The sequence below is a fragment of the Archocentrus centrarchus genome, chromosome 22 (genome assembly GCF_007364275.1).
Source record: "Archocentrus centrarchus isolate MPI-CPG fArcCen1 chromosome 22, fArcCen1, whole genome shotgun sequence".
In the NCBI taxonomy this organism is placed as follows: domain Eukaryota; kingdom Metazoa; phylum Chordata; class Actinopteri; order Cichliformes; family Cichlidae; genus Archocentrus; species Archocentrus centrarchus.
Window position 1 is genome coordinate 13,833,978 of NC_044367.1, and position 144,179 is coordinate 13,978,156.

At 39.4% G+C, this 144,179-nt stretch overlaps 7 protein-coding genes and 2 non-coding genes across 11 annotated transcripts; 7 read left to right on the plus strand and 2 right to left on the minus strand.

The window, feature by feature from the left end:
* Window positions 1-205: 205 nt before the first annotated feature.
* Window positions 206-15,724, plus strand: LOC115772448 (nuclear receptor coactivator 7). Of its 3 annotated transcripts, none has more exons than XM_030718710.1 (16): window positions 206-348; window positions 1,663-1,885; window positions 3,430-3,626; window positions 3,879-3,949; window positions 6,773-6,916; window positions 7,381-7,554; window positions 9,098-9,229; window positions 9,339-9,523; window positions 9,608-9,978; window positions 10,064-10,214; window positions 11,877-12,060; window positions 12,758-12,877; window positions 13,058-13,237; window positions 13,692-13,787; window positions 14,506-14,579; window positions 14,739-15,724. In XM_030718710.1, the coding sequence occupies exons 2-16, from the start codon at window positions 1,785-1,787 to the stop codon at window positions 14,872-14,874; spliced, it is 2,316 nt and encodes a 771-aa protein (XP_030574570.1). In that variant the 5' UTR covers window positions 206-348; window positions 1,663-1,784; the 3' UTR covers window positions 14,875-15,724. The 3 variants fall into 3 exon arrangements, with proteins under 3 accessions (XP_030574570.1, XP_030574572.1, XP_030574571.1); XM_030718712.1 differs by having other exon boundaries at window positions 13,085-13,237; XM_030718711.1 differs by having other exon boundaries at window positions 7,384-7,554.
* Window positions 15,725-15,779: 55 nt separating this feature from the next.
* On the minus strand, window positions 15,780-23,663 carry selenon (selenoprotein N). Its single transcript, XM_030718713.1, has 12 exons — window positions 23,246-23,663; window positions 22,407-22,524; window positions 21,057-21,187; window positions 20,519-20,731; window positions 20,296-20,420; window positions 19,007-19,144; window positions 18,840-18,921; window positions 18,298-18,486; window positions 18,098-18,203; window positions 17,630-17,742; window positions 17,390-17,491; window positions 15,780-16,965 (listed from the first exon to the last, which is right to left on the minus strand). Exons 1-12 carry the CDS (start codon window positions 23,432-23,434, stop codon window positions 16,798-16,800), a joined length of 1,674 nt encoding a protein of 557 aa, XP_030574573.1. The 5' UTR covers window positions 23,435-23,663; the 3' UTR covers window positions 15,780-16,797.
* A 2,990-nt stretch (window positions 23,664-26,653) lies between these two features.
* On the minus strand, window positions 26,654-29,190 carry znf593 (zinc finger protein 593). Its single transcript, XM_030718311.1, has 4 exons — window positions 29,094-29,190; window positions 28,660-28,874; window positions 27,475-27,537; window positions 26,654-27,381 (listed from the first exon to the last, which is right to left on the minus strand). Exons 2-4 carry the CDS (start codon window positions 28,857-28,859, stop codon window positions 27,255-27,257), a joined length of 390 nt encoding a protein of 129 aa, XP_030574171.1. The 5' UTR covers window positions 28,860-28,874; window positions 29,094-29,190; the 3' UTR covers window positions 26,654-27,254.
* Window positions 29,191-29,847: 657 nt separating this feature from the next.
* On the plus strand, window positions 29,848-44,649 carry rlf (RLF zinc finger). Its single transcript, XM_030718310.1, has 8 exons — window positions 29,848-30,074; window positions 31,916-32,070; window positions 36,083-36,164; window positions 37,195-37,330; window positions 37,463-37,665; window positions 38,892-39,028; window positions 39,143-39,284; window positions 39,514-44,649. The coding sequence occupies exons 1-8, from the start codon at window positions 29,895-29,897 to the stop codon at window positions 44,137-44,139; spliced, it is 5,661 nt and encodes a 1,886-aa protein (XP_030574170.1). The 5' UTR covers window positions 29,848-29,894; the 3' UTR covers window positions 44,140-44,649.
* Window positions 44,650-46,753: 2,104 nt separating this feature from the next.
* zmpste24 (zinc metallopeptidase, STE24 homolog) lies at window positions 46,754-51,111 on the plus strand. Its single transcript, XM_030718783.1, has 9 exons — window positions 46,754-47,104; window positions 48,272-48,418; window positions 48,712-48,915; window positions 49,250-49,402; window positions 49,556-49,697; window positions 49,816-49,991; window positions 50,319-50,423; window positions 50,545-50,688; window positions 50,780-51,111. The coding sequence occupies exons 1-9, from the start codon at window positions 46,997-46,999 to the stop codon at window positions 51,002-51,004; spliced, it is 1,404 nt and encodes a 467-aa protein (XP_030574643.1). The 5' UTR covers window positions 46,754-46,996; the 3' UTR covers window positions 51,005-51,111.
* A 2,647-nt stretch (window positions 51,112-53,758) lies between these two features.
* On the plus strand, window positions 53,759-55,128 carry atp5if1b (ATP synthase inhibitory factor subunit 1b). Its single transcript, XM_030718791.1, has 3 exons — window positions 53,759-53,917; window positions 54,502-54,614; window positions 54,713-55,128. Exons 1-3 carry the CDS (start codon window positions 53,849-53,851, stop codon window positions 54,852-54,854), a joined length of 324 nt encoding a protein of 107 aa, XP_030574651.1. The 5' UTR covers window positions 53,759-53,848; the 3' UTR covers window positions 54,855-55,128.
* Window positions 55,129-55,572: 444 nt separating this feature from the next.
* Window positions 55,573-58,986, plus strand: rpl13a (ribosomal protein L13a). Its single transcript, XM_030719105.1, has 8 exons — window positions 55,573-55,579; window positions 55,848-55,945; window positions 56,618-56,690; window positions 57,572-57,637; window positions 57,859-57,960; window positions 58,151-58,236; window positions 58,433-58,492; window positions 58,732-58,986. Exons 1-8 carry the CDS (start codon window positions 55,573-55,575, stop codon window positions 58,939-58,941), a joined length of 702 nt encoding a protein of 233 aa, XP_030574965.1. The 3' UTR covers window positions 58,942-58,986.
* LOC115773153 (small nucleolar RNA Z195/SNORD33/SNORD32 family) lies at window positions 57,422-57,504 on the plus strand. The gene has a single exon (XR_004019083.1). It is a non-coding gene; the product is annotated as a small nucleolar RNA Z195/SNORD33/SNORD32 family (small nucleolar RNA).
* Window positions 57,710-57,785, plus strand: LOC115773154 (small nucleolar RNA Z195/SNORD33/SNORD32 family). The gene has a single exon (XR_004019084.1). It is a non-coding gene; the product is annotated as a small nucleolar RNA Z195/SNORD33/SNORD32 family (small nucleolar RNA).
* Window positions 58,987-144,179: the final 85,193 nt, after the last annotated feature.

Genomic DNA, 144,179 nt, shown 5'->3' on the forward strand with positions numbered 1-144,179 from the left:
ATATATATATATATATATATATATATATATATATATATATATATATTTGGTTAATGTTTTAACCAAATTCTCAGTGAGCTCTGGGTCCTCTGTAAAAACTAATCTACTGTCTACTGGGATGAGCAAAAGATGCGGTGAGAAGACAGGATGCATCACTGCCACATACTTCCGCCTTCGTCGTTTGCTGTCGACAGTGGAGGAACAATCTTGACAGATAGCTGTGAATCGGCGCGACGCCGGGGAACAGGGCGGAACTTGTTACTGTTGTCTGCAGTGATATCATAACACTGCAATATGAAGACGCGTTCATATGACAGCCACCCATCTCCATCCCTGGGCTAGACACAGGTCAGTGAAGACAACACTAAGTTAATCTGCTGTTCCTAAAAATCCTCCACCTCTCTCACATCTGCCGCTAATGTACATGTATATTTTCTGCCAAAGCTGTTGTCTCGATCATTCTGTGATGTCGTCTTGAATGCTCACTTCCTCCACGGTGATAATTACACCTTAAACATTTACAGGAAGCATATAATTGTCATTTATTTTACGATAGGACCGTGTGATGTCCCTAAAGCATGTAGGGCAAAGCTAGGCTAGCTAACGCTGCTGTTCCTGCTAATTCAGAAATAAATAACTAATCGCTCAGGGATGTGAGCTTTGGGATGCCAAATGCAGGAATTAGGCTGTGGCCACAAGAGTGCACGAGCATAGTTTTAAGTAATGTCTAAGTAGAACTACCTCCCCTGCTTAAAGCCAAGATACACACTACCTGAGCCGTCTGAAGAAACATAATATACATAATATTACATAATATTATCCTGTTTAACAGGTTACAGAAATGCAAAACAAAAAGTGCAAAATATAGCTGATTTGTCCCACCTGGTCAGCAACCTTTGGTCACTATAGTTCATACTGACTGTAATTACACAGGTTGATGGACATTTTTATTGAATTGGAAATCTTTCTCAATTTTTCTGTTTATTGCGGCTCTTTATTATCTCATAATGGGCAATTGGGAGGGGTTAGAGGGTTAGCAAGTCAGTGAGTGTGTAACCTTAATTTATATACCTCTCAAAATGACTGTTATGCTTGAGTAAAGAGATGGGGCGAAAGAAAACACTGATACAGTTCAGTGTTGCAATATTATGTTTTTCTGTAGCATATTGAGTCTCATAGTCACAATCATGGTTTTTGATTAAGAGTTTACATGCAGAGATTTGTGGCAGAGTGGATCTTTTTGTGGTGTGCTGCTGGATGTTACATGGACTAGGGCAGGTGCAGATCCCACTGTTCTGACTGCACAAAAGATTTAATGCTTATGGTGTTATTTTTACTGTGACAATTGTCCTATGACAGTACTATAGTAGTTGTATGTGATGGCTGTGGACAAGGTATCATATTTAAGTTTATGCTCTACTTGTTCAATACTTGTTTGATTTTAAAGTTTGAATTGCTATTTTCTTCTCAGGTCTTATCATTTCAGTGAGGCTGCAATCTATTTAACAGGGTGCCAAACATTTCTGTGTGCTGGAAAAATCCTGTAAATTTTCTTTCTAGGGTCAGTTGTAAAGCGTAGGCTTCTTCCATCTTCCTCTCATGGTAAGGTGGAGGCTTGTAAAATCACTCCACATTTTATGAGTTTATTGCTGTCTTGTGTAGGTGCCGTAACTGGGGCACGAGGTAGGCATGGGGAATAAAAGGAAGAGGAAGGATGCCAGCTGAGCCCCTCATCCCTCTGCATCTGCTACTGCTGTCAGCAACAGACTAAAGAAAACCAGAAAATGGCTCAGTCTGTGAGGAGGCCTGCAACTTTAGGAGCCATGGACCACGAGCCCCAGAGAGACAAGGCGAGGACTAGCTACTTCGGCAATGTGAAGACCAGGTCAGGCCTCTAAACCCTTGGATTACTGGAAAGAAAGCATAAATGTGACGTGTTTGGCTATTAGCTTAAGCAGGCTACAGTTTAGACTTTGTGTGATCCCTAACTACTGAACAGAATTGCAAAATGCACATTTCCAACAACTCCATGCTCAGTCACATCATGTGGGTGAGCTCTGCAGCAGCTTGCCAGGAACTCTTTCAGTCGCTTCTCTAGCCATTGCACAGACAACTCCTACTCCCCTATAAATAACTGAGATCCGGCTGTGAACGCTGCTGTAGTCTGTTATTCACACTTCAAATACTCAAAAAAACCCAAAATCTTTGAATCCCTGCTGTTAAAGGGAAAATCCACTGTAAAATACAAATTACATTTGACTGTTAGTGTACATTCTTGGCCTTGGGGTATAGTGCGTGCATACAGTTGTGGTCAGAAGTTTACACACACACACACATCATGGAAATGAATGTCATGGTCAGTTTGGGCTTTTAATAATTTATTTGAACTGTTCTTTTTCCAGGATGGAATGATTGTACAGCATACATTTTTAATGACTTTTTAACAACAAGATTTGGGTGCACAAGTTTGAATTTATTTTGGATTGTCTCACACAGTGTCAAAAGTATACATACAGGCTCAAATATATTCATGCACTCACTTAAATTGAATTGAACTGAATGAACTTTATTTTTCCACATGGAAAATATATTTTAATGAGTGGTGCTGAAGGTTTTGCAGTGTATTTTAACTTGACAAGGCAAAGGCCTATTAACTTCTCTTTAATGAGCATGATTGATTACAACTGGCAGTTTCTCTTTGCACCATAAAAATGATCTGTTTGACAGCACTCATTGGATTGACCAACACTCAGAACAATAGGACAGTCCAAGGAACTCAGTGAAGATCTAAGAAGGAGAATTGTAGATTTTCACAAGTTGGGAAGGTCTCTTGGAGCCATTTCTCAATAACTGCAGATTCCAAGATCATCGGTTCAAACAATTGTACGTAAGTACAGATTATTCTGATGTGTCCCCACTTTGCCAAGGCCGGTAAGAAGGCACAGCTGTCACATTCAGACAAGAAGAAATTGGTTAGGATGTTCAGGAACAACTATTAAACCATGAACTGGAAACTACTGGAACATCAGCATCACTGTCCACAGTGAAGCCAGTTTTACATCACCATGGACTGAGAGGGTGCCGACCAAAAACGAAGCCCCTGCATCCAGTACTTGTTTTTCAAAGTCACTAAAGATGTTTGCTGTACAATCTTTCCAAGCAACACGTTGAGCTTTTGAAATGTGTGAATTTGCTGCTTTTGCAGTTTATATACAGAATAATAAATACTATAAAATATAACTAACATTGCTGTGTGTCAGTGAGTAATTTTACCTGCTTCCAACACATCTGCTTAAATAAAAGGTAATTTAATGCACTACAGGGAGGTATTCTTGATTCAGCTTTGCTGTGTTAGTATAGAGCCTTCTTAGACATTGCCAAGCTGTAATATAAAGGCATTAAATCTGTTTTTGCTTCTCTGTCCCTCAGACTGGGATCTAAGCTACCTGCTGGCGTCTCTCAGCCTCCACAGTTTGCAAAGCGGCCCTGGGAGACACAGCCACCGGGCCGAGTGTTGCAGGAGGCTGCAGCCAGCAGCCAACTCCAGAATCAGTCTATTGTGTGTCGGCCCCTCAACCACATCCCACACATCAGAAACCCTAAGCTGCGGCAATACTACCTGCCAGGTACTCTTGTGGATATATTTAGGCAGGCTGTTTGCTTTATGTAGAAGCAAAGGAACTGCAGCTTGAATTTGCATTTTGCAATTCACATTCAGAGCCTGTTGGCAGTTTCATGCTTTTGCTTAAACCAGTGTTCAAGCAGACTTGGAGTAACTCTGATAGGAAGCTGGTTCCTCATACTTTTGCTGCTGCTCAGGGTTCTGTCATATCAGAAAGGCATGACAGAAATGTGTTTTGTTTTTTTTTTCCACACAGGGACTTCATGGGATCTGAACAATACTGTAGTGACAGTGGGCGGACCATCAGATGACGGCCCAAGCAGCAAGGTGAGTCACATTTTTTTTTTTTTTTAAACTTTATTGACTTTATTTTACGTCTTGTGGGCAGTGAGGAACACAGCTGTGGGAACATGCAAGAGAAAAGCTGGAAAGTCACACACAGATTTATGGATTTATTGGCAGATTTATATAATGTTATTTCATTGAGCATGTTAGAGGAAGCACTCTGAGGCTAGTAATTGGTTTCATAATTTATGGTCTTGAAAGAGTTTGATAAGGCATGTCCAAGGTTCAGGGATGATGTGGGAATCAGAGCTCACTTGGCTGTTCTCAGACGCCATGGGGAAACAGAGTGTGTTTCAGAGCCTCTGTAACAAATACAGGAGGAATGCATTCTCAGATGTTTATGTTAAGGTATTTGTCATCTTGGTTTTTAATTTTTTTTTTATTACTAAGCAGGTAGTCACGAGGTTAAAATAAAAAGAGGATTTATTTTTTGTCTGCCCTTCCTCTTCACCCACTTTTTGGTTACATGCTTTACTTGTTTTTGTAGAAATCGAATGTGCTATATATGTATTTTAAATTGTGTTACACTTTGTCTAATATAATGCAGAGTTTTGGGTAATTTAAACCATACTGTAGTGCTTTTGAATAGTATTCTATTTAATGTCTAGAGGGTTGACTAAAAGACTAAAAGATGTTGTGTGGTGATAATTAAGATCTAACATCTTACTAGTTGCCTGCTAGTTCTAAGAGCTGACCAGTCCTCTGAACACATGCCAGCAAAAATATGTAGTGGAGTATCATGCTGAAGCTCATCAAGCATTTGAGTCATGGGTTTTAGGCAGATAGACCCAGACAGGGGCCTGTGTTTGAGTATAAGAGGATTACTAATGCTAAGCATAAATATGCTATCCATTTTATTTGTAAAAACCGCCATCAGTGCTGATCTGCTGGCAGGGAAGTTACTAAGTAAAAATGTCACAGGTTTGTGGAAAGAGGGGAGAGTTTGTAGTAATTCTGTCATTTATAGACAGGATTTCTGGAACAAATAATATGGTAGCATTATAGCAGAAGCATTATAGCACCTTATTTACTTGTGTTCAGAGTGATCTGTATAAGGTGGATAATGATAATATAATCAAGTTATACCTGAGCTACCAGATAATAAAGCACATGGGTTAGATCATTTTTTTGCTGAGCATCTTAAATATGCCATTATTATGCTCGCTTCTTTGCTTTCCATTTGTTTTACTGGCTGTATGATCCATGGTCTGTTCTGTTAGTGCTGGTCATAAAGGATAAAGCTGGTAAAGCAGGCAATCTTGATAATTTATAGGCCTATAGCCTTAGCTGGATAGAATGGAGTTAGACAAGAAGGAAGTTCTTTTAAATCTTTATGTTGATGATTTGTCAAAGAAGCTGAAAGCCTGTAAAACTGAGTGTATGGTTGGTAATATTCTATTGAACCATATTATGCATGTGAATGATTTTGTGATCTTTAGTCCTTGTAATTCTGGTCTCCAGCTGCTCCTTATGTTCTGCTTATGGCATGGAATATGGTATCATATACAATGCCTGGAAGAGCACCGGTATGATTTGTAGAACCAAGGAGAACAAATATCTAAGATTTCCAGAATCTAAATAGTCAGATAATAATGTTACTGTCTGTAATAAAGTCAGAGATCAGATGATCATGATACTTGTAGGCAATGTTGGAGAATGTATGCACTCTGTACAGATAGAGTGAAGATCTCTTTATTTAGAGCATATGCAGCACCTCTGTGTACAAACTATAGAAAAGCAAGCTTTTGGAAGCTTCAGGTAGCTTATAATGATGCATAAGGTTATTACTGAAGAGACCAAGATGGCTCAGTGCAAGTGAGATGTTTGTAACTGCTGGAGTCAGTACATTTAAAGCTTTATTAAGTCTCATATATAGGTTTATTTGCAGGCTCAACACTTCTGAGAATGAGATCATTGTGGGTCTAATGGATATAAAGTTTTGCACCAAACATTATCAGTCTTCATTGTGGAGAAGTTGCCTCTTGGTAGGAAGGTGATTTGGTTTGTTTGGTTGTATTTTTTTTTATTATCTTGTTTCTTGTTCTTTTATGTGATTTGTTTAGTCTCTATGGACCATGTGTCTGGAATAAAGATTTACTGATGTACAGCAAAATCTTCCACTGTTTCCTGCAGCACACTGAATATGCACTGCACTTAGAGCATGAACGTGTACACCTAGTTATCTGTCAAACTAAGGTTTTGCTGCAGCTCTTTGACTATGCGTCATTTAGCCATAGCAAGTGTGCTGTGGAAATATTGTGCTTGAATTTGACACCCCATACAAATACATACATGCACATGTCCTAAGACACAACTACAGGCCCACACCCACACAAAAGCGCAGTGATTTTCCATGGTTACATAATATGTCAGGCGCTACTAATAAAATTTAGGTCGATGGATCCATCTGTCAGCGGATGACAGTTGTAATGCTTGACTCCCACAGTTTGAGCTTGATTATCTTACTTGCAAACAATTATAGATTTTTTTTTTTTTTTTGTCCGGAGGTTTATTGGAAATCCAATCTGATTCACTGATGTGTGAACTCATTTAAACTTGAAGCACACACAGTGCTCCATAACAAATGATGTGCCGTGTCCATTTAAGGAGGCTGTATTTATATGAAGCCAACTCTCGGATAAGGTGCCTAATGTCTTTTGCTACACAGAAGAAAAGAAAAGCTGCATGTACACTCCAAAACAATCAGTTATGTCCTTCATTACTGAAGCATAACTCCTCTGAGTTAATGTGTAATCAGATTTGAGCTTTGACTGACGGAGACTTTCTTTTGTTTTTCCCACATAGGGTCTCCCTGGGGATAGTGTGTTCAGTGTCTCGTCTAAGTTTAACAGTAATGCACCCTCAGCAGAGGAGAGTGACTCGGGCCACCGGCCCTCCTTTACATCAACTAAACCATCCTCCTCGTCTGCTACCCTCATCGCCAGAGAGGTAAGAGGTAACTGTAATCACATGATAGCTGTTGATATTTGACTCACATATTTGGCAAACTTGTTATGCTTGTAGGCAGATCGAAATGACACACCTTCTGCAGCTGATTTGAAATGCAAAACACCTCCTTCCTGTCTGCCTTATGAAAGCAAGTGTTTATCTCACCTTAACCCATGTATGCATCACTACCCAACCAGAACATAGCTTCATGAGAAAGATCAGGCTCAGCGTCATAATTTCTTTAAATGTTGTCATTTTAATGCCTTAAATTGGTATATTGTGGCTGTAAAAAGGTGTCTAATCTCACATCTAGAGCCCTCATATGGAGCTAAGATGTCACTACAAATATAGAAGTAGGGAAATGCGGGGCTGTAGAAAGAGGAACTGTTTTGTCCTGTTCCCGGGTTACATGATACGTCCATGTGCGTGTCAGAGCTATTCTAACAATGGCATTTACTCTGAAGCAGCTGGTCGTCCCAAGGGGAAAAAACACTTCTACCAGTGACGGATCGTCTCATCCTGAGCTGGACTCAGATCCTAAAGAGAGCCCAGAGGAGCAGGCAGATCAAGACTGTTTGAATCCACTCGCTGCTCAGCCTCAGTCCCCCTCACCAGAGGCAGAATACGACAAACTGCTGGTAAGCAGAAAAATAACTTAGTATGTTCTGCAATTCAGAGAGTGCTACTTTTGCAGTTTTTCAAATGTCACTGAAGTGAAAGTAAGTTGTAGAAAAAAAAATTGTATGCTACTATACAGATAAAGTATTATTGTTCTACTTTGATACATGTAAGTACTAGTTATTTTTCAACGATTTTATAGCATTGTTCAGAAAATCATATGCCTGGGTCTAGACCTTTGAATCTGCTTCAATTTTTGTCTTTTATCAGGATCAAAAAACATTGCAAACCAGTGGGCTCCTTAAGGTTTCAGCTTGTAATTTAAACACTGATTCATCACTGTGCAAATAATATCTGATTAGCCCATAATTTATTTGAGATTGTTTATGAGCCACAGTTTAATGAGAAAAACAGCAGTCATTGTCAAGTGTTGATTTCTCCCTACAATATACAGTTTTTACCTGACAGTTTAAAAGAAAGTTCCATGAAAGACTGTTGTTAGGAACTGGTGCCATATAAAGAAAGTCAAATTAAAATTTGAGGGAAAAAAACTCCCAATAAATGCAGTAAAATCTGAGTCTGAAACATTTGTGGATCATGCCTCCAACATTTTGTGTGGCTTTAAATCAATTTTTATTCATAGATCATGTATCATGCATTTAAGAGAGATTTCTCCTCATAAACAGCCAATAGGTGCAGCAGAACATGTTGTATTATATAAAAATTAGGCCAAGCTAGCTGTGGAGGGAATCCAATAAATTATTAAAATATAATTGTCTGTTTTAAACAATAACAGCTTCTTTGGTTATAATTACTATTTAATTCTTGTCTTTTACCCCTTTTAAATCAACCATCTTACAATCATGCCCAGGGGTTTTTGCATTTATAAGCACTCAAAGTTGATCACGGTTTGTGGGCTTCTGTCTGACCACCCGCTTTTTAAAGATTAACCATACTAAAAACATCCTCAAAGGCCAACTTCTTCCAACAGTATAGGAGTAATTTCATGACAATTTTCCAGCATGCCGGCGCATCATGTAACAAGGCAAAAGTGATAACTAAGAGGCTCTGAGATCATTTAGATCCCCAGATCTTAACCCAATCAAGACTCTATGGTCAGTCCTTAAAAAAAGCAGATGGGATGAATTTATAATAAAGAAACTAAAGAAGATGATATGATTGTAATAAATGTTAAAAAAAAAAGATTTTATCATGCTTTTTTCAGCTTCTAAACAGCTATTAGCTGTGGTGAGAACAACATGATGCCAGAAGGTTGTAAAATGAATCAAATGACCAGAACACGTTACTGTGGAAACGAGCAACAAAACATCACAGCTCTGAGAGCAGGCTGAAAAAGTGATATGGGCAAAGAACACGCATCAGTATCTGACACTTTTACCTGATAAATTATATGTCGAGAACCACTTTTACAGACAACGCTCTTGACGTCATCTTCAGTTTATAACCAGTTTACAACTAAGAAATAGTGCAAACATTTCCAGTGGCTAAAGCAAGAAAACTCTATTAAACACTATATTTAATTGGTACCTCTGACACTGACAGGATGTGGAGGCAGTACCGATGCCTGACGGGCAGCTCTGTTTACTGGCTCTGCCACCAGAGTGCTGTGAGGGGGAGGGACCAGAGCCCATGCCATACCTCAAATTAATCTGCCGTTACATCACTGACCGCAAGGTGAGGCTGAAGAACACTGATCTAATCCTTTTTTTGTTTGGTTTTTTTTTGTTTGTTTTGTTTTTGGCAAATTGCAAGTTAACGTCAACATATTTTCTTTCTTTGTCAGGGTGTGGTTTCAGGCATCCTGCTGGTGACTTCTAATAAAATCTTCTTTGATCCGTGTAAGACACATCCTCTGGTGAAGGAGCATGGCTGCGAGGAGTACCTTCTGTCATACTCTGTAGACAATCTGGCATCTGTCTCCTTCTTCTCTGATATCTCACATGTTCACTTCAGCACCTCTCAGCAGAGGTCAGCAGGGATTCATAGCTAAACACTTAATAGTCTCGGCTTACATGAAATGCCGATATAACCACTTTTTTATTGCCTTTTCAGGAGAAAAGGGATTAAAATTTTCCAAAAGTTGAAACCCATCAAAACCCGCCTCCTGAACCAAAAGGGGGAGTCATGCCCACCTCTGGTGTCTGCTGCTGCATCGGATTTATCCAGTCTGGCTTTGAACCTGACCAAGGAGGTTTCTGAAGATGAAGAGGCAGAGAGCAGAGACATGGCGGAGGCTGAGCGGGAGCTGGCTAGCAGCCCTGTGGAGGTGCTAGCAGAAGCATCAGTAGGCAGCCTGGGAGTGGCTGTCCTGAGCAGTGCTGCCACCTTCTGCTGTGGAAGTCAAGAGGTGGCAAGTAAAGCAAACATGGACCTGCTGCACGCTGGAAAAAGGGAGAAGACTTCTGTGAAGAATCAGACTGCAGGTTTGAATTCGAATTATGTCTGTCTGATTGACGTCTTAGGATTCCTTTGGTATAACTCAGTCTTTGCTCTTTATTTATTTCACAGCGCCTCAGAGGTCATCAGCTGGGGGCCTGATGTTTGTGAGGCTGCGGGTTCAGCCATCTGCAGGAAAGAAAAAGGGTGTCGGAGGTCTTCAGCTGGGGTCAACCAAAACTTTATCCAGAAGGGATGCCTGGCTTGCCCTGTCACAAGATAGGTAACTAAAAGATTTCACAGAGAAGGGGCAGGGATTTAAAGGGATATTCCAACAATTTGGTACTCAGAAGCGACAGTGAGTACACATGATTATGGGTCAAACCGAAATATTCACTGCACCTCATGCAATGCAAATCAGAAGTTTTTTTTTTTTTTTAAATAGTGTCTCCCACCCCTTAATAACCAACTGCAGTTTATAATGAAGGCTCATTGTTAAGTCTCAAGCCCATGCCTAAATGCTCTTTAATCTGCTTTAGCCAGAGGAGCACCTTCAGTCAGAGACTAAATCTTATTAAATGTTCCATCCTGTCCTCATCTTTCTGCTTGATCAAATTCTTCAGCTTCCACAGCCTAGTCAGTCGATTTCCAACCCAGATAGATATTGTTTTTCCTAATAGTTAATATAACACTGATTTCAGCTTTTATTAACATGAGTTTAAAATCTCCTGAGTCTGTCACAATCCACCTACAGTGCTGTGAAAAATTACCCCCCCCCCCCACACACACACACACACTTACATGTTTCAGATAATCAAGCAAATTTTAATATGAGACAAAGATAGCCCCGATAGGGCGCCTGGGTGGCTTAGTGGTGGAGCCGGCAATCACGCGCATGAAAATTAGCTTTTGTGCTAACTCCGGCATATTTACATTGATGCTTATTGCAGACATGTTGATTAATGTGCATTGTCCTAATTTAAATAAATGAAATAAAAAATATATATATATATGCCGCGCTGCGGTGTGGTGCGGGCAGCGCAGGCTCGAGTCCCAGCCTGTTGCCAGCTTGCCCGCGTGTCCTCCCCCGTTTCCTGTCTCTCTCTACTGTGGATAAAAGCTGCTGTGGCCAGAAAAGGAAAAAAAAAAAAGATAGCCCCAGTAAATACAAGGTTACTTTGGTTAAATGTTTACTTTGTACACTTACTTATCTGTTGCCACTCAGTGAACATTAGACACAGAAAAAGTACAGAGATTCAGTCTGTCAGCAGTTAGTTATTCGTGAACAATAAGCTTGACGTCCAGTAATAAAACCATGTTGGTCAATTCCTGAATATGTAAAAATAGTGATATTTTATTCAGCTATAGATTTTTACTCCATAATATATAATAAGTTTTACTTTGTTTCACAGCAACAATTACCCTTCTAATCTATATGCATGAAGTAACCTAAGAGTAAAGTACAGAGGAGTTGCTAATAGCTCTGCATCAGCAACAGTGATGTAGTAATATAACAAAGTAACAATACTAAAGTCAATCCTATTGCAGGAGTTTTTCTTTTTGAATATTTTTGTGGTGTGGCATTACTGCTTTCAAGTAAATGATTGTGAATGTTTCCCACACTACTATTAAAATGTAACATCTTATGCAGTCAAGATAGTGACTCTTTAACTGAGCAATCCCCTCCGAAGTACTGACTAGGTTCTGAGAAACTCAAACCTCAGAGGAACCAGTATGATGCTGAAAATCTGCCGCAGTACAAGAAGTGAGAGCACATAAATAAACAAAGGCTGGCACCCGGCACTGCTCGCTGAACCGACGATCCCAACCTCTCTGCCTGCAGCTGAGCAAAAACCACACCCTGGTGCCACACTCACTGTGTTGATGCAGCTGTTGTATTGTCATTGCAACATTAGTGAGTGACTGCGTTCTTTTCCTGCTGTAGCTCTGATGAGCTGTATGCCTACTTAAAAGACTGCCGCCCAGACCTGTGCATCCTTGAGGGAGTGAAGGAGGATGGGGAGGCAGACCATGATGAAGAGGAATTTGTGCTCATTGAGGACAAGGAGGAGGAGGAAGATGAGGATGAAGACGAGTTGCTTCAGAGACACTCAGGAGATGACTGGGAAGTGAGTGGATTATCATCATTTTGGTCACACAGGAGTGTAGACATTGAGAGATGATGTCATTTGAACTTTTTTTTTGCTGATAATTGAGAATAACTGGTTTGTTAGGTTGTGACAACATGTTTCTAGATGAGTCAGTACAGACTGAAACATTTGTTTACATCCCCAAATAAGGGCTAGAGAATGAGGGGAGTAACACTAGCGGGAAAAGAAAAGGCTGAACAGAGTAAATTATGAAAAATCAACTTTTATTAAGAAGGACTCAAAGAGATGGCTATGCCACTGTTTCAGCCAAACAAAAGGACAACCACAAACTAAAATATCCTGAAAAGAAAAGGAGATGTTAAACAAGTCAAGGGAACCCACTTCTGCTGCCAGCAACTACAAGTAGCTCAAAGATGGGCTCAGTTATCACTCAGGCAGACCTCACCACTCAAAGTTGGCCTACTCACTGAGAGAGCAGCTCTTCACCAGCTTTTATGCTGCTGGCGGGTTGATTGCTGAATGGAGCCAGCTGCATACTGGCTCCTCAGGAGAAATGGGTGGCAGCTGAGCTCAGGAAAGAGCTGCGACACACCCGCACAACACACAAGCCTGCTAGGGCTGTAACACCAGATAAAGGAAAAAAAATGTCATTATGCTTCTTAATATTCTAGGGGGGAAAGAGTGTTTTTTCAAACATAAAAGTGTCTTTTTGCAGATGGTGTTGATGGAGGAGAGTAGAGACAAGCCAACCCTCCCTGTCACTGACAGAGACCCTGAAGGACTCAGTGATATTGTTGAGAGCAGCAAGATTTTGGAGGCCTCACATGTCAGAGAGGTTAGTGACACTCTGCAAATGTTTCATGTATGGTTTTAATAATCTGTGTACTGATTATGAAGCTGCTGGTTTGTAGTGTTTTACCAAGAACAGCTAATCTTATTTAAAAATGTATAAGATTATAAATGTACACGCAAACAGTATCTTCTGTATTTTTAAATTTATGTTCATTCAATTTAGATTACTTTCCTCCTGTTACGTTTCCAGCTGTGTAAAGAGCTTCCTCCCAGGATGGTTGGCCACACGTGGCAGTTGGCTTACAGCATGTCCCATCATGGTGCCAGCCTCAAGTCGCTTTACAGAAAACTGAGCGACACAGACTCTCCTGTTGTTATTGTCATCAAGGATGCGCTCGATGAGGTAAAAACATGCCGTCAGCTCTAGAGCCGGACAAATACAGGATTTTTACAATAGGTACCAATATGTGAAACATAAACAAAATTCTCTAACTTTTGTTGTGTGTACTTTATGTAATTTGAGTCCTTACTATGATAATATGACCATACAGTTTAAAAATAAACTTTTTATTGTCACAAATCTGAAACATCAACACTTACAACATGGTTGAATGGTGTTTCTCCCATCTCTTTACTTTAATTTATCAGCTGTTATAAATGCAGACACTGATAAATTGGTAAATGGGTAATAATATTGGCGGGGCTGATTATATCGACCGATTTTAGCTGCTTGCTGATATTGGTCGGGCTCTCGTCAGCTCTAAAATCAACTATTGTCTCAAACCTTTACATACATCATTACTGTCTTTTAGTTTTAATTATGGTCTTTTGGCTGATTCTTGTAACTGTGTCATCAGATATTTGGGGCCTTCCTCTCTGACCCTCTGAGGCCTAGTGAAACATTCTATGGTACAGGAGAAACATTTCTCTTCATGTTGCATCCTCGCTTCAAGGTAAGCAAATAGATGGCCATCCACTGTAGCTGTAGTTTAGTCAGTGTATGAAATGTATTCTAAACTAGCTAAAATTCAAAACAACGGGATTTATGGTTTGACTTAAAGTATGGATATGGAAATTTTCTACATTTTCATTATTGTGAGGCTTCCTGGGGAAATAAGCACTTTCTGAATTCAATTTTATTTATATAGCGCCAAATCACAACAGTCACCTCAAGGCATGTTATATTGTAAGGTAAATACCCTACAGTAATTACAGAGAAAACCCAACAATCAAAAACTATACGCAAACACTTGGTGACAGTGCGAAGGAGAAACTTCCTTTTAACAGGAAGAAACCTCCGGCAGAACCAGGCTTAGGGAGAGGCAGCCATCTGCTGTGACCAATTGGGGCTGAGGGGAGGGAGACAGGGCAAAAGGCATGCTGTGGAAGAGAGTCAGAGATTACTAATAACTAATGATTAAATGCAGAGTGAGGTATAATCAGAGTAAAACGAGGTGAGTGAAAAGAAATGCTGGGAACCCCCCAGCAGCCTAGGCCTATTGCAGAATAATTAAGGGATGGCTCAGGGTCACCTGATCCAGCCCTAACTATAAGCTTTATAAAAAAGGAAAGTTTTAAGCCTTAATTGATGGTGCTAAAATGGAGAAACAACCTGTGTTCATATAAATTTGAGAATGGGTGATGATGTAGTTTTGTCATGATTGTCTGCAGTGTTTCAAGTGGACTGGAGAGAATTCCTTTTTTATTAAAGGAGACTTGGATTGCTTTGCTATTGGTGGAGGCAGGTAATTAGTCTTTTTTTTTTTTTTTTTATTATTTAACTTCCTCTCTTCCATAGTTTATGCCTGTATAGTATACAAAAAATGATGGATGATCCTTTCAAATCAAGCCAAGAAAGCTCTGTTTCCTTTCCCTAACCACTGTCTCCTTGTTTTTCTCCTCAGTGGTCACTTTGGTCTGTGGGTGGATGGGAATCTGTACCTGGGCCGCAGCAGTCCCTGCTACACTTTTAATAACTGCTGCCTTTCAGAAACCGATGATTTCCGAGTCATGGAGCTAGAGGTGTGGAAATTCAGCTGAGGACATCGGCTGCATATCCACTGGATTCATGTTGTCACTTCTGATCAGCTTTAATCAAGCCAGAATTTATCACTGAGCGAAAAACATACCGCAGCTTCTTCATTTCATGGTAACATCTATTAAAAACAAAACAATCAACCTTAAACTTCTGGAGTAATCCATGTGATTAAGTGCTGTGGACTTTAGCAAAGTGAACTATGGGGGGGAGGGGGGAATCTGATCCTTAACAGTCTGCTGTCAGAGTGGGCTCTGAGGGTGGACTGCTTAATGGCTGACTCATTCCTGTGGGTTTGGCAAGCAAACTAAAGTTCTGCTACAGTGAACTGTTGCGCTGAACTGTTATGAAACTGGATTCTTTGAATCCTAATTTTTGAATGGAGTAGGTTATCAATCTCTAAGACTGCACTTTGCTGTTAATGTGAATCAGCAACATAATATTTCATTATTTATTGTGTAAATGTCTCATAATTAACGCATGTCTCCATTTTAATGCTTTCTGAACTGCATGTGTACGGCCAACAGTCTCTCAAATATTTCCTTCCAGTAATCATCACTTTAATGGTTTTTCATCCATCTGTGACACGGACAGCCAAAATGAATGGCGACCACTCGGAGCGCCACTTTTAGAAAGGCTTCTCAATAGATCATCTGTACTTCTAATGGACCTCAACAGCCTCATTCATCACTATTCACCACTGTGGTTTCTGAACGTGGCAAATTCAATACTTCATGTTCATGTAATTATGTCATTCAGCCGTATCTGTTAATCCTTACTCTGATAAACCAATCTACTTTAGCTACATTCTACAGTACTGTAGATTAGTTAATAAAAAAATCAGCACAATGTGAATTTAAACTTGTGATTGTTACAGATGACGACGTGTGCTGCCAAGTAGAACACAGTTCTTTTTATTTTAAAAATGTCTTTATTATACAAGTGAAAAAAAAAATTGCACTGGTAGGTCACAGAAGAACAGTTTTTCCCTGTAAAAGCTCCAAGCAGGAAGACTTCACATGGGTGTAATGCTGTGTGTGTGAGATCATTGGGCTCTTCTGTTCTTAAAATTAGGACTTGAAGACACAAACCTCTTTATATGATGGGAGGAGAGGAGAGATTTTTTTCCTTGCTAATGACACAAAGCAAATCATTTGCCTATTTAGAATCTCTCCAAGAATCCAACAATTTTTCAATTCTGACATATACCAAATACTACATAGTGAAAAAAAAAAAATTTCTTTGGTGTGGTCACATCTTCCTGTGAACAGATTTTCACATTTGGTTTAAAAGTAACTGTGGACAACATCTGATTCATTTTATGTTCTGCAGTCCAGTATTTAGTTCCTCCTGCTGCTTTTGTTCCCTGAGTCAGAGAAGGGTGTTTCCCCCCCAGAAGCCTCAACAAGAACATCAGGCGTTGGCCAGCTCGGGGAGAGCTTTCAGGCAAAGCCTTCACTAACTGCTGAAACACAGCTGGAGGAAAACAGCACCAGCCCCATCTCTGGGCACACTCAGCAGCAGAGAAGCTCGTTCAGTCAAATACTGCACATGTAACACCACTACAGAAAAGAATGAATATTATACTGGGTTGTAAATGCACTAAGCTGACTCGGTAGGCCTCCATCTGTATTTCATAGCAGTGTTATTCAGCAGCTACAAGCATAAAGAGCAGGTTTAAATCCATTACGTATTGTATTTGTTACTGCTCAGTGTGAAAGGCCTTTGGATTTATACTAGTCACAATACAAATACTATAAAAAATTTTTAAATCAAGAGAATCGTCCAAATAAATAGTAGCAAAGAAGATAGAAGGCAGCTGCCAACACAGAGAAACGCCACATAATCGTTGGTGGGTTTTCCTTATCTTGGATCATTTACCCAGAGGAACGATTCATTTCCTCCAGTTTAACTCACACACACACACATTACTGTGCCAGGTACTCCTCAGCTTTCTCCAAGCCCTCTTTCAGGAAGCTGATGTAAGTGGATGTGGAGGGATCTTCAAAGCCGCCAGAGAAGCTGAAAGTTGCTCCTTCCTCCTCTGGCTTCATGGCCGTTTGATCTAAGAAGAAGTTGGCATTGATGTGGTGAACCTGAAACCACATAAGAGAGACAAAATAAAGCTTTTAGAGACTTCTTTCTTCCTCATGTTTTTACTCAGTCAAGCCAGGGTTAAAATGGGATTTTAAATATGAGATTTTCATAACATTTTCTGCAGTAGCTCCTAATGTATACACAAGCTGTAATTAACTTTCTTTGTAGAGCCTGCCATCTCTGTGCCAGTTTTATAATGGTGGGCTATTCAGTAGGCACTTATAGGGATATGATGCATTCACTTAAGCTAATGTTACTGTATTTCATTTTTATTTCATTTCTACCAGCCTCAGCTGACTGGGTGGTATCAGAGTTCCATTAATTCACTGCTAATCCAATGTGAATGCTGCAGGTAGCCAACATTTATCTTAATAATCTGAATGTGTTCTTTTGCATATCATTTAATTATATGACAGTATTTACAATGGTTCCATTGGGCAGAGCCACCATCATCTCCACAGGAAAACTGTACTTTTCAAGGTGTAAGCGGGCCTTTTCACTCAACGCAGGGTTTTGCTCATCAGCCTGAAAAAAGGAAACAGGAGGTTTATTATGTGGATAGATAGTTGTACTTAAAGTAGTTTGAGGATAATCAAACTTTTCAGTAACCACAACTGGTAAATCCACCAGTTTCCTGGGGTTTTCACTGCTATAGCTGCTCACCTGCAGGTTCTCCAGCTCTTTGACCAGAGACCAGCTGCTTATGAAGCTCTGGTTGAGCAAGGCGAGGACGGGCGAACTTTCCAGGACTGTCTCCCGGAGAGTTCGCCCCGAACCTACAAAAATGTGGGTAGGAAACAAAGATGCAAGGTCATAAAAAATATGCCACCTACAATACTAGCAAGTAAACATGTATTATGTAAACATGAAATTAATAATAGGCCTAGAACCTTAATTAACATGATTAGCAAGACCTGTATTTTACCTGCTATTTCATATAAAATGGATGTAGTAAAAACAGGTCTAAGAGCACTTTACAGCAGCATTTAACTTGTTTTGTTTAAATGGTCTATGGTCTGTGCTCCATTACAAACACAGTGGTTTGAATTTAATGACCTGTGATGCACTTCTGAAGTATCATATTCAGGAGCATTCAGTTCTGTGGAATCAGCTACCTGGTAATGATCTCACCTCAGCAGGACTGGTCATCTAAAGCTCCCCACAGCAGAATGGAATGCACCAGTTTTTTTTCTGCTTCAGCTCGCTCGAAAGCCTCAGAAAAAGGCAGGTATGACACCTGCGAAGGAACAAAACATTTGTAAAACCCCCATGGTTACACTGACACTGTCCTGAATAACACAGGCACCATTTATTTATACATAGACAATTACCTTCTTAAAGGGGTAGAAGGTAACCTCCAGGCGGCGAGCAGCTTCCTCCCGATTGATCTCTGAGGTCCAGTGGATTTCCTCAAAGACAAATTGGATGGGCTCGCTGCTGCCGTCACGACTGTCAATGATGTTACCCTGCTCATCCACGATGATGGAGGGAGTAGATGGTCCTGTGGACCGGAGCTCTAACTGCAAACACAACTTATCATTAGAAATATTACATACTTTACCTCAGGCAGTCTTCTGTGTCTTTTCTGAGGAGCATCTTGTTGGATATTTTGTGCCATTCTACATGTGTCTGAATGCTAAATAAATGAATAGATTCATGAATATTTAGTTCATGTGTTTTAAATTGAAGTCAAATTAGGCAGTTACCATGACATTACTGTAGCTTAATGATTAATTAGATATCAAATAAGTGTTCTAAACTTCCTTAGTGATCTAAACTTTAATCAGGCTAAAAACACACACATTATCAAAGGTGCTCCATCATCTGGCTACACAGTGATGGGAACGGTTAGTGTTGGGATTTACAGCCATACCTGTGGCAGGTAGCCGATATCCACCTCCATGTTGCTGCTCTCACTGGCGCCGTAGAGCCACTCCATGTCTACATTCAGAGATCTGTAACATGGGACAAGTAGCACTCAAACTGCACAACACTATACTGAGAGGGGAATATATGAACGTGTGTGTGAGAAGGATTTACTTGTTACTGGGGACATAGAGGTGGAAGTGGCGGACATGAGAAGCATCTTTAGAGAGGACAATGTTGCCAGTGAACTGGCCTGGTGTGAACCAGAAGGGAAAATCTGGAATATCATTGAGCTGAAATTCTGCATGAATCCTGCAGGGGTGAACAGAAGGAAAAGAAATTGGCAGAACATAAGTCTCTGTGGAAGAGCTCTACAAGAACTAACCAGGGAGTCATGTGTATGCTTGGCTGTTTGATTCCTGACCTTCAGAAGGCTGTCAGAGGCTTTATTTTACTACAGCAGGATCACCACCGCGCAAAGACGTCAAACTCAAGAGGCGCCGGCCAAATCCATCCCTTTGTAAATTTTATTTCTATCCACATTATCACTTTAGGTTCTCAATGCATTTTGGTCAGCTCAGTTCTAGCAGTGGTCACCATAGCAACATGCACCTTGTGCACACAGCAAGTTAAACAGAGGGGTGCACTTCCACTGCACCTGCAAGCCATCCAGCTCAGAGTAGCACAGAAAAGGAAAGTTGATGCTTGAGGCAGACAATTTTGTGAGAGGTGGGAGACTGATTACTTCTTTACCGAGTGCAAGTTATGGCCTTTACGTCCATCTGCCACGAGACAAAGGCTGCTGTCAAAGAACTGCCTATAACTGCAGAGACTACATGATCATCTTTAACTTGTAATTTTTTTTTCTTCCCCTTTTTATTAAAATTTCCTACACGACCACTGAGTTCTTCAGGACTGTGAAACAGGCTGTGTGAGAGCTGTAGAAATACGTGCAATCAAAAGTAAATCTTCACGATTTTGTTTTTAAATCTAAATGTATTTTGTTCTATAAAAAGCTGCCAGGAGTTGTCATATCCAAGCTTTTGAAATAGGATGTTGTAAGTTAGATGTACAGCAGTCTACATTTTTATTTAAAGCACGTCAATATGCTTGTGTTTCTCATTCTTCGAAGCCTGTTTAGAAATTTCTTCAATGAAGCTTTTGTGGGTCTTTCATTAAAAAGTAATGAATGGGAGTAAACTTTTAAGGCAGAAAACATAGAACACTATCTTTTTTCCTTACTAACAAAGAGTGGAATTCATTAATGCAGAATACCTGTAAAACCTCTGACAGAAGAATAAAGTCAGCACTGGGCTGGATCAGTCTCTCAACCCACTGACTGCCTGCCAGGTCTGAATAATAACATTAAAATCCACTGTATGCATTAGACATCAATCATCACGAATGCAGTTTAATAGTTCAAAGATTACAAAGCACCACTATCCTGCTTACTCGCTCCTCACCTGAAGACGATGTCATAATAAAAGTCGTTGCTGGCTCGGATGCAGGCGACTGTGCCTTGAGGAGCAAAGCGGGATTTGATGAAGGGCCGAGGGTGGAACATGCTCAACAAGGAGTGGATGAGAACCTGCAGCAAGAGCCGAACAACCATCAACCAGCATACAGTGCAAGAATCACAAGTTATAATCTAATCATAGGTGAAACGGGGATGGATTTTTAAGCTACCTCTTTGCCCCTTGGTGTGGGAGGGTGGTAACGGTTATTGGGCAGGTATCCAGTGAAAATGTTGAGCTCGCTGGGGATCACCCACCATGTGTCACCCACTTCTATCTTGTTCTTTGGGGGCAGGAACACCCTGAACTGGCTGGCAGAGAAGGACAAAGAAGGCACTGCTGGGCTCTTCCAAGACCGCAGTCCGCTCAGAGAGCTGTGAGAAACCTGAAAGAGACAGAGGAAGACAATTTAGAAAAGCACAAGCATTACAAATTCTCAGGAGTTTCATTCTTGATTCAATTCAAGGCTCCTTACACATTTTGAACAAGCTGCATTCACAAAGAGCTGAGTAAGGCAGCCAGAAAGTGCATTGTCACATTTATCAACAATAACTGCATCGACACAATATAATGTAGGCCTTTGTGGGATTTTCTTGTGTGTGCTGTGACTGATAAAAGCAGTCCGCTGCAGAGGCTGCACAGCAGTGATGAGAAACAGAACAGTAAACCAGCTGTATAAAGGAAGCACACAGATTTTGGTATTGTCTTACTCCAAGAAAACCATCCTTGCTTTTCGTCATGGAGTCGAGCAGGAGAGGCTGCATTTTAGCTTCCAAGGTCAAAGTCTCCCCGTTGGGGTCATGGATCACTTCCTCTTCAAAATCCACTGGGGTTGTAATCCCTGTAAGGAAGCCAGAGTCAGTGTGAGATTATACAGCTGTCCACAGAAGTTCACATATATTCATCATGGGCATGAACGTCAGTCATTTTGGGCTTTTCGTGATTTCTTTGTACTGTCCTTATTCCAGGGTGGAACCATCATACAGCACACATCTTTAATAACTTTAAAAACAAGAAGTGGGTGCATGACTCAAATATATACATACACTCACTTAAATCTTTTAAGAAGTGATGCTGAAGATTCTGCAGTGCCTTTTAACTTGACAAGGCCAAGGCCTGTTCTCATTAGTGATCATGATTGACTACAACTGGTATTTTCTCTTTGCAGTATAAAAAGGATTTGTTTGACAGCACTCAATGAACTGACCAATACTCAGAACAATGTGAAAGTCCAAGGAACTCAGTGAGTTTCTAAGGAGAACTGCAAATTTACACAAGCTGGGAAGGTCTCTTTGGAGCAAAGGTGAGACTTTCAAATCTGAGAACACTCTATCAGCTGTCAGCATCATGCTCTGGGGCTGTTTTGCTGCCAGTTGTACTGATACATTGCACAAAGTGGATTGCCAAATTCTTCAGCTTCACCTCAAATCAACAGCTAGATGGTTGAAACATCCAAATGTGTGTTCTAACAGGACGATGATTCCAAGCACACATCAAAGCTGCTTCTGGCATGGATAAAGCAGGCTAACGTAAAGCTTCTGAAATGGCCTTTCCAAAGCCCTACCCTCAACCTTATTGAAAATTTGTGGACTATGATTAAAAGCTGGGTCTGTGCCAGAAAACCAACAAATTTAAATGAACTCTACTAATTCTGCCAAGAGGTATGGGCAAATATCCTGCCAGAATTATGCCAGAGGCTTGCTGATGGCTACCAAAAGCATCTGATCGAGGTGCAAGCTGCTAAAGGACATGTAGCCAAATATTAGTGGGGGTGTATGTGTATATTTGTGGATTAGAGAAAATCAAAAATAAATTCAAACATGTGCACCTAATTCTTGTTTGGGTTTTTTTGTTTGTTTTTTTTATAGTCATTAAAGATGTATGTCATGCAATCATTCCACCCTGGAAAAAGAACACTTCATATAAACCATTAAAAGCTTAAAATTACCATGACATTCACCCATTCCCGTGATGGGTGTATAACTGTAAATGACAAGAGAGGCTGAGGAAAAAATGAATGTACAAAAGTGACAAGCAGAAAGAAAGGTAAGATGATGCACCTGTGAGTTTCTCTGCAATGGGTTTAAACTCCTCCGGACTGAGATAGAGATCATGGTCGGTGTCTAAGGAGGAGAACAGAAAAAACCCCTCGGCACCCAGTGTCCGAACACTCTCTTCCTATTGGAGGGACACATGCGTTAGACTGATCTTCCCTGTCATTTCACATGCTTCAGAGATTTTCAATGCAGCAAAAATAAATAAATAATAAATAAAAAGTAGGACAGTAAGACCCCCATCAAATGAAACTCAAATATTTTAAAATATGAATTATTACAAAAACACTGCCTCATTTGTTGATGCATTTAAAGTAATGTGTTTCTTTGTCCCTGATATCTCAACATCCTGCCTGGATAAAGATCATCCCTAAGGAGGCAGATTCCTAGCATGCGTTTCACTCAAACCACCCTTTCTGAAGCAGATGCGTGCCTACCAGCGACCTTACAATGGAGGGAAAGGGGGACGGAGGTGGGGGGGAGGAGGTGCAAGAACAACTTGGAGACCCTCTGTAGCCAGGCAAGTGTGCATTTAGACAAGGGGGTGAGTTTTAGGAGCTGGGACAAAGACCCACCCTCGCAATAAAACACCGTGAGGTGGAAAAACTGCAGATGTGGGGCTTTATGGTGACTGCGTGTATGCCTAATAGATAATCGAGACACATCTGTTACAGAAAAACTACTTAAAGATAATAGCAGAATGTCCCTAAAATGATATTACTGTAATCGTAGGTCACCAAAAGCACCAGAAGGTCAGTGCAAAGTTTATGTTAATACAGCTAGAGCCATTAAGTCAAGATCCCTGCTAAACTGTGAGATAACATAATTACAAATGTGGGTCTCACATGACGTTTGAGGAGCTGGGCATCTTGGTAGTACTTTATCCCAAAAGCGAATAGAGGAACAGCACAGACGACCAGCAGAGTCCACATCCTCTTGTAGATCCAGGATCTGGAGCCCGGGATCTGCTGCCCATTCTGCGGCGAAATCTTTTTCTCTTGCTCCAGGTTTCTTTTATCTACGTCTGCGGCCATCCTCGACCTCCACCACAGCTATTTAGACGAGGGCATGATCGTCCTTCAGTGTCAACTTTCTGAATAAAAGTGTGAAGAGTCCAGCGACACTTTGGCTATCCCGTAGGAGGGGTTCAAGCTTCTTCTCCGGCCGTTACCCCGCTGGCAACAGCTGTGAAATGTTAGCTAGGAGCACAGATTTCTTATTTCCCACATCCAATCTGGAGCCATATGGATGTAGTTTAGATGTGTCAAGCTAACGAGTAATCGGCACAGTAAACCGGATGTATCATGTTTAGGCTTTCAAAATAAAAACATGAGTTCTAGGTAACCCTAAAATAACGTTTTCAAACGTTACTATTATTAGCAATTTGTTGTGCCAAACTGTTTGTTGTTTGGTGATCAAACAATCAATCAAACGAGGCTGAGCTCCACGCCCTAGCTGGCCATTTTAAGATTTATTTTTAAAGTAATAACCGGAAGTACATGTTCACAATCTTTCTACTCTGTACACTGGGACAGGAGCTACATTTAAAGACGCAGGGTTGCATTGTTCGTCCAAGGAACAACGCAACTATTTGCTAATGAGTTTAATTATAGGTTCCTCTGCCAAAAAGGTCTGTCTGGTATTTTTTTGCTTTATTTATTTTTATTTTATCTAACTTAATCTAGCAGCAGAGGTTAACGTTTGTTTCAGTGCAACTTCTCTTTAATATTTTGGTTTGTCAGAAACTTAAATAAGCAATACAAATATACTCCATTACAAGTAAAACCATCAAACTTTACTCACTTACTTTGCTTTTAAAATGCTAGGAATGAAAAATCTTCATATTATTTTCAAACAAAAATCAATTCTTGTCAGACTTGATAAATTAGGTTAGCCCACGCTTATGAGTGGTGCGTTTAATACCATTTTAATTTATCTGCTGCATTGTAACATATACATTACAGGGTTATGGGCCTTGCTCAAGGGCCAAGTGGCAGCTCAACAGAGCTGGGGGTTTGAACCCAAAAATATAGATTTCAGGGGGAAATGTAGGAGACACTTCCTCAACAAAATTAACTATATTATCAAAAGTATCCGCTTGTCTGCCTTCACCACCCGCGGGTGGCCTTCACACACATATGAACTTGAATGACATTCCATTCTTAATCCATCTTTAATATGATGTAGGCCCGCCCTTTACTGCTATAACAGCTACAACTCTTCTGGGAAGGCTTTCTACAAGTTTTAGAAGAGAGAATTTATGGGAATTTTTGACCATTCTTCCAGAAGCACATTTATGAGGTCAGACACTGATGCTGGATGAGGAGGCCTGGCTCAGTCTCCAGTCTAATTCATCCCAAGGGTGTTCCATCAGATTGAGGGCAGGACTCTCTGCCATCCAGTCAAGTTCTACCACACCAAACTCACTCTCCACTGACTGCACTCATTTTACACGGCCTACCACTTCGTGGCTGAGTTGCTGTCTTTCCTTTATCCCTTCCATTTGTTATAATACCACTAACAGTTGTCTGTGGAATATTTAGTAGTGCGGAAATTTTACTACTGGACTTGTTGCACAGGTGGCATCCTATTGCGGTACCACACTGGAATTCACTGAGCTCCTGAGAGTGACCCATTCTTTCACAAAAGCAGAAGCAGTCTGCATGCCTAGGTGCTTGGTTTATACACCTGTGGCGACAGAAGTGATTGGAACACCTGAATTCAATGATTTGGATGGGTGAGTGAATAATTTTGGCAATATAGTATAGGTGACATATGAGCTATTGAAGTCCATGGATTCATAAATGTAAATAACTTGTTGCACAGGTGGTATCCTATTGGATTTATAAATGTAAATATATTTATCACTGATGTGCCATAGGGGCATTTAATGGGTTACCTCCCCAAACAAAAGACACTAAAGTAGGCTGATCTCACTTTAAATATTCAGCATGTTAAACTCTGACTCTCATATCTGGAGCCCAAAGAAGGACTGAATAGTTAATTGTGTCGATGCATGTGTTAATTAATATAGAATGTCCAAGATCCTTAGAGCAGTATATTCCAGTACATGGTGATTATTTATCTGGAGTTTGAATTTTTGTATTTTCCTTTACAAAAACAGACATTTCTACCTGTTGTTTTAAAAGGTACAAATTGGGCTCCTTCAGTCTGTGTATCAAAGTGTCCCAGAGAAAAATATCTAACTCCAAACTTAATGCATGCATTGGTGTGTGACAGATAGAAGTGCTTGAGCCCATGTATAAATGTGTGTAAATATGTAAATGTGGACTTTCATATACATTCAGGTCCACACATATTTGGACACTAAAAGATTTTTAGTAGTTTTGCATCTGTCTACTACCACAGTGGATTTTAATTCAAACAACCAAATGATTAAAATGCAGCCTTTCAGCTTTCATTTGCGGGATTAAACTAAAGCATTCCCTTAACTGTTTAAGAATTACAGACATTTTTGTACAACGTCCCCATTTTCAGAAGCTCAAAGATAATTTCAAAACTGATTGACTGTTATTCAATTTAAAAAAAAACAAAATGATGATAAAACATATGGGCCCAGTTTCCCGTACAGGGATTATGTCTAATCCTGGACTAAATACTTTTTCCTATTGTGGTCTTCATTGACTTTTTCCTTTTAGTCTAGGACCATGCTTAATCCATGACTTGCATTTATTAGCGGTTCACTGAAAATCTCAATCTGAGACCCAAAGAAATTATCAGTGCAAGTGAGGCAGGGCATGAAAAACCAGAACAAACCTATCAGAGTGAGAGCAAAGCTATAGCATTGGCCAAGAAAAATGCACTGACCAGCTCAGCAACACCAACAGACCACAGATTACAACTACAGTGGATGATCACAGTTATTACCTTGGTTAAGAAAATCCCAGTCAAGTTAAGAACACTCTTGGGGAGGAAGGCAATTATTACAATCAAAAGATACCTTCATGAATACAGAGGGTTTACAACAAAGTGAAAACCACTGGTCATGCTCAAGAAAAGGAAGGCCAGATTAGTCAATGACTGCAAAGAATTTTCATCCAAGTATTAAAAATAATCCTTATATTTAAAATTATATTAGTTTGTCCAATTAATTTTGAGCCACTGAAAATGGAGGACCCCAAACCTTCAACTAAAACACAATCACTCCAACTGCGTCAGTCCTGATCTTTGTGACCTGTAAAATTATGCAAGTTCATGTGATGCATGTGATGAAATGGTCTTTGTGTCCTAAGTGTTGTCTCAGAGTTGTTTAATTTTAAGAACATTTAGAGGTCTAAAGAGGTAAAAGTCAGCCAGGATGCAGACATCTGAATCACCATCCACATGTCCCATTTCCTCCATTTAAAGTATATGGTACATAGTTACAATTTCTATAGATAATCAAACTTGGTTAATTGTCCATTTTTTCAAATGAAAAAATAAAAGAGTGAAATCAGAAAAAAAAAATTATTTTGTGTGCATAAATAAATTTTTCCTAGTTCCTTATCTGGTGAGTCCAGGTAGAGAAATACAGCTCTAACTGCTCTACTTTACTCCACATGTGTAATTTGACTTAGTCCTCTTCACAAATTTCGTTATTGTGGCATAAAATTCTGCCGTCCCATGTATTTACACAGGTACACGATCCATCTGAGTGTAAGGAGAAGCCTTCTGAAATTGGTGATTGAACTTTAAAAACCACATTTATCACAGCTGGCTGAAGAACAAACATCTGTCACAAAAAGCATTCAGCAATGCTTCTACAGTTTGTGACAACAGTAACAGCAAGCATTAACCACACTGCTAATGCCTCTTTTATGTGTAAATCAGTCTGTGAATTAATGGGAGCAGTTTTCATTCCATGTTCTCTTCTATTGGTTGGGTCTTCACTTCAATCATTTTCGGAGGGATGTATGAGCCCATGCCTGCTGCTCTCTCTGCCTCTTCCTGGGTATAAGGCTCCTCTCTGAGCTGCTTCAGCCTGGATGGAGAAAAAGGTGTAAGCTATGAAACATACATGAAGAGGGTCAAGAACTATATGTCAAAATATGTGACTGCAGAGTCAATAGCTGACCGTTTTTTGTGCACTTTAGTTTTGAAGTGCTCTTTCAAGGATCTCATATCCACAAAATATCTCCTGCAAAACAAGAAGAGGAACCACATTAAAAAGATATAGATACTTTTTAGATGTAACATGAATAGCCCACAGCATGAGAGAAGGGGCTATATAGGAAGAGGCTATTTCAGTATTAGGAACCCAGGAGGATCTGGAACTCCTGGATTAGGAATGAAAATGGTTCATTTTAATCATCCATCTATCCAGCCATTTTCTGCTGCTCACCTGGGGCCTACTGCTGGGACAGCAGTCTAAGCAGAGACACCCAGACCCTCCTCTCTACAGCCACCTCCTCTAACACTTCCATAGGGGGACACCAAGCTGTTCCCAAGCCAGCGGAGAGATGTATTCTCTCCAGCATGTCCTGGGTCTGCCACAGCAAATACTCCTTAGTAGGACATGCCCAGAACACCTCACCTAGGAGCTCCCACTACTCCTCTGCATCCTGTTGATGTGGAAGAGTAGTGGCTCTACTCTAAGCCCCTCCTGAATGACTGAGCACCTCACCCTATCTCTAAGGTGGAGCCCAGCCAGTGCTTATATCAACAGTCTCATTCTTTTGGTCACTACCTACACCTCATGGCCATAGGTGAGAGTAAGAACCTGGATTGACCTGTAAATCGACAGCTTCCCTTTCACGCTGAGATTTCTCTTCACTTCAGAGCAGAGCAGCATCTGCGTCACTGCCGACGCCGCACCAATCTGCTCGCTGATCTCTCCCCTCATTTGGCAACAAGACCCTGAGATACTTTAACTCCTCCCCAGCCCAGATTGGGCACTCCACCCTTTTCCAGCTGAGAACCGTGGCCTCAGACTTGGACATGTTTTTCATTCCTGTCCATTTTAATAATCAATTATTTAATTTTTTTCAGAATGATTACAGAATATTCATCCATTCCAGCCTTGGAAGAGTTGCTTCTTTTCCTAGCCCAATATATGTTAAACAGGACTTTAGATCAAACATTTAATGATTTACTAAAAAAAAAAGAAAAGTGAACAGTTGAAGTTTGGCAAACAGCAAATATATGCAGAAAAGTCAGTCTTGTCTAATCGTTGCCTATCCCACTATTCTAGGATATTTGCACAAAACCTGTTGGACTGCAAATATATTTATACTGTTAAGGTAAACAGAGAAATACCTACGCGCAGTGTAAGCAGTAGTGTTGTGCACATCCGGTTACATCGTAGTCCACCTCCTGATGCAGCAGTTTAGCAGCTGTTTCAGGCTTCATGTCCGAGTGGATCTGATCCAGGTCTTTGGTCCTGCGCTTTGTCTTCCAGGTCTTTGCAATGTTCTTCTTCTTGCCATTGTTGTGGTTCCGCGTTTGTTTGGACTTCCCCATGATAACCTGGTGGGACTGTATGAAACAAGAGCTTTTAGTCTCCAAGAATCAGCGCAGGCACTTCACTGAGCTGTGTGAAGCTTAAAACTGAATCGTTTCACTGTCTGGTTAATGATCACTGGAATCTATTGACAAAGACGGATCAAAATATGCTTTTAACGTCTAATCAATCAGTATTGTAGCTGATCTACATCTAATAAACCCTCGCAGATGTTATTTTCATACTTTGCTTACCTTCCACACGTGTGACCGAGAGAAGTGAAATCTATTTCCGGGTCAAGTTTAGATACAGCTACTCACCTCCAGAGGCCGCCAAACACCAGGCATGAAACTGTGGGAGAAAAATAAAAAATACACTGTCAACAAATTTTCATACCAACGCACACGAAATTATGTTTCAGCATTATTCACTTCAGAATAGTCTTTTATCTTCTTCTACTATCAAATTATTACTCATAGCTCTTTCTTAGCACTTATTAGGCATGCACATTTTGCGAAAAAATTTCCATCCAGTCTCAAAGTTGAATCGTATTTGCTTAAGTAGATATTTACTTTTTCAGTGTAGCTGTTTTATGTGGTTTTCTTTGGCCTTACGCTGTCAGGTGTGTTGTGTTCGCTGTGACGCTACCTTCCTATGCTCTATGTAACTTTCCATATCAGTGTCACCCCGAGGAAACCTGTAATAGTGGTTGTTTAAAGTTAGCACATACATTTGAGACTGAAAAAATAGAACAGGAAAAGATGGATAAAAAGGAAAGGAAAAGCACACTGGGTTTTAATTATGCGATTTGGAGAGCAAAGCTTAAATTAGATTTAAAAGATAAAGTGTCTTGATTTAGCGAGTAAAAAAAAGAGAACAGCAACAATGACCTGCAAATGATATTACACGCACATTTTATTTTTCTGCTCTTACCACTCCCCCTACTTTGTTTTCGGGGCATCCTGCTGTCAGTTCATCTGATGCGTTTAAATATTCCGATAGCCGTGAAGGCGTCGCCAGACTGCACTGCATACGCGCCGCGGTGGAGAGTGAAGATGGCGGAGAATAATGTCGAACCAGAGCACGAATGGAGCGACTGGGCCCTGGACACGGCCGAGGATACCCTAGTTGCAATGGAAACCCTGCTGGCCACACTGAGAGCTTTCGAAGACGTCCTCAGGCAACAAGAAATCTCCGTAGTGTCCTCCACGGAGTACTGCGATAACTTCTGTCAGGTAATGTGTACATACAGTATCGAAGCTACCATTAGCCTATCGTTAGCTCACCCAGGACTGTTTTTTTTTTTTTTTCGCAATCCGTAAGCAGAATTAACCAGGCCTGCTAGCTGAGTGGTCAAGTTTAGTTTAGGATTCCACCCAGTTGCACTGCGTTTATTTTTGCACATATTTGCATGTGCTTTCCCCTCCTTTTTTATTATTATTATTTTCACGGCAAAACAACTTACGGCCATTGGGCTTACATTAGCAGCTGAGTAATTTATGTTGCCTATTTAGCTGGTTCAACTCGCCTCTCTTTTAAGGATATACATCGTTTAGATGAGTTTTTTCTTTTTTTGAAGGGGAAGTGATTTTACTGCCTAAACGGAAAATGTTGCACAGATGTTTATGTGCATTTATTGACAGTTTGCACATCATGTATTATTGCATGCGTGTGGGGCGGGGCAGCATCGGGATATGTTTATCATAATATTTAGTAGTTGGGGCCGTTCAACTACTACGATATTGGATTTTGGCCAGTTCAAGAAGATAAGCTTTCCCTGTGCCCTTCAAATGTGGTGACAATTTCTAAACCTGCGCATCTGCAATAGAGATTTATTTTTAAAAAATGTGTCATAGATTAGAATCTAGCTCGCTCATGTTAGGGAAACTGCCGTGTTTCTGCTTTCTAAAGTACCTGATTTAAAAACAAAACAAAACAAAACAATCCATCATTTTCTCTGCTTAAGCCACTCTACAAGCTTTTTAGCCACAAAAGAGCTTCCAGTAAAATCTGGCCAGCAGCCTAAGGGAAGAGCAGGGGTAGTTTATTAGCTAGATCACCATGACAGTTGCTTTGTAATTAGAATGCTGTTGAATATTTCTCAATGTTTTCAATGGCTCTAACTTCCCCTTATAGTCAGTGAAAAGTTTGTGTTTCCATACGTTTTGATAACATTGCAAAATATCACTTGATTTAGTGCTAAAACCCAATTTCTGCACAGTGCAGCTTCACAGTTTTCCAGGTTTAAGGAAAATAGATGTGTGTGATTCTTAGTTCCTGTCAGAAATCTCCCAGATGTAATTAGTACACTGATGTAGGTCTTCGGGGTCTAGACTTTATTCCTGACTTCCTTTGAGAGGGTACTGTATATTTAGACAGAGGGGAATTAATTTAGTGCCTCTGTGGACACAAGAACCACCTAGTGAAGTTCCTTCTGTCTGGCAAATGAGACTCCTGGGATGCTGATAGTGCTATGATGATTTAATGTGTATACCCACCAGCTACATAGAGGTGACAGATGGGTGTAGATGTTGACTTCTCTATACCTGGAGACAGCTGACAGTTGAGTGTTTGCTTGAAACAAAACCTTCCTCTCCATTAACGGTAAAAGTTGAATTATATAAAATACCCATTTCCTGCAAGTAATATTCATTTAATTAATTGTATTGAGTTTTGATGTTTAAATTGTGTGAAATAAACAGTTGGAAATAGGTTCACACTCATTAAAAGTATGTATTTGGGTTGAATCATCCAAAAAAAAAAAAAATCAAGTTTAATGATCATGTACTGTATGTGGCCTTCTTGGAATGAAGTGATTATTTAGGGTTGTTCCGTCAAGTCCCCTCAGACCCAATCAGGAGCACAGCAGACACACCAGACCGTGTCAGCTGGGATCAATCAGGTATAGACAGGCATCTCCCCCAGGTGTAAAAATCTTTGATCATCCAGACAAATGGCTCCTCTTTGGGGCAGTTTTTAAGTCTACTTGCAAAGCTGCTTCATCTGTTTATTATAGTTTAAAAAAAAAAAAAATGTTTTTTTGCACAGTTTGTGACACCTGTGTGTGTCTTTGCAGGCACTGATGCACTATGCTGGAAGCAGGAATTCCATGGAGCATGGCCTGCCCCTTCTGGAGGTCTACTGCCTGTCCATAAACTGCTTTGCTTCAGCCCGATCCCACCTCACTGCAGAGTCTGACAGAGTGGCCCTTGTTTTGAAACGACTGGCGTTGTGAGTACTGAAAAATATTTCAGTGAATTATGAGATATAAGCAGGACATTATCTCAAAAATCATGTGAATTTAACTTGTATACACAAGGGCTATGCATATTTTTTTCACTATTGGCATTGCAAAGTGTGCATAGGAAATGATGATATTGCAGCATGTGTGATGTAAAATAGTTCAATCAGTATGCTTTGAAGCTAAAGGAATGCCAATACGGTTCCCATTTTAAGGGTGCAACTTAATATGTTTTATTTTTTTTAAACTTTACAAAAATCAAAGTTTGTTGCTGGTGTGTGTCATGCAGGCTCTAAATGTGTACTGCAAAATAAGAAAGGAAGTGAAGAAAATGGCAAACATAAAAGCAATACTAAAGACTAGAGAAGTGACTGAGTTCACTGGTCTGATATAACGCCCCTCCCACAGGATAAGATTTGGTTATTTTACATGCGATCTCTGGGTGTGGGCCACCTGAGACCTGCTCACACTGCGTGCTCACGACCTTTTCTGCTGGGGGTCCCTTGTGCCCATTCCCCCACGTTGAGAGTAATGGGGCAGGTGGGCCTATCGTCTCTCTTGTGAACTAGTTTCCCCTTCTGACTCTTCAACTCAAGATCTCTTCTGAGAGTTTGTGTATCTTCAGCCCTCTTCCTCCCTGGTTAGACAGGAAGCTGAGGAAGGGCTCCGTTTTTCAGTTCTGCTGTGAGCCTCCATCTTTTAAGAGATGCAGACTGCTTTACCTGCAACACCACAGAGTGAGCCGCTTTAGACGAGACACAGCCTTACTCCTTGAAGAAAGGAGCAATAATGGCAGTTTCTCGGGTGGCAAGCAAACCAGTTGGTTGGAAACCAAGTTTGTATCAATAAAGTTCCAGAAAGGCTATGTTTTGCATAAAAGCTAATTTTCTGTGTAGCTGCACTCCTTTATGAAATCATCCCAATCATTCTAAAATGATTATTTCCAATTATTATGGAATTGTTTCCAAATGTATTATGGTTATTCGAGTCATCTGTTTAAAAAAGTCTCTATTTTTTTTTTCTTCGAAGCAATAAGCTCAGCTACTTCAATTATTTATGAAGTCTTTAATAGCCTACTCTCACAACCATACAATTTAAAGTTTGTCTAATGTAGGCCAAATTCTGGCATTTTCTCTAAACTCAAGCCATTACACCTCTAGAGCAGGCTTGTGCTGACTGAAAAGGAGATCAAGCGTTGACAATTAAAGACACCAACACTGATTGTTTCTTTCCTAAGTGGTAATAACTGTTAACCAGTGGGAGTAAGTCTAGTCTCTCTCCTTTCTGCCAATCCTTATAAGTGCACTTAGCAATCTGAGTAAAGGCAGTATCCACATTCTCCATATGCCTGCTGCTACTGCAAGGCACTCGTCATCCTGGTGCTTTTCTCTGCTCTGCTTTCTTAACATCCCTTTTTCTGCTGGGTTCAGTTTTATCTTTTAAGTTCTGCTTTTTATTTATTTCTTACTTTGGCTTAATATATTCAAAGCAGAACATTTAATTTGCACGGAATTAGAAAAACACATGTGCAGAGAGGGGGAGAAATCTTTCAGGAGAGGCAGCCTTTTGCTGCAGAGAGATTTAGTATTGTTACACTCACTTCATTGGTCTAATAACATGAAACAAAAATAGGTTACAGTTATACATTCGGTATATTAATGAGTGTGTTTGACTAAAGCTATTATATGCACACAGGAGGCCAGGTAGAACTAGAAGAAGGTATAGTAGGTGACCTGCCTGCCATGAGAAACCTTCAGCTTTCTCAACACAGTCAGTTTATAACACATATTATAGAAAACCTTGTGATTCACAATAGCAATCAACCTAGTTAGTGCACTTTCTGCCTGCCCAGAGCATAAAATGAAATGTATAAATACAAAATGGACAACATTCATGAATAATAGTGAGTAAATTGCAAACACACACACACAATAGTGGTTTTGTAAATTGATGGAAATGGCTCAGCTATGGTTAGACTTTGAGGTATGCAGTGACACATAATGTAAAACCCAAATGTTAGCAGTGGTAACTGTAACTAGAAGAGCACTCAGTAGAGTGCACACCTCGCCCACCGCAAATTTTCTATGTGCCGATACTACGCTGCAATAGATGCCACCCAGTGTTGCCATACTCAATCATAAATAATTTCCAGCATTCTGGATCATTAGATCCAGAATTGTTCTTCGATCATGAGCAGAGTTTGTTATATCACAGAACATATGGTCATGAAGCACCCTAATTCATTTTTAGAGGATTCTCACTTATCCTCATAAGGTTAGGTGCAAGTATGTGAATGTTATCCCTACCTTACAATGATAAAGAATTTTTTTTTTTTAATTCCTGGATCCAGATCATGATCTGGATAAGTGATCTATATAAAGAAATCAAAGCTCACATGGACTGGGATTGAGTGGCTGTTACTTAGGTGTGATTCATGATGTCCTTTGATGGGCATTAAAGGGCTAATGCTGCAAATAAGTTTTAAGTTTCTGTTAATTACTTCAGTCTGCAAAAGTTCAAATATATGATGTAATCAAAGGTGTGGGAATTATTTATTTTTTTTTTTTTGTCATCAGATTTACATGTGCATTTAAAATCCACTGTTATCCTGAACAAACTGTATCCATACGGGTCATGTAAACCTCATGTTCCAGTTCTTCATCATTTTGCATTTCCTGATTAAGACATGTCGCATGTGCCGATTTGTTTTTAGAATTAAAAGCACTATTTGAAGACGTGTACTGTGTTTGGAATATACATTTTGTTTGGCTGCTTTTGCTGCAGTTCACAACACTTGCCTGTTTACAGGCAGCTCTGTTTGTTGTACGCAAACCAACTACACAGCAGTTTGCAAGGGTGGGTTAGTGATGCATGCGCCCAAGAAAAGCCCACATTTTTGGTGAGAAGGCTGAACACATATATTGACTGCCCATCTACCTGCCGAGAGTGTTGTTAGATGGAGTGGAGCAGACTCTTGCTGTTGCCGGTCCATCAGCCAGCCATGGAGAAGAGCAAAGTTATACGATAGCTGAAGTGAAACCAAGTGATTGAAAACAATGAAAAACCTGTCCTATTCCTGGTGACTTACACTGTAGCTCCTTACCTATTCTGGCCCACTTGTCAACCAATCAGCATTCGACTGACGTGTAGAGCGTCCACGTCCAGTTGGGATTTTGGAAGATTGCATGGGAGCATGTTTGCAGTGGGTGAAGACCCCTTTCTTCACGCCGTCTGAACGGAAACACGTGCGCAAACTGATACAATCACGGGACCATAAGCTACTTTAGACGGCAACAAATTGTGTGCAAATATTGTACATTAGCCTACAGGAAGGCGATTGAAGAATAAAAGAGGGAAGCTGTGGTTTTATAGTCAAGCAAACTGATCACTGCCGAAAACGTTTTGCTGCAAAGATGCAAAATAGTGCAAGCAGCTCTGGTGATTTCATATTTTGGTATTTTATGTGTGTTGCACAGTGGTTATCACTGTGACCTCACAGCAAGAAGGTTTTGTATTTGAACCAGCTGATCAGCTGCAGTGTTTCAGTGTGGAGTTCACGTGTTCTCCCTATGCCTGCGTGGGTTGCCTCTGGGTGCTCCAGCTTCCACCCACATTTGTAATTGTTTGTAGATGTGAGTGTAAATGGTTGCCTGTATCTTTCTGTCAGCTGTGTCATCTGTTCGAGGTGTACCCCACCTCTTGTCTAATGTCAGCGGGAATAGGCTTCAGCTCCAGTGTGACCCTTGTTGGACAAGAAAGTTAATGGATGTTAATTGAAGCACACACAGTTCCACGTATACAGGAATATTAGTGAATATTAATATTGGATTAGTAGACACAGGAACAGTCTTCCCCTTCTGACTGCCTTATTGGGGGGGGGGTAGCTAGGGTGGCTCATGGCTTGGGTCAGACTCTGCACACTCTTCAAACTGTCCTTGAGAGCTTCTGTTTTGCATTGTTTTATCATCGTTTCGTGAAACTTGTCTTTATTTTTTATTGCAGGAGCTGTTTCGAACTGTTGCTGTCAGTGCCTGAGAATGAAATCCCATATGAAGCCTGGGTTCAGTTCCACCACTCTGTTCAGGTACATGACACTGAAAGCATTGTTCTGATGGGTGACTTCACAGAGAAAATAGAATTTGTGTGTATGAAGGGAAATAAATGTGGAAAGTTGATTCTTTTTGCAGGTTCTTTTAAAACCCTTTGAAAACTAAAGCCCAAGACGAGGTGTGTCGAATTGTTGTGGACAGCGTTGTTTTGTTTACCCCGTAGTGAGTCTAAACCATGTGTCTTTATAACCTCTAACTCTTAAATGGTTGTCAGATCTGTGCCTTAATATGAGATGAATGTCTGCAATATCAGGCTGAAAATGATTATTTTCACAAACGATTAAAGATGTAAGAATAGAAAACTACTGTTTAAATTTTTCCTACATTTCACAGTTCTGTTTCCAGAGAAAGAAGTTAAGTGTTTCAGTCTCGTGGGGTGGGTCGCATGGCTGGGGACTTGATTTCTTGGGGCGACTGTGCACTGAAGAGTTGGCAGCATATTCTGCCAAATTCGTTCAATATGTCCAAGCTGAGTAAAACTGTGATATACTGCAAAGAATCACGGAAATATAAAACCAATCTGAAGTCTTGTATAGGTTTTTAAGTACTGTCATTTTCTTTGCTATTAGACTGTGGGCAGCTAAGTCACTATATTGAGTTTTATTCAAGAATGACATTATTTGACATGACATTTCAAAAAAGGGGGGGGGGGGGGGGGGGGGGGAGTCATTTCTACAGCCAGAGTTGTCAGAAAAGTTCTAAACCAGGCTGTGCTGAGCTGTCACGTTCTCCCTTTTAGATACGAACAGTGACAAACGTTTCGCTTTGTGTAGAGTAGATAATTTATATCGCTTGTGCTGAAACACAAACTGACAGCCTTTTGAGTTTTCATTTGTCATTTTATCACACAATCAGTAGAGGGAAAGCAGTACTGCTGGCTCCTTTAAGGAAATATACCTCTTAATTCATTACAATTCTTTTGTGTTCCTGAAAATGAATATTTATAAAGATGCTGAACAAATAGTTTTATTGTATTTAGGTGTAACATTTTTGTGGTGTTTGCAGATTGCCCATGATACCTTGCTACAGTATGGAAGCACAGACCTTCAAGCATTACTCCAAATCACAGGAGAGGGAGGGGCGTGGAGCAACCCTGTCCTTACGTCTCTCCTCACCGGGCAGCTCACCAACCCAGACGAAGGTTAAGATCTAGTTAACTAGATAGTTTGTCTAGATTCTTTTTATTTGAAAATTACAGTAACATAGTGCTGCCTTAGCTATATAATTTTTGTTTGTTTGTTTTTGACTCAGATTTTATGTATTCTGTCTTTAGTTAATGCATACATCAGCTTGGAGGGTGAGGGCTTCATGGAGATGCGGGTGAAACATCTGGAGAAGATGGGAGAGCTTGCCAAAGCCGTAGTGTTGGCCAAAGCTTGCACTGAATGCAGCACCTTTTCCAATCAGGCCACATTTCGTCAGACATACGTCTCCCTGCTTTGTCACCTGTTGCCCAATGAAGAAGCCATAATGGAGGTATTAGAGCATACCCTTGGGATTGGTATATTGTGGCTTAACTCTCAGTAAATTGATGGTTTTGTTTCTACATTTATGTATAGTATCAAAAATACAAAGTAATAAGTTTTGAGTGTGGCACTGAGAGAGTGTCAGATTATCATGACTGTGATAGCCTTGCAGAGCTTTCAGAGGACGAAGTGTTCAGTAACACATACACAAAGACAATATGTAACTAATATTAGCTGATAAAGGAAAAAATGGGACAGATTTGCAAGTCAAATCTTTTTGTAATAAGTGCAAAAAAATTACCTATTCATAAGGGCTTTCTGCGAAGCTTCCAGAAATAGAGCCCCAAACTCACATGCAAATTGAGATTTCAGTTTTCTGGCATTCACTTAGATGACTCAGAAAATCCTTAAGCTTGTGCCAGATAGAAAATGTGGGTACTTTGTGGCCTATTTTCAATTTGGGATTATACTATACTTTATATTAAGCTGTATAACTATTTTACCCTGCTTCTTTAAATGGTACATAAATCTAATGCTCATTCACACAGAAATATCTTTGCATAATTGTTTGGATAAGCAAAAGAAAATGGATGATGGATTCCTGTACTGCACACCATTTGAGGAATTTGAGAGAGAAAATATATTACAGCAAAGGAAAAGGTTGCATGGTTTTGTAAGGAAGAAGGGTTTTTGTTATGCTTTCTTATAGATTAATATAAGATATTGTCCAGCTCTTACATAACCTTATTTTTCGGCCTTGCCTGCCTCCGTAGTTCCAGTTGTGTCTATTGCCTCACCTTTTCTCTCTGGGTTGTTGGTTAAAAACCTCCAAGCGCATGCTCACCCCATTTTAGTGTAAGACAGTTTACTGACCTGGGATTATGAAGCTCTCTGAGAAACATTTGTAAACTTTAAAATGTTGTTTTACTGTAGCTAAGACAGTGCTGCTTACCTAATTCCTCATAGGTCTGTATCTTAGGGAAGAGTAAATTGTGTTTTATGTGTATAAATAATTCTGGGAGAATATGTTCTGTTGGTAGTAAATGACTGATACAAAACTCTAAACATGCAAAACAACACAAATTGATCCATAAATCTTTGATTTAAAATATTTGTTTTTTGGCATTTATAGCTTTTTGTTGGTTTCCTATATTTATGTCTGGCGATTGACTTGGAGATTATGTTGCCTTTTTTATTGTTTGCTGAGTAATCAACGTTATATTTATTTCCTGACAGATATCCAGACTGGACTGCAAGGATGTACTTGAGATCACATGCAATTTGGAGACAGAGGGCGAGGAGAATACAGCCTTCATCCTGTGCACAACTTTCTTGACACAGCAGCTACAGCAGCAGAGTCTTTACTCCTCATGGTGAGTGGTCTCTTTTTAAAAGAAAGCGATACTTTGATAGTATATTTGTGTGTGTGTGGTCAGAGTCAAATATATGTAAATTTTCTTCTTTTTTAAATTTTTTTTTATTGAAAGGGAGTTGATTTTATTGTGGAGTAAGCTTCAGAGGAGGCTTGACCCCTCACCGGTGTCTCTTCTGGAACGATGCCTTCAGCTAGGTGCCATTGCCAAAACAGTTGACCATTTGCTTTACTTGGTCCGTGTGATTCAAACAGAGGTAAGTGTGAACAGCCATACTATACTATCCACTTTTCATACTAAAATACAGCAGTTTTTTTTTTTTTCTATTTTTTTTTGGGGGGGGGGGGTTAGTAACATAAATAAAACTGTTGGAAATCTGACTATTGGGATTTTATAGACACTTAAATGGGCAGTGCAGCTGGGTCTATTTTTTTTTTTTCACTTTTCTAGCACTATGTAATATGCTAATCTCACTCTCTTTTTAGGCAGAGGAACCAGGGATACCTGCCTCAGTAGAGCTTTGCGTGAAAGCCCTTCAACTTCCAAAGCAGGATGACTCCGACTCAAAGATCTCTGTCTGTAAGACAGTGTCCTGCCTTCTTCCAGATGACCTTGAGGTTTTGCGTGCCTGCCAACTCACAGAGTTCCTGCTTGGCCCTGCTCAGGAAGCCTTCAGCTGTCTTGAGGAGCTCTACTTGCGCCCAGACCAAAAATATGACCAAGACAGCGAGGTTATTCCGAACTCACTACGCTGTGAGTTACTACTAGCACTGAAAGCATACTGGCCTTTTGACCCTGAATTCTGGGATTGGAAAACTCTAAAAAATCATTGCATCTCCCTTCTGGGATTGAGGCCCGAGTCAGAAGCGGAAGAGGAGGAGGCAGTTGATAAAGAGGAGAAGGATAAACCACATGAACTACAGGGAGTCGCTGTCAAAGTAGAATCGGTGCACCAAAATGGGATAAACAGAGGTCTTGATGGTCATGAGCAGCTAGATAAAAAACAGTCTCTTAACCAAACAGAAATCAAAGGAGATTCTGAGACAAAGAAATACAAGTTCTGCTGTCACATTTGTAAAAGGTCTGTCACTGACACCCAAGTCATTCACCATTCCAAAAGGCATGCAGACGACAACAGCCATCCCTGCCCTGTGTGCATGGAAAAGTTTGATAGTAGGAAGGAACTTGTTCCTCACATGAAAAAACACATTCAGAGTGAAACACATCTTTTCAAAAACCACGCAAAGAAAGAGGAAGTGCAGAAACCGATAGATGAGGATGACGACGTTGAACCGGGAGAGATCACCATCGACCCTTCTCTAATGCTGTATTACAAATCCACACATGATCCAGATGTCTTGCAGCATATTGTGCAGCAAGCCAAAACAGTGAAAGAGAAACACGTGGACAACGACGAGCATGTAACTTTCGATTACATTGACCAACATTTCAAACTGCAGAACAGAGACGAGTATCCCTGTCCAGGAACTGGATGTACACGGACTTTTAAACATTCCAAGTACTTGTATGTCCACTTAAAGTCAGAACACAAAGGTGATGAAAACGTGAAATATTTTCATCAGATGAGAGACAAGCGGGAGAAGTGTGTCTTCTGTAGACGTCATTTTATCTCAGCTTACCATCACCGCAAACATATAAGAGTTCACTATGGTGATCGGCCTTATACATGTGTGGTTATAGGCTGTGGTGCGCAGTTTAATACTTCCAATGAACTTGTCACACACAAACAGACCCATGGCTATCAGCTCAACTACCAGTGTCAGCTCAAAGGCTGTTATGTCACATATTCTGACTTGGGACAGATATATCATCATGAAGCGCAGCATTTTAGAGATGCAGCATTTACCTGCTCTAGTACTGACTGTAGAAAGTATTACTTATCCAAAAAGGAATTTATAAAGCATCTGTCCACACACAACATTACTTTCTCTGAAGAGGACTTTGAGGCTCAAAGGAAGGCAAAGCGGAAACTTTTTAAGACTGTTACTGACGCAACAGTTCGCCTTAAGTCAGTTGATTCTGACACTGTAAATGGAGACGTCCTAAATGCTTCATCAGTGAGTTGTTCCTCATCATTGCAGGAATCTGACATCAAGGAGCCCAAAGCAACAATGACCTTGGTGGCTGTGTGTTTTGATGGAAGTAAATTCACTTGTGGCTTTGAGAAGTGTGGCATGACGTTTTCCAGAGCCAGAGATGTCCAGAGACATCTTAAATGTGCTCACCCGGAACATCTCAAACTAGAGAACAAAGAACACAAACATGACAAAGAGCAGGGCTCTAAGTCCAAATGGATCAAGACTGAAAGTCAACTGGAGAGTGAAGAAAAGGGAAACGACCCAACTCCATTTCAACCTGTGGACACTAGCAAAGAAAGAAAAACATCCACTCATCCTAAAAACAGTGAAACAAACTCGTTAAGCCTTCAAACAAAAAACGATGCTCTCAAAGAGATACTTATCGGGCTCAGTAAGCTGGACCTGAATTCCTCGTCTGACAGTTTGCCAAGCGAACCCACTCAGTCCAGCTCAGACTCAAATGCGTCTCAAATATCTCTTCATCAGGCAATTATGGCAAAGCCTCCTGTTGTCTTGCTTCAGAAGAGACCACATCTTTCAGAGGAAAAGGTTAAAGTTCTCACTCAACAAGTAACCGCTGAGGAAGACGGCAGTGAATCATTAGCCAGTGCTAAGCCCTATGTCTGTGAGATGAAAAGTTGTAGCTTTAGGACGGCTCAAAGTTACAGCTTACTGCGCCACTATAACACCAGACATGGCCGTACCATTGAACAGGCCAAAAGGTTGACTTCTTTGAAAACCACATCGTTTAAGCCTTATGTGTGCCAGCTTTGTTCCAAGAGCCACAGAGAAAAACATGTGTTGAGGGCCCATTATATTCAGATGCATAACATGAGTGAGACTCATGTAGATCAGATAAGTTTAACATCTGTACGGCTCGAGGGAAACAAAGAGTCCAAATCTAAAAAAAAACTAACATCGCAGTCCTTGACAAACCATGGTCTAAAAGTGAAAAAGAAAGAGATCCCCAAGTTGCAACACCAGCAGGAGACAAAAAACTCAACAGTGATAAGTGAAAATGGAAAAACCTTTGACAATCACTCCCCATCTGAAGATGAAGGGGAGGATGAAGCAAATGGAGAGGAAGATGAGCAGAAGAAAGAAAGTGAAGATAAGACCACACATCATCAAGTCAGAACGACAAGACGCTTGGTAGCCAAAAGTAATCTGTGCTATATACTCGATAAGTTCAGTAAACCCTTTCATTGCGTGGCAAAAAACTGCGACGCAGCTTTTTCCACACAGGGAGGCCTCGTGCGCCACCTCCAATTAGTCCATCATTACAATCGTTCTCAGCTCTTGTTGGAAAAGGATATCGATGTGCACCACAGTCCAGAAGTGAAGAAAGAACCTGCCAAAAAAAGGCCTCTCCCAAACTCGGATGAACCTCAGCCCCAGTTCAAATGTCACTTTGCAAACTGCAGTGCCTCCTACCACCTTAAAAGCAGCCTAGTGCGTCATACTCGTGATTCCCACTCACAGCCACCTGAGCTATTAAGGTGCAAGTATGACGGCTGCACAAGAGTGTTCAGCCATGATGGAGCACTTAAAAAACACACTCTTTATAGCCACTGTGAGTTCTACGACTCACTGGTGGTACGTCTACAGAGCACTCACAAGAAGTCGATTACTGGATGCCAAAAGAAGCTTATAGTCACACCGCAGAGTCCTCAGAAAGAAGAACCTAGTTCTCCAACCACACAGTCTGAGAGTCCGAAGCCTGAAGTGACAGCTCAGTCAGAACTGGGTGACGAGGGCGTTCCAGAGAAAAAAGTGTCAGGAGAGAAAAGGCGAGAGAAAAGAAATTCTTTCAGTCGTTATGTCTTTAGATCTCATGAAGAAGCACTACAGATGTGCCAAGACCGCTGCTTGCGTGTGGCCTACCCGTGCATGGTTCAGGACTGTGATTCTGTCGTCACGTACATGCACAGCTTGAACCGTCACTACCTGAGGGTGCACCACATGCGTCGAGAAGATCTCTTTAAGAATGAAGATAAGCTCGTTTTTACTGCTGAGCAGCTTGAAGAACTCATTCAGAGGAAGTCAGCCAGGCCGACTGTTGCAGGAGCGTGTGTCCCTAATGGGGTTCGCAAAATGGAATACCAGGCAGAGCCGGAAAACACAGGAGCACAGCCTGCTCCCATGAGCCTTCACTCCATCAAGGGAGACACACAGGATGAGGACAATCATGATCCACTGGGCTTCCCGGGGGAAGAAGAGCAGGAGCTGCCGCCTGTTGAGAGAAATGGTGTCCTCGTTGGTGCAGATGAGGTGCTTTACGGTGAGCCGAGCACGGGCGGGCACACTGAAGACTCCACTGCAGGAGCTCAGAGCAGTCAGAAACCGGAGGAGAGACTGAGCTTGGATAAAATCAAACCTCTCCTTCGCCCAGTCACTGTTGACCTCTCACCACCATGTTCACTTCGTTTTACTACTGAAGAGGGCTTCCAAGACGCATCGGGCAACAAAGATGGTGGTAAAATGTTAAACGGGTCAGTATCATTGCCCAGTCCTCCTGTTCGCCAGCCCCTGAAACGGAAGAACGAGCTGTCTGAACAGCCTTCAAATGTAAAAGACTCTCAGTCTCGTAGTGCTTCTCCTCGTCCTTTCGACATTGCTGGCTATAAGCCCATGGGCTTTGAGTCTTCATTTCTAAAGTTCATACAAGAAACTGCTCCAAAAGACAAAAACACAGGATCAGCAAAACGGCGAGACACTTTCAGACGCAGTTGTTCTGTCAAAGAGAACAACCAGCTGGGAATCTCTCACACTCGCAGCAGACGCACTCATTCCCCATTGCTGAAGCCCCACGCTATGACTAGGGACTTCACGTCAGTCCAAAACTTGAAGTCCATCCTGGACAAAGCCCTGGCTGGGTGTGGGGACCTGGCCATTAAACAGCTTCAGTACCTCAGACCTGTGGTGGTCCTGGGCAGACCTGTGTGCACCACCGCCCTGCCTGACCTCTTTCCAACAGATACCAACAACAGCAAACTGCTTCTTGGAAGTTAGTTTAAAAGAGCACCTTTTTAACATAGCTATGGCAAATTACTTTGCATTTTCACAGCTGTGTATCAGTATTTTTATTTCCCCAAACAATGATAACGGTGTTACATTTTTGCTATATTTTAAGTTGCCAAACTGAACAGTTGTAGAAACTAGCAAAAAATGAAAAACAAGCTTAAACACTGCACACTAGATTCAGCTGATTTAACTTTTTTTTTTTTTTTAGATGTCTGTAATGAAATCATTCAGATAACACCTGTTTTGTAAAATCATTATCTCAAGTGTATATATTGTAGTTCTCTGAGATAAATGTACAGCTTTTCAGATTGTTAGAAATGGTCAGTAGCAAATTGCAAGGCCTTTCACTTTTGTGAAAATGTGACTGAAAATATTTCCTTACTATCAAGTCCTTGGAGGAATACGTTTGGTTATTTTTCACCTCAGTTTATAAGTCAGTGTTGGGATGCAGTGGACAGATGTTGGCAGACATGTACGTAACACTTTCTAATAAAATAAATGTGGAAATTACAGCTTTGACTTTCTGGATTCTTTATTGCACACTAGGCCCAATTTATCACCTTAAAATTATGCCTGTGTAATTTATGTGGCGTAAGGTATGGTATTATACCTATTATAGAATAAATTTGTTTTACAATTTGTTTTAATTCCCAAATGCAAACATCTATTTGGTTTATAAGTGGTCATTTCCAAGTAATGATTATTTAATTTTCCTATATTTCTTGGAAAATGTAAGTTTTTCCTCATATTAAAACTTCTAATTGTAAAAATAGGCTTAGCACTTTACAGGCTTTTTTTTTTTTTTTTTTTTTTCTCTTTTCTGGAGTCAAGTCTAGATTATGGATCAGAGAAAGCAGGTTGCTACTTGTGGTCCCAGACCTTCAGAAGTCCGAACAGCCCTAAGTTAGTTGTGCAGCACTTATCTGTTAGTGTGCTTCACTAAGGAGCATTATCAGCTGGATATGAGCCTTCAAGATGGTCCCACTGAAGGAAGATCCGTCAGCCTCTTCTGTATCACTTTGCTTAAAATTTGCAGATATGGAGGAGTAACACATCAGCATGTAAACAGAATACAGATAGAATGTGTTTGCCATTATACCGAATGTACAATGAGATTGGAGGGCCACGGTTCAGTGCTATGCTGTAGAAAAGACACTTTCTAAAAATACAAAATAGAATGTGAATATTGCATTTTGGTGAATAATTATTGAATAGTGCACATTATAGGGCTGGCGAAGAAACTGTTCTTGAGTCTGTTTGTTCTGGCTTTGATGCACTTGTAGCTCCTGCCAGAGGGCAGCAGGTCAGATAGTTCAAAGCCAGAGTGTGAGCTGTCATTGATTATGTTTTTGGCTCTGCTGAGGCAGCAGGAGGTGCAGATGTCTATCAGGGAGGGGAGAGGGCAGCCAACAATTCTTTGTGCTGTCTTGACTACCCTCTGAAGCCTCATCCTTTCTGCCTCAGTGCAGCTGCCGTACCATACTGTGATACAGTACGTCAGCAGGCTCTCAATGGATGAGCGGTAGAAGGTCAGCAGCAGGTTTGAGTCCAAGTTGTTCTTCCTGAGGACCCTCAGGAAGTGAAGTCGCTGCTGAGCCTTCTTGATAACAGCTGTGATGTTATCTGACCAAGAAAGATCAGCAGAGATGAGGACACCAAGAAACCTGAAGGTGTGGACCCTCTCCACATGCTGGCCATTGATGTAGAGAGGGCCTGGGTCAGTCCTGTGATTCCTGAAGTCGATGATAATCTCTTTGGTTTTCATGGTGTTCAGTGTCAGGTTGTTCTCTGAACACCAGGCTGTCAACTTCAGGATCTCCTCTCTGTAGGCTGCCCCATTTCCCCTTGAGATGAGTCCGACCACTGTGGTGTTGTCAGCAAATCTGACGATGAGGTTGTTTTGGTGGTCCACTGCAGTCATGGGTGGAGAGGCAGTACAGGAGGGGGCTCATCACACAGTCCTGTGGGGAGCCGGTGCTCAGTGTGCAGGTAGAGGATAGGGGGCCAAGTCTCAGTCTGGTGGCACGGCACAGCTCTGGTTTCAGCACTTAAGATTACATCATCTGCAGTGTTTTTCAGAAGTTAAATGCATATTTATGTAGATAAGAAAACATTGATCTACACACCTTTAAATGTGTGCGTAACTGTATCATAGGTGGTGGTTGCATACAAAGAATCAGAATGAACGAAAAATAAATTAAGCAGCAAAAGTCTCCATCACTGCCTGCACCACGTCTGCTCACTGGATGAATGGAGCGAATCATGCCAGTAATGAATGTGGAGTGATAGTGCTATATGCATCATTATTATTACTATTATTATTATTTGGCTTAATATTATAAAACTTTAAATTATGCTTCATTAAAAGTTTGAATAATTCAAACATAAAATGCATAAACGCTCCAGATCTCTAAGAAAACGCGCATGTTTTTAAGTAACTACATTTTATACAAACAGCAGTTATATGCGATATTTGTTAAAAGGTGTTCATATAAACATTTTTGCTGAAACGCAAAAACTATAACACTTTAGTGAGCCGGACAAAATGAATATGATCCAGCGCGGAACCAAGTTATAGAAGACGTTCCTGTGGGGGCCAAATTCGTTGATACGCTTCACCAACGGGCTCGGATTTGGCATGAATGGAATGATATTAGTTGTAAAAGCCTTGACTTAGGAATGAACACTGGATGCAAATATTAAATTTTTACTCTGTAACTGTCTATTTGACGTCGGGTCATATTTCCCATAATTCAAGTTCAACGTGTTGTGTTTCTGTGTGAAGAGCGGAAGCTAATTAGCCACTAGCCTGCTTAGCTAACTGCTTCAGCAATACAGAGCAAAGATGGTTGAAACTATCTTTGACCTGCCGGTGGAAAAGCAGATATTTTATGCTGTCCTGGGGTTTTCATGGACCGTCTATCTTTGGGAGGCATACCTTTCTTACAGACAGGTGAGTTTATTTGTCAAGATTAAACTCACAATGCAGTTGCTTCACAATAAAAATGAGGGTAAATATAATTTATCAATGGAGAAAGCGAACGGTAGATGACAAACTTGGGTGAAACGTTTGATTCTTATCGCCAATTGACTCACTGTGAGCTGTGGCCTTCGTAAAGTCTGCATGCAATTGAATATGTGATGCGAGAAAAGGGGTAAGTTTAGCAGGGTTCATGTAACGTTTGTACACCAGATATTTAGTGTTTAGTGTCAAAACACAGCAGCTGCTACTAACAGTCTGAGATGTCTCAATACGAACCCACAAAGCTTTGAGATGAGTGTATTCTGAGCTTACTGGAAATATTTACTGGTTTGTTTCATGCCCAGACACGTGTCTGTGAAATAGTATCTCAGGACCGTTTTGCAAAGTTGGGTGTAGTTCCTCTAGGAACAGGAACCGATGGAGCACATACTACATAGAACCAGTGGCAACCTGTGCAGCACTGAATTCCATGCCCAAGAGTGTTAAGGCAGTGCTAGATAATAATGGTGGTCACACAAAATATTGACACTATGGGCACAATTTGGACATGTTCACTGTGAGGTGTACTCACTTATGTGGCCAGCTACTTGGACGTTAATGGCTGTGTGTTATCTTAAAGAGACAGTAAACCTATATGGTTGTACAAGTTGTACACTGACTACTCTGTTATCTCCAAATTTAAATGGAAACGGTGCAGAGAGCAAATTTTATGAGGATGTGGACAGGGATGCATTTAATCATCAACCCTGACACTGGGATCAACCAAATTCAGCCTTGTTGACTGATATTGGCCTTTCTGTAAATCATTTTACTCATGTCATTGGGCACTGCTTCACATAAGAGCTCAAAGATCATATTGTTGTAGTATTGTTTATACAGGACTATTGTATAATATAAATTCAACAGGTTAAAAATATACTTTTTGGAGCACAAAGTTGAAAGAAAAACTTAAATTGGATCAGTAATGAATATACAATGATGCATTTGTCATGTGATACGCAACAAGTTTTGAGTTTAAAACATAACATGTCTGAAATATGTAACTTGGATTGACAGCATAGATGGCTCTCCTATTTCAGTACCTTGATGATGTTCAGTATTAATTTAACATTATGCACATGTCTTCCCACACTGCAGAGGAGGATATATAGAGCAACAACCCATGTACCACAGGAGCTGGGCAAGATCATGGATTCTGAAACATTTGAGAAATCCCGTCTTTATCAGCTGGATAAAAGCAACTTTAGCTTTTGGTCTGGACTCTATTCTGAGACTGAGGGGACGGTAAGATGATCATTTAACTAAAGGACACAGCTGTTTTGTTTTTTGTGTTGATGATAATCATATTAAAATGTTTTATAACAAGTGCATTTGCTGAGGACATGTTGATATAAGTAGACTGTGAAAGTCAGTCTCTTCTTGATTTACAGGTCTTTAAATGGACTTGAGGAAGATTTAGTCCAAGATTAGTGTGTTTTTTTTTGTTTTGTTTCTGTTTGTTTTGTTTTTCCAAGCTTAACACAGTCTGCTTCTTTCTATATGCCACATATTTAAATTACTGTGCTAAAACCTTTCAGCTGATCCTGCTACTGGGTGGAATACCATTTCTGTGGGGTGTCGCCGGTTCTGTGACAGCTCACTTTGGATTCAGTCCAGAGTACGAGATCACCCAGTCTCTCGTGTTTCTGACGCTTGCTACCCTCTTCAGTGCCTTAACTGGACTCCCCTGGAGTTTGTACAACACTTTTGTCATTGAGGAAAAGCACGGCTTTAATCAGCAGGTACACTGGCTGAAAAGCACTCACTATCTGTACCCTAGACTAACTTGAGTTTGATTGGATTGAATGTACCACAGTAGCATCCATAAATAGGCTCCAGTGCTGTTACGGAAGATGTATTTTTATCCCATCTTATGTCTAAAATATAAAATGTAATAAGATTAGAAATGGACACAAATGTTTGATTGTGAAAGCTTGTCACAACTTGACATTTAAACCAACATGAATTCAGAGACCACAGCATCTGTCTCTGTGACGTAGTAAACATACACCAGAACTCTAACCATCTTAGTCTACTTTTTCACTGTCCTCTCTTAATGTCTGGTCTTCCTCTCAGACGTTGGGGTTCTTCCTCAAAGATGCCGTGAAGAAGTTTGCTGTTACCCAGTGTATCCTGCTTCCTGTGACCTCCCTGCTCCTGTACATCATAAAAATTGGTGGAGACTACTTCTTCATCTATGCTTGGCTCTTTACCCTAGTTGTTTCTCTGGTTAGTGCTGCATTCACCTTGCCCTGTGAACATGAGAAAAGACATCGCTGTGTAATAAGGGAATATGTTCTTTGACAGAAAATTAGTGCGTAACTCAAGAGAAATGCATAGTTAATACTACATCCTTAATACATCGTGTCTTCTGTATTTAAGGTACTTGTAACCATCTACGCTGATTACATTGCCCCCCTGTTTGACAAATTCACACCATTGCCAGAAGGAGAGTTAAAGACAGAGATTGAGACCTTGGCCAAGAGCATAAGCTTCCCCCTCACCAAAGTTTACGTAGTTGAAGGTAAGACTTGAATATGTCTGTTTAATCAGTTGTCTTCTCATAATTACATTATAATCATTACAATATTTAAGTAATGGTAAGATGGTTGATGATGCGTGACTCTTTGTCGTGTGTCCAGGTTCTAAACGTTCATCACACAGCAATGCATACTTCTATGGGTTCTTCAAGAACAAACGCATTGTGCTGTTTGACACTCTGCTGGAAGATTACTCACCTCTCAACAAGGCTGGAGAGTCACAGCCCGAGCAGCCAGAGAGTGACGAGATATCCGGCGAGTCTAAAGCCAAGCTCAAGGTTGCAAAGACATGCACTTAATTCATAAAAGTTTTATTGCACTTTAATAAACAGGGCTTCCTTACTGGTCCTGAAACATTTTTTGAGTTCTGTGTGTCAGCGAGTTCCCTTGATTTTTACTTGATAGCAACTGACCTGAAAGCTTGAAAGATGGTTTTGGTCATCAGGCACTGTTTTATTTAAAAGTCTTTCATAATGAGGGAATGCGAAAGCTCCAAGTTTTTTGTTTTTTGTTTTCCCCTCAGGAGCACGCACAAGCATTAATGGTTAGACTTGATGTTGTTGTAGGAGACTTTAGGTGACAGATTTTTTCATCTTCTTTCACAGAACAAGAAACAAGGATGCAATAACCCAGAGATCCTTGCTGTTTTGGGTCATGAGCTTGGCCACTGGAAGCTTGGACATACCGTCAAGAATATCATCATTAGTCAGGTGAACCCCCCCCCCTCGCAGATGTGATTGGCTTTTGTTTTATACCAAAATATGATAAAGTCTGGTTAGATGATACTACAGACATTCTGAGGTTGAACTGAATGGACTTTTCTCTTTGCAGATGAATTCCTTCCTGTGCTTCTCCTTATTTGCGGTTCTGATTGGACGTAAGGAGCTTTTTGTGGCTTTTGGCTTCACTGACAGCCAACCAACATTAATAGGCTTGATGATTATCTTCCAGTTCATCTTTTCTCCTTACAATGAGGTAGGTGTGAGATGTGTTAAAACACTGAATCATTAAATTCCATTGTTTTTTGAGTTGTTTGAATATTTATCTCTTCTTCCTTGCTTTGTAGCTTCTGTCTTTCTGTCTGACGGTCCTGAGTCGCAGGTTTGAGTTCCAGGCAGATGCCTTTGCGCGTAGCATGGGCAAAGCCTCAGAGCTTTACTCGGCTCTCATCAAGCTTAACAAAGACAACCTTGGCTTCCCTGTTGCTGACTGGTTGTTCTCCATGTGGCACTATTCCCACCCTCCTCTCCTGGAGCGCCTCAGAGCACTGGGCAACATCAAGCAAGACTGACGGGGCTGGAAGGGGGAGCGGCGATCGCTGCCTCCTCCGAAGGGCCTCCGCAGACCTCTCCTGGCCCTGTGATGCACCCTGGTCTTTTTCCTTCCCTTCTGCCCCCCCCCCCCCCCCCCCCCCCCAACTACCTAGTTTTATCTTATTTTAGCCTTATCTTCACTTGCCATACTTTCCTTTTTTTCCTTTGAAGTTTAGTTTTAAACAAAACCAAAACATATCAGCACAAGGCAACCATAAAAAAAATGTAAGCATGTACTGTCTTTTTATCTGGAAACACCATTCCTGCACTTGCTGTGAGCGATACATCTGGACAATGTGTATTTACCAAAAGCAATTGTCAGAGTACAGATCAAATTTTGCAGATTGCACTTAGATTTGTTTTAGAAACCCTTTTGTTTTTGTACAGTTCATTTAGCACTTTGTTCTTTTTATCCCCCTTCCAAGTATGAGGTTCAAAATGTCATTTCCATAAACCTGTCTGCACTAGACCTTATGGTTGTGCTGCAGACATACTATCTGGTAATTAAATGTATAAAAATATTTTTTTAAATATTAATTTAAGATGATTAATGCTACAGTATGTTCACTCATGGCAATGCTTTTTACAGATCCACAGGCCAGATTGATTTGTACCTCAAGTGCAACATTTCCTGTCAAGATCTAGAGTATTTATTAATCTAGTCAATTCAAATTCTTTTTTTTTCCCAAGAGAAACTCTGTTGATTCTTTGTCACAGTGACAAAATGAGTGCCTCGAATTCTTTTTTTTTTTTTGCTCTTATAATGAACACATAGTAAACGGAGCGTTGCAAAATGTTTCATTTGAAGGTTAGAGTACACTGAATATTTTTGTTTTCTACATGCAACGAGGGGTGTGCTGTTTTATTTTTCTTAAGCATCTGCTTGCCATCAAGGGTCCAACCATACCTGTACATATGTAACTTTGGTGATTTAGAGTAAAGATGTTTGAAGTGAATTGTGGAAAAAAAAATGTTGAATGTGATTTGACTTTTTAAGTTGATGAAGTGTTTCTTTTTTTTTTTTTTTTTTTTTTTTTCTCCTTGATTTCAGGCCAGCGGTGCCTGGCAAGCAAAGTATTTATAGGGGACTTCTGGGAGGGAGTTGGCAAGATTTCACCACATGAGCCAGAGTTTGGTTTGCTCAGAGAGGAGACGTATGCTTTCTTTGTAGTGTTGAATAAAATCCTCTAAGCATTTATCTTATTTGAGATATTTGTTTTATTAAAAAATAAGAAAGTTGACATTTTTTATATATACGCTGCTCAAAGAAATTAAAGGAACACTTTGAAAAAATCAGGTCTCAATGGAAAAAATATGCTCGATATCTGTACTGATATGGACTGGGTAATGCGATAGGAATGAAAGGATGTCACATCATTTGATGGAAATTAAAACGATCAACCTACAGATGTTGAATTCAGAGTCAGAAAATGATGTGGCAGGCTAGTCCGTTTTGCCTAAATTTCATTTCAGTAACTCAAAATGGTACACGTGCTTGTACGCATCCCTGACGATGTCGTGGCATGCTTCTAATGAAATGACAGATGGTGTCCTAGGGGATCACTGAGCTCCTGGACAGTCTGAGGTACAACCTGGCAATGCTGGATGGACAGAAACCTAAATCGCAGAGGTGTTCTATTGGATTTAGGTCAGGAGAGCGTGGGGGGCTGTCAGTGGTATCAGTTTATCTATCCTCCATGAACTACCTGCATATTCTCACCACAGGAGGCCTGGCATTGTCGTGCACCAGAAGGAACCCAGGACCCACTTCACCAGCATAGTCTGACAATGGGTCCAAGTGATTTCATCCCAATACCTAATGGCAGTCAGGGTGCTGTTGCCTAACCTGTAGAGCTCTGTGCATCACTCCAGAGATATACCTCCCCAGACCATCACCGACCCACCACCAAAACGGTCATGCTGAACGATGTTACAGGAAGCATAATGGTCTCCACGGCTTCTCCAGACCCTTTCAATTCTGTCACCTTTGCTCAGTGTGAACCTGCTCTCATCTGAGAAAACCATATGGCACCAGCGGTGGACCTGCCAATTTTGGTATTCCATAGCAAATGCTGATCGGGCTCCATGGTACTGGGCAAATGAGCACTGGCCATTTGCCCAGTACCATGCCCTGGGGCCCTGGGGCCATGCTCATGAAGTCTGTTTCTGATTGTTTGGTCAGAGACATTCGCACCAGTGGCCTCCTGGGGGTCATTTTGTAGGGATCTGGCAGTGCTCATTCTGTTCCTTCTTGCAAATTCAAATGTAAATTTTCATTCATGTAAAAATAATAGTAAAATATCAATCCAATATCAATATCATTCTAATCCATCAAAAAAAGCATTGCTATTGTTAATTAATTTCTTTCTTTTTTTAAAATTTATTTAAAAAGCAGTTTAAAAACTTTCCGTTCAGAAGTTTTTACATATTTAAATTTATTAAAAAAAAACAAACATTTTGTTGCGTTATTAGTATTATGACATCTATAATAATACAAATTTAAAAAGGTCAGCTGCTACGTAGAGAGCGTATGATAACGCGGTGTCCATTTTTAAGACCATACCACTGCGGAAATTTAACACTTGTTTTTTCTACACTGTATTTCGTTCCATGTTATGCATACGAAATATATTTGGCAGCGAAATTGAAATAATATATCAGCATATGAATACATTTTCAATTGCCACATCTAATTGGACCAATATAGAGTATCTCCTGTCGGCACCCCCGCCGTGGACATAATGGCGCCGTCCTGTGGTGTATTTTTGTGGACAAGGGCAAGCAAGCTTCACTGTCACTGTTTTCGCATGTGAGAGTCGGACATGGCGAGGTTTTTGAGGCCTAATATAAGGACTTTTGTCACCTCACAGCTGAGAATGTCATCCGACCAGGTAATAAACGTCCTGTATACGCCTTCCTTCATTATGGCACCGTATAACCGTTATATTGTGCGAATTTTCATTTTTTTTGCTAGCTGACAACCTTAATTACAGGTGATATTTGCTGTATTAGCACTGTGGTAGTAGCTTACTTAATTATCAATATTGCTTAATGATTATAGGTCGTATGTGACTAGGGGCTTAATTTTGTTCTTTTTAAATTTTGTCTGCATCGGCACCCGTCAAACTATTCCGAAAAATAATTTAGCTCTGTGAGCTGGTTTGTCCTCTCAGGCTTTTTGTTTTTGTTCAAAAAAGGTTTTCTGGTCTGTTCTGGATCACTTCATTATCACTTTACCTTTTACCCCTCTCAAAGATTAAAAAAAGTAAAATGATAAAAAGCTTTGACCTTCAACATGGGCTGGATTTCACAGCGTCCAACAGACTCACCTTAAAGTAACTTTAAAAATTGCGAAATTTCAAGCTGCTTTGTTTTAAAGAAATTACTTTAGAGAAAATACCCTGGGCTCTATTGTTTGTTTTTGCTGAGTTCACTAAACTTTGTTTGTCTCTTGATTACTCCCCCACCCACTCAGCTGGGTGAGCTGGGTAAAGGTGCAGGTAAAGGTGGTGGTGGTGGAGGCTCTATCAGAGAGGCAGGCGGATCCATGGGGAAGAAGCAGGCTGCTGAGGAGGAGATGTACTTCAAGTATGAAATTCAGCTTATAAATGACAGTTTTTGTCCACTTTTTCCACCTCTTTTGCATGTAACTAATCCAGTGTGATGTCTGTCCTTCCTCACATAAGGCGAAAGGAGAAGGAGCAGTTGACAGCACTAAAACAGCACCACGAGGAGGAAATTGATCATCACAAAAAGGAGATTGAACGTCTCCAGCGTGAGATTGACCGCCACAAGGGAAAGATCAGGAAGCTGAAACATGACGACTGAGCGAAACCTTAAAAAGAAAAGTTTTTTCACTGTCCAAGGCGCCTTTAGTAATCACTCCAGTTGCTGCATGCACTGTTTCCTGCCAGTCATGAATGTTTGAGTGATGGTACTTCTGTAAATGTTCGAAAGGTATTAAAATCAATCAAAAATGACTACCGTTTCCATGGCATGCTCTGTAAGATGTGGAACTTTTTCCCCTTTTTCCCCTGTTGTGTCGTTCACTGGTGTGCTGTACGTCACAGGCAGAATGCCAAAGTAAAACAACCTAAGTACAGTTAGTGCTTCATGCTGTTGCTTTTTATTTCAGTGGACATTTAATATCTTTGCGAGCAGCAGGTTTTCGGGGGTCATCAAGATGGTTGTTGGCATGACCTTAAATGGGCCGTTCATTTTCACATAGGTTCGGATAGGTTTTTCCCTTAATAAATGAAATTGTCACTTAAAAACTGTATTTTGTGTTTACTTGGGTTATCTTTGTCTAATATTAATATTGGTTTGATGATCTGAAATGTAATTGTTACAAATATGCAAAAACACAAACAAACCCCAAAACAAAACAAAAAACAACCAAACAACAACAAAAAACAAAACAAAAAGAAATCAGGAACGGGGCAAATACTTTTCCACAGCATTGTAGATACAAGACGAGGCCTATTCTGGCACATTTGTCATTTTTCCAGGGGAATAATTCAGACTTGAATCACAGAGGACGCATGCAATGGATTGTAATGATTATTAAATCAGAAAAGGAAAATTGTTTTGTACAACCTGTAGCCTGTACAAACACAATCACCACAAGCCTGATAGTTTACGTGTAAATAAAAGTAGCACACTGCTGATAGATTTACATCAATGATTAAAAGGAGGACGTGAAAGAAAATGCTATATATTAATAATTACATATTAACTGTCAGTTATCTCATTAAGCTGCGGTAGCAACATAAGTGAGCACAGCTTCTTTCGTACAGCAGTGGCGCTGTTTTGTTTAAACAGCCGCTGATCTGTCGTCACTTCCGCCCACCCCTGGCTTTTACCACGAGCAGCCCCGTTGGTCTTTCTTTTCGCACATCATGGCGGACCGGTTCAATAAGGTGGGATCGTGCTGCAGTGTGATATTTACGTTTTTCGTCTCTTTCATCTAAATAAAACCTTGTCTTATGCAGTTAAGCGACTGGCGATAACTGGGAGCATCGTTGTTCTACTTGGTGGTTTTTCTGAGACGATTTTAGACCATGTTTAACGTAGCTAGCTGTAGCGGAGTGAACGTGCCTTCATCATGGCAGCTTCCCTGAAGCGTCAACGCCGTTAGCTTGCGAGGCAGGGTTTAACGCATGTACTGGATATGTGTTAGCATGGATAACGTACAGGCAATCTTAACTAATTTAGGTGTGACTTCTTGTTGCTGTTATTAGGAGAACCTTCTGTGAGGCTCGTTTCCCACTGTAAAACATTAAGTGTAGTTTAGATGCTAAGCTAACATTATGTGTCACCCGGCAAATCAATAGTGCCCATGTGCTAGTTATTATAGCGTAGTGGAGACAAAAATACGCTCGAGTTCTCAGTGAACCTTTGTATTATTAGTGATGGCTTTAAATGCGCGTTTGTTACTGTTGAGCTTAACAGTGTGATGATGGTCAGGGGGAGAAAAAAAAGACGGATCTTTCTAAATTGGTTAACATTACCATGCAAGAGGGTAGTGAATTATTTAGATCTGATTCGTTGGTAAAAGGATAAGGTTTTTTCTTTTCCCCCCTTGTTTCCAGGTTCTGCTGCTTGATGGCAGGGGCCATCTGCTCGGTCGGCTTGCTGCCATTGTGGCTAAGCAGGTTCTTCTGGGTAAGTTTTTACAGATGAATGTAAATTTTAACTTGGGCTTTGTACACACACTGTGCGATTTTTGGACTGCCATGTTAAGAGTTGGTCAATGGAACAGGCTTATATCCATAGACAGCTTGGAACAACATTTTGACATGTCAGAATTTCTGTATTACCAACTCACAATGTGAGTGCTGCTATGCCTGCTAACCAGTCAGTAGGAATGCAGTGCAAACTGACACCAGAGCCAGTTGGGCTTTTAGTTGGAGGTAGAATGTGCAAAACTAAATATTTTGGATTGTCACAGTTGACAGGCTAGAGCCATTTACCCACATGAACTATGGAAATGCTCATGACATGCCCCCCCCTTTACTCTGTGGGAATTCTCCAGATAGTTACCTGTTCTGTTCTTACTTGGGGTTTGTGTGAAAGGTGTGGAATGAGTGACATGCTCTTTCTGCGCAAATTCTCCATGGATGAATCTGCACACTCACCAAAAAAGGCATATACACAGACATCTGCATGGCCCCTGGTCCTCACTAACTGGTAAAGTTTTCCAACACTCGGGCCTTAGCTGACGCGGAAAGGTGTAATCAAGGCCTACCTCTAACTTCCAAACTTGTATTGGATCCATGTCGCACAGTGTGTTTTGCAACATGTAACATAGATGAAATCTCAGCCCTGATTTAAAAAGTGATCAGATGAACATTATATTTAATATGCGCATTGAGTGTTAACCTACTGTTGCCTCTTCTGTCGATGATGACTTCATTAACTGCCTTGGTTGAGTTTAACGACAATGAGAAAACTCACATGCACTACCATCTGAGACAGGAAGCAAGTAAACATTACCTGTGACTTTTGTCTTTTTTTTGTCTAACGCTTGACATGTTGTCTTTTAGGCCACAAAGTGGTAGTGGTGAGATGTGAAGGCATCAACATTTCTGGCAATTTCTATCGAAACAAGTGTAAGTAGGGATATATGTCCTGTCTTTTTTTTTTTTTTTTTTTTTTTTTTTTTTTTTTTAATTGACATGCTTGTTGTCTGTGATGTTTCACTAGTTTGAGGTTCTTGGCCCATGAAAAAATCTTACATGCACTACCATCTGAGGCATCAGCAGTACTTACTGAAGTAATGGTTGGGACTTAGATGTGTCTTAAGGTATGTGTATCATGTGCCTGTCTGCAGTGAAGTACCTGGCTTTTCTGCGTAAGAGGATGAACACCAACCCCTCCCGTGGTCCCTACCACTTCAGGGCTCCCAGCAAGATCTTCTGGAGGACAGTCAGAGGTGAGAAAATGGCACTACCAGAGTGTGAACTGTTCTTGCTCAAAGCAGTAAAGCTGTTTTATCCCAAAGCTATTATTTGCTTGATGAGGCAGACTTCAGAGATCTGATTTCTAAGTTTGGTGTATGTCTGAATTTGTGCTGGCGCATGTCTTCTGTGGTTGGTTTTTGAAAGCAAATTCTTTCTAACCAGGCATGCTGCCTCACAAAACCAAGCGAGGCCAGGCTGCTCTGGAGAGGCTGAAGGTGTTTGATGGTATCCCTCCACCCTATGACAAGGTACACTGACTTTTTCTATCTTTGTTCTTTATGGCCCACAGAAGTGGCTTTGACTGTGCTGTCTGTGATGTCATGCATCTTAACTGCCTTGTCTGAATAGTAACCATGAAAAGAAATGATGTCTGAGACATGCTGTCCCATCACTCTTTGGATGAGCTGTTTTCTTCTGTATCTGACTTTACATTTTGATCTACAGAGAAAGCGCATGGTTGTCCCAGCTGCTCTTAAAGTTGTGCGTCTGAAGCCCTCTCGCAAGGTGAGCCTACAGTATGCGATTTCTAGAGGAAGAAAATTGGGGGTCGCAATAAGCATATCAGTGACAGTGTTTGTACAACAGTAAATAGAGTAAATTCAGATTTAATTATTATCAGGCATAGCTATTCCTTTTTTTTTTTTTTTTTTTTTTTTTTTTTTTTGAATATTCTCTTTAGTATATGTGCTATTGTTTTCATTCATGTTGTTTTTTTGTTTTTTTTTTTCTCCCTTCTCCCTCAGTTCGCCCTCCTCGGGCGTCTGGCGCATGAGGTTGGCTGGAAGTACCAGGCTATCACAGCCACTCTGGAGGAGAAGAGAAAGGCGAAATCTAACCTCCGCTATGCCAAGAAAAAGACAGTGATCAAGCTCACCAAGCAGGCAGAAAAGAACGTTGAGTCCAAGATTGCAAAATACACAAACGTTCTGAAACAATATGGAGTTATTGTCTGAGCTAGTTTCCTCTGGCCAATAAAGATAAATTCATGTTTATAAAAAGTGTCATGACTTTTTAATTTCTTGCTGAAACTGTGTTTACAGCAACATGAATGTTGTATGTTTAAGACAGAGGGCACTGTTGTAGCTGCAGCTTCACTTTTAAAAAAAGTGAGTATTTGCAGGTAGTATTTGCAACTAACAATAATTCATGGGTACCACGTGCTAAGTATCACACTGGGTTTTCATTTTGTCTATGAAAAATGTGACGTACATTATTATATTTGAGACCTTGAAGCACACCAAATTTTGCAACTGGAAAAATAAACGAGTAGATAAGCCGCAGAATTGTTAACGTGTTCTTCAAAAATGTTATAACTGACTTATTTGGACACAGTGTTACCAAACAATGAAATCTGCAGTTTGGGAAAATTAATATCTGGTTCAGATTTATGATAAAAACATATATAGACTTTGCCAGATATGGATTCTTCTGAAATAAAAGTTCTGTGAAGGCTTCCACTTCCAACAGGTTTATGGTGCTGAACCAGGTGTAATCCATGCATGAGAAACATCCTTGGTTATTAAAAAATAACACGGTAAAGAAAAATATAACTGAATTGGGTAGTTGGGGCAGTAATATATGTCTTTGTTTTTCCCTCAGTTTTTGAATCATGTCATTGTTTGCTGCAGCTGTTGAGAAATATATTATTTTTACACAAATTACCACTCCCCATTGAAACCAAGCTCATCTACCAGCAGAGGGCAGTCTTGTACTTAATGTAGAAATGTAATTTTTTAAAATTTTTTAGGTTTCAATATTTAAGGTATCAACTATATCAGGGATCCTCAAATCCAGGCCTCGAGGTCTGGTGTCCTGCAGGTTTTAGATGTGTCTCTGCTTCAACACACCTGAGTCAAATATAGAAGTCATTAGCAGGACTGGAGAACTTGACTGTATAATGAGGAGGTAATTCAGCCATTTGATTCAGACTGTATTGTACTGTTTTAAAGTATTCTAGAAAATGCAAGCCAATTTTATTTAAGACATAATCATACTGTTCCTGTTTTTAATTATTTTTTCAAAACAACTGAACTCCTTGAATAGCTGGCATCCACTGTCTGCTCTACTTAAAAACAGGACCAGCTCTGAGGTTAAAAATAACCAGTGAAGGTTTTTTTTTTAACCATTATTCAGAAAAAAATCCCACTTGTCCTCCAAAGATTTAATATAGATGAGCAACATTTTTCCTAGCAGTGAATTGAAAGCACCTGTTCAGAGATGATTGACAGACAGTGTGGACCTGTTTGCTCAGTCATCTGATTAACTGAATCACGCAATAACACCATCCTTTTACATGGTAGGATTCTGCAAATATACTCTGTGCTGACTGCTGAGGATAACCTTAATGAGCCAAGGATATGGCTGCAGGTTTACCTACATTATAAAAAGCACATTTCCCCATCTTTGAGGTTTGAGAGAATTTAGAGATTTTTTTTTTTTACCTTACACGGTTTCATCTGAAGGAGCTTTACACCTCATAAGAAAAAAGAAATCACTGTTTCACAATAAAAAATAAGACAGCTGGTTAAAATAAAGCAATCATCTTCCAGGGTGGCTCGGTCATGTGATCATGTCAATCATGGGGTTTTATTGATGATATTTTTATGTTCTAATTGTTTTCTGAGTGTGGCTACCATCTGGTCTATGTTTGAATTTGTCAAGTGTCTTGTGTTATGATACTTGTATATCATAAAACAAGACACTGCTCAGTGATAATAATAAGGATTTGTTTGACACTCATTGGATTGACCAATTCTCAGAACAATGGGAAAGTCCAAGGAACTCTGTGAAGATCTAAGAATTGCAGATTTGCACAAGTTGGGGAGGTCTCTTGGAGCCGTTTCTAAATAACTGCAGATTCCAAGATCATCAGTTCAAACAATTGTACGTAAGTAGAAGTTATTTGGATGTGTCACCACTGCCAAAGCCTGGAAGAAGACCCAGACTGTCTCCCTCAGACAAGAGGAAATTGGTTATGGTGTTCAGGAACAACTCAGGAACCACCAAGGCTCAAAAATCTGCCATGAACTGGAAACTGCTGGAACACCAGCGTCACTGTGAAGCATGAAGTGAGTTTTACATTGCCATGGATTAAGAGGGTGCTGACAGAGAAAGAAGGCACTGCTCCAAAATCAATACCTGCAAGCTCGACTGAATTTAGCAGTTTTATGGTCAGAAGAAACAAAGATTGAACTTTTTGGCCACAATGACAAGAGCTATGTTTGAAGGAGTGAAGGTGAGGATTTCAAACCTAAGAAAACTGTGCCAACTATCAAGCATGGTGGTGGTAGCATCATGCCCTGGTGCAGTTTTTCTGCCAGTGGTATTGGTATATCCACAAAGTGGATGGAGTAACAAAGGAGGAGGATTACCTCCAAATTCTTCAACTTCACCTAAATGGTTGAAACTCGGACACAACTGGGTGTTCCAACAGGACAATGATCCCAAACACACATCAAAGCTGGTCTTGGAATGGATAAAACAGGCTATCATTAAGCTTCTGAAATGGCCTTCTCAAAGCCCCGACCCGAACCCTATTGAAAATTTGTGGAATATTCATAAAAGCTGGGTCTGCGCCAGAAAAGCAACTAATTTAAATAAACTCTACCAGTTCTGCCAAGAAAAGTGCTCAAACATATGCTGTGGAATCATTCCACCCTGGGAAAAGAACAGTTCAAAGAAATCATTAAAAGCCCAAATGAGTGTATGGAAGCTTCTGACAAATAATACTAATATTCATAACAAATAATAATGATATTTTGAATAGTCCAGAATCTAATCTAAACTATTAGACTGACATATTAGATGGTGGCCATCTGGTTTCCTCTGTGTTTAATTGACCTTATTAAATTCTTTGTACAGTTATGAGTCCATCCATCTTCCACCTCACTGCACTTGTATTTTGAAAGCAATTAATTTGCCTAAAAATAGACAAAACACACAACAAACAAAGTTAAATATGAATTTGACTGATTCAGTTCTTTCTCAGGTTTTCTTTATATATCATAAAATATCGATAAGATTGTTATTCTTAGTGAAAATATGATATTGTGACATTATATTATGTTGGTGAGCTAAAGTCACTTTTTTGGCTGTGTAAAAGTACTTGTTGGTGATTTGACTGTTTTTCTACATCACCTAAGTGCTATAAACCCACAGTGTATCGTGGGAGTTTTCTTTGACTCCTTTTTAAGTTAATAAACCAGATTCTGAAGTCGCCTCTTCTCCTTTTCTGTCTGTGCTCTTTGCATTTTAATCTTATTATAACATAACAGAACACGTGTGGTGACAGATTTATATATACTAAAGCATTACAGTACCATGTAGCTCCTGTCTATTTCCTGTGGTTAGATTCTTCAACAAAAAAAAACCTCTGCACGCACTTCCCTCGGGATTTCATCGGAGTAGCCTGCAATATCTCAAAATGATTAGTTGTGCATGTGTGGGTATTGTATTTGAAGCTTATAGCATTTTCTGATTTGACATGATTGTGACTGAGTTCAAAATACTGCTTATTTCCCTGATTAAAGCAAATAGTCCACGGAGGAGAAGCTGACAACACATCATACTGTCTGTGTTGGTCTCTTCTGTCTTCTTCTTATAGATATTCACATACTAAAAGCACACATGCCTTCCATAAAAGCTCGCCCACTGAGGATCAGGCAAGAGGCCAATCTGCCACCTGTCTACCTGCGTTAAGGAGGGACGTTATGTCTCCACCAGCAGATGGAGAAATTACTGTGACGGCTCCAAAAATGAGATATTTTGCGATGCTGCCAGCAGCAGATCACTCTCTAATCACACCATCTGAAACAGATTGAAAAGACCATGATTGTCTGAAACTGCTCCTGCAGGCCAAGAGTATTACGGGCTCCAACATTTATAGACAATCCCCAACCCTCATCCCAAAAGAAGGTGCCTCAACTGTGAAGCTTCTATATACACTTAAAGTTCAGCTGAAAATGAAACTCTCCTCATTTTTCAGGAGTAACATTTTTCACAACTGATTTTGAAGTAACTTCCTATTTAATCTTTATAAAGAGGGCGACCATACTAACTTATTTGACTGGTCTTATTGGAATGACACACCTGAGAGATTACACCAGTCACCTTATATATAGCTAATGTTTCCCCACAGTGTGCATTAAACACACAGCGTGTGAGTAACGAGAACGATAAAAAGGTTCCCCACATGCCAGCATGAGCTGATTAGTTTAAGCTGCTATTTGATGTTTTAGTAATGTCTTATTTCTGCAGAGTCTGTCTCAAGCTTATACCACTATATCCTTTTTCAACCAAAGACAGCTTTAAATCAGATTAGCAAAGAGGAGCACGTCTGGGTCACAGTTTGAATAACATATCTAATTTATTCCTGATGAAAACCTGGCAGTTTTTTTGTATGTGGATCCACACAGAAGTGCTCCAGAGGAGAGCTGCCCTCTTGTGAAGCATCAGGGTAAAGTTTTTGCGGTCTCTGCTGAGGTCACCCTTGGACAGATTGTCAATGGTTACTTTAAGAAAAAGATAAAGAACAAGGGGAAAGGATAAAGAATTTGTTTGGTTAGATGGGGCCTAAGAGAAAAATCAGAAAAATATGAGCCCTGAGAGTGCAAGAATCCATAAATCAAAAGCTGTCACACAGAACTGACTGTGAGACGTATTATTTCTCCACAGGTAGACTGGCTGCTATTTCACAGATTAACCATATTCATTCCCCTCAGTACTGCTTTATTAAAAATCTATAAAACATATTCTCAGCATAAATAAACATACGGCCAATAACTACTGAAACTTTTCCCCACAGAAAAAAATGACTGAGCACAGCTCATTGTGCTGTGGGGAAAATTTGCCAAATCAGACACTAGTTTTGTTTCCTCTTGATCATCCACAGATTAAAACACGACTTTTCATAAATAATACAGATCAATCATCAGCCTTTCTTATGTATGTTCAGTTTTTTTTTTTAATGGAAATACACATTTACTGCTGATGACATGAATGATGATATAATAGTACAATTATTTCCACCATTCAAATAAACTACAGTGTTTAGGCTGGGTCAGTGCTGGTAACATAAAGTGTATGTTTATATCTCCCTCTACTTTGTCTAGTTCAGCCACCCTTACCTTTGGCAGTAAAGGATTTCTATTCTGTAACCTGAAATTGAGTGACCTGCACAATTTCCTGAAAGAAACATTTTGGCTGACTTTTTCAAAACTATTTATACATCTATTATTTATTATTAATGTTTTGTGATTTGAAGATCAGAAAAGAATTACCATTTAATTCCAATATATTTAAAAGAAGACAGTGATTTCTACAACCGATATCTCCAAACATGGATGAATACAAAATAAATTTAGCCACAGATAAATCTGGAAATTTGCTATTGGGGTGATCTGTTTATTTATTATACATTTTAACCATTCTAACCATTAACTGCTTAAACTACGTTAACTGTAGCCATTATTTAATTAAATGGTTTCAACAATTGCCTACATTCTTTAAAAGGTTTATTCACTTAATGTAGAGCGCTTACTCACATTTAGTCAGTAATGTCTGCACAGTGAGGATCACCTTCTTTGATTCCTCAAGTGTATCTAACACGATTCAGCTGCTGATACTGAGAGAGAGAAGCTACCAGAAATGTCAGTAAAGACATCCACCATCAACCATCTCATGGATTACTGACTACCTGACAGACAGGCTGCAGTGTGTGATGCTAGGTGGTGCTCTGTCTGATTTGGTGATGTGCAGTACAGGAGCTCCACAGGGGCCTGTGCTGTCTTCATTCCTGTTCACCTTGGACGCCTTATACTTTCAGTACAACTCCGGGTCATGCCACCTACAGAAATACTGTGACAATTCTGCAGTGTTTGGATGTGTTAGTGATGGGCAGAGGGAAGTACAGAGCACTAGTGGATGAGTTTGTTGGATTGTCTGGGAGGAATTATCTGCTTCTTAATGTGAATAAGATCAGAGATTTCTGAGAGAAAAGGACAGTTATGCGGCCGGTGTCTATCCTGGGACAGGATGGTGATGTGGCAGTTGAGCACAAGGACCCGGGTGTCCACACTGACCAAGACCAATACAGAGGATGTATAGAAAAAGGGAGATGAGCAGGTTCTATATCCTAAGGAAGCTAAAATCATTCAATGTGTGCAGCAAAATGATAGAGATTTTCACTCAGCTGTAGCAGTCCACTTTGCTGTGGACTGCTGGGGGAGCAGCATTGCAGCTGATGACACCAACAGACTGAATAAACTGATTAGGAAGGCTGGCTCTGTGATTGGCTGGAAACTGGACACTGACCACCCTCTGTGCCACTTACTGCACAGGCAGTGGAGCATCTCCCCCAAATAGACTGATTCAGTTCTGCTGCCATAGGACAAATGTCGGAAAACTTTCAGACTACATGCTATCAGCAGAATAATATCTGGCAGATTATTATTATTATTATTATTATTATTATTATTATTATTATTATTATTATTATTATTATTATTATTAACAAAATAATTTCCTAAATATGGGATAAAAAAGTATTTTTCACTTCCAGTTTCATGTCATTTGTCATTATTTTACCCCATCTCAACAATTTCTACTTTTAGCTTGTGTTTAGATTTCACAGACTCTCAGTGAGTATGTGTGTGTGTGTGTGTATATTTTTTTTTTCTTAGTCACTCAAATACAAATATCTGTGGTTGGGAGCTGTCCTGTAAAGCATGTGCAACCAAACATATTCATAGAATATGAACATACAGCAATACACTGATATAAACATGAGGTGCAGTAGACCATGTCGCTGCCTTATTTATATTCACTGACCTCTGAGTGTAATTGAATTGATTTATAATGACAGTGGTGCAGCTCTGTTCATTCAGTTAGTCATTATATCCATTGGCGGACAAGAGCAGCTGTAAAATTCAGCTACAGCACTCATCAGAGATTGCTATTGGGTTTATGGTCTCAAATTGGATTCAGAAATTGACATCCATGACAAGAGAACGACTAATCGCAGAGACCTTCATTTCACTGAATGAAACACTCCTGACTGAGGTGGCAGTCATTCCCCCCAAAGGTCACCAGGGCTTAAAGTTACATTTTAAAGATAGATGGATGGAACTTAGCACCCTGGTACCTAAGAAAGTGAAGCTTTTTAACGTGTAAGTGCATAATTTAATCTAAATCATGATCCTTTCTTTACTTTTACCAGTTAAGTTTTGTGTCTAAAAACAACTAAAAATAAATTGAAAGCAAAACTGTGAACTCAATATGGGACTTTTAACAGTACTCTGATCAAAAGTCAGGTACTCCCTGTCTCCTAATACAGACTTTTTGTCTTTTTTAAAATGGAAAGCATTTCACACAGTGGGAACAAATGGCTTATATGACTGTATATTGGAAGACTTGTTTGTTTAATCCACTGTGACTGTGAACATATATGCACTGTTTGCTTGGTGTGCTTGAGCAAAATAAAACCCCTCACTCATTGGAGATGGTCGACCCAGTACTTCTTTCTGGTAAACCTGCATGCACCAGTGTATAAAGAAAAAAAAAATCCCTAATCATGCATCGTGTGAGGCCGTGCAACAAACGAAATCAGTTTCTCTATTATAACGACACCCTGGTTTAACAGTATTAAACTTGTGTGGAAAAAAAAAACCTGATCAATAAGATGCTAAATCGAATGGTTGGCCTGTCACATGTGAATAAACTATGCTGTGCTGGCTGAGAGGCAAATGTTAGATGGACTAGAGTAAACAGTCTCCACTGCTGGGGTTGTGTGACTTCAGATGCTGCAGGCAGTATCAGTATCACATGGTATCAGTATCAATATATGAAAAAAAAAACAAAAAAAAAACCTCTGGGTGCCATAATACACATTTCATTTTGTAAAAATTGCACCTATTGTAGAAATTAATAAGAGCCCTATGTGATTCTGAAATAATTTAAGTGATATCATGTTTCTCAGTTAGTGACACTGTGAAGCAAAAAGGGCAGTAATTTTTGCTTTTCACTTTTATTTCTTTCAACTAAAAATCCCAGCAGTTTTAGATGGAAGAGCACAGAAAATACCTGCTCACAGGCGCTTTGTAGTGACCCAAGGTTTCAGCCAACATGAGCTCAGGCCACTGTACAAAATGGTCCATTTTACTCCTACACACTGACAGACCACTGAACAGAGATGCAAGAATGCGCTCAGCAGCAAAGCTCCAATTCTGGATGGTGAAAATGAGGAAAAAATCATTAATGAAAAGGGAATAAATGAGGAACAAGGAATACCTTTGCCAAGCAAAAAAAAAAAAAAAAAAAAAAAACCTAAATTGCTCTGGCACTCTTCCCTCATCATTTAGCATCACTGATTTTTTTTGTGCATAGGAGCTGCTCTGCTGACTATGTAACCTGGTTTTGCACATAGGGGTAAAGATCAGTGACTGTGCAGGGTTATCAAAGCTGACAGACAATTTCTGTGTATTGATTCTTGGTTGTGATTTTCACATAATGGCAAACACAGAGGAAATATAGATAATATTAAAGCTGAAAGAGCATATTCTTCCAGTGGATATCCTTAAATAAATATCTTGGTGCATGCTGCAAAGCAGCACCATGAATGGCTGATTGTTAGATGAGAAGACGTTCACCCTGGAGCTACAGTATGTGAAACAAATGCATTTCACATGGCGTTAATGTTTTTGCCAGAGGCATCTGGAAGGCTTTATCCCTGCCTTTCCGTTCTTTGTCAGCAGGACTAGGGATTTCAAACTGGCATTTGAACAAGTACATAGGTATGTGTCTGTCCTAGCACTCAGCAGACACCTCAGCAGCACAGCAATGGCTTACGATGTACCCATGCAGCTTCAAGCGCACATACACATGAACCACCTCGACTGATGGAGCTCATCCAGAACAGGTTTGTTCTCTAATGAATCAATCTGAGGCCTGGACTGTGAGCTGTGAAATTCTGAATTGTTTTTCTGTGGTTGCAGTCTTCAGGAGGCCATTTTGCTTGTACAAAATTACCTGTAATGAGGCAAATATTGAGTAAGGCTGTTGGTGTCATGCCAATTTCTAAACTAATATCCCCTTAATCACTGAAAAACATCATCTGTACAGATCAGCTTTCATGCAGCCAGAGGAAAGTGAGAAAAATATTTCAAGTGACTTTTCTTTAATCATCTATCACAAACTATTATACATTGGACATGGTAAAATGCAAATAAAAACAGAATATAATGATTTGTAAAACTCATAAACCCATGTTTTTTCATAACAGAACATAGACAACATATCAAATGTTGCGTCAAATGATTGGGTTGGGGACTTCAGAAGTTTCTGCACTTACATGAGTCCATACTGTTCAAGTGTATAAAATAAACTTTCCAAATGAATGTGCTTCAGCTTTAATTGCTCATTTATGTCTCATTACATTTTAATGCAGCTGAAATCAAGGCTCATCAGATCAGGTGATGTTTTTCAAATCTGTTATTGTACAATTTTGGTGAAACTGTGTGAATTGCAGCCTCGGTGTCCTGTTCTTAGCTGACAGTCACTCAAATCTCAAAGTCACTTAAATCACTGTTATTCCCCATTGTGGTGCTCAGTTTGAACTTCAGCAGGTTGTCTTGACCATGTCTGCCTGCCTAAAAGCACTGAAGTGCTGCCATGTGATCGATCTGTTAGATATTTGTGTTAACAAGCAGTTAAACAGGTGTACCTAAAAAAGTGGCTGGTGACTGAATATTTAGCCTCACCTTAATAAAGAAATAAAACTTAAAACCTTACATGTTCCCTGCCAACAGTATAATTACTGTTAAATTAACAAATGCTTCAACTTCATGGACCAACTGCAGTGGTAGATGCATCAAATTGGGAAAGATTGATGGAAAAGATGGTGAGAGACTGCATCGAGTTACTCAGCTTTGTCTTTCCATGCTTCACACACGCCCCATTACTGAAGCTGAAAATGCCCTAACTGCCTTTCCCCCATAACTTAAAAGTTTTCATTAACAAAGTGAATAAAGCAGAAAGAGTTTGGCAGTGGTTTTGCAGTTTAATGAGAAGAGTTTAGCTGACTTCAAGCCTGCAGACAAACCGGATTTTCCTTACTGTTTTACTGGTGGAAGCCAAGGGGAATCTCAGAAGACACACAGAGAGAGTGAGAAAGAAAGATGTTTGCATACAGAAACCCACACAGTGATGAACATCTCTAATGAGGCCTTCAAGCTGGGACGTTAAAGAACAGCAGCGTATCCTTGTACTTACAGTAAAGTGCTGCGCTCACCCACGTATCCACCTGTGAGTTGGAGAAAATAGTTTGAAAGCAAGTTTTCCAGGATATTTCCCTCCCCCTTTGTAACAAATAGAAAAATGATTTCTGTAAGAACATCTAGGGAAGAGTGAAGAAAGGCTCCCAGAATTAGAAGGTGCTCAAGATAAGCAGTAATGAAACTCACTGAGTTGAACATTTCAGTATTGATTTTATCTCCTGTAACACTGTGTATGGAGACATCTCCAGTCATACTTAAGCCACTCCTTGACAATCATGGATGGCTGTACAAGGGAATAATCGGTGTCTCTATCGCTATACTGCAGTACTGTCACATGGGACCCTCAGCTTTTTCCATGTTCTCATTACAGAGCCATTAATCAATTCTCCAATAAGCGCAGGGTTTGTGTTGCAACAGCATTTGAGATCTGTTACCATCCACCCTCAGTGCAGTATCTTTGTAGCTTTTTCTCCCCTTTCTTGTCTTTTTTGTTATGTTCCTGTCTCACTTTTGCTTCAGTTTTAATGTTTAAATTGAGAGGAAAAAGGGTAAAGCTCTACTGGGGTGCAAAGCCACAAACAGTCCACATGTTGTACATATTGCTCTCTTGATCATTTCTTGTTAAAACACAGCAAACACAGAGACAGCAGTGAGAATGACCTGTGGAAAATCCACAGTTGAATGAAATGTTGCTGCCAACAGGTTAACAGAAAGAGCACCATGGGCTGTCCTTTAATGAAAGATTCTTTATCAATATACATCACACAGCCTTATGCTGTCTTATATATTGAGTAATAAACCTTTAAATCTACAGTTCTAAATGTTAACATCTTTAAATGAATGACTGGAATTTCTGTAGCCTGTAGACTGTGATGAGCAAAACCACCATCTGTTGGACCTCTCTTCCTGCTGAAGTAAGGAGCTAAGAAGACAAAGCATGTGTCTAAGATTTTACATGCCCAGGAAACTTAAAAGTCATCATGACTAGTCAGTCAGTCAGTTAAAAAAGCAGCATGTTACAACTTATAATCAACTCTTAACCCATACAGTGCATTTTCATGTTTCCTAGCATCACCATTAGGTTGACATTTATGCTCTTGAGTAACAATTTAAGTCTGGCAGCCATGAAATCTGGTCCCCACCTTCATGTCTTCTTCAGGATGAATTATAATTACTTTGTTGATAGGTTAACGTGCCAAATAAAGAATCTGGACACAATGAACATAATACTTGCTAAACATCAGCATGTCATTGCGTGCACGTTGGCACAGCAGCGTTCCGAGCACCAATCTGCCTACAGGCATCATAGAGCCACCAGAGGGGCTCTTCTTTGTCTTATTGTTACAACAGTGGGGTGTCTTTGCTATGTGCTATTCAGTAGCATAAAGATGCGCTCATTATGAGGCGAGAATTCTATTCTCACCTCAAATTTTGGTGCTTTTAATGTTCATATATGCATATACAAATGTATATATTTATAACACTATAATTAAAAAACTACCGAAACTGCTCAGTTACTTTTCTGAAAGCTCCACTCAGTTGGTGGTATTGCATCTATAATGAAACAGCATCACAGATAAAATGCTCTGAAGCAAGACACTAAACCCTCAACTGCCTTCAGGGATGCTGCACCGCAGGGCATCCACAGCTCTCTAATCTAGTGCGTTCTGTGTGGAGGGCTTCATTAATTCAAAACCGAAACACTGCAAGTTCATGATGAAATTTTATGGTAACTTTGATATCTCTTATATACAGACATAACATTATTACTTTTCCCTTTTCATTTATTCTTTCATGTGCCTCGATAGATTGTTCTGCTGACTTCAAGCATCATAAAAACCTCTCTGGTCTGTATTTTTAGTGATTGTGATTGTTTTTTACCTTTTCACGCTTGTTGTAGGAAAGACTGACAGCATATCCAAAAAACAAAGAGTTGTAAAATTCTTTTTTGAAAGTAAATTGTATTATTTGAGTGAGAAGAGTAGCTGGTTTCCTCTCCCTATTAAACTGTACCACAGTATTTACCCTTTCATTGAAATTACTAGATTTTCCCACTTGAACATGTTCAGTAGATTATAGAAAAATATCGATGTTATCATATATTGATGCCTGTGATGTCCAATCAAAAACTGTGTTCATTTCAAATGTGTCCTGTCTCTCCCCTCATCCCCAAATGGTTGTGGCAGATGACTGCCCCTCCCTCAGCCTGGTTCTGCCTGAGGTTTCCTGTATAAGGGAGTTTTTCCTTCACACTGTTGCCAAGTGCTTACCCATAGGGGGTCGTTTTGACTCTTGGGTTTCCCTGTAATTATTGTAGGGTCTTTGACTTAGAATATAAAGCACCTTGAGGCGACTGTTTGTTGTGATTTGGCACTGTATAAATAAAATTTAATTGAATCGAATTTGGATTGAATCAACTAGAACTTATCCATAATACAGTCATGTGAAAAATGTTTTATGTATCAAGACATAATTAAGAAATGATTTAGTCCCAACCCAGTGACCTCGGATGAACTACTTCCGATTAGCTGGACTTGAGTTTTGACTGTAACCCTCAACAGAATCAAAGGAAGTTCAGGGTAAATGTGAACACAACAACACTGTGACATTTAATTTACTGCTGCTGTATGTCATGAACCAACCTGAAGGTTTGACTGGTTTGCTTTTAATTTTAAAATGAGTTCTTGTACAGAAAACAATTGCCTTTATTGCTATGACCTCATATAACCTCCTTTATACCATGAAAAGCAAGAGCCCTTCATTTACCACGGTAAATAGAAGAAGGTAGCGTTACATACAGATGATATCTGTACATACTCAGCATGGGAAATTGTCGGGTTATAAATTAAACTTGGGGAAAATTAGTTTTTATCCTGTAACTGCAGGAGAAGGAGTTTTTATAACTCTTGATAGAGTGCCGCTTAGATCCTTGGACTTCTTTTGACAACAAAGTCTAACTTTTTTATTTGACAAATGTAGAATAGGTTTGAAATTATGGTGTTAACCAGAGGTGGGAAGTAACGAAGTACTAATACTTCGTTACTGTACTTAAGTAGATTTTTTAGGTATCTGTACTTTACTTGAGTATTTATTTTTCTGAGTACTTTTTACTTTTACTCCCTACATTTTTACACAAGTATCGGTACTTTCTACTTCTTACATTTTCAAAACAGACTCGTTACTTTTTAACACGTCAGGGAGAAGTTTGCGTTTCCGGTCAGTGCGCCGCCAGTCATCAAGCGATCTGAGCCTAAACGGAGGAATATTAACATATAAGAGACAATCGTACTGGCGTATCCTCCATCACCGGGGCTTATCGGGTACAAAGGGATTAAATACACAAACCCATATAATTAATGTCTCATTTATAGCGCTATAATCAGGGGTTACAGCGGGCCGGACCGAATCCGTAAGTTATGCTCGCGGGACATAAACAGCTTAGCTAGCGGTACTGAAGAGGAGCGAGCACGAAGGGAGTAACGTGTGGCAGGTAAATGCAACGTTTCTAAATGCTCAACAAATATAAGCAAACACACAAAGTGTGTGCAGTTTGTCACACAGTGTGTCTACTAGCTAAAAGAACAGCTGCTGCATTTCAGGGAGAGCAAAGAGAGAGAAGTTCACTCAGAGATGGAGGAAGGGGACAGGAGAGGAAGAAGAGAGGCTAGAGTTAAAGGTAAGGACTGGAAAATAAACTGAAGTATGCTGACTTTGTGTTATTCAAAGATTGTATGAAAATACTACAGTTTAGTACGTAATAAACAGGTTATCTTGTACTGTATTTACAGTAAAGCTCTGTGTTGGTGCACTTTGTGTTCATGGTCAGAGTTACAGGTTACATCAGTGCAGCAGAGATGAGTTTGAATCAAAGCTGCTGATGCTGAGATTCATTCACTGAATCCAACATTTCTGTAGCCTGTATGCTGTCAGTGTGGGGGATGGAAATCACCTAAGATAGCTGTGAAATACTGGGTTATATCTTTGTGAGTTTACTTCATCCACACAGAGCAGTAAACCTCAGAGCAGCAGCAGCAGCAGGTCAGCTGATCACAGCCTGCACACCAACATCATTTACTGCAGCTCACAATAGAAAGCTGTGATTCTTCTCCCCATGCAGAGCCACTACAGCTGATCTTAGGGTTCCTCCAGCTTCTGAATCCCACTGTAACCCCTGAGTATCCTCATGTTGGTGTTTAGGTGGAGGCACAGTCACCCTCTACTATGGAGGACACAGAGAATAGAGCTGTGCCTAAATTCCCTTTCACAGTTTGTGATTCAAGCTGAGTACATTCATTAGAATTCAAATTTAGATTGGAATAATGTTTGTGTTCTCATGTATTATTTTATATTATTACAATAATATATAATAAGGTTCAGTTAGCTTTACACAAAAATAGCAGGTAGAAACGTCCTCCAAAGAGCTACTTTTACTTTCTTACTTTGAGTACATTTCAGAGCCTGTACTTTTTTACTTTTACTTAAGTAAAGAAGTTGAACCAGTACTTCGACTTTTACCAAAGTATTTTTTAACACAAGTACTTGTACTTCTACTTAAGTACAGAATGTCAGTACTTTTGCCACCTCTGGTGTTAACACTATGAAAACTGTAAAGACTATGCCTTTTATGGCGGATATACTGTTAAACATGATCTGAATTGTCTTCCTGAGAAGTTCCAAGACTAAAACATCCACACATTGTGAACAGTAGCACCCCTCCCATCTTTTCTCCCCAGGGACAAGGCCAAACAATCAGAAAGCCATGTATGGATGCTTACCTAACTGAATTTATTCACGACGTTCCCCTGGAAAGTCAAGGGAATAAATCACTTCTTTCTAAGAAGCCGTTCTCCTGTGGTCCCCATCTCCCTTCATTTCTCAGGAGTTTTCACTCAAAGCAGCAAGAACTCGAAGAGACAAAGAGAGAAAGACAAAGCAGAAGAGGGAAAGTAGCGATACAGTTCATTGCCCTGGGAGGTGTAAACTCAAAGTACAATATGTTTGCTCAGTGGTGCATTAGCAGGAAGATGCTGGGTAACTTTTCTTTGAGTGGACATAATAACCTAGATGTAGAGCATTCTGGTATGAGAAGAAGAAACACTTGAGATTTAAATTTATCTTGTGTTCTGAGCCAAGATAAGAAAAGATTTTGAGCCAGGATTGATTCCAAATTTCGCATTACATCACTGGAGAATTCTTTCTTAGGCATTTTTTATGCAGTTGGTTAAGATGGAGCCATTTGATATATTTGATGGTCTCTATCTGTTAAATACAAGTAGTGGATTGAAAAGAAACTTCCTCTGAATCATGGGAATACTCCATTAAGACACCACACTTGTATCACAGATTTGAACTTGGCTAAATGTACCTCATTGCATCCCAACACTAATCCTTGATCACTGTGCCTCACTGCTGTTAAATCTTCTGGTGTGTAAAAAGCCAAAGGGAATGTTTGAAACATTTAGGGCTTTTTGTCAAAGTAAACCTTTTAATCACTCCATCTGGGGTGGTGCAGGGTTCAGAGGCCATGTGGTCGACTTTGGCTAAGCCCCCTTTCCTTGATGTGCTGGTGTCCAATAGTATATAACCTCCAATTGCCAGTTAGGAGGAATCCAAAATGCATGATTAAGCCTGTGAGAAGCCATCTGTGTGACCGCCTCATCTGTTCTGGCTTGCACTGGATCCAATTACCACAAGAGGATGGAGAGGCTGGGGTATTTAAACACAGATTGTGGGTGACAGAAAGAAATGAAGAGAGAGAGATAGTGCAGGTCTTCAATGTGGCAATAGCCACAGATAATCAGATGGATGTCAGTGTGTGACTTTGTACTTGTCTGATATGTAAAATTCCCAGTTTCTTCCATTTCCTTTCCATTCAAGACTGACTCTCTTCTCAGCACCTCTTTTCTTTTAAATGTCAGTCATTGTGTCAACAAACTTTGTGAAAAGAACACGTGAGAAAAAAAAGATGGACACAAGGGATGTGCTTGCACATATGAAACTACAAAGACACATATTTATTACAAATGATGAGAATACATATTTGCTCACATCCTCCTTTGATTGTATTTTCCTCCCCACAGTTGTAGATGTACACAACAGTTGTACATTTTTCAGTCCATCCTTTCTCATACATTATGTCATTAAATCAGGTTCCTCCTTCTGTGCTGCCAGTCTTCTATGTGAATTTCCTCTGGGACTCTGGTATAAGCTCTAACAAGCACAAAGGCAGGAACAGTGTACCAGCATGAAGGTCCCTGTAGGGCAATGGCGCCTGAGGTCATAAACAAAGAGAAAGTTGGTGTTTGCAGCCTAGAAAAGAAGGAAAAAAAGCTAATGTTAATACAGTGTCAGCTGAATAAAGCATCTCAGATGGGACACTCATGAGGCAAACAAACTTCCACATGCTGTTCAACACCAGTTATTGTCTGCCACAGACTGACATTGATGACCCATGTTTCAAAAATAACAACCAGCCGGTCTGTCAGTAATAGCTCAGAGCAGGCCTTAAAAAATAAACAACCAAACTGAAGAACTGAACATAAGCTGGTTCATTTTTAGGGCAGTGAACTTAGATTAAAATATGAAATTGTGAACTGAGAATGTCAACTTGAGCTGGGTATCATCCTTTTTACATACTGATCCAATATGACAAAAATATCTCAATTTTTTCCCAACTTAGGAAAAGTTTGGGAGAAAAAAATTGATACAGCATTATACTGTGAGATTTTGCATGGCAATATTGTAATGATAGTGGGACACAAAATATTAATATCTTATTATTTGGATATAAATCCAAAACAAACTTTTTAGTACTAATAAAATCAATTATTTTTTCTGTCCACCACATAGTGGAGTTGAGTTTTTTCTGTTGAGGGCAGCAGAGGTGACAATCAGTGTGCATGAGGAACCTGGTAAAACAAAGATGGAGGCACTGGAAAAATAAATCAAAAAATTAAAAAAGTTAAAAAAGTCATTTGCATTTAAATCAAACATGTGGACTTATTTTTAAATTTTAACAAGGATGGGGCAAGGGTGATTGATATGACACATGGGATTTATAAGGAGAGTTGTAAAATACACCAGGGTCCATCTCACACACCACTGGCCTGAGATAAAGCTATACAAGGAGAACAAAGCTAATGTTAAATCAACTCAACCGAAAAACCAACTAACACAACATTTTTTTTTGTGCAAAGACCTGTGTCCATATAATGTTGTCGAAAATGAGGGCTTTTGCTACATGCTAAAGACAAAACTCACCGAATTGACACTGACTATTTCATGGACACAGCCATACCAGGGCTCCACAGAGAAATGAAGCATAAAGTTGAGGAAAGTTTGAGTACAGCAGAGAGCGTTATATTAACTTGTGACCCACTGAAAAAACACGATAAATTGTAATATATTACAATATGTTATTGCAATACTCAGCATATTGCTAAATGCTTAAAATATCATATCACAGCAGTATTATATTAGAGTGCTATTTTGACTTTTACAGAAGAGTCAGATAAGTTCTTAATGACAGATCTGACAATAAACGAATGCCTGTCAGCAAGCTGGATAAACAGTGGCATTCCATCAGGGCAAGCAAGGCCAGCAATGCTTGTCCAGTGAAATCTGATAATAAACAATCAATTAATTAAAGTCAAAGTGAAAGCAACCTCTCTCCTTACACTTTAAGCAGGTTTCTCTCACATAAGCTTTTCATTGCCTGTTTGCACTATCCTTTAAATCACTCCCATCTTGCAACCACAGTTGCCTATTGACTCTGGAACCAGAATTAACTCTGCTTGCCTCTGATCCCACTGCAATATGTAACCTATGGCTATTTCATGGGTGTGTCTGTGTCCTTTTAATAATGCTAGAGCTGGACAAGCTGTGAGGCCAGCAGCCTTTTCTGGTTGTTTGCACATGCACATTGTAGATAAACCTCTGGTTTTTGACAGGAGACTGATTGGAGACTAGTATGATAAGCAAGCTGCCACTGGCTCTGCTCTCATTGATCTGACATAAGTTACAGTCTAAATTTGCCTGTTTTATTAAACAGGCAAATTGACTACACCTGCATTTCAAGACTAGCATCTCTGGGAAATCACTTCCAGATGAATATAAAGTTTATTTAGCTGTTTTGCTAATTCAACAATTTTTTAGTCACACAGTGCTCAAGTCTTTTTATTGAGCTGTGATTTTTTTTTTTAATTGTTATATCTTTTTAAAATTAATATTGTAAATATATTTTATTATACTTTTTTAAAAATCAAGATGGAGTCCTGTTTTTCTGAGCCCATTAAATCCTGTTTTTTGTTCTTTGGCTCTGCTTTCCTTTCTGTAAAATTCACTGGACTTAAGGGTTTTTTCTTGTGGATGGGAGGAAGCTGAATGATTATAGCAGAAAAATTCCCTTGCTTTGTGGCAGAGCAATCACCTGAATGAAGACTAACTTTTTGATTTGTGTTCTTCTCAAGTGGTCGCTCTGCTCAAGACAGAAACTGCTGACTTGCACCATCACCCACTTTGAGAAGTTGACAGCCCTTGGGAGTTCAGCAATTTGAGTTGCTTGCAAGTCAACTGCTCAACTTGAATAAACTTCCCATGAATAACCCATCAGCAGTAGCCATGGTATGAACAAATCTCATCCTCAAACTTCTCTCTTTGCAGAGTGAGGGTGAAACCTGGAGGCAAGACATGAGGAATGAATCACCTTCTTTGCTTTTTACTGTAACCTGGAACTGAACTCGAGGTAGTTTCCTCTCTTGCTTCTTCCACAGGCGCTTTCCTTTTTTCTCAGTTGTGTGTCAAAGGCCCTTGAGAGATCAAATATGCAGGTGAAAGAAGTAGATGCAGAAAAAGTGGAAGATACATTTGAGTGTGTTTGTGCCTGTATGAATGTCTGGAGAAAAGGTAAAGGGAGAAAGCAGAATTCTGGCTGTCAGAGGACGCTTTCATCATCAGTTGTGAGGTGAGAAATGGTTGGAAGGGCCATGAATAGTTTGCCTCAATAAACAAGACAACAATGATAGGTGGCAGTAGTCACACTCTGATTCTATCTTTCTGTCTGCTCTCTGACAATCACCATTCATGTACAGCAGCACTGATGAACGATGGCTGTAGACTCAACATACTCCTCATTAACTGAAATACTGCATCAGAAATAAGACAGATTTTTTGTTTGTTTGTTCTTAAATAGCACTGCAAAGCTCAGCCTTCGACAGACTCATTAACATGAACTTCCCTTGATCTTTTTATCATTTACTTTTGAACAAATCCTAAAAATATGCATCCAGTTTGGCACTTGAATGTAGCTGCTCTCTCTGCTTTTTCTTGACAGTCTGTGTAGGCGAGCTCCATTTACAGCTGTAATCCACTGTCAGATTAAAAGAGTAAAAATCCCTCATGATGAGAAAAATAACAAAGGTCTTTTCTTCAGTCTGACAAAAAGGACAACTGGGAACTGTAGAGAGGGAAGCGAAGGAGAAAACTGATGCAGCATTTCTGTGATTGGCTTTGCTGCAGTGTAGTACACTATATAGATGCAGTGTATAGTATATAGATGGGTTTATTCTGGGGGAGTTCATCTTTACTACTTCTAACTAGTCAAATAGTCTACTGTCCTGGAACTGCATACAGTGGTTTCTAACATAAACCACTGTTTAACCACATTCTTTCATAAATGTTTCTAAAGGCAGACTGTGTGGCTACATGTTTGATTTTACACACCTGTGGCAACTGGACTGAAAACACCTGAATTCATAGACCAAGAGGTATGGCCCACTACTTTTTGTCCATACATTGTATCTTGCATCTATTGGCTGAAAATCTTTTGTTTGTCCCCTCATTTTTTGTTATGTAGCCAAGACGGGAAGGAGTGCATTTTAATCCAAATTAGAATCCGTTCCTACCTCTAACTTCTGCTGTCAAAAAGAAGATCTTCTGCACATCTGTACAACTACACATTAAGATAGAATACTGTATAGAAAATGTTTTATTCAAAATCAAATACAGAGTGTTAGAGTTACTGAATTTTGCCTGGTTGCTGACTTTTAATATTATATTTGCTGCTGCAGTCACCGGATTGGCTGTGCGCATCTAATGTGCATCAGTGCTACTGTGATGACTGTTATTTATTTGAAATGTAGAAGAGACAGGAGTTGATCAGTGCAATGAGGTGGCAGAAAAAACAAATTCAGACCATTAATCATGACAGCTGATTGTGGTCTGCAAGGCGAACATCTCAAATTGCTTCCCTGTCCCTGACAGTCTCATTAACACTGGTCTCCTTTTCTCTCCGTCTTTTTCTCAGTCTTTCAGCAGCTTCCTTTTCCCCCTTGTGCTTTTATATATATGACTTGGACAGAAGAAACCACTTGTTCTAAAATACTATAAATCACTGTCAGTGCAGTTCTTAAAAAGTAATTACACATGCAGGGGAGACTCAGAGTGTCATCTACGTCAATGCTAATTATAAGATGCTCAAATACAGATAGCTTGAGAGCTTTGATAGTTTTAAACCACACGCACACACACACGCACACACACACACGCACACACACACACACACACACACACACACACACACACACACACACACACACACACACACACACACACACACACACACAGGGTGGCCCAGAGTAAGACATGAGATTTAAGGCATCACATTTAAAACAGCAATTTACAGCACACAGCAGGTCACATCTAGACCTAAAGAAAATGCAAGACAACGCAATTTGAACTTATTAACTTTAAATCAAACTTAGGTAACAAGGTAAACTTTGCGAAAACAGATTTTCTCTAAAGGGTAATTTCCTGAAACTAGGTGTCTGTACAATTTCCAACTCAGCCGTGCCACACGAATGAGTAACCACGACCAACGCATTTTTTGCAACTGGTGACCACAAGCACAAGTGAAATCTGGATGCAACACAGCGCAAAATGGAAAAGAAGCAGGGTTACTACTTTATTAGCTTCTGGAATAAAGCGCTCACCTGTGGGTGAACCTTGAGAAAAAACAAATCACATCAACTCCTCAAACAGCTGACTCTCCAGCAGCCTACTTCACAGAAGCTGCTTGTATGCATGGCTAACACAAAAATCCCAAATGGAGGCCACGACACATCAATGTTCAGAAGTCCCTTTACTGACAAGTTAAATTTGCAAACACAGGCCTCTGTTTGTGTAGGCTGAAATGTGTTGTGTTTGTTAAAAATAGAGTCACTGACAGATGTTTGAATTTGTGATACAGGCAAAAATATGCAGTATTAAATATACTGCACTGTGAAAAAATGTTAACTACCCCTCATTGCTTTATATTTTGCTTCCAAGGAGCCACAGTTTGCTGTTTTTCAAGTGGTCTTGAGCAATAGTTCTCCAGGGTTTCGGAAAGTCTTTCTTTGGACATTGGCTGCTTTTCTTTTTCAGTCTTCTTCTTTTTCACCTGACCATTTTCAGAGGAATGTCAACATTGATTTATGAATCATTCAAGCGTAAAAAAGGCACAAAACTCAAGGGATGAACCAGGGTTGGGCCTACACATAATGGGCACAAAGAACCAACTTTAAATGGTATATTTAGGCACTTTGCTGATAGCAGCCAGCACAAAAACACATAATTTGTTCCCATTTCTTTAGTTGAATACTTGAAAAAAACATTTGGTTCAAATTGTCATCAGTATTTATAGAACATGTCAGGACAGAGGTACAACAGTGAGTGTCTACAGCCATTTCTAAAATATGGTGTAGTTTGTGGTTTGGAGCTGCATTTCAGCCAGTGGTGTTGGGGATCTTGCCAAAATTGATGGAATTATGAACACAGAAAAGTACCATCAGATTTTGATCCACCATGCAATACCATCTGGAAAACATCTGACTGGCAACAGCTTCATTTTTCAGCATGACAGTGATCCAAACACACTGCTAATGCAGTAAAAGCATACCTGGACAGGAAAACACTCTGTGGAGCACTATCAGTCATGAATTTGCATCCCCAGAACCCCGGCCTCAACATTACTGATGCAGTGCGGGATCATCTCGACAGAGAATGGAACAAAAGGCAGCCAACATCCAAAGAAGAGCTCTGAATGTCCCTCAAGAAGCATTGAGAACTAGTCTTGACGACTACTTAAAGAAATGCCAGGAAAGCTGCCTAAGAGAGTTCAGACTGTGTTGAAAAATAAAGGTGGTCACACTAAATATTGACTTTCAAGCTTGTTGCAATTGTACACTCTATTTTGGCCTTATATGTTGTATTGTATTTCCATTTATGCTTGTACTTTTTTCAATAAATTGCTACACCTATTTCCCATTTTCTTAGCAAAATATGAAGAAATGAGGGGTGGCTCAAGACTTTAGCACAGTGCACTAAATGTATCATATTGTTGCTCACAACAATGGCACTACTGCAGATATGGTGGAGGAACAAAAAGCACACAAATGACTGATAAGAAAATGTAATTTTGTTTATGTAGTCGAAATGTGTTTTGAGACACTCCTAAAGCGTTGCAGACAAATGCTAACGGCTAAACTTAAATGTGTCTGTAACTGAGAAACCAAGAAACGCATGAGTTGTAACCATGTCACCATTTTCCTTATTACTTTCTATGAGAAATGATGTACAGTGTGGCTTGTACTGTGCAATGGAGCATGCCTGGGATACATGAACCCCCACTGTGAATCACTTTACTTTTACATTTACCCTCCTTCACAGAGTCTTGTCCTACATGGAGCACATCTCTGGGAAATGTGTTCTCATATACTATCTGACAATTCAAGTAATGGAAGCAGCGATAGAAGGAGGACAGAAATGAATTTAAAAAAGGTGAGTCAGCTTTCTGTTTCGCCACTGTTCAAGGAAAAAAGTTTACCCTTGTTCCTCCCTTTCCAGCGCATACTCTCTCTGCATAATGTGTAACTAGCCAGAAAGCCAAAAATCCCATAAAGTAAAAAAAAAAAACAAAAATAGGTTGCTGCAGAAAAAGTATCACACTTTTCTTGCTTCTGTAACTGCAATACACTTTACAAAAGGAAAACAATGATCAGAACAACTGACACATCGCCATCTGCCAAATTAGCTTGACAACCAGTTGCAACCATCTTAGTGTGAGAGTTTAAAAAAAAAAGGGAGAGAATGTATGAGCTTGATGAACACTTCCAAACTGATTACTTCTCCACCCAATTAGCTTGTGTTGCTAAAAGTCATCATGTTTTCAAAGCTGCTGACAGCCTGCAGGCTCATGAAACATGATGAAACAAACCTTAAAATGCAAATCATTGTCGCCATATGAAGGGAGAAGAAATGTGTTTCAAAGCTATGAAAAAGAAGACTCAGCTAGAGTGAGAATGATACTGAACTAACTACTGTACATTAAATTTGGAGGCTGGGATGTATGTTTGCATCCTCTGGCTGCAACACTTTCCCAAAGTTTTCAAGGGCTTAATATTCACAAAGGAATGAATATGAGCCATAATAACCTCAGTTACATGTGTGCCCTGTATGACAGCCTCATACAGCAGGATATCAGTCATTCAAATTGCCTGAGCCTTCAGGTGTTTTCACACCAGTAGTTCTGCTCTTGCTGGAGTTGGGTAACTGTGGGAGCAATTCAAGAGTGAAAACGCCAGTCAGTCTTTCAGTGTGAAACTGGCACAGTGACAAGATGTGTTTTATAACCTCATATATGTTTAAATGAACTTCACAGGCTGAACAGAAAGAAAAAAGAGGAACTATAAAGTAGACATAACCAGAACAATGCAGCAACGTTATGTAGTAAAATACTTGCTGGCAAAAAGCAGAGGTGTCAAACTCATTTTGCATCCTGGGCCACATAGAGCCCATAGAACAGTGAAGCTACTGAATAACCTATAAAGAAAACACCTCCAAATTATTCTTTTTACTATAAGTGTAAAGACATTTAATGACAAGTGGAATCCCTGAGATGATTAAGAAAGAAAGCTGCAATTTCAGCAACACCTCTCAGTTTTTCCACATTATACCCCCCCCTCCCACAATCAGTATGGCACATTGGACTTACACAGTAAGAAATCAAGGATATATCCTACAATTAAAACACTGAAATTATCTGTGAATTCACAGTAGATGTCCTTTTTTTTATTGTGTAAAAAACCTGAACATTCTACTGTAAATGGTAAAAAAAAACAAAAAACAGGAACTTTAAAGCAAAAAATAAGCTAATTCCTGATTAAAGCTTAAAAAAACATAAATTTTGAGTTACTTTTACAGTCAAATTTCTTTAATTGCTTCAGTATAATTTTATTTCTGATCCACTAAAATGAATGTTCTGAATCAGTTAAGACACTGACATGTAACAGTTTTTACAACGGTTTTTGGTGATAATCTGGGTTTTTAACCAGTGGTGTTATAGCGGTGATTTTCTGGGCACTTATACTCACCGGACACTTTATTAGGTACAACTTTCTAGTACTGGGTTGGACCCTCTTTTGCCTTCATAAATGCTTTAATTTTTAATGGCATAGATTCAAGAAGGTGCTGGAAACATTTCTTTTGAGATTTTGGGTCATACTAACTAGTGCAGTTGCTGCAGATCTGACAGCAGCACATTCATAATGTGAATCTCCTGTTCTACCACATCCTTAAGTTGTCATTTGGATTGGGATCTAGTTACTGTGGAGGCCATTTTAGTACAGTGAACTAACTGTTATGATCAAGAAACCAGTTTGAGATCATTTCAACTTTGTGACATGGTGCATCCTACTGGAAGTAGCCATCAGAACATGGGTACACTGTGGTTATAAAGGGATGGACAGCAACAATACTCAGGTAGACTGTGGGATTTAAATGATACTCAGTTGATACTAAGGGGCCAAAAGTGTGCCAAGAAAATATCCCCCTCACCATTACACCACCAGCAGCAGCCTGAATTTTGATACAAGGCAGGCTGTATCTATCCTTCCAAATTGTGGCCCTACCACCTGAATATTGCAGCAGAACTTGAGACTCATCAGATCAGGCAAGATTTTCCCAATCTTCTACTGTCTAACTTTGGTGAGTCTGTGTGAACTGTAGCCTCAGTTTCCCCTTCTTAGCTGACATTAGTGGCACCTGCTGTGGCCTTCTGCTGCTTGAAGGTGTTGTGTGTTTAGAGGTGCTCTTCTGCATACCCTGGTTGTAACAAGTGGTTAAAGTTTGAGTTACTGTTGCCTTCTGAGTGTATGTGTGCACCTGAACAAAGGGAAGAAAAAAAAATTAGAATTGAATTTATCATATTTAGGTGCATGAGAAGAGATCCCTTAATTATTCCCATTACTGGGACTTGATAACAGCATTTTATTAATCAGCAACTCAATGAAATTGAGATTTAATTTAAACTGCTTTCGCCCAGGTGATGTATTTCAAAATTACATGTGAAATTGCGAGTCATGCATGGTCCTACTCACTGGATGTAGCGAGGATCTGAGGCTGCATGTTCTGAAAAGAGAACACTCTGATCTCTGTTACTATGGCACTATTCTGGCTCCATAATACACAACCATAGACCGAGCAAAAGTTCAAAACTGAAGACTTTACTGGTGGCAAAAAGGGGAACGCAAGTATTCAGTTAAGCAAGGCAAATATAACCAAAGGGAGCAGGAGAAGAAGGACCAGGCCGTGGCAAAGGTGCTCAAGTTGGCAGAACTGATATTTTAATTTTAGAGATATTTGCTGCTTGTCATCAGTATTTGATACATTTGAGATTGTTTAACTGAGCTTTCCAACAGCTTGAGGACATTTTCCAATATCTTCAAGTACAAGCAATAAGAGAGCAAATTCCAGGCTGCGGCAGCTCCTACGGTGTTCTTATTATGTTTGTTTAAACCCATTTTCAGCCATTTTTAGAGCCTTTATTTCTTTGATCCTTGTTGTAATTATGACAGCAGATGCATTGATTTGTCACGGGGTATAATCTTTTTTGTTTATAATTCCCATTTTTGTCTCTGCGAGACAAATCAATGTGATTTGATTTCTTTTTATGGGAGAACACACAACCTTTTATAGACTGTGCTTTTGCCAGTGCTGTCTGTATTTGGGTGTAAATTTTGAGTGACGCCTGTGTTGATATCCTGGATGTACTGCTATTTTTGTGTGTTGAAGCACATTACTAGATGCATATTTGTCTCATGCACTTGTTACTGGTTATGTTACCTGCTTCTTGTTGCAATCCTAAAGGTTTGAGAGCCCTTACAGTTGTCATTAATGAATTAAAGTAACAGTTTGTTTCATAAATAATGTTTTCCTCAAAAACTGCAAGTTTTGCACATATAAACAGACACATTCACTCATCTGAGGCTGCCTTCGCACCTGTATTTCTGTTCTCTTGGGTGAGACACGCAGAAAGGATCCTTTGTTTTCTTTTGCAGCCTGTGCAGGGTTCAGAGTGTCTGCAAACAAACCTGGAGTTGTAAACACAATGTTATGCTGACTGAAAGCTATCTCATTAATTGGAAAGTTTTTGGTGACCTGTCATTGTGTTTTGCACAAATCCACAAGGGACAATCAAAGCAAAGTTTGATAGACAGGAACTCATGGTAGACATATCTGTACAGGGAGGATTTGTTTATTTTGTCTGGTGTTCTGACCAGCAGAGAACAAAAGGTGAAACACCAGGATAAGAGCATTAGGCTCTACTAGAAGCAGACAGCATCCATCATAAATGAGGGGGAAAAGCAAGGAACATACTGTAATGTACAGGAATGTTAGATTGGGAAAGAAACCATAAAAAGAATACATAAGCATAGGGAGTGGGTCTTTAAAGGCTTATTTGAGGGGAAAATCTATCCATCCATCTTCTTGTCATTGGACACAATTAAATTACATAACAAGTAAATACAATACAAGTAATTTGTTGTTTTGATTGTGGCTTAAACAGGATAAAAGCCATGCTACCAGCTCTGTGATAGCTTGGCATTTAGGCACATATGTTGACACCCCCCCCCCCCATCATAAAACTTTTAGAAACTGAAAACAGGTGGGGGCTGTATTACATATTGTGCAACTTTAAACTGTTCAACACAACAGCTGCTTCTGGTTCTTTCCTCAAAACACAGAAAATAGGCACATGCTTTTGGAAATGATGCAGGTTCAGGTTTGTGCAATTACTCCACCAAATACAGAGAGGGAGAAAATCTATTTTCTCATAAACCTATATAAGAAAATACAATTAGATCTTTTTTCTCACTCATTAGCTCGGCTGTTTCAAAAAAAAAGTCAAGCTGTTGTCATGGTCTTGGTGTCTGTTCTGGCTCTAACTCGAGAATGATGTGTGCTAGGATGTTCAAATTCACACCATGGATCTACTAAAAATCTCAGACAGTCGAGCGGTGGCACCTGCTCAGCGGTGCTCTTGACTTTCTGTTCTTTCTTAAACATCCAGATGTCATGCTTCTTGATCTTCAGTGACAAAGACAAGAACGTGTCCTTTCTAGTTTTAATTGCCCTTTGATCTTTTGCCTGATTTATATGACAGCCCACATGAAATTTTAAGGAGTCATTCCTCTTTCTAAACCCTGAAATTTAAAGGCTACATCTGGCACTGTTTTGTTTTTTTTTTTTAAGGAAAGAACCTGCTTTTTTTGCCAGCTTTTATTATGGTGAATTTAACATAATCTCTTGATGTACATTTGAAGAAAACAGTGATCCACATTTGTGTTTCACAGATTGCATCACTCTCATGTTGGCCTTTAAAGTTTAGAAATCTGGCTGATGTTGTAGGCAATTTTGAGTGAAATTAGGTTGATTTGAATTTTGAATTTCTCTGAGGTTTGATAGCACAGGACAAAGCTTTCATCTGACAGCAGTGTGGGTGTGATAGCCCATCAAGTCACCATACAACAAGCTTTGAGTCAGCATGGTGGCCAAATAATCAGGTGGAGAAGAGTGGGAAGAAGAAGCAGCCTACATTCACCTCGGTGCTGACCATAACCAGCTGTTACATAACTGTCTCTTTCAATCGTCTTACAGTTCCCAGAGTGGGAATTGATTGGCAGAACGATGAGTTTATCACTAATCAGATGGATCTTGTTTATGTTAGATTTAAGTTTAAAGTGATCATGTTGGAAGCACACTTGGTGTGAATGTAATTTATAAAGAAAACACAGTCTGAGTCACTGCAGCAAAGCTCATCTGAACGTTTATTTATTCAGAAGCTACTTCTGGGTTGTTTAGCATGTAATTAATAAGTTGTTGAATAAACTAGTGATAGGGGTTATCGTTGTTTGTCTGGTGAGAGGCTTTGTATCTTCACAGAACAAAATGTGCTATGGAGAATAATCTGCTGTTAAATGCCAAAGGAAATTTAAAAAAAAGATGCACACACTGGATGCATACTGTGGAGAGTCATTGTTCATTATTATGATATTATGAACATTATATTTTACAGCATAATTTCTCATATTCGTGATATCAGTATATGTTTTAAATATAACATCTCAGTCGAGGGCGTGAGCATTAAAATTCTCGCATGTGTCTGTCTCCTATAGTGCACAAGGTTAACTGCCCTTGAATATTATCCAGGCGATGGAGGCATACAGGTTCAGGCTCAGGGCAGCTTTGAGGTTTGTGTGGGAAAAAAGAGGAAAGCTTTCAGCTGCGATTATCACTGTTCATTGAAGTCTTTTAGATGGATTCACAAAGTTGTTCTCTGCAGTTATATCATAAAAACACTTACCTTCATAAAATTATCTGCAGTCTTTCAAAGGTAGACAATATAAACTACACAAAAGAGGTGTTTTAAGGCTACATTACTGAAGTTATAATTGCATGCTTTTGCTGGGTAAAATAAAAAAAACAAACCAAATCAATGAAAAGCCAAAAGCAGAAGTCAGATAAAAACATACTTTGCATGCTAGCCTAGATAGCGTTTAGCAACTTAAGTTTATCTGTGATTACTTCTTTCCCCACTTTCATTAGAAAAAACAGTAACAGTTTATAATACAGGCACAAATAAGAGTGAAATTCCCTAGAATTAAATGGAATTGTGGCGTATTTTATCCGAAATTACATTGTAATTTTATTTCCCTACAAATATTAACTGGTAAATAGACTAGAATATGGGTTTAAGAATTCAGGTTTTTACCGGAAAAAATATTTATATTCTTTCTTTCCTGTAAATTATGTTGCAAGTAATATTAAGTAGTGAGTAGCTTCCTTTTATTTTTGCATAAAAACAAACAATATTTCTCCAACTCACAGTATAAATATGCAGTACAGTGGCTTAACCTCCCATTCCCCTTTTCCCATAAGAGTGTAATGCATAATGACATTCTTATTTAGTAATTATGCATTCTTGTGGTGTGCAAGGTGGATTTTTGACTATTCAGTTATACTCTCATAATACATATTAAAATTTGGTAAGGACTGCTCTGTTATTGCTACTAGTAATAAAAAATAAACACCATCAAAAAACATATATAATAAAACATATATAAAACATATATTTACAGATCAGAAGGACATAAGTCTTTCTGATCTGTAATATTGGAAGGTTAAGCCACTCCATAACATGACCTGTGTCCCTAAAGGTACTGCATATTACAGAATAAGTTGTGTTTTTACACAGAATCATAACCTAATCTGTCACCATTCTTTCACATTTCAGCTTTCAATATAACTGACACACAGATGCACCATATCTACTCAAAAAAAATGAAGGCAACCTTATACAAGCAACATTAAGTAACAGATTCAAACAGAAAACAAAAAGGAATTAATTAAACCCCAAACAGAAACACAACATGAAAAATAGAAGCTGTCAATTTGTATATAGTATGAAAACATTTCATTCTTTATGATATATATTTGAGTATGATCTGCATTACTAAGTCTATTGAATAGAATTAGGTGCAGTCAATAAATTCTAAATATTGCTAAAAATTGCCATCACCACAGTTTGCTAGCGGGCGCCGCCATTAGCACTATGATCATTTGATAACGAAGGAAAACCATGTTCGGTATCAAAGCAGCAGCACTTTTTTCTGTAACCACCATTAAACCTTTACTGGGAAACAGCTGGGGGTCCTTCATCAACCAGCTCAGCAACATAGGAAACGTGATGATATCATATGCATATGAGATGCTCCTAAGATTGTGAAACACTTCCACACCTCTGACGACAACTCCAACACCTTCCAGGTCATCTATGGATTCTGCATGTTTATGTTTCACGGCAGAACATCATCACCACCATCTCCTTCTTGTGTCCTCAACATCCTCAAACACAGAATATAAAAACCTTTAGCCAGAACAGAAAAATAATTATTGCAGAGAAAAATGCCAAGTGACATTTAACACTCCCCAATTCACCATCCCTCCAGACAGCATTTGGTGCAGCTATTCTAGATTTGATATTACCTGCTGTTGGTATGTTTGCATCTTTTATCAATCATGCAAATAAAAAAATTACAGCTGAGAAAATAAGCAGCACTAATACAATAAGCAACAGACTTTGGCCACACAAGTACACTCATCCAAACCTTTAGCAATGGCACTAAATAGTTTTTCAGGCACTTTGCTGCCTCTGTTTTCATTCAGATTATTATTATTATTTTTTTTTTTTACATGTTTATGTGATATGGTAAAGATCACAAGATTTCATAAGTTTCTACAATTTCTAATGGCAAATAAATACAAATTTTGTTTTGGCAGTTGTGCCAAATCAAAATTTAACCACAACTGTATCTGGGCCTCTTTCTGTGCGTGCTGAAGGAAGCACGGCTGTGTTAACATTTTATATTTTTATTATTGTCAAAAGTTTGGATCCAAAGCAAAAACGGACTGAATTAGTAACAAGTATTGTGTATATTTAAAACCTGATTCATATTCTATGTACTTGAGCCACCCCTTACTTCTCTATATTTTGCTTGGCAAATAGGAAAAAGGTCTATGAGACATAAAGAATATTAAGACAAAAATCAAGTTTTTTACAATTCTAATGAGCTTGAAAGTCAATATTTGGTACAGTATGACCACCACCTTTATTCTTCCACACAGCCTGAACTCTCTGAGGCAGCTTTTTTAAAAATTTCTTTAAGTAGTCTTCAGGAACAGTTCTCCAGGCTTCTTTGAAGGACATTCAAAGCTTTTCTTTGGATGTTTCTGCCTTTGGTTCTGTCCCACACTGCTCTGGGCTCTGGGGAGGCCAATCCATGACTCAATTCCATTGTGTGTTTTTCCTATCCAAGTGTGGTTTTACTGCTCTGGCAGTGTGTTTGGGATCATTGCTGAAAAATGAAATTGTTGCCAATCTTTTCCCAGATGGTATTGCATGGTAGACACTCACTGTGTACCTCTCTCCTGACCTCCTCCATACATATTGATGAAGATTTGAACCAAGAATTTCACATTTGGATTCATCACTCCATCAGACCTGTTGCCACTGATTTTCAGTCTAATTCTTGTGTAATTTCATAAACCTCAGAGTTCCTCCCTGTTTCCCTTCCTTAAGAAGGCCTCTTGACAGCCACACTTCCACTGAGACCATTTCTGATGAGGCTTCAGTAAACAGTAGATGGATCAACTGAAGGGTCAGATGCAGATCCCAGGTTCTGTGTCAGGTCTTTGCTGGATTCTGACATGACTTTCAGATACTGTTCATCTGCTGTAAATAGTTTTTTAAGGCCTGCCATTTCTTTTGTTCTCCACTTGTTCAGTTTCCTCAAATGTTTTAAGGACATACTGCACACCATTTTTTTCTTTTCTTTTTCCTCAGCCTCTCAACTCTGGCATAGATATGTGTATGTGAAAAATAACTCAAATAAATAAAGGGTCAAGCATTAACAAGAGCACAAAAATATTAACATACAACAAAAACAAATGGCTTTTTAATTTACAAAATTTCTAACCAAAAAGAGATGACTGCACATACAAACCGTGTGAGTTCAGTTCAGTTTAGTCTCTCATTTTTCTGAAACCACCACCATCCACCGCAACACTGCACACACTTTTAATAAGATGTCATCTATTTCTCTCCTAGATGTCCACAGATCAGCAGTCACTTAATTTCCTGTAGGGTGTGGGGTAAACAACACACACAAACACACACACGCACGCACGCACAGAAAAGAATCCTACAAACAGCATTGATAGAAGAAAATCTGAGATGATTTTAGGAACAGGCATCTAGTTTTGGGGCAGCACGGTGGCGTAGTGGTTAGCACTGCTGCCTCACAGTTAGAATACCATCTGGAAGGCCTGGGTTCGATTCCACCTTGGCCCAGGCCTCTCCCTCTCTCTGTGTGGAGTTTGCATGTTCTCCCCGTGCTTGCGTGGGTTTCCTCCGGGTACTCCGGTTTCCTCCCACATTCCAAAGACATGCACTTACTGGGGTTAGGTTAATTGGCTAATCTAAATTGCCCATACGTGTGAATGAGAGCATGAATGTGAGTGTGAAAGGTCGTCTGTCCCTCTGTGTTAGCCCTGCAACAGGCTGGCGACCTGTTCAGGGTGTACCCTGCCTCTCGCCCTATGACAGCTGGGATAGGCTCCAGCCCCCCCGCGACCCTTAACAGGATGTGCGGAAGCGAATGGATGGATGGATGGATGGGCATCTAGTTTTGATATGCAGCACTAAAATGCAGTATCAAATACATAAAGACTGCTGAGTGAATGCAGAACAACCTGCAGTGTACTGTCCAAGGATTGCTGAAAATGTTTGTTTGAGTAATTTTTTTTTCACTGCAATTTCTAGAGAAGCTTACGTTCTGTACCCACTAAGCTTATGTAAAGCTCCAGAAACATGCTGTGGTACAAATCTCTCGTTATTCAATTTCAAACTGTGGTAAACGCTTGGAATTATCTGTAAACATTTAACCTTTTTTTTTTTTTTTTTTTTGCTAAGGAGTCAGTATACAGTATGTATACATATTCACTCTTACTTTCAGCTTGCTTTTGGTCTCCACCAGCTCCTGAGAGTGAGGTTTGGCACTGTGACTCTGTGCGCACATGCTACGTTAACCAAAACAGTTAAGTTGTGAGCTGTGAAGCAAAAACAATAAATGATATGAGCTGTAAAGTTCGCTGTATATTCATTGATACAAGCAAGAGGTCTTCTCTTTTGGTCTGTCAACAGAAAGACCTGAATAATTAACAGAAGCTGGAGTAATGGCTAGGTTACACCAAGGGGTTAAGGTGGGATTTGGCATGTAGGGGAACCCCTAAGATCAGGTGTAGTGGTGCAGCTTGATCAAAAGAATCACTTAGAAATAAGTTACATAATAACTTGTTTTGTGAGGCTGTAATCAGCTGATCTCTGCTGCTACTCTGATATTCACTGTTCTTTGTGGATCTAGCGCACTGAATTCAAGAAGATATAAATAGATGCTTCACAAGGTTTATGAAATCAATTTAACCTTAAATATGAATGGATGTCTGCTGCCCTTGATGTAAACTAACACTGACCATGAACACCATGTCTGCTGTGTCCAACATGAAGTGCATTGCTGTAAACTTCACCACAGCCCTGCAAACTAATCCAGTCTGTACTACTGTACCAAACTGCCTAATAGGTCCACAGTGTTTTCATGCAAAGTTAGAGAAACACAAAATTAGTATACTTCAGTTTATTTTGCAAGACATTCCACAAAATTATAATTCAGGAATACACCATCTATAGATCCCATATCTGATTTAAAAAGAATTAGAACAGTAAGATTTAAATTTACAGTTTAGCAAATATTACTTACCTTTGAAAATAATCTCTCATCTCCGTCTCCTTTCCTCTCTTTCTTACATCTTTCTCCATCTCTCAGTGTCACAAATTGGGGTTTTTCTTCTCTCCCTGTGAAAAAACAGCAACTGTAAATTAGCTAGCAGACACAGTTTGTGACAAATTGTGCAGAAACAGTGTCTGTGTATTTGGTAATATTCCTTGAGCTGCTTGAAAAGAAATTACCTGCAACTTAAAAAAAAAGAATAACAGTTAATCTGTTTATGCTTCTGTATAGCTAGCTAGATGCTGAAATATTGTAATCACAACTTTTCATTTGCAACATGAACGCATCACAGGGATGAGAAGGAAAATAGATGTACTGAAGGTGTAAGCAGGTAGTGGGATGTCATTGCTTTCTTATTACTGAGCAAGCCACTGAAAGCAACACCAGGCTACAACACACACACACACACACACACACACACACACACACACACACACACACACACACACACACACACACACACACACACACACACACACACACACACACACACACACACACAAAATTTTATTGGACAGTAAACTGCATTAACCTGCCTATCACATTTAAATGCTCATTATCTGAAGGTGCCGAAACACCGTTCTGGATCATTCTGGCCCACTTTAACCCCGGGTTACAGCTGCTGCAAAAGCTGCTCCAAAAGGTATTCATTGATTCAGCACCTCAGGCCTTTATTTTAACTTTGCTTCATGAAATATTTATTAACTCACAACAACAAGCAAACCTCATACTCAATATAAAACCAAGAGTTAAGGAATAAGCACTGTATACAGTGTATTAAATATTATTGTGCCAAATGCATGCTCTACTGCTGATGAAACATTTATGCCAGTTTTCCTAAAAATCACTAAAGTAGCTTTAGATAATAATTTATAAGGTAATGACATCACACCAAATGCACACATTTTACTGCACAATATCTGCAATAATGTTACAGCTCATATCCGTGGAACTAAGTCCCATTCCAATCTGATTGAACAGAATTTGAGCAATAGATATGCTGCACCAATCAGAATACAGTCAGTGACATGGTTCTTATTGAAGCCAGGCATGAAAACTCACCAGTCTATTTCCTGTCTGTCTATGTTTTATTCAGCAACCAAAAGCATTAAGTAAAGCCTCCTACTGAGTACATGAAACATAAGTGCCTCCAGGGCAAATGAAAATTGTCACTTGAATCAGGGTGACCTCCAAAGCAAGCATTATTCTTTACTTTTCTTAAGAGATTATTTCATTATTTTCTTACAGTCAGTGCTGATATATCAGTATATGTGAACGCTGATATATCTCTAATCTCTTTTGAACTCACTTGTGTAAACTGATCATCATGTTCCAGATGTATTCATCTGAGTTGGTTAAACTGCAGTTTATTAAACAATATGAATTATATAAACTGGCTATGTTTAAAAAATAATACAAGGAATAGTAGCAGGCTTTTTCTGCATTTCTGGTTGCTTACTAACCAGTTTCCATACAACCTTAGTTTACAACGCTTTGCATTACTATATGCTGTAATATATGCAGTACATGTGGCTTTTATACACCAATCTGACACATTATTACCTTAACTGTCCTGCTGGGTAACAGTAAATTACACTGTAAGATCTTCATACACCAAATTCTTGTAAAAGACTTGAGCACTTAAATGGTGATTGATAGAAAATTGTATTTTTCCCCATTTTTGTTCCTTATCAGGTATTTCAGAGTTGTGCTTTCAGTTCTAGTTCAGTTCCAACTGTTATCATTTTGTTAACTTCTAACAACAGCAGTGTGTCCTTTTTTTTTTTTTAATATTATAGTTTTAACTTCCTTTGTTAAAGGAAGCCAGTCTGCTGCCAGTACACTTCTCCATGTTTTTGATTGGCCAGATGCTGCCAGCACCAGTCCCCTTTCATGTGAACTCACAGGGGAAACCCTGGGTTAACTTAGTGAGCCCATAACCAGCTTTGTGTGACCGCTTATCCTGATGTTAGAGTATTATTGATGTTACGGTGAGTGAATCCAGATAACAGAAAGATACCTGGGTATGTTGAACTTTGTACTATAGAACCCTGAAGTCTGAAGTTTCATCCACTTGCTGAGTGTTTGTTGTTCTAGATGAAAGATTCTGCTAAATATTCATGAACTGTTAACTTCAGTGTACCCCTATTTTGCCTGAGTTGCAGCCTTGATGAGTTCAGACAGAGTACTGTACTCAAAAGTGGCAACACAAGTTCAAAATTTTGCAGAGGACATATGGACTCAAAGAAGTACAGTACATTTACAGCTACTGAATTAAAATTAAACACTTTGGTATAAAGTTCCTTTGGCATTCAGCAATCTTATTGGTGGGTTGCAGAAGCAGCTTAATGTTTTAATATTATTAATGTTTCATTTTTAGCAGACATTTAGTAGACACTGTGTGATAAAATGTGAGCCTGTTAAATAAAAGTCATTGGTTATGTAAGAAAAGGCTGGCAAAAAGAGTCTACCATAATGTACTATGCTATGCAATCATGTTGTTTTAGACCAGATTTGCTAAACCTTGCACTTTTTAGTGTGACATACACACTTATAGGTTCTGTTTGCACTTTTATGCTGCCTGAACAATTCTCTCACCAAAGAACAGTAAGCCACAATGTTCCTGGATAAAGGACCAACCAGCCCCAGACTGTGAGACTTGGCCCCCATCTCTCCTCCATCCGCACACTGAGCACTGGCTCCCATGGGGCTGTGTGCTGAGCCCCCTCCTGTACTGCCTCTACACCCATGACTGCAGTCCGGCCCACAATAACAACCTCATCGTCAAATTTGCTGGTGACACCACAGTGGTCAGACTCATCTCAAGGGGAGATGAGGCAGTCTACAGAGAGGAGGTCCTGAAGTTGACAGCCCAGTGTTCAGAGAACAACCTGGCACTGAACACCATGAAAACCAAAGAAATCATCATCAACTTCAGGAAGCACAGGACTGACCCAGCCCCCCTCTACATCAACAGCGAGCATGTGGAGAGGGTCCACACCTTCAGGTTTCTTGGTGTCCTCATCTCTGCTGATCTCTCTTGGTCAGATAACATCACAGCTGTTATCAAGAAGGCTCAGCAGCAACTTCACTTCCTGAGGGTCCTCAAGAAGAACAACTTGGACTCAAACCTGCTGCTGACCTTCTACCGTTCATCCATTGAGAGCCTGCTGACATACTGTATCACAGTATGGTACGGCAGCTGCACTGAGGCAGAAAGGATGAGGCTTCAGAGGGTAGTCAAGACAGCACAAAGAATTGTTGGCTGCCCTCTCCCCTCCCTGATGGACATCTACACCTCCCACTGCCTCAGCAGAGCCAGAAACACCATCAAGGACAGCTCACACTCTGGCTTTGACCTGTTTGACCTGCTGCCCTCTGGCAGGAGCTACAAGAGCATCAAAGCCAGAACAAACAGACTCAAGAACAATTTCTTCGCCAGAGCAATCACCACCCTGAACTCTCACACTCACCCACTTTAACAGTGCAATACCCACATCTCTGTGCAATATTATATTATTCATACTGAACAATATCCATCACTCCTATGTTGTGTAATATCCAGTATTCATTCGCTAGTGCAATATTCATTCACCAAGTGCAATATTCACCATTATTTTACTTTTTTATTTTACAATGTATATATTTTTATACATTCTCTTATTTTCTGTATTTTTAATACATTTTATTTTCTGTATATATTTTTATACATTTTATTTTTTGTATATTTTATATATTGTGTTTTATTTTCTGTATATTTTTATATTATATTATATTATTATATTTTTATTTTTATTTTAGAGAGTTTGACTTTCTATTGCATGGCACTGAACAGGAGTGGCCCTCCAATCTCATTGTACATCCTGTATAATGAAAATAAAGGCATTCTATTCTATTCTATTCTATTATTTAGCTGTAACAATAGCAAAAGTGTCCAGCAGGTGTCACCGTGGAGATACGTGACAGATGACACCTCAATAAAATTCTGGCACAATTACTTTGAATGCTTCATTTTCATTCATTTTGTCCATTATTAATTTTTAACATCGGAACCAGTAATTGTATCATGTCCAATATGGAGGACAACTCTTAAGCAAAATGCACATGATGTCACTCACAACTTTCAACAACAAAGTTTATCCTTATTGTACTGCCCCAAGTGGCCAAATGATGCACTGTCAATAATGGCAATAATTGCTACTGTTGAAATACAGTGAATTAAAGTATAAAGCGGCATAAAATGTGAATATTTAAAGAAAGAACCAATACTTCAAAATTGTACTAAAGTACTGTTCTTAACTACCTGCCAGCAGTCTATATCAGCCCATTAATGGGTAATCACTTTGTGATAAAACATGCTGCGTATATTCTTTGGAGTGATGAATGCAAAAGAATGGATGAGTGTTGTTTTTACTACTATTATATTTTATCATCTTGTTACTGGTTCACTGAACAACATGAAAAATATGGGACAATATAATTGTGCAGTCAGTCAGTAAGGAGCGCTGGAGACCTTCATGTCGGCTTCTATCAAGTGTCATAAATTTGAAGCCACTGCTGATTGCTCTGCTCATGGCCCACGAAACTTGGTGAAATATTGAGATGTGCTCATTCAGTGAATCAGTCACACTGTCTTCCTGGCAGTTAAACTCTTCAGTGTTGCATGACAAACCTGCCACAGAAGATAAGTAATGACCACTGCTTAGTGGAGGCCTGAACTCTTTATCTTCAGATGGCTCTTCTGAAAATCCTGGATTTTCTTATAACTACTTGGAGCCAGTGCGGTTTTGAAGTGCAAAGATTTCAGAATTTATAGTATCTTTGAACAATCAGTTAAAAGTTAAACATCCTCATCAATAAAATATAGCAGATCATACGCTCCCTAGGCACTTTTTTATAGGTACACCTTGCTAGTATCAGGTTGGACCTCCTTTTGCCCTCAAAACTACCATGATTATAGATTCAACAATGTCCTGTAAATATTCCTCAGAGATTTTGGTGCATATTGATATGATAACACAGTTGCTGCACATTTGTTGGATGAACTTCCATGATTTGAATCTCCTGTTCCAACGCATCCCAAAGGTGCTCTATTAGATTGGATTGACTGTGGAGGCCATTTGAGTTCAGTGAACTCACTTTCATGTTTAAGAAACCAGTTTGAGATGTTTTGAGCTTCACAACATGGCTCATTATCCTGCTGGAAGCAGCCATCATTAGATGGGTACACTGTAGTCATAAAGGGATAGACGTGGTCAGCAAAAATAAAAAAAAGTAGGCTGTGGCATTTAAACAATGCTCATTTGGTATTAAGGGTACAAAATATGCCAAGAAAATATCCTCCAACCAGTTGAAATGACTGCAGGATTTATCCATACTTTCTTATGCCAAATTCTATCAAATTCTAACTTTACCATCTGAATGTTGCAGCTGAAATCGAGGCTCATCAGACCAGGCGGTGCTTTCCAATCTTCTAATATTCAGTTTTGTTGAGCCCATGTGTCCCTGTGTGTTTCCTGTTCTTAGCTGACAGGAGGGGGAGCCAGTCTGGTTTTTGCTGCTTCAAGGTTTTTAATGTGTCGTGCGGCCTTATGCTGCAGACCTAAACTGTTTTGGAGGAGGACCTAAATAGTGTAAATAGTGTCTAATGTCTTTGTGTTTTGCTGATGAGCATGTATAATATCTGCCCCACCCTCTCCCCGCATACCACCTCCATCCTTGTTCATAGTCTTGTTACCTCCCATATTGACTATTGTAATTCTCTTCTATTTGGCCTCCCTCACAAATCCCTCCAGAAGCTTCAAATGGTTCAAATCTCAGCCACTTGCATCAGTACCCAAACCCCCTCACTTCACCACATCACCCCAGTCCTACAGCAACTCCACTGGCTTCCAGTTAAATTCAGAATTCATTTCAAAATCCTCTTGTATGCCCTCAAGGCCATCCACACCCTTAGCCCTTCCTTATCTAGCCAAACTTCCTCACATCACCCCGTCCTCCTGTTGCCTCCGTTCTTCCTCTTCCATCCGTCTTACTGTGCCCTCTGCCTGCCTCAGGACCATGGGAAACAGAGCTTTCTCCCACTCTGCTCTCCAGCTGTGGAACTCACTCCCACCAGACATTCACAATATTGACACTCTTCCTGTCTTCAAATCAAAACTTACCTGTTCAAGATGGCATACTCACTTTAGTTTCTTTGGGCATTTAGTTTCTTATTTTGTGCTTTTATGTATTATCTGTGATTTGTTTTGTTTTTGCCTCTGTAAGGTGTCCTTGGGTATGTTGAAAGGTGCTTACAAATAAAATGTATTATTATTATTATTATTATTTATTACTATACTACTGTACTGTGCCTCATCCACTTGCTGAGTGTTTGTTGTTCTAGATGAAAGATTCTGCTAAATATTCATGAACTGTTAACTTCAGTGTACCCCTTTTTTGCCTGAGTTGCAGCTTTGATGAGTTCAGACAGAGTACTGTACATTCCTCAGATTGGCAACCCAAGTTCAAAATTTTGCAGAGGACATATGGACTCTAAGTACAGTACATTTACAGCTATTGAATTTAAAACAAACACTTTGGTACAAAGTTCCCTTGACATATATTTCATTTAACTATCTTGCAGTCAGGTTGCAGTAGCAGCTTAATGTTTTAATACCTAATAAAGTGGCCAGTGAGTGTATCTGAAATGTACAGAGTATTGACTGCTGAGGTCATTTGTCAAGAAACAAGATTAACATTTTACAGTAATACTGTGTGACTCTGCTAATTTTAGCCACCAAAAAATGCTAGCACTTCTACCTCGCTGATGTTACTTCTGTGTGTGTGTGTGTGTGTGTGTGTGTGCGCGAAAACTTGTATTTTACTTCTGTGAAAAGTGTTGTTTCACTGCCTTAAGTCATTGTCTACCTACATAGGTTTTTATGCTAAATAAAACTGCCATTGCCATTATAAAATCCTACTACTACTACTAATAAATTATATAATTTGGGCTTGCATGAACAGTCTCCAAGGGCCATTCTGAACCAGAAAAAACAAAATACAACTAAGGCTGATGAGTATTTCATTAGTTTTACAACTCCTAGCCCATTGAGTTGAATTTCGAAACAATCCTTACAACAATTGTGAAAACCGCGAAGAGCAATTTCATGGCCACTCTTAAGAAATGACTAAGCAACCAGCAAAGTCATTTTCAAGTTTCCAAGATCCATGTCACTACTGTACCTAAAAACATAATTTTTATACAAATAAATATCCTTGAGCTTACCATATTTTAATTGTTTAAAAAATGTTATGACCCTTTGTTACAACAAATACACCATATTCTAACTTTTCTAAACAATGAAGTGAGAATGACAATTCAATAATGAGAAAAATTATTACCTGTAGCCTTCATTACAATACAAAATTTTGAATATGTAGTATTTTGAATAGACTCATTTTAAGCCTTGCTACTGTGCCGCAACATAAAAAGACAGGTGTATGATAAATGAAGAAGCCAATTCATTTGTGTATCAAGTATTGTTTTTCCCTCTCATTCTCCTCCCTGCCTTTATTTTCAGCAGCCTGTCCTCTTGGTATGCAAGCAGAACTCGTTTGTCAGCAAGCAGCTCACTCTGTTAAGGATGTGTATGGTTAGCTGGGGATGACGGGACCTTGTTTCACAGTTGAATAAGCCTCTCAGCATGAGATCCAAGCTGTTGATTAAAAAGTGAAAGGAAAACGCCCTGTGAAAATATTACATATGATAAATAGCTGTGCTCAGAAGGAGTAAATGGGATCTGAGGTGAAGCAGTGCCAAGAAGCCTGCGAGGGACGGCATCAACATGTTGGATGGCCAGTGGGGAAAAAACAAAACAAAATAACTGAATGCAAGTGTTCACATGCTTACATGCATGAATGCAAGTTCACTTATTACATATATATATGTGTATGTGATAAATGTAAATCTCACAGCCTTTCTCCTCTTGTCATGTATAATAAGATGATCCATTTTATACCTGTTGTTGATACAAATATTTTTGTCCTACAATTTGATTTGCACTCCAGTGCTTCTGGGAAACATTCCTACTTAGCTGAGGGATGTAAAGGTCATACTCTACACTGTAGCAGGCAGGTTGAGGACCCTAATGCAGGACTTGGGACAAGATTAAACTTATACTGAGCTTTTATTGCTGGAAGACAAGACAGACTGAGCTGGATGGGAGCCAGCAGAACAAACTAAAAATCTCACAACACAGGATACAGACTGACAGGAGCGCACACAAGGGGAGGGAAACCAATAATGATAAACGACAGCAGACGACACAACAGAGAACTGGGGAAAATGCAGACAATATATACACACAAGGGCAATCAGGGAAAATAGGACACAGCAGAGAGCACAGCTGAACAGAATCTAACTAACAGGACCGAGGAAGCAAAACTGAACACAAGCAGACAATACAGAAGCTAACAAAGTAAAACAGGAAATGACTAAACATGACAGACAGAAACGAGGACTAAGACACGTGAACTTGATAGAGGCAGAAGATAAACAATACAAGAAACAGACTAGGACCAAACATGGGAAACATGGGGAAACAGGAATTAAATGCAAAAACCATGACCAAGAACAGAACTTAACTATCTAACAAAGAATCAAACGGAGACAAAACAGAATCAGAAAATCCAAAAACAGAAAACACTGTGTCCTCGACGCTGGACCATAACAGTAAAAGATTTCTTCACATAGTGATCGACTTAAATCTCCTCTGTGTCATTAAGTTGAAAAGTAGCAGTTATGCTCTTTCTTAGGAGGTCTGGTATTGTATATAAGGTGTCTGAAAAGAACATCCACTCTCAACACGATCACTGATTTGGATAAATGTTAGGGATCAAAGTTTTTGAGTATGAGGAATGTAAACTGAAGGAATTTCGTGTTCATTGGCCACAACCAGACCCTGACTGATATCTAACTTTACTCTGAGATCAGACTCCATGACGTCAGCCTGAAAAAGACACTAGCTGACAAACAAGGGTGAACATTCAGATTTAGAAGCATAGTTTCTCATTTAAAAGACAGCCAACACAAAATCTGGGATGTCTCACGATAAAAGAGCATGCCAGAGTTTCTTTACCTTCTCTTGCCTTGTTTGACAACTTCTACGATGTGTTCTGTGACAGAGACCATTGCAAAAGGAGGGCAGACTGCTTTTTCATGTAAACATTGTGGAGTGTAAGTGGACTGAAGGTGTATCATTTCAGTGAGTCTGTAACCATAAGTGAGATGTTAGAAGCATTAATTACAACTGTGGGTTCTGCACAAATATTATGTCTGCTGTTTATCTACATGCTCACCTTGTTTCTATGACTATTAATAGTTCATGTTTTACCTGCTCAAGCTCGAATGTAAACAGTTTAGTGTTTGTGTTTTCCGGTGAACCAATACACTCAGGCACTGCAGTTCTCTTAATTATGTACATATAATAAGTTAGCTATGAGTCAGGGTCTAACACGTACATTTAGCATTTCCCACGATGAGAATTTGGTGTTATAGTTGCTTGAACTGAAGCAGTAATCATCTGAAAAGTCTAAAGTATTATGTAATCTGTTCTGCCTACATTCTACTCATTGGCGGTTCTAGGGGCGGGGCCACAGGGGCATTGGCCCCATCTGAAATCTGATTGGTCCCTGTCTGAAGTGCCCCTGTCCTGTCACTCATCTGTCCTTTGTCCGAGAGCGAGGATCAAATTATAGGAGGATGCAATTACATGCTGAAACATCAGTAGCGCTAATGAGCCAAATAGGAATGTCCAGCGTGAATAAAGCTTACAGAAGAAAAAGATTTGAACGATCTCACGGAGAAAGTTTTTTAACCAACAAATGATGCAGTCTACATTTTGAGGAGTTGGTAATGATAAGTCATAAATCCCTGTTTACTCACAGCTGTCACATAGCATAAGTTTGACAAACATTAAATTAATTCATGTAATACTAATTCATGTACTTCTTTGTAATTTGTATTTGTGTGTTAACATTAACTATAATGTTTGATAAGATAAGATAAGATAAAACTTTAATCATCCCACGACGGGGAAATTTGTGCATTACAGCAGCTCAATACAGAGAAAAAAAATGAAAAGGATGAGTAAGAACAAATAACTAAACTAAAAACTAAAACTAAAATTCAATAGAATAAAATAAAATAGCAAAAAACTATACACATATACATAAGCACTATATACATAAATATATATATATATATATATATATATATATTTACATATACACACATATACACACACGTCAAACACTATATACAGATATCAAAATATTATATACATTTGTAGCCGGTAAGGTACACAGCATACACGGTATGCATTATATGGGTGAGTGTAATAAATAAAATGTATCTGACTGTATGGATAAAGTGATGGCAGTGTAGGTAAAGTGTCCAAGTGACTCAAGACATTATGATGTGTTATGCAGTCTAACTACTGTTGGGATGAATGACCTGCGAAAGCGCTCCTTCCTGCAGCGAGGATGTTTCAGTCTCTGACTGAAGGAGCTGCTCAGTTCACCCACGGTCTCATGAAGAGGGTGATGGGGGTTGTTCATGATGGATGTCAGCTTTGCTAACATCCTCCTCTCACCCACCACCATCACAGACTCCAGAGGACATCCCAACACAGAGCTAGACCTCCGCACCAGTTTGTCGATCCTGCTCCTGTCCCTTTCTGTCCCTTCCCTTTGGCAGTGACAGAGAAGAATAGGAAAAGAAAGAGTCATTCTTAGGCGGGAATTCAGCAGTTTTTGAGCAAAAGAGTGAGTCTGCCAGCTGAAAATGAGCAGGGTGAGAGGAGGGAGAGAGCAGCAGAACAGTAGACCAGAGGCTGGTCAAGAGCAGGGCACCTCCAGTCCCTTTTCATCAGGTCAGAAAACATTTAGGGAGAGCAACAACAGTTAATGCTGTAATGTATGAAATGTCTGATATTGTTATTTAGTGAAATGGCACATAAGTTCACTGAATTCTTACACCTCATGGTGATAAGATTTACCATAACTTTAATGTAATGGCTTTAATTTTTATTGGTCCATATATCATCACATCTACCACAAATACTTGGCCCCTCTATGAATACTGTGGCCCCTTGATGGCCCCTTACTCAGAAAAATCCTAGATCCGCCACTGATTCTACTCTGTTTATGACTGGTCATGTGTATGATGGGTTCAAAGAGTCTGAGACCAGATAAACTGCAAACTTCAAACTCCTTCATCACAGATACAGGACTTGGTGTCTTGAAGTAGTTTCATATGACAAGTAGTATGACAACTAAATCACTTCTTAGGAGGAAAGATATCGGTTTAACCTTTCTGGAGATGATTTCATCTACTCTGGAATTAAACACCTTCACTCACTGACTTCACTGTGGCCAAGAAGAAATGACAGAGACATTCTCCATCCACTGGTTTGCTTCTTTGTGGTGGGGGACTCATATTACAACAGGATAATGATCCCAAACATACCTCAAAGCTTTGCAAGAGCTACTTTAAACCAAACAAGACCAAGTCAAGGATTTTCTGTCACAATAACTTCACCTCAACCCTACTGAACGTTTAATGAGGGGCACTTGAAGACGGAGAAAGTCAATCTTTCCTGAAATCCCAAGAAGCTTTATGAACATTGTCCAATCATGCTGGAATAACATGGGTGATCCGAGTTTGCATAAGTTGTGGCGCAAAAAGTATTTTAAAATTCATATACAGTACTGTGCAAAAGTCTTCAGACTATGCTAATTTCTTTATATTTTGCTAGGAAAATTGGAAATAAGTTCGGTGATTTATTGTAGGTTTGTGTTTATTGTGCATACATTAACCTTTATTCTTCAACAGTGATGTTGGTTGTCTTTTGCTCTGTTCTCAGTCAAGATGAATCCACACTGATTCAGTAATGTGTGGTATTGCAGATAGTGTTGCAATGACTGTACCTTTCTGTGTTTATAATCAGTTCTGACTTCTTCTTCAACAGCTTTGGCTGAAATGCAGCCCAAAACTGGAACAGAATCATTTTTGATTCAGTGCACAGATAGATTAACTCTCAGGTCTTTGCTGCCCCCCCGTTTCTAAAGGATATGACTTTCAGATACTGTTTGTCTGCTGCAGATAGTTTTTAGCCCTTTTGCTTAATTTGTCCTCCGCTTGTCCAGTTTCCTCAAATTTTTAAGGGCACACTGCACACAAAACAGTGTTGGATATAACAAAAATTAAATTTTTCAGTACCCCAATACTGTAATGCACTTCTGCATTAAATTTAGTTATTAGATTACAGATACAATTATGTTACTTACAGTAACAGACGCGTTACTGTAAGTTTAACATCTGAGGGAAGATTTTATTTCCGGTCACTGCAAAACAAACTGATCTGAGCCTAAATGGAGGAACAATATCACATTAAGGGACAATCGTATTGGTGTATCCATCCCAGGGGTTTATCGCATACAAAGAGATGAAAGAGTTAACATCATATAATTTATGTATCATTTATAGCGCTATAATCAGGGGTTATGGTGGGCTGGACCGAGTGCAGATGTCCATTGTGGTCACGATATTTCAGCATCTAGCTAACAGGAAATTCAAATGCAACGTTTCTATCAGCCCAACAAATACAATTCAATTTCAATTCAATTTTATATATATAGCACCAAATGACAACACACAGTCACCTCAAGGCACTTTATATTGTAAGGTGAAGACCCAGCAAACACACAAAGTGTCTGCAGTTTGTCACAGTGTGTCTGCTAGCTAAAAGAACAGCTACTGTAGTTCCAGGGGGAGAAAATAATCAGAAGTTCACTCAGAGATGGAGAAAGATGTAAGAAAGAGGAAAGGAGAGGAAGAAGAGAGGTTAGATTTAAAGGTAAGGACTACTCAGTGACATTTGATAAACTGGAAATTTAAAGTTTACATTTTAAAATCAGATCCTGGATCTGTATACTGTGTGAAGTTGATGTTTTTTCATATTGTGAAACATCCTGCAAAACAAACTGAGGTAGACTAAGTTTGTGTTATTCAAAATACTGCAGTTTAATGCAGGATAAACAGGTTAGTTTGCTGTACTGTGGCAAGTTTACAGTAAAGCTCTGTGCTGGACTGGTGCAGAGCAGCTGTGATGTTCATGGTCAGAGTTACAGGTTACATCAGTGTAGCAGAGATTCGTTCACTGAATTCAACATTTATTCCAACTGCAAACTATAAAGACAGTAAAAACAGTATACTGTCAGTGTAGGGGATGGAAATCAGCCAAGATAGCTCATGAAATATTGGGTTACATCTTGTTGAATTCAGTTGAGTAAATCATACAGAGCAGTAAACCTCAGAGCAGTAGCGCAGGTCAGCTGATCACAGCCTGACACAAAGAAAATCTACTGGAGCTCACAATAGAAATTACTGTGAGCTGGGATTCTCTACCCCATGCTGAGCCACTACAACTGATCTTAGGGTTCCTCCACCTGCTGAATCCTACTGTAACCTCTGACTGTACTCATTTTCTTGTTCAGGTGAGGCAAAGTCACCCTCTACAATGTACGTAACAGCAAATAGAGCTGTTTAAAAATTATCTTTCTTTTACTCTGCTCATGCTAATTAGAATTAGAATTTAGATTGAAATAAAGTTTGTATTCTCATGTAATAATATTATTTTATTATTACATTAATATAGTGCAAGGTCCAATTAACTTTGTACAAAAATAGCTGGTAGAAATGTTCTCCAAAGAGCTATGTTTTTACTTTCTTACTTTGAGTACATTTCAGAGCCTGCACTTTTTTACTTTTACATGAGTACAGAAGTTGAATAAGTTCTTCAACTTTTAGTAGAGTATTTTTAACAAAAGTATCTGTACTTCTACTTAAGTATAGAATGTCCTTTTGCCACCTCTGGTTATCTGTATGCTGGCAATTTGGGGGTGGGGGCATCAATCAAACATGCCTTTGTCATCTTGCACACTTTTCTTACAATCCGCTGATTTCAGTTTGTGGGCTGGGAGGAGGAAAATGATAAAGCAGTCTGCATCTTTTGAGGAGTGGAATTATGGAATTGTATTTTTATTGCACGAAATGACAAGGGCACGATGCCTCCAGGAAAGAAACCACTGCATGATACTGCTAACACAACTTTGGCTGGTTCATGAAAGCAAAATAGAGGTATCTTCATACATGCTGTCAAAATTTGGATCCCACTGTATGTTCAGTCATGAACTTTTACTAAAACAATTAAATGAGGCATAAGATTGCTTTATCACACATTTATGCAAAGTTAAGATTAATGCTTCCTATCATGGTAAGGAATACAATTAATAGTAGTTTACAGCCACCACTGTGACTGATAGCTCCTAAATGTAAAAGCAGCTATTTTAATGCTCAAAAAAAAAAAAAAGTGGATTTAGATCAAGATGAAATATCGCACAAGGAGGTGAGGTAGATGAGGTCACTTTTTTTTTATTAAAGGTTGAGATGCCTCATACAAAGTGAAATATGCATCTATTCATCAATTTTTTTGAGCAGCTTATCATATTCAAGGTCACAAAGGACCAAAGCTTATCTTATCAAGAAGTTGACGTAATTATAGGTTTTAAAAAAGTAATTAAAGCTGTAAATAGGTTAAAAAAAACCCACATCAGACAGAAGATTAATGATTAAACTACTTAAGCAACACTCATCATTTAAAAATACTGAATATTTGCCTTTAGTGCAGGAAAAAAAAAAGAGAGTTTCTAAGTACACTGACGTACTTGAAAACTTGTGCACTTTATTAGCCTAATAGAAGAGAAAAAAATATTTCTATTAACACATTTTGCCTTTTGCAGAAAGAAAAGAAAATATATATTCTGTTCCTTCTGGACTCCGCCTGAGAAAACACATTTGCATTCCATATCTCTGCACATGGCGCCTCTATTTCTGTTTTTGGTGGCGGGGCTTTACCTTTAAGCGGTTTTGTTGTGCTGACACAGCCCTGCGACTTGCTCCACTTGTCTGTATAATAGGGGTGTCACCCCACCGGCAGCATGCAGCTAAAGTCTATTATGGACTATTGTTCCGATGCAATTTTCTTAATCTGCAAGTGCCTCTTAGCATTTAGCCAGAATACGATGACACACATGCACAAGCTCACAAGCACGCTGGCTTTGATGGATGGAAAGACAGACCAGCAGGGAAATTGGAAAATGACATATAGACAAATGGAAAGAAAGGTATGCCTCTTAGGAAAACAATCTAAAAGGATAGCAAATTATTGTATCTGCTTATGAATAAGAAAACATATTGGTGCAAGATAAAAAGTCAGTCACCTAACATGACTTGCTATTGAAAGAGAAAGACATGAAACCTCTGTAGGAGAATGTGTGTGGCTGCACGTGAAAAGCAAAGAGACTGAGCAGCATCTGCTTTTGCATCCATTCCCTTTCATTATTTGGGGGATGCTGCTTTACTCGCGTTCCATTTTCCCTCCTTTTCATGAATGAAAAGGAGCTTGACACTGCCTTGTTTCGTTACGAAATCATTGAGGAACACACTGCCTCCCTTTTGTCCATCCTTTTGTCTCGCCTCTGTGTGATGTATAGGTGTTTTAGGAGGAGTAAGAGCCTTATTTAGAAGAAAAACAGGTTCCGTGGCCTGTCCCAGAAGTAGCAATTTGCTAGTGGTACAAGCCCAGCAAGAGACATTAAAATTCTGACTGCTGAAAACTGAGAAAGCTGAAAACTTACCAGGAACATGGAAATCAAGGAGATCAGATGGAAAATCCCTGCAGTTCCACCTGTCAAACTGTTTTTGCTGCTATACAGTTGGCAATAATAGAATGAAAAAGTTTAAGGAACTGTTTAACAGGTCTACAAACAAGCACAATTTTCATGTGGTTTTGACTGTTTTCTTTAGCCTGTCTGTTCTGCTCTGTGGTGCAGGCTTCTACATTTTTCATTTTTTTGACATAAAGAAATATGAAAAAGCTCTGAACTTTACCAGACTACCTTTAAAGGACAAGCTAACACGGGCAAAGGGACAGCTTAGTAATAACACATTATATTGCCCGTCAGTCATTGGTTTGCTTTTCACTGCTTTTGGAGGGACGCAACCATTCCTATGGAGTCATTTTCCCACATTTCTCTATCATGTTTTACAAAGCAGGTTTAAAACACACAAGAGTATTGAAAGGGGTTTTCAATGAATCTGTTTCATAAAGCTATTTCAAAGCTGATGATGTCAGACAAATTCACATCAGATTTGAGAACATACCAATTCATAATCAAAAAAACTGACAGGACACCCCAAAACTGTACACACTACACATAATACACGAAATAAAATTTAAAAGCAGTGCACCTATTTTAGTCATATCATCCTGTGTATGTGAATTTACTGAAAATACTGCTGAAAATGAGTATACATGATGTGTACAATATGATGTTTGAATATGCTGAAGTACTCACCAGGATGCAAGTGAGGTAATTAATTTTTTTAGCACGAAAGTAGATTAGTTCATAAAATATTGCTAAATGCCTTCAGATCAGTTGTAAATCTAACAGAGATTTATGTCTGCCAATTTCTACACTTTAAAAAAATTAGGGCAAAACAACAAAATGTTGCTTCCTGGAAGGAGCCAAGCAGTCAAAGCATGTACAGGCACAGGTGTCATTTTCAACATATGGGTTTTATGATACCCCCAAAAGATAAAGATACATACTTATGAAAATAAGCTATTTTAAGAAATAAATGGGCCCATAACAGAGGTCAGCTAAACAAAACTCTACACAGAAATAATGCTCACCAAAATAAGACCTTAACAAACTGACATAAACAAATGAGAGAAAGCTCAGCCTATATAGTAGCGGAGGAAACCATGTAAATGCAAAGGGTGGAAACCACAGGGACAATAACTACATTTAATATAAAAAACTGCATTCTCCCTCATGTGGTCACAGCTGATGCTTCAGTCCATTTGGTTGACATCTACATTTCAGGTAGCCTTGTCCTCGCTTCCCTTTTTGCAAAACCAAGAAGGACTGGAATAGCAGACAGGTAACTCAAGAAAATAGATTGTAATTAATAGAATTAATGCAAGTCAAGTGGCTTCTGTATAAATCAATGATAAAGCAATGCAAACTGGTGAATGATAAACCCGAAAACTTAGCACAGGTGCAGGTTAGTATGGGGAGATGGGGTTGTTGCAATTATATGAACCACCTTTTTGAAGCAGCATTTTCTGATCATTTTTTTAAAAATGTGGTTATCTTGGTTTATTAAATATCCCTCCATCAGTGCGTGCATTTGATCATCTGTCATAAGGCATTAACAACAACCTGCTCTATAGTCCGGGCAATATGTTTCATTTGTGGGAAACTTTCATCTCACACAAATATTAATATTTTGTATGTTTTGTCAAGTTTGGTCCATAAGTATTTGGACGATGTCTCTGTACACGTTGCAGTAGATTTTAAATGAAACAGTCAAGATATGATTGAAGTGAAGTACAGCTTAAGTTTGTTTCAAGCAGTTTGACAGAACTGCTTAGGAATTATAGCCATTTTTATACATAATACCCTATTTTCTGAGGCTCAGGCATAATTGGACAATTGACTGACAGGCATTTTCATGGTCAGGTGAAGCCAGTTCCCCTCATTATTCCATGACAAATCAAGCAGATAAAAAGACCTGGATTTGATTCTAAGTTTTTCACTGGAACTCTCAGTATGAGGTCCAAAAAGATGGTGGCTACAAATGAAGGAGGCCATCACTAGGCCGAAAAATTAAAATAAACCTGTCAGAGAGATAGAAAAAAAACAAAAAAAGCCTCACTAGGAATAGGTAAATCAACTATCTGGTACTTTCTTAAAGAGAAAGAATGCAAAGGTCAGCTCAGCAACACCAAAAGACCAGAGAGACAATAGAAGACAACTAAAGTCAATGATTTCTTGAACTGAATCCTTGGTTAAGAGAAAAACAACTATCCCAGTCCAGAACACTCTTCAGGAGGAAGGCGTATCATTGTCAAGGACTGTAGTCAATAGATGCCTTCATGAATGTAAAGACAAAGGGTTTACAACAAGGTGCAATCTACTGGTTACACTCAAGGCCAGACAGAAAAGCCAGTACAACCTTTACCAGAAAACATCTGAAAGAGCCTGCACAGTCCTGAAATAATTCTTTGGAAAGATGACACCTTGTACCAGAATGATGGGAAGAGACAATTATAGAGAAGGAGAGAAACAGCTGATGATCTGAAGCATACCTGTAAAATGTAACAGTAACATGTCAAATATCATGGACACAAGCCTATGGTAAGGGCATTTATGGCTGCCAGTGGAACTTGGTCGCTAGTAATTATTGATGCTGTGAATGCTGATGAATTCTGAAGTGTACCCGGCTGTACCCTCTGCTCAGATTGAGCCAAATGCTGCCAAACTGATCGACCAGCGCTTCACAGTGCAAATGGATATTGGCCCAAAGCATACTGCAGAAGCAACCAGAAATATGTGATTTCAGTCTAACAGGCCATGATTTCAGTTACTCAAGACAAAACTAAATGTCAAAAGAGCCACAAACGAGCAGCAGCTGAAGGCAGCTGCAGTAAAGGCATAGCAGAACATCCCAGAAGAGGAAACAACGTTTGATAATGTCCATGTGTTCTAGATTTCAGGCAATCATTCACTGCAAAGGATTTTCATCCAGCTGTTAAACAATCCTTATATTTAAAATGACGTTAGTTTTCCAAATACTTCCGAGCCTCTGAAAATACTTCCGAGCCTCAAATACTTTTGTCAAAATTCTTGAATTGAAGCTCAAAGTTTCCACTTAAATCACACCTTTTGAACAGGTTTACTCTGCATGTATTGTGCATCAGTTTCCTCCCGCAGTCCAAATATATCCATGCTCAGTCAACTGGGGATAACTGTAGATAATGTGCTTAAGTAAATAGAATAGAGTGCTGCATGAAAGGTGAATGTTTGGCTTATAGTCTTTGGTCACTTAGACCAGAAAGGCTTTATATAATAGCCAGTGCATTCAGTTCCAAGTATCTAAAATTTGATTGAATTTCCTTATTTCATTTCTCAGGATATGACCTTTACAGTATGTACAGTACATAATAACACACTAATGTTTATGTGCATCTGTATCCACTGTGCTTCTTCAAATATGAAACAACATGAGAGAGCATAATTTAAGCAAATTTTCTTGAAAATCCCAAAGCTTAGCAGTCAGTCAGTGTCCATCAGTGTCATGTGGAAGAAGTTCATTTTGCCATATTTGCTGAAGCAGTGTTTGGAACAGACTGAGCATATGGACTGTGAAGAAGTAGATTGTGCTCAGCGAATGGTTTAGGAAGTTTCTTTGGACGTTTTCAAACTCTCTCCACAGTCATGCTGGAGCTGACATTAATTGAAGCTGACGTCAGCTGCTGTTACCCGAAAAGGAGGATTTTCCCAACTTTTAAACAATAAATCATTAATCACTCTGCTGAGATGACTCAGCAAAGTCAAAGACTGTTAAATCAACTGTCTTAGACAGAGCCTTTCAGTGAAATCTATGAAAAAAAAAATCCTTCCCTTTAGTTAGACTGGCTGTTCTGATTGCAAACTGTCTTCAAGCAAGACATTATGTGTGACCTGCTACAGTTAATTCCCCGTATTCTTCACTGCCCTTCTTGTGCTATTTACACTGAGTGATAATGCTGACACAGTGATTACTGGCGCCACTAAAAGCAAGACGCACCTCAAGAGTCAGTGACTCAAGAATATTATCCTCTTGATCAGAGGCTCACTACAGATTCAGGTTCAAGAACCCCCATTCACAAATGCACACTGATGTAAACACTCCCATTAAAGAGAGGACAGCTTGTTGCATTACATTAATACACATTTCATTCAATGTTTTTCCCCCTGGATTATATTCACTGTTAAAGCATCAATTTAGGTGCAGTCAAATGCAGCTGTATCTGGGTCTTGTGTCATAGATGTGGGTTGTTTGAGGTGCTGTGAACTCTACGTGTTATGCTCAGATTATTTAGTTGCTAAAGGGGCAAGAATGAAATGTATGAAATACAAATAAATCTGGCACTATTTGCCATCTGTGCATAAGTACAACTTGGAAAGGCTGTGAATCAGGCCCCTGGTGGGTGCACAAAGCAAGACTTTTTTTTTTTACAGCAATCAGCTAAAGTAACAAAAACTGAAATTCATAAAATGCAGGTTGTTAAATATTTATTGTGGAATGGAGATTAAACAATAATCATACAATAATCATATATATTTTGGCTGCACTTTGATCCCACAATCACTAATTATGGGCTTTATAATGGAAGAAAATAGTGTCAAGCATAAAAATATGCAATGACAATGTTAACATTCTGATCATTGGTTACACTGATTTACAGGAGACGGGTAAAAACCAGAGCAAAGGCAAATAATAAACACAGGAATATGTATCTTTCTTCCATTCTTTCTCTTGGTGCCTTGCTCTTTTTTCCCTCTTTTTCTCATCTTCTGTCCTCCTTCCTTATCTCATACTGCTGTCACCAAATTTACAGCCCTCCTCATTTCTCAAAATCAGGACAGCCAAAGAGTTGAGTGAGGTTTCCCACAGGAGTGACTCCTCCTGATCAGCTGCTCCATATATTACCTTATGCCAGCTTGCTGGCAGCACATTGCCATCCTCCCTCTGGCCTACACACTGATCTTTAATTACTCCAGTCATTTGTTATCAGAACTTCAAAAAAAAACAAAAAACTACCAGAGCAAAGACTTCATAAGACCTCTGATCCCTTCCTGTGCCCAGCATTAATGCAATGTATAGAAGATAATTTATACATCAACTTCCCTTTAATTACTAGCTGAATAGTACTTTAGGTAACAGAATGGTCATGTTTATCGTATTAGACCTACTTCACTTCATCAGCCTTCACCTACATGAACGCTTGAGGTAGAGTGCTGTTATTGTTGTAAACCTAATTAACCACCACAAGCTACTGAACTTCATGACCAACACTGTTGTAATAACAAAGGCAAAGAGTTCATAATGTTGCATCTTCATAATCAGGATTCATACTGAAGCAAGGTTAATGACAGGATACATGAATGGGAAATGTGTATGTGAGTAAAGGTTAGTATCTGTTCCGTATTGAAAAAGCAATCAAATGAAGCAATTTGAGATGGGGAATTAGTGAAACGTATATTTTGCTCCCTGCTACCTAATCTGCTCATTTCTCAGACAGATGTGTGCCAGAGAAGACGTGCTGAGTAGGTGAACAACCCTAATTTCCCGCTGCATTAAAATCTGATGCGTATATAAATTACTTTCTCTTGAAAGGTATACACGAGCTCCTCACTTGTAATAAGGTCCTGTCGTGATAATAAAAAGTAATAAAACACAGCAAAACAAAAACTAAATCTAGCATATTACTGACCTCACTGACTGACTTCTAATGTTCATCTTCTACACTTGATGGGTGTCCCATTACACATATTCTGTTATGGTCCCTGAATCTTGGAACCAAGTGGTTTGAGGTTTTGCGTTCATGCCTTTTGGTTTTGCGAATGATTTGTTTGTATTTTGTCTTGTTTTTTTTTGGAGTATTGGTTATAATACTTATATTCTTTATTACATCCCCAGTGGCCTTTCCTTAGGAAATTAGAAACCTTGTTTTTTTTTATCGCTTAGTTTCCAGTTCTGCTTCTTTCTGTAATCATTTATATGTTGACTCCTCAGTTCTTAATTTCTTCAGGTTAATTTTTAATATTATTTAGTTCCCTTTGTGTTTTCATTCTGACCACTCTGTTTTGTCTCTGTGTTGCCTCTTGTCTTTCAGCTTTTCCCTGTGTCACATTAATCTTATTTCCTGTTTAATTTTGGTTCCAGTTTTGCTCTTCTGTATCTTGTGTAGCTTTAGTTCGTCCTGCTTATTATCTAGATTGTTTTCAGCTGTGTCCCCCACCGGTTTCCCCTTTTCCAGATTAACTCTTGTATACTGTTGTCCTGCTCCGTTCCCTCACCCCCAACTGGTCACGACAGATAAATGCCCCTCCCTGATTATTTATATAGTGATTTGCCTCAGTCTTCCTTTGTTGTGTCAGCCGCGCTGCGCATCCTAGTGATTTTTAAATATTCTGGATTCTCTTGAGGTTTAGAGTTCATGCCTCTCTGGTTTGCTCTATGTTTACTCTTGAATTTGGACTTTGTTTACTCCCTGGACTTTTCAGCATTAAATGCTCACTTTGTCTTTTGTCTCCTGTGTCCTATTTTGGGGTCTGCAGATAAACACTCCACACAGTATAACTGTGACACTGTCATGACAGATAATTAACAGGTCTTCACACTTGACTAAATAAACACTTCCTTTGGGCTGCGTTTTAGAGGTTCTTTTTTTTTTTTTTTTTTTTAGTTTTCAGAGGCAGTGACACTGAACCCCATTGATTTGCATAAAGTAGCCTAGATCTCAACTTTCTGCAAATGAGGAGTGAGCAACCAGAAACTGTGCCAAAAAAAAAATGCTACCAGAAAGCATTGCACTGCTGTGACCATTTCCTTTGCTGTGTTTCATGAGTTCTTTAAGTGTTGCTGATAAGCTGTCAGTATGTTGTTTAAAGTTTTGGGCTTTAGTTTACCCGACTCTGTGGGAAGATTTCAAATATTCTCAAAGGTAGGCTATAGATTAAGATTGGAAGTACAATGAGCTTTTATTCAGTTTATTCATTTATTTTGTATTTTCCTGTGGCTGTACTTCCTGTTTCAGTCTAGACTACAGAAGGGCACATTTGTTCTTCATAATAATGAAAATGAGGTATTTGGCAAACACATGTTATGCAGTATATATTCAGTGTAGCTATATAGTGTGTGCTGCTGAGATTGTAGGAAGACGTGCTTTATTGAAGTAATAGGTTTGACCACTCTGTTCAGCTGTGGTAGTAACTCATAAATAAAACATTGTGATTGTAAAATACCATAGGGAAAATTGCATATTTACACCTTCTCTTTGTGGATATTTTATGTTTTTTTTTTTTCCAAGTTACAGTTCTCTAACTAGAGAGCAAACAAGTGAGTGTAATTTACATATAGTTTAGCAAAGTGAAATTGCTTTTAGGACCATTTAGTTTTTAATCCTCAGAGAATCACAGCAAAGTCGTTTTCCACTGGCTGATTCATTTGCTTCATTTTAACCACGCTAGTTTAATCAGGCGCAAGTAAGTTGAAAGAGCCAGCATACTGACACTAAACCATGGCTCATATACCCAGCGATGATAATGACATCTGCTTAATCTGTATTTGTATCACCATGCTGCTTTGGTGTGACATATCTGTTTAGTCCTGCATGAAATTAGCTGATTATCTGATGCACAGCAGTAATGGGAACTCCTTTATACCTGCTGATGAAAGCCAAGATTTAGTGTTGTTTCTCCCTTTAATAAAGTAAGGCTAAAATCCAAACTCATCTCTATTGTTGAGCTTTTTAGTTTTACAAAGCCACTCTGATCTGTGTGAGCCAAGGTACTAAAAATAAGTTTATCGTACAATATAAAAGACAGAAGCGATCAAAGAGTTTTTTAAAAGTTCCATTCACATGAAGTACCCACACAAGTTCTGAGAAGAAAGTGTCAACTTAAAAAAGACATTTCTATTGCACAAAGTTTGATGGTGCTTTCTTTTAGCCTTTCAGGAAAAAAGTTTAAACCTCAACTTTAATCTAAGATCAAACACAAGAGAAGAGACACATACAGAAACTCCTCAAAACTGTCTTTGTGATAGTTCGTGCTACAGTAGGTCAACGCAAACTTATTTTCCTGGTTGGTAAATACTGTATCTCTGGACTATGGCTACTGACAAATAGGAGCTCAACTTCTGAAATGCTTCTATTGGAAAGTTGAACTCCAACAAAGATATCATAGAGCTTTGGTGAAGATGTGCTTAAAGAAAGCTATAACAGTGTGCTGCGGTTTAAAGGCTGCATGTAAGTTTACTTTAAACATCCAAAGTTGCTGACATGCACACAGAAATCCAAGTTAAGGGACAGCTATGCATACCTGTGAACAATTACGTACACCCTTACTGCTTCGATAGGAATTAACAGGAGAAGTAGAAGGTGCTGCTAATCAACTGCAATTCATTTACTGATTGTCAGTAAGCATGGCCTCCTCTAAAAGCAGATGTTTTGGCAGTCTGAAAGTCTGGAGGTGTGTGTTAATGCAATGTCACAGTCTTTCTACTAGTGGACATTCCAGCAAATTCATCCCAGTGTCAGACTGTGCAATGCTCAGAAAAACTGCAAAAAACCCAAGAGCCACATCTTAGATTCTACAGGCCTCAGCATGTTAAATGTTTATGATGATACAATTAGAAAAAGACTGAATACATTTGGCTTGTTTGGAAGAGTTTCCAGGAGAAAACCTCTTCTCTCTAAAAAGAACATGGAAACACAACTTAGGTTTGTAAAGATCTGAACAAACAACAAAACTTCTTTAGCAGTCCTTTGGACGGACAATCTCAGTGTGGAGATATTTGGCTATATTGCAAAGTGCCAGCTGGTTGAGTGGTAATGATTTGTGCTTGCTTTTACAGCCACAGGACCAGAGCTAAACGTGAGGCCATCTGTCCGACATCTAAAGGTTGGTTGAAATTGGGTCATGCAACAGGACAATGATCCTGAGCACAGCAGCAAATTTACAACAGGATGGAGGAAAAAAAAATAGAAGAAGAAAGACGGGGTGGCTGTAGCTCAGTAGGTAGAGCAGGTCACCTACTGATCGGAAGGTCAGTGGTTCGATTCCTGGCTACTCCGGGCTGCATGCCAATGTATCCTTGGGCAAGATACTTAACCCCAAGTTGCTCTCCGACCGTCCCGTCGGAGTATGAATGTGTGTGAATGTTAGCTAATTAAAAAGCACTTAGCTTAGTAAACATGGAAGTGCTTGTATGAATGGGAGTGCATGGGTGAATGTAAAACATGTTGTATAAGCGCTTTGAGTGCTCTGACTGAGTAGAAAAGCGCTATATAAGAACTAGTCAAAGTATTGCAATGGCCCAGTCAAAATCCAGGCCTCAACCTGACTGATACGCTGTGGCAGGACCTTAAGACGCCTGTGCATAAACAAATGTAAACTTCAATGAACTGAAGCAGAAGAAAGCTCTGCTTAATCAAACAAGCAGAGCTCCCTTGTGACAAGGGAGCAGCTGAAAGTAGCTATGTATGAAAAGTGCCACAAATAGTTGAATAACAGTGTCTCACCTGCACATAGTTACCTAATCACAGAGGGAAATTAATGTAAGGTGATACAGTGAATTACTGTTTTCAGAAAGCCACAGTCAGCAAAGATGTATATAAGGGTTTGGTGGGCAAATTGTGTTGCAGAGCATTGAACTTGATAAACATTGTAGTTCAGGCTCCTGAAAGACTTGAATCCAGCTGAATTAAAGAAGTGGATCACAAGTGGACAGTGTGAGGCACAGTATGTCCTACAAGGTCACCAGCTTTTCTATTTGCGGCATTGTTAATAGGTCAAGATCAATGACTGTCTTTTGTCATTTGTCAAGATAGACAACAAATTGCCTGTGGGACGCAGTGGTAACTCTGAGGTATATCAGGCATGTAGTATTGCTTTATGTGAAGCAGAGGATGTAAAACAAGAGCTTGGGGCAATTAATCATTTTTACAGTATTGCATAGATAGGAATCTGGCCTCAAAGTACAACAAAGTAAGGGCATCTGAAGTAAATAAGCAGCACTTGTGTGAGTATGCACATGAAAAGAAAACAGAGAGGCTCACCGTTACACCCCATAATAAGCATAATAAGGCAAAGGGTTTTAGTTATTTGCTCCTTATGCACAAAACTGTTTTGTGGTGATCAACAGACTCTGTAAGCTCTAAAATCACATACACAAGGTTCCCATAACTTTAAAGAAAACTGATTAACTTATTTTATTTTATTTACTTTTTTGGGGGGTTAATGTGTGAATGGTTTATGATGTAGCTAATAAGAATAATAATGTTTATGCTGGCTTCCAAATGCCTTGCCTCAATGTCTCCCACTCCTTTACAGTGTTAACAGTAAACACTAATATCCTAGGAGTACATTAATCACTAATGACAAGAAATGGCCAGGCACAACATAAACTCCACATAAGGAGAAGTAATAAAAAAAGATGAGGTACCTGCTAGTGACAATATTAGGAAGCTATGGTTAGCCACCTAGTTGCAAATGAGCAGACATGCAGACATCCACATCCCTGCTTTTGCTGTCTGATCACAAAATTTATGTACCGTAATGTGTACTGGGGCAAGTGGCCCCTAGTACACTCACGGACACAGAAAGTAATTTATAACATGCTACTTTGCCCAGAATCCATGCCAGACAGGGGAAGTTTTTCCTCCTAGCTTTTAATTTGGCTAAAGAACATGTATATATCTTTGGTTTTCATTGGTTCATCACATCCAAGACAATTGTTTGTATTTCACATGATAGTTAGATCCAGTATAGACACTGGTCTCTCAGTCACAGCGCAACATACATCACAATGTATGACAGTTTCATGTCCCATCACTGTTTTGACTGGTTCTACTTTGCACAAAGAATGAGAACCTATGCTGGAAAAGTTATGCTGCTATGCAGAAGACACTTAAACAATCACCACCATAAAATCTTAGGATTTAGTCTAATGGCCACTGGCTTTTTGTGTATAAAAATGGAAGTGACTGTATGAATAGATTTATGTCCTTATACTGAAGTATTACATGGCTTCCCATATCCTTGAATGGCTTTGTTATGAGCAGTCTCCAAAAAGGTCATGCTGACTGTTTTATCACCTTCAGGTTTAGCTGGCTAGAAGACAGACAAAAATCTAAGCACCTGATGAAGTAGTTAAAACTGGCTTTGTGATTGTTTCTGCTTGTAACCAGGAGTGCGCGCGCACACACACACACACATACACACACACACACACACACACACACACACACACACACACACGCTGTCACAGCTGGTAAAATGTGCATAACACCTTTTCATTATGTGTTGTAAGAACAGCAGATAACAGAAGGCAATTAATTTTTCATTAGGAGAACTTGTTTTTGTAGGTGACAAACAACAACCACTAATACTTGTATTTATACATGTAGTGATGAGTACAGAGATGAGTTATTGGAAGTATTCATTTGTTTGAAAACGTTATTATCCAAAATAAAAAAACAAGAACAAAAGTAAAACACGGATTCAGGCAGTTTTAAAATTGTACATAGATTTGTCTGGAGAGATTTTGGGGGTCAGGGTGAAAGCCTTTTGGCACATACTCTACTCAGACTCCTCACATGTGCATGATCTCTGACCTTAGTAACCCTGAAGGCACATACTGTACAACACACACAATTTTCCGCTCAAGTATATCCATATTCTATAATGAATTCATTGTTTCTGATTAAACTAAAGATAAAGAGCTGTCAGGATCACACGATATCTGCTTAAACCAGTTTATTCATTTCTCTGAATAAACTTTGATTCCTCCGTAGGTAGATGTCGTGACCTGTGTTATACATCATGATTGGTTATTGATCAGCGTATGATCACTCCAATGCCTTGTTCCACCTGTAGTTATGAGTCAAAAGGTCAAGTGATGTTACGTGACAGAATGTGTGTGTTCTTTCCTCACTCTAGATAAGACTTTCAGGTGAAAGCATGTATTATCACTTGCAGTTATGCAACCTAAATCATTGTAACCCAGTGAGCCATAAGTGCGAACACTGTATGCAGTATTACACACACACACACACACAGCTACTCATTTTTTTTTTAATCTGAGGACAATTATTTGCAGTGTTTTTGGTGTAATCTGGCTTGTAATGCTGCAGGCAAAGAATGTGGTGCTAAGAGTTGTGAGTCATACTTATGAACCAAGAGCTGCAGTGTTCACTTGAGACTTTTACAGTGGTGCCCTGTAACTTACAGAGACTTGCTCAATGTGTAGGAAATTCCAAAGAGAAATGATCAGATTTTTGTTTTGCTTTTACCTCTATCAGTGTATGTAGTGTATGCAAAATTGCAGTTTGTTTAAATGAACTGTGATAAAAGCAAAAAAAAGACAAGAACTTAGTTTGGAATAAAAGGCTGCCACACAGCAGAGCAAGTAATGCTATATACACACATTCACAAACACAGATATTAAAAGAGAGAGACAGATATGAGTCAAGAGGAGAGGGGCAGCAACAACACCAATATCACAGACTGATGTGAGACCATACAGAACAATGTAGGTGTATTTTTAACCTGGATTATTTACCATTTTAAAGGATTATGGAGCACTTTATCTAAATTGAAGGGTCTTATGGGAAAAAACTAAAAACCAGGAGACATTAATGATATATGCACCATTTCAAAGGGATAAAAATATGCAATCAATCACACAAATACCCACCCACCACTTAGTAATAAGGTATTACCGTGCAAATAAATATAACACATCCATACCAGCAAGATATCTGGCAGCATATTCACAGGAGATATTAGCTGCTGACTTAGAAAGTTATGGGTTCATTTTCACCATTAAATGTAAATTTAAAAAATAATAATATGAAAATGACACCAGATTAAATGCATTTGCATTTCCCATGTGACTGACTCTGTACCTGAAATTCTGGTTCACCACAAAGCAAATGGTTTTAGATGTTTTATATCAATCACTGTGTTGCCAACAGTACCAATAGAGGAGATAAAAATGTCACCTAAAGAACCGCGCTCTTTCATGTGTGAAAGAAAAATGATCTCCTGGAGATGGAGACAAACCTAAAGCAGCAGTGGAAAGTAATAGTTGGGGCAGGTACTTTAATGCATAGAACTATAACTATGCAGGAAGATGATGTTCCAATTTCAAAGCCAAACACGGAAGTGCCATAAACCTGCATTCTTCATAATTACCAGCAGAGGGCGACTCCTCCAGCTGCAAAAAAAAAACAAAAAAAAAAATACATACAAGCTAACCCTTACTCTGTGACATCCGTAAACACTTTCCTCATGTGTTTATGCAACTAGTTTTAATTCTTATTGAATATAACATGATTTCGTAACCAGAGGTTGCAACTAGAATCCAAAAGGCATATAAAATTGGGGAGTGCGTACTTTGTGATTGATAAGTCATTATAAGTGTGCAACATCCTCAGTTTCTCTCTTAGATCAGAGAAACCCTTCACAAGTTTCATCACATTACAGAAAATTTTTTTGCATAAAAAAAATTACATGTGGGAAGCAATTCAGACATCTGAATAGAAAACTTAAGTATGCAATATTGCTACTCTTCAGTTGGAAGATCTGTTGAAAAGAAAGTTTAGTAGTGTCCACTTTATATACGTCTACAAATGTGAAGTGGAAGTTCTGGCTGTGGACACTGTCGGAACCTTTAACAGTTTTTTCCACTGGTTGTCTCATTAATTAAGCAATATTTTCAGTGTTTCTAAAATCTGCACATGGTGAAACCATGTGCACATTTCCCATATTTATGTTGTGCTAGGTGTCAGTCTCCGCATGAAATACGGTCTGAAACAACAAAATCAAGTTTAGTAGCAGCTTTTCATTCACTCTCATGGTTCAGTGCATGAGGTGGTGAAAACAGGGCTTTGCCATCACTATTACCAGCTTCAGAATTTGATTAAAATGTATTTAAATGAACTTCAAGGTTTTTAACTTGAAGTCTTTGCTGGGATTTCATTAATGCCATTCACCTCTCGCTCTCTGCAGAGCTGTGCAATGATCTTCCCCAGTCCAAATCCTGGTTTGGTCTGTCAACCACAGTTAATAGTGGCTGTAACCTCATGTACCAATTCTTATCTCTGGCACCTCACTGATGCTGAGGGGAGCAAAGCAGCCTCACAGACAGAGAAACCCACAGAGCCGTGAAAAGAGAGCCCACCATGGGTGGCCTCACGTACTTGAACAGTGAAAGATGTAGTGCGTATGAGCATGCACACAGAGGAAAAAAAAACATGTGCAGACATGCATATTGGAGGGAACTGAGTTGACAGATTTCCTCCAGAGTCTTAGACAGTAAAAAAAATACACATCCCAAGTCTTCTATCTCATTGCTAGGAGATTAAAGGACTGGGAAACACAATCAGAGGCTTTCTGACAGGATAAGGGGTGGAAAAGAGAGTAAAGACAGAATCACTGATCCCTTTCAGATACCAGTCAAAAGGGTAAGTGTGTCCAAACTTTTGACTGGTACTGTATAAAATTCAAAACAGTTTTTTAGGAGGAAAAAAAAAATGATGCAACAAGAACACACACAACATTGCTGGTGAGGTGCTGACTACAGCAGGTTACTGCTACGAAAAAATAATGAAAGTGAAGGTTTGAGATTATGTGATGCGACAGGATGACAGCTTCTTCAAACCTATTCAAATGTACTTTATGAGTTTAGTGTATGTCAGAGCTACAATGTGTTTTATCAACTTGTTTTTCGGAGTAAACAGGAAAATGCAACCTAATGGTGATGCACAAGCAAATGTGGGTTGAAATGCAGGCTTTCAGCAGTCAGAGAGCATAGAATGGGCAAACAAGTCTGAGGCAGGAGGTGGGCCACAGACAGATGTGGGTTCAAACAGGACGAAGTGGATATAATGTGGTATAATGGAACTGAACGGTATTATGGGAAAAATAAGGGGCGGTTGTATTGGCAGGTGTGTTGAAAGCAGGTTTTTGTATGGTGTGTTCACACTTTAACAGTATCAAAATAAAAGCAAAGAACACAAAAGGCAAACTTTACTGTGAAGTTTTGAATGTGCCATGTATGCACGCTCTACTCCCACAATGCTAGTTACATGTTACAGCTCCTAGTTACATGTTTGGTAGCACCCTAAACACAATAATGGTCTCTAAAGGATGGGATCGATAACAACATCCTACATAGATGCAAAGCTATCTACAAGGAGTAAAAAGCAATGTCGGCTGCTATTGTAATATCAGGTACACTGACTGATTGAAACATGTTTTTCTTGAACACAAAGTCCCTGAGGTTGAGCATGTGCAGAGGTGTTGAAAGGAAATTTGCACAGTATGAACGTCTGCTGCAACAACAGCTGGAGTTATGGATTCATACCATTCAGGGTTAGATGCTGGGTCTTCACAGTCCACTCCTTCTCTGCAGCCTTGAGCAGTCTCCCATATTGTGAGCGAGAGGGAAAAGCAAAGCTAACTGAGGTGAAGCACTGCCAGAAAGCCAGTTAACCACCTAGATGTAAGCTGCAACCTGATAAAACCTCAGCTGGGACACCTGAGGGGAGGACTTTCTGAAGAGGAAAGACCAACAATAACACAAATGATGATGTGTTCAAGCTAGACTCTCCTCCTCTCTGCCTATATGTAAATGCACCAAAGGTTTTGTCATTAATATATTAATGTGCTGCACTGACATAAGATGAAGCAAACACAAACATTTTGCTCTCTCTGTTCAGTATGCAAAGCAATTCTACGTGTGCAAGTATGTGGAGGAGTGCACATATATACTGCATATCTGCAGTTTCTGATTCATCATACTCCATGTATGGAATAAAATGTGGGCGAGTTTACCCTCTGCTCCCCACTCGTCAGCTCGCCCCTCTTTCTGTCAAATCTATACAAGCTGGAGTGAAGCTATATTATACAATAATGTGGAACTGTATAGGGTCCTTTCTTTTCTTTTTTTTCCACAACTCTCTAGATATTGTGTTATGACATAAAGTGAAAGTGGAAATGAAACAGCACCTTCTCTTTACCCTACAGCCCAAGGTCCCAGGCTTGTCAGGAGAATGAGACAGGAACAAACACCAAGTTCACCTCTACATCCCTCTCACCGCAGCCCATCCTACTACACATTCAGTCTTACCAATAAAACATAGATGCTCCATCACATCTTCAAGTGTCACAATGAACTCACGCTAATGGTTTTGCACGAGTGGCCTAAATACATTTTAATATCCTCTTACTGTAACTAATACTCATTCAGGAGTGAAAATTATGTTATGACAAGCAGGCTCAAACTGGTCACGGCTGATTTATCTGTATTTTTTTTTAAAATGACATTAGATTGAAAGTTTAATTGGTTGTGAAATGGTTGTATTCACACAGCCATGCAAACATCGACTCTATATACACAGACTAATATTACTACACACTATTTTTTTTTCAAAGTAAAACATATTTATGCTTCTTACACATATCTACATGTATGTTATTTCACTGCTATCTCACTGCTGCATGGGTAGCTTATTTGTATGAGCTGCTGGACAGTGATAATGCAGAGAATACAAGAAATACAACAAGTTTAAGAGTAGAGTGTGTGAATCTGCAGCCTGTCTGGTTAGCTCCACAGGACAGAGTGTGATGGTAATTATAATGAGCTTGTCAGATCCAGAACTGGTGGGCTTATCAATGGAACAGCATAACTGAAACATTTTTTATCCAAAGATTTAGGATCCAAAGGCTTACTTTTACATAAGGTTTTTTAGCCTTTATTGTGATAGAACAAGAAAACTGGGAGAAAGACACACAGTAAACGACCTCTGGGCAGATTTAAACCTAGCATATGGATCGCCTGCTCAACCCAGTGAGCTAAACCAGCACTGTCAAAGCTTAGTTTTAACAACATCTGCTAACACCAAGCCACAAACCAACCATTTTTTTTTTTTTTTTTTTCACAAAATATGCCAATTAAGAAGTAATTAAGAATTTTTATAAGACTGAAAAGACAAGAAAACATCCAAGTTGTGTCCTGCATGTTGGAGTTACAATATATCTTGGTCACAATTCTTTGAAATTTGTCCTTGTAAAACCTTTTGTTGCATTTACTTCTGATTTGCTGTGAAATCCTTTACCATCATGTTTCTATAACTGCTTCTAAAGAGACAATTCCTTACATAAATGCAGGGCCAAAACTAAGGGGTGGCAACAGCCAGGCCTCCCCACTGGGCACCTTATGCAACCAACATAATCATAGAACTGGTGTTATATACAGTAACTACTGTATTTTAAGGGACTGTTAATCTACAACTTTCGTTCTGACATTGACACATTTCAATAACACGACAGCCCATTTAAAATGTAACATATAGGCTGCAATGCTTAAAAAGAATAATTTAATAACTTCAAATTAAGTGTAAACAAATGGCAGGAGTGAGTGAGTGACCACTGACTATTTAGCGATTTGCCTTCAAGAAAAACTTATAGGCTACCACAATAAAAATGATCTCTCTGCCATCAAAATACCATTTTTTTTATGGCAGTGACAATAACAGTGACTTTTACTGTGAGTTGTCTTCAAAAGACTAAATGCTTACAACTTCTCAACACAATCTCACCTCTCCCTAAAAATATTTAATTCAAACAGTTGCCATTTTATGCACATCTAAAAGAGGTAATCCTTAAGAAATTGAAATGTTACCCAACTCAGCCTGTTGAAAATCCAGGAGTAGCAGTGATTACTGCTGCCACATCATTTCACCATTTCAAACAATCAAACCTAAAAATAGTCTGCTTGAATTGGCAACAGGTTTAATAGTAAACTGATTTCATTCAATTTTAAGAAAAATATGAAAATATTATGTACTACTTATAATGATACATAATATTTTTGAGTGAAAAGGCCAGTAAGCCATTTATTTATCCACCAACAACTATGAATAGTATGCAAAATAAACAAAGACTGGATGTCCTTTGGTGTTGTTTTGACTCCACGTCAGACCCACATGATATCTGCAGAAGGCATCTGCATAGTGAGCCTGTAGGTAGCACCAGTCAAGAGTGGGGGAAGACTGAAGCTCAAATAATATATTACATAATTCATGTAGTGTCTGTACCCTCTTACACTGTACAGCTGAATAATGCATGTGCTTTATCCACCCGTGTACTCCATGCCTCCATCATAATAAAAGAGAGAATACTTACAGTATAAGCCCCTCAGAGCTGCCAAGTCATGGGAGAATTAGGTGTAGGTCTATTGTACATTGAGAATAAGAATGTGGTTTTTTTTTCCCCCTCTATTATTTTGCAGTTTTATCATCTTGGCACCACATGAACAGATGCCCCTTTTGTCTGAATTACATTAAATACCCTGCAAAACTGTCAGTGTGTTGGTCCATAATTTTGGTCAAGACTGAAACTGAAATGCAATAATTTGGGTTATTCTCTAATTTTTCATTTTGCCCATTTCTTTGTCTGATGACCAAATAAAAAGTTAAATTAAAAAAAAAGTACACAAATGCTCGCAAGCTACCTGTCTAAATAGAGATTGTCCCTGAGATCTGCTTGTGTGGCTGAATACTCTTAGTCTTGTTTAAGTTTAATTTGCTGTTTTGTTCACAATGCTGTCATTGATAATGGGCTGACCTGAGAGCTGAGGGGTTAGGGAGCCAATAAGTGTGCGCCAATAGGTGTGAATAAGTAGGTCGATTCCCTTTCCCATTTCCTGCCTTGCTCAGCTGATACTATACAGCCATTTTCTTAACTGCTTATCAAAGTCTGGGTTGCTTATCAAAGTCAGGCTGGAGCCTGTGCCAGCTGACCTTGGGCAAATGGCAGGATACCACCCTGGACAAGTCACCAGCACTTCACAGGGCCTGACATCCAATAAAAGAAATACAATAATCTTTTAGAGCTCTAAAACAAGGAGGACATATACTGCTGACTTTGTAGAGAGGAGTAGAGCAGAAAAGCTGTCAGTGAGCTTTCTCTCAGCGCACTGTAATTTCCTTTGAGTTAGAAGAAAGAAAGAGCTGCAGTTCTGGGGTCTGAACAGCAGAATGTGAAGCCACAGAGCTCACCCTTGCAGTTATCCAGTAGTAACTTGGCCATACATTATGTAATGTGAAAGCTGAAAAATGTCCTTAGTCTATCATATACTGTCATCATTATGCAGTTCATACCACCAGGTCGCACATGCATGAACCTGGAGGGTCTATTACTCACATCTGCCTTTCATTTAATTAGGCATCAAGACAAGGATAACGTTGATGTACTGTGGCACTGATGTAATGTGGTTCTAGTCAGCTGAGGGCTTGATTTTAAACCCTCAATACATTAAAAATTCTTTGAAATAGTGAAATAGTGTTTTTTTTTTTTTTTTTGCAAAATATAACAATGTGATATCATAGCTGATGATGATTGGTGTGCTCCAAGTAATGGTATTGGCATTTTCTGGGAGAACTAAGAGCACTCACACTTGCACTGATTGGTTTGTGCTCAGTCTGAGGTATTTGAGCAAGAAATATCCCAAAGTGATTTTCAAGTTGTATCTGAACAGTGCTGCACAGTGTTCAGCAGAATGACAGATTGTCTTTTCTGTTGGACTTATGTCTGTTTGATTTGTGGAAGGCAGGTAACGTTGAAGCTGCCCTATTCAGCATTTAAACATAGATGGTGGATTAAATATATGTCTGCAGTTCCTCTAGACTCTGGGGAGAGCTGCAGCATCCTTCAGCTCATTTTTTGATTTTATGGGTTATAGTTTTTTTTGATTCGCTTCTACAACACTCATCAATACTGTTTCCAGCCGTAAAAAGCTGGATGCATATACTGCATATACACTATGCTCCTCTTTCCCAGTGTTTGCTTTGTGTGGTTTCCCCCATTTCTTATGTCTTGTTTGCTTTTCTGTCTTTCTTGCCTGTGAATTGTAGGACTGATGCTTTCACCTTTCTCCCCTCCAAACAGTGTAAACACCGTTGGTTCATCAGTCTATTTGCCTGCATTTTATTTACCTTGATTCATCAGCCCTTCCCGCTGCAGTTGTAGAGACACTAAGGCCCTTCTTAAAGTTTGCTCCTCTGGTTTTTGCTCTGAACTAAACTAATTTAACTCTCTTGTGCGTAGCTTGACCACCTCATCGCCTGCCAGCCCAGCCAAGCTTAAACTCTTCTGTTCACTTTCAGCCGCTTTCACCTACCCACCCACTGTCCATGCTCACATGGCTAGTGCCTCTCTGCAAGCTCTGTTTGCCTCAAACTCATTGACTCTACCACAGCCTGCTTGCTCCATCCCCAAAGACCTATCTCATTCTGACACAACTACCACAACTACTATATATTTTCCAATAAAATCCCTTCTAATCATTGTCTCTCTGTGTCCATGTGTCCTGCCTTTGGGTCCAAGAATACATTGGCTCTCCCAGTATATGTACATAATTTGGGGTTCTAGCCATTAATCTTTGTTAAGCACAATATATATAAATATATATCCCAAATACACTCTTGCTTGTTTGCTATTGGTCAAGTTATGCTTTTGTTGGCACTTGCTAATGCTACCAGCTGGTGGTATAACTGGCCACCTGATGTTCCATTTATACTTATTTCTACCCCAGTGTCTATCTTGCAGTTATGAGCACCTACATTTGTCCTTTTCACGGTCATAAGAAACATGAACTTTTAAGTCACTGCTAATGATAGTTCTAAAATCACCAATAATTCTGAAAAGTGCCTATGAACTGAAATAAAAACAGCTAATAAAAAAAGCTAAATTATCATCAGACATCAGCAGAATGCTTCAAGATTGCATTTTCAGCAAATATGTTCCTTCTGTTTACCACATGCAGCCAAAGTTTGCTCAAACTGTTTATAGAGAGTATTCAAAAACTAAATGAGAGTGTCTGTCTATTAATACAACCCTCTAGACACATGCAAAGGCCTTATATAGTAGGTATTATGTTTTTGTTTTTTTTAACAACATAGTCAGACATTATGTCACAAAGGGAAGACGCGTGTCAAGATCACCCAAATCGCCAATATCTAATTGCTCCAAATTACTGTGGTGACTTTTAAACTGTGCTGTCAGTGCTGTAATGGAGGTATTGTTGCCTGTGAGTCAGGCAAGAAAATGGTTGTTCGATCTTTGAATTTTAAATCACATCAGAGGACACTTAAATTAAAAAGGATACTTGAGTATTCAGGGCAGGAGATGACAGCCGAGGTGGATTAGCTTCAAACATGACACACCTTTAGTGATTTGCACTTGAAAATTGGTAAAAGGAACTGGCTTATACTAAGAGTTTTGTATTTTCAGGGATTTGTGTGCATCGCATATTTACATAGATTTCACAGGGTTTATGAGAATGACGCTTCTATTTTGAATATGTAAACATAATGAAATGAAATTGTTAGCAGAGCTTAAATTTGCAAGGGTTCAATGATTCAAACCCAAGTGGATATTAAATAAAAGGAAATAAAATTTTGTTGAATGTAGTGGTGGGTGGGTTAATAGGATAGTTTTACCAGCAACATAAGTTGTAGGCCTGCAAAAGTTGCTTGTATTATCTAATTAGAGGTCACTTAATCACAAATTGCAACTCAGCCAACTGTTACTGGAAAGAAGAGATAATTATACAGTAAGTAATTTTAAGTAGTGCATAGCCTCCATGTATTTTAGTGTAAAAACAAACAATATTTTCCCAGCTTACACTATAAATATACAGAATCTTTAGATGCACAAGCTGAATTATGGGTGTCTTAACCTCTGAGTCTTAGAAGAGTAGATAGGCCAATGACCCTCAGTGTTTGATGATGTTTATTTTTTATTTAAGTAGGAAAGGGATAATAGTCCTTATTGTAGTGTATCTACCAGTAAGTATTTGTGGGTAATTATAATTACATTGCAATTTCAGATACAGTACATTGAAATTTAATATAATTCTAGGGGAATTACACCCTTAGTTGTGGGCCATATTATCAAGTTCTACCTGTTTTTGGAGTTTCTCTCTCCTTATCCTTTAGAGAACTTTATAGGGCGGTTATTTTTAAAACAATCAAATTAATATATTGCTACACCACAACTCTCATCTAACTACAACAGACACATCCAATGAATGGATCCTGTTGAAGAATGAGGCTTAAATCGATCAGTGTACAATGAAGTCACAGACTATCTGTATTCATTGTATCACACAGCTCAATTCCCCAAGAGCTGATGACAGGCTCTTACACGAGTTCAGGGTTAGCCTTTCGAGCTGGAAGGGAGTCTCCACTATGGCTTAGTATTGACATTTCTCAGCGGCACCCAGCAGGGACTTGGATAGCAGAAACAATATCGACCCTTTCATAAGGAAGATAAAGGCAGGACTGAGGTCACAGGGTTACTTTACACATGTGAATTCTACCAAAAGCTGTGAGATTTTCAAAAAGATTACTGCCCCCCCCCCTCCAAAAAAGAGTCTTTGTTTTTGTTAGCACATTTAAGATGTCTGCTGTGCATCCTTGTTCTGATTCTAGCCAGGAATAATATGAAACTCAGTTTTTTTTTAATGTCACTAGTAACTGAAACAATGCAGCTTTGGTTAATGACAGCGGCTATAGATGACATGCCTGATGTATTGTTTCCCTTCCTGATACCTTCCTGATACTAGGATAATAATAATGGTGTGACTACGACGCTTTTTCATTTTGATTTATTTCCAAAAGACTTTTGACTGAGACAATAGTTTATTTTGTGTCTTGCACCAACAGTCAGTTCCTGCTTTACTGAAGAGCAGAACTGTCTAGCAATCATTGTTTTGTTAGATTCAACTCATTGTGCGCACAAGGCACACAATGAAATGATGGTTCCAGATCACTCATCCAGAGACGAGCATCTGCGGTCATGCAGCCAGAGACCGGCGCTACCGTTAGGCAATGTGGTTTAAGTGTCTTACCCAAGGACACAACGCAGCGCATGGACAGGGGCTCGAAGCTGCAACCTTCCGGCTGCAAGGCGAGCGCCTACCCACTGCGCCACTGCCACAAAAGTTTTAAATTGACCTTTACGAAAAAGAATTTTAAACTTTAATGCGAGTTGTAAATTGTCCCAATTTTATTGAGTAAAAAAACATGGATGTAGCTTTTGGGCCTGAAAAATGAAACTATCATGGAAGTGCCTTTAACCTCCATTGTTAGCCCTACCACAGACTAGCAACCTGTCCAGGTTGTACGCTGCCTTTTGATCCTAAATTGGACAAGCAGAAGAAAATGAATGGATGGATGTTTTCAGTCACCACCAAGGCCCAACCTCTGTGGTTCCAGAAACACCCCTTGTTTGTCACACCTGGTTTGAAAATGCTCAGCTTGAGACTTCATAATGGAAAATGATGGCTGCAAACCAGTGGGTGATTTTACACTATGTACATCGTTTTACTATCTATGGTCTGAAGCAGGACTTCAAGTAATAGCCAATAAGCTGAAATCTGAGACCAGTTTAGTGAGAGTGTGATATACACTATAATTGCAAAATATCTTATTTTTCAACATGCGCACCCCAACCTTTTCATACAAAAAGCAAAAACGGATAGAGCAAGTGTGACTGGTAATAAATCTTGGGATGTAGAAAAATGAACTCTGTATAAATATATTATCCTTGTAATATTACAAGGATAATATATTTATACAGAAATATATTTGGCAGTATAGGGCAGCACGGTGGCGCAGTGGTTAGCACTGCTGCCTCACAGATAGAATACCATCTGGAAGGCCTGGGTTTGATTCCACCTTGGCCCAGGCCTCTCCCTCTCTCTGTGTGGAGTTTGCATGTTCTCCCCGTGCTTGCGTGGGTTTCCTCCGGGTACTTCGGTTTCCTCCCACATTCCAAAGACATGCACTTACTGGGGTTAGGTTAATTGGGTACTCTAAATTGCCCATAGGTGTGAATGTGAGTGTGACAGGTTGTTCGTCTTTCTGTGTTGGCCCTGTGACAGGCTGGTGACCTGTTCAGGGTGTACCCTGCCTCTCGCCCTATGACAGCTGGGATAGGCTCCAGCCCCCCCACGACCCTGAACAGGATAAGCAGAAGCAAATGGATGGATGGATGGATATTTGGCAGTATATATTTAATATACAGTAAATTGTGAGCAGAACCCATAACTAAACACATTTTGTTCTATAGGATTAGTTGACCTTCAACAATTTGTGTCGAATGGTTGTGTTAAAGAGGGCAAAACAAAATATCGCTTGTCATCAGCAAATGTCATATATACCCCAAAGTAACAGCAGTGACATTTCAAAGCTTAGCTCTAAAACCACTGGACTTAACAGAATCTCTTGAGAGGCATGATTTGAACTGAATATTAACTAATGACTCTAGCACTTTCATCACTACCCTTATGCAGAGGGACCACAAGTGCAGATTTCCAGCCCTGAGGGAAAACTACAGTAGATTAAAGAGATATGTAATTTGCTCAGAGAGCCACACAGCTTTAAAAATGTAAGGGTCTAGATTATCCTTGCCAATTGCTTTCCTGCAATCGATAGCTTAAAGTACTTCCCTGAGAAATATGAACTGAGAGACATCATCCATCAATGTTTATTCTGAAGAACTCATGAGATTGGGTTGCTAGACTAGAATAGACTGTTGGGGTTATTTAGGTTAAAAAAGACATCTTTGAGTCTTCTTCTTTTTCTTTTGGTTGCTCCTTTTAGGGGTTTGTCTCAGCAGATCATGCTGCCATCTCACCCATCTCTAGCATCCTCCTCTGTCACATCAACCCTCTGCATGTCCTCCTTCGCTACTTCCATGAATCTCTGGTCTTTCTCTTTTCCTCCTGTCTGGCAGCTTTTGTCCAGTGTATACACTATACCTCCTCTGCACATGTCCAAACCATGTCAGCCTTGCCTCTATTACTTTGTCTCCAAACTGCTCAACTTGAACTGTCCCTCTGATACTGCACTCGCTTCTTCACCACCTGTCTTGTGCACTGCCTATTGCTTTGGATCCTTGGCCTCAGGTATTTAAAGTTCCCCACCTTCATTACCTCTGCTCTTTGCAGCTTTTCACTTGTCTCCCTCTCATTCACACACATGTATTCTGTCTTACTTCTCTGAAAGCAAGCATCACAACTGTAGTGCTCTTTCTCAGCATGAAGCCATACAGCCGCGCACTGATTGTCACCTCTTTTCTTGACCTATCTTCAGCAACTCTTTCCCATAGCATCATAGTATGGCTAATCAACCTCATCCCTCTGCAACTGTTGAAGCTCTGCACATCACCCTTGTTACTGAAAATATGTACCAGTACACTTCCTCTCTATTCCTCAGGCATCCGCTCACCCTCCAAGACTGTGTTAAACAATCTGTTTTAAAAGTCCACTGTCTCTCGCCATACCTTCCATACCTCCACAGCTATGTCATCTGGACCAACCGCCCTTTCACTCGATCATTTTCTCCTTACTAATGCTCTACACTTCATGATTCACTAACTGTCCTCCATCTGTCCTCTCTCAATGTACTCCTTCCATCTTGTCAACACACTCTCTTCACTCATAAATACATTTTCATCTCTGTTCTTAAGCACTGTAACCTGCTGCACACCCTGTCCAGCTCAATCAAAAAAGGCACCTTTGAGCAATTTTCCTAATTTAACCACATTAGACAGATGGGTAGTGGTGATGGTGATGTTTAACAGGGAGCATAAGATGTACACCACTACAACTTCACACTGGCAGCAGTAGGTGGTGGTGGTGGTGGGGTAGTTCAAGTAGTCTCACAGTCTCCAAACCTGCACTTTCTAACAAGTAAAACTTTGTAAAATAAACTTGAACAAATGCATTCTACACTGCTGCCGGTGCAGACGGCTGAATTGAATAAAAGAGAATGTCTGTGAAATGAACAACTTAAAAAATGCAGTTTAAACAACTTTTGTGTAGACATAGCTTTAGTATCTGAGGATTGCTGCTACAGGTTTGGTTCCTATTTAAAGAATTCAATAATTACTCCTTGTCACTCTTGGTTTTCAGTTTGCTACAAACTCTTCTTTGCACCCATGGTTAAAGTTTACTATGGTTTAAGCTTTTATTCTTACTGAAAGTTAAAGATGTATTTAACAGTGTGCCGCAAAGGCTGCAGGGATGAAGCACATCTTGAAGATGGAGATAACAATGATGCTCCAACTTTCAAAGGACCAACTAAAAAGGGTTCAGGCTGTAGTGCAAATGATAAAATTGATGTTGAGACAGCGATAACCCTGGAGACTAAGAAACCATTGAATTTAGAGCAGCAATATGTCAGACCTTGTTGAGCGAGAGAACTCTTTTTAAAGGTAAAATCTTCAGTTCTCTATTTTACTCAGGTTTGCTGTCGCCTTTTCTTCTACTACATGCAGTTGGAGACTTTGAATGATTTCTTTCTGTTTTGTCAGCAGGTAAAGATCACCAGTTTTTTATGCAAATTATAGTTAGGTTTATTACATCATGCAATACATCCATACACCGAGCAGCAGTAGTTCTGGCAGGTATACTGTATCAGCTGCACAGTCAGTTGCATAGTCAGCCGTTCTGGATTGCTTTGTGACTCTGTCTCACATTTGCATTACAAACAATACAAAAAAACCCAATTTTTTTTGTTTTTTTCCCCAAAACAAATCACAGGGGTTAGTTTATAAGTGTAATAGAGTAATATAAAATATATATAACCTCTACCTCTTTCAGCAGTGTTTACCTAATTTCATTATGCTAACCTGTTTTGCTGTTGTCAGCTACACCTCTGGGGCTCGGTCACATTCACATTCTGCTGATAATACAGAGGGCTTGAATTATTATTCCTCCTCCTGCATTGTGCTAGCAGTAATACGAGTTGGTCTCATATCCTGTCACTGAAGGCGGCGGCTGACTTCACTGTCGTGCTTGCAGCTTCTAGTCTCAGTCAACTTTCAATGTGGGCTGGGAGCCTTATTCCACCTACACCAACCTGCCAGCAGTGACATCAGCCTCCCCTGTATTTTCTGGTTTCGAAGGGAACCTTGGCCATCAGCTGTAGATAAGGAGTTCTGTCCTACTCTTGCTCTAGTTCTGTCCTGAGGGGACAGATGTGCTCAGAAGAGTAGAAAATAGAGACTAAATGGAAGAGGTAATATGAAGGAAATAAATGTCACTGGAATACTGAGCTGAATATTTAATGCAAAACCAAGACATTCGGTGAAAAAATTAGAATTTGCATGTTTATGATTACTGAAAATGAAAACATAAATTCACTAGGTTTCTAATTAGCTTTTGAAATGGTCTATTTAGGTTTTCTGGTCTGTTAGTTCCCCTTAGGCCACCTCCTGCTGCATTGATGCTCCTTTAGTTGATGTTAGATTTTTAGTGATATCTTCTAAATCACAGCCTTCGATTTCCCCAAACTGCTTTAAAAGAAAAAGAAACACCAAGGCTTTAGATAGGAACTGAGAATCCAGGTCTGACATCTGATGAAAAGAGGGTCTCTTGAACTGAATGCTGTCACTTTCCTTTAGTAGATCTTTTACAAGCTTTACAGAAAGCTCCCCACTTATTAAGTGGTGATGTATCGACCCTGTTTCCGGATCCAGGTGTCTACTGTGTCAATTGAGGCTATCCTCTTAAAAACTCAGTGCATCCTACGGCCCATGGGCTCACAGTGTCAAGGACACCAAATATTTGAACAGTTCAGAAAGAAGCACTCTTGGGAGGACAAAAATTTCAAAGTGGACATTAAATTTAAGATCACTTTCATGGCAAATAATCCACACCCACAGCAACATATTACTGATTAACCTCATGCTGTGGATGGATCATCTCAGATGTTCTCTTGGCTGAAATTTGGTCCATTTATTGGCATCTACTTCCATGTGATGTGTTTATCACTGCCCATCAGGGACCCTCAACCATACCTGTCAAGTTCTGTATTTAAGGGAGTCATCACGTAATTTGCATAATTGGTCATTTGCATGTACTTGCAATCCAGGCTGTAGGAGAGAGGAATAACATCTTTGGAGAGACAAAAAGTGAAGAAAAAAAAACAAACTAAATATGTTTAGAACTACAAATGAACTTTGCCATGACCCATATTACATAAATCAATTTTGTCCCGTATTGTTTAATGTTAGAGTATCAAATTTAATGAAAACACTTATGTGGGGTGCGACTGCTAGCTACATTCAACCCTCCTCCTTTATCTGGGCCACTGTTGCCAACTTGTGTAAGAAAAGTTGCTGTTGGCTTTCTCAAAAGTTGATAAAGGCCGAAGCGAGGTCCGGGGATGGGGGCGGAGTACGAAGGCTTTATGTACACAAAACACGACAGTGGAGGATTTCAGGTTTCTGGTCTATCTCCAAAAGTCGCCAATGTCACCGGAAAAAGTCGCTAAATTTGTCGCTACTTACTTTTTGGAAAAAACTGTCGATACAGGGGTCTGAAAAGCTGCTAAGTTGAGAACTGCCATCCAGGCTACTGCAGGTGCCAGTTCTCGTGAGGGTAGTGACAGAATTCAGTTTGGAGAGGCACAGAATTGCTTTTTAAAAAATGATTATATCATAATACAGGAAATTTACAGGAAAATACTACTACTGGAGGAGAGCGGGACAGAGAGGGAAAAATACGGGAGTCTCCTGGCCAAAACGGGAGACTTGACAGGTATGCCCTCAACACAAACTTGAGAACAACTTAATCCTTATCCTCCATCTTAACTGTGCTTATGTGTTTTAGCCTAAGCATAACTCTGTAGCTAGCCACCAGCCCAACTAAACAAACACTCCAAAGTCACTGCTATTTACTTTTCTGACTTTGTTTACATCCAAAGTTATTGCAGAGCCATACATTTCAGTTTTTTATGAATACTTAAGTGACAAAATGGTATATCACCTTTAGATAGAAACCACCTAGCTAACTTCCTGCTAACCTCTAACTCTGCTAGGCCTGGCAAATCCTCATTTTTCATGCATGCTACTTTATTGTAACAACAGGGGCAACATCCACACTGACCATTTTATTGGAACTGAAATAATTTAGACTGCTTCTAACTTTCAGTGGTGCCTCAGCGTTGTTTTGAATTTGGGAACCAAAGGAGTGTTTGGACCCAGAAATGTCTAATGACATCAGACTTAACCATCAGATTACATGTGTCTGGTCAATATTAAGTGGCAGTCCTCCACATTCTGTTTCCAAGTGGTCAAGCAACTCCATCTGGCATGCTCACACCTGCAGTCACAGTTAGAATTTATCAGTGAGCTGCATTTAACTTTGTGGTTTCAAAATGTAAAACAATTTACAGCCGTCCATCAATTTTTTTCCGCTTATCCTTTTCAAGGTTATATTTACATATTGCATGAGTAATTGTGGATATTTATGAGGATGTGTGTGGTCACTGTAAACTCTTGCTGAGTGCAAACAAACTAGTTAATTGAAGGGAAAAGAATAATTAGTGATAGTTGCAGGGGTGGGTGAAAGGCAAAGACTGCTTTACAATGACAGGCATCAAACCCTCTCCAGCTACACCCGCTGACCTGACATTGCATTGCTAACAAACAGAGGGTGTCATTGTAATAATGGGTGCTGAGTGGATAACCTTTGATCCTGCTGAATTAGTGATAAGGCTCACAGAGAGAGCGTATACCTGCCTGTGGCAGAGGACTGTGCCTCCCACAACCACTCACTCTGATAACTGGATGCATCAGGGAGGGCAAGAACAGAAGGTGATGGATGTGTTGGGGAAAACTTTTTAAAATAGAAATAGCTCTAAAGAGGACTTTCTTTACATAAATTAGGGGGGCTGCTAACATTATTCAGCAGCACAGAGGCCAAAATTATGCACAAACCCAAATTATTAGTGGCATGTACCATACTCTTTGAGATTTGAAAAAATAATGCCATTACATCATGGAAAGGAGGATGAAAGTCAACTTGAATTACTAGTGGCTGAAATTACCTGCTGCGCAAGACACTAAAACTGGTAATCTGTGTTTTACGGCATCAAATTCAAAGTTTCATTACCTTATCGAGACATTTGAAAGAAACAATTTGACAGAGAAATTAAACTAATTTAGCTGTCAGTGCGCTGTGGTGCTTGTGGCACCTTCAAGGGTGCTCAGCGAATGGCAGACTCTTGGAAACACGCTTATCCCTGATGTGGGGCACATGACTGAACTGACTCACTGATGTGTTGTGACATTTCAACCCACTCCAGTGAGCTTCACTCTACAGGTTAAGAGATGAAGAAAGTATGAGGGAAGCTGTGCACAGGAAAAAAAAATCTAACAAACACAAAAAAGATGAAAAACTGCAGTAACAGAAAAGAAAGAAAGACTAAGAAATAAACAGAACTAAAGAGGGTGACAGATGAAAGAAAAAAAGATGGAAAATGAAATAGGGCTGTGACCTTTTCACTCTTTCTCCATCTGTTAGTCAAATGTCAACTGTGACAGAAGGGAGTGAAAAACCACAGTATTAGCAGTGTGATCAACATTATGTTGAACCTTGAATCCAATCTGATTTTCCTTCTTCAGAGGCTTTTCTTTTACCCAAAATGACTAGAACATCATGTATTCTAATCATGACATGTTGCAGCATAAGCATTGTTAGATCTGCAGGGCTACAGTACAGCTCTGAATGTTTTATGAATTGCCCCAAATCTCAAAAAAGAAAAAAAAAAAATCATTAAAGAATAGCCTACGGTTTGTCACTCCTGTAATTAAAGACACGCAAAATAGTACATCTATATAATGATACATCTTTGATCAGAAGGAAAAAGTTTTGAATTTTTTTGGAATGGGTGAAGGTGGAAGTGCATTATTAAAGCAGGAGATCTGGCTGTAAGGACTTTGATTGTGCTTCACAGAACTTGGCATACATGCATTTTATGTGAGAGCGCAGGTTACAGGGTTTGTTACTGTTGGCATCTGGTGGGAAGGCTGCTGAAGGTGGAAGAAAAACTATCTTTTGTTGCTTTAGTGGCTGATGAACGAGGATGAGTGGACTGTCACTGCCTCTGCCACAAGTTGCTGGTGATGAAAAGGGCTCCACAGCTGATTAGCATACCTCATTGGCTGTTAATATTGATGCACAGGGAAACCATTTCTGAAAATCAGTGTTTCCAGTGAATATCTTTACATGTCGCTGCAGTTTTAATATTACAGTTGTATAAATCATGATAAATAAGAGCATCCATTTTGAAAACCACTGGAGCTTGGATGCACTCACTGGTGGAATGATGGCATTACTTATTAGTAATAGTAATTAGTTTTCCCTTAAGTTTATTTTTTAACCCCTTTTTTTGCCTGAGAATTTTCTTGAGATTTAGAATCTTTTGTAAGAGTGTCCTCTGCCTAGATCTAACATTCATTTATTTTATAATAGTTATTTAGTTTTACTGCATATTGCTGGGTGAAAACTGAGCTTCTGTAGAAAAATAAAGCAAGCTGGAGAGAACATATACACTCGGCACAGAAGGGTCCTACTCAGGATTGAACCCTGTTGCTAACCACTGAGCTGCTGTGATGTATGAAGCATATCCATCTCTGCAACTGCTGTGGCAGCTGAAATATGTGGCACAGAGAGGAAGATGGAGGGAGAAGACTTGAAGGAGGAACAAGAGCACAAGAGAGGAAGGGGTGAAGCCAGGAACATGAACACTGCAGCAAAGAACAAATAGCAAAGTATGTCTGCAGTGAATATATATTTTATATATATATATATATATATATATATATATATATATATATATATATATATATATATATATATATAATTTGAAATTTGGTTGAAAGTAGCTCCTTTCTCGGCTCCAGCTGGCTTCTTTCCATCAAAAGGAGCCAGTTGAGGTGATTTGGGGTGACTAGGATGCCTCCTGGGTGGGTTGTTTCAGGGATGTCTTACTGGGAGGAAGCCCCAGGGCTGACCCAGGAGGATGCTGTAGGGATTATATCTTTCAGCTAGCTTGGGAATGCCTTGGTGTCCCCCTGAATGAACTGGAAGAAGTGGGCGGGGAGAGGGAGGTCTGGGCTTCTCTGCTTAGACTGCTGACCCTGTAACCCAAACCTGGATAAAGAGCAGAAAACAGATGGATTTTCAGGTATTTTGGATATAACATGTTATTATCTAATCATCACCTCAAAAAATTTGAGATTTGGTTAGATTTTAGCTGAAATGTCAACTACATCCTTGTTATGACCAGGATCGGAGAGATGAGAAGAGAATAATGGGGAAGAAAAGAGGAAACAGATTTCTGGGCTGGACTCATATTTCCTGAGCCTAACAGTGCCTCTGTGCTATACGGTAAAATATAATTATGGGCATGTGTATTTCTGGATTTATTACTTTCCCTTTAAATATGGGAACGATTTCATGTGCTTCTGTTTCTTTACTTGTAATTTCATCATTATTGGCCCAGTCATGAACTAAAGACTGGGAGCAGGGGAGAACTTCCACTCCTTAGCCTTCCTGTGGTGCCTTAGATTGAGTTCAAGACCCTGATGCTGTTCAGAGCCGCAGCGCTGACAGCTGTCAATGCTCAGGCTATATTCTTTCATCAGCCATTTGTCAGAACCTCGGTCCTCTTAAACTGGTTCAGAATCCCCTGGTACATGATTTCATGCAGACAAAAACCTCCTCTTCTCCTTTTGAAATATTCTATGGACCGAGACCAAAGATTAATAAATGCCAGATCACGCCAGAACACGATTTCAACTCTGCCCAAATGGAATTGGCACTAACCAGCGTTTTGTAAAATCTGGCACTTTATCTGTTACTAATAAAATCTTTGAATTAATTTTCTAAAAATATCTAAAAATCTCTGCATTCCAGTTTCTAAACTAAGAAATGGCTGGGACTAATGTTTTGTGTTCAACCAACCTCGAGGTTTTATTTTAGCGGTTTATAGTGCAGTAAACTAAAAACATTGAATAAACACGTCTTACCTGTTGTGTTTTCTACACAGCACCTGAACAGGATATGTCAACATAAAAGCCAGCTTATACAGTCAAAAGCAATTTTTGAAAGTGCCAAGGAAAGGCTGTTCAAACAGATTACTGGCTGAGGCTGGGTACCTTTTCTTGATTTGTGTTTGGCATGAGTGAGCAGGTGTTGGAATACATTTAACATATTATTTACTATCATATCATAACTGTTGCAGCAATTTTTCACAGATTATCAATGCTGTATCTGGCATACAACTCCGAGGAGCTTCGTACTTGAAATATAGCCCTGAGTTAGGATACAAGCACATACCACTTGTAGATAAACTGCAGTTTTGGTGTTTCATACAGTGATAAATTGATAACATAGCCTAAAATCCTTGCAGGATATGGCACACAACTTCCAAACAAACAGCAAACAAATTAAGATGACTTAACAATTTTTTAAAATTACTTTGACAAATATTAATTAAGTAGTTACCCAGGTAGAGGTAGTTAATATGGAAGTGGACTGGCCAGCCACTACATTAAAACTGTCTTTGTAATATAGCCTCAAAGCAGCTCCACAGGGGCAGGTGAGAGGAGACACGTGTTACTTTTAATGTTGTTGCAGAGCAGTATATTTTATGGTTGAATTCTTTATAAACAGGAGCTGCAATGGTGTTTTATGGCTCACTTTGGAGCAAAACTATGGTGTGTGGAAATCAAAAGACAAATATTTCTGCAGTCCGATGCTTTTTATATATACTTTCTCCTCCGTATCTTTTGTTTGATGTTTGAGTCTCTAAGTTTTAATTACTTTTATACTGCCATTTTAAACTCTAGTGAGCCTAGATTAAAAATAAATAAATCTGTTTCTCCCCATGCCATAAATCAACCACTTCCCGAAATGTATCTCTCTCTCGCTCTCTTGCTTTTTCCAGTGATTGTAAGATCAGAAAGGATAAACTCAGGAGGCATGTGATGATTAATTCGCCCATCCCTGCTGCGGCGGCATGCTGAGCCAACAGTGCATTGCCAGGGGAATTACAGTATATTGTAATTACTCATTCACATTCACAAATTTAAAAATCATATCTCATTTTGAGCTTACATCTACGACTATCTAAGTGCAGATTTGCTTTATTGGGGTTTTGTGGAATTTCTTTTGCATAAATAAGATCTACTAATCATCCCAACATTACACAGCTTCTTCCTCTGGATGGAGTACATGCATAGGTAGTTAATGAAATGCAAGCATTTTGAAAAAGCTCAGCTATCCAGAGGACAGAGCCCCAGGGAAAACCCTTAGCAGACCCTGCATGTGGTATGATGCAATGCGCAAGAACTGCATGACATCATGACAGAGAAGGCAAAGCAAGTTTAGATAAGTTTCAGAATCTCAGACATGATATTTGAGAAAATGTGATATTTTGTTAGCAGAAGCATCCATCCATCCATCCATCCATCCATCCATCTTCTTGTACTTTAGCAGTGTCATTGTTAATAAGAACAGCAATCTCAGCTATATTAAGCACATTGCAAACTGCAAAGTTGTGTGCTCCCAAAATCTCCTTGTAATCCAGTCCTATAGTAAGTGTAAACCTGTTCATACTGACTAACTCCTAACTTATTTTCATCCTAGCCCTGAACTAAAAGAACAAGAAAAAACTTCACTGCCACCTATAAATTGAACAGGACACAGAAGCAGAGTCTCGGTGAGGGTTAATACTGTGTGGTGACAATCTGTCTTACGTTCACTCCAGTCATCCGACTGCAGCCGATACCCTTGAATGTGCATATTACCCTTGTCTTCATCCATCTCCGGAGCTGCAGCAGCTCCCCTTGAACTTAAAGTCCCAGACGCATACAGCCAAACTTGTGTTTGCATGCAAAATTCACAACATGGCTGTCAGGATCAACTGGGGCTACTTAAAGCCCTCAAGTAGCTCTGCTTTTTTTCTTTACTTAAACTTACTTCAAATTGACTGCTGAATATTAGTATTTTTGTATAATGCACGTATAAAGCAAACACCCCCCCAAAAAGATTGTGTTCTCATAATTGTGACCCACTGAGTGTGTTTACATGTATACATGAAAACACACTCAGTGGGCCACCTCATTTAATTTCTTCAGAATTCTTTATTGCATAATGATCATAAGGGGCTGCTTTCTTTATTTAGATTCAGAGGTAAGTATTTCAAATGATTTATGGAGGTGGTTTGGTGCTTCTTGCCGTATTATAAGCTTGTTTTCCAGAGCAGTATTTACATTCCTTTGTGCAGAGGGGACATGATAGGTTCACATTACAATCAGTTGTGAGCTACGAGAAAAAAGGAACAAAAAGTCCAGCATACTTCCTGATTTAAACTTTACTAAAAGGAAAGATTTACATCATCCACACTACTCCACCCTTTTACCTCTCAGGTAAAAAAATAGTGTAGACTTATTAAAGCAGTCCTCACATTAAAATTTAATCCTACAGTTCACAGTCAGATCATCTAATAAAACTTTTGCATTTTAATATTTTAATACTTCCATACTTTTGCATAATTGCATTTTACATTTTATTTGCCTGCTGTGTCCAGCTGTTATGTTACCTCA

Excerpts from the sequence above, each read along its gene's own strand:
- znf593 (XM_030718311.1), bottom strand. The coding sequence starts at position 28,859 with ATGGGGAAGTCCAAACAAACGCGGAACCACAACAATGGCAAGAAGAAG. Across the intron at positions 27,538-28,659 it reads CACTACTGCTTACACTGCGC|GAGATATTTTGTGGATATGA; the intron begins GTAGGTATTTCT and ends CTTGTTTTGCAG. Across the intron at positions 27,382-27,474 it reads ACTAAAGTGCACAAAAAACG|GCTGAAGCAGCTCAGAGAGG; the intron begins GTCAGCTATTGA and ends TTCTCCATCCAG.
- LOC115772448 (XM_030718710.1), top strand. The coding sequence starts at position 1,785 with ATGGCTCAGTCTGTGAGGAGGCCTGCAACTTTAGGAGCCATGGACCAC. Across the intron at positions 3,627-3,878 it reads GCGGCAATACTACCTGCCAG|GGACTTCATGGGATCTGAAC; the intron begins GTACTCTTGTGG and ends TTTTCCACACAG. Across the intron at positions 9,230-9,338 it reads GTTACATCACTGACCGCAAG|GGTGTGGTTTCAGGCATCCT; the intron begins GTGAGGCTGAAG and ends TTTCTTTGTCAG.
- atp5if1b (XM_030718791.1), top strand. The coding sequence starts at position 53,849 with ATGGCGAGGTTTTTGAGGCCTAATATAAGGACTTTTGTCACCTCACAG. Across the intron at positions 53,918-54,501 it reads TGAGAATGTCATCCGACCAG|CTGGGTGAGCTGGGTAAAGG; the intron begins GTAATAAACGTC and ends CCACCCACTCAG. Across the intron at positions 54,615-54,712 it reads GAGGAGGAGATGTACTTCAA|GCGAAAGGAGAAGGAGCAGT; the intron begins GTATGAAATTCA and ends TCCTCACATAAG.
- rpl13a (XM_030719105.1), top strand. Across the intron at positions 55,946-56,617 it reads TGGCGGACCGGTTCAATAAG|GTTCTGCTGCTTGATGGCAG; the intron begins GTGGGATCGTGC and ends CCTTGTTTCCAG. Across the intron at positions 58,237-58,432 it reads TCCCTCCACCCTATGACAAG|AGAAAGCGCATGGTTGTCCC; the intron begins GTACACTGACTT and ends TTTGATCTACAG.
- rlf (XM_030718310.1), top strand. The coding sequence starts at position 29,895 with ATGGCGGAGAATAATGTCGAACCAGAGCACGAATGGAGCGACTGGGCC. Across the intron at positions 36,165-37,194 it reads AGTTCCACCACTCTGTTCAG|ATTGCCCATGATACCTTGCT; the intron begins GTACATGACACT and ends TGGTGTTTGCAG. Across the intron at positions 39,285-39,513 it reads TCCGTGTGATTCAAACAGAG|GCAGAGGAACCAGGGATACC; the intron begins GTAAGTGTGAAC and ends CTCTCTTTTTAG.
- zmpste24 (XM_030718783.1), top strand. The coding sequence starts at position 46,997 with ATGGTTGAAACTATCTTTGACCTGCCGGTGGAAAAGCAGATATTTTAT. Across the intron at positions 47,105-48,271 it reads CATACCTTTCTTACAGACAG|AGGAGGATATATAGAGCAAC; the intron begins GTGAGTTTATTT and ends CCCACACTGCAG. Across the intron at positions 48,916-49,249 it reads AGCACGGCTTTAATCAGCAG|ACGTTGGGGTTCTTCCTCAA; the intron begins GTACACTGGCTG and ends TCTTCCTCTCAG.